We start from the raw sequence: 144,179 nt of genomic DNA, 5'->3' as shown, positions 1-144,179 counted from the left end.
TTCTGCTCGCGCTTCGCGTTCGTAGTAATTATTGCAGGCACATCTTTTTTTCAGAATGTTCAAATTTTAGGAAAAAATACATACAATTAAAAAAGAAATTTGCTCGCGCTTCGCGCTCGCATTTTTGAATGAGGATTATGATATTATATATTTACGTTGATTTAAAGAATAAAGATAAGAAGTGACTCATAGGACTACCCCCTTCAAAGAAACAAACAAAAAATCATCTTTGAGCGGCCGATCGGGGAAAATATGGATGAAAAAAATTCAGGGACCCCTAATGGCGAAGGCTGGATCCGCCCCTGCCCCCTCTATACACACATTTGAATATCTATTTAGCGAGTGGTCGAAGCGAACAAGCCATAAAGAACCAATTTTCTCGCTTTTAATCACATTTCATACTATAAATTTTAAAATATTACGAGGGGGCGAAGCGAGCGACCCCAAAATAACCACTGTTTTCTGGTTTTCAATCGCATTTTCAAATAGAAATTTTGAAGTACGTTTTTTTTTACTAATTACTTAAAATATATTTTATTCCCTAAAAAGTGTGTGTGTGTGTGTGGGGGGGGGGTATTTGTACACGCCAACCGCCCACTCCAAAAAGTGAGTGTGTGGGGGCGGGGTTATATCCCCCATCCCCCGGGATTTACGCCAAGGGTTGAGTATTCTGATGTACTGGCCAGCCTTTTTTTATATAGAAGATTTTTTTTAAGTAGAATTTTTTTTTGCTTCTTTGAATGTTGTTCCCCGGTGTGGCCTTATACAGCATTCGCCAGGGTTAAACATTATTTTGAAAGAAATTCAAATATAACATGGGGTGGCACTTGGAGGTGAGCGTAGAAGCAAAGGAGAAAAAAAGATTATGTAGACAATGGAGAAACTCATAATATTAATATTGAGGCATAAGCGCCCCCTTCCCATTCGTAGTGTAAATGCATCAGATAATAAAGAGTCTTCTGACGGTTTAAATGCCACATTTTTCTGAAGCTCGTTCGCTTTGCTCCCCTCATTAATATATTTCGCTTCAGCATCTCATAATATTTTTATAGCCTTTTAAAGGGCCTAGTTCAGGGTTTTAAAAAATATAATTGTTGCAGTTGTCGATGCTTTGCTCGCATATCATGTAAGCTTCATCTGCCCCTTGTTAATAGTGCACTCCAGCCCCTCCCCCAATTTGGCCTAATACAGCATTTACAAAGAAAGAAATCGATACATTTTAATTGCCACATACTATTAAAATCAGCCCTTGACTATAGAGATTTCGATAATTCTACTCCCAACTTTAAATTGAGAGAAAAGAAAACTGTTTATAAATATCTTAGTTTGAGTTTACCGTGCACTTTCAGTGGTCAATTGCCAAATTTCCTGGGTGAGATGTGTTACGCATTAAAATGTTAAAAATTATTATGAAAAGCATTTTTACAAACTATTCCCAGTCTAATGATACTCCGGCAGAAGCTGAAATGTTATCTATATAAAAAAAAATGATGTTAAAAAGGGAATCTGTTAAAGAATAGTTGAGTGAATGAATGAATAAATAAATGAACAATTTATTACACCCTCGTAGCCAAAAAAAACCCAAAACAAACGCCAACCCCCCCCCCCCCCAAAAAAAAAGGGGGAAACGTGAGCGAGAAAATACAAATGTATAGGAGAACGTAAGACGAGCGAGAGCAGACAAGGAACAGTTCAAGGGACCGTCGCAGCTTCTCCCTCCTTGCACCCCCCCCCCGGGAACGCGTTTTGCGCGCTCAGTAAGTGTTTCACACACGCTTCGCGTGCTGACTACCGCCCCCTTAACTAAATCCTAGCTTTGCCACTAATTTTAGACTTAGTTAACGGGAAGTTTTTTGTTGTGCCCCTCCCCATTTCAGGCAGAAAACGTAATAAGAGCGGATGCAGACTAGTGAACGATTCAAAGAAACGTCGGGGGTTCCGCAATTCGAAATTTCCCCCCCCCCCCTCCGTTAACAGGCAGAGGATGGATTAAGATGAGCGAGAGCAGCTAAGGAACAATTTAAAGAAACGTCGGACCTTCCTCTTATCTCGCGGGGGGGGGTAGGTACACTCCCCACTCCCCTCCCTGCACCCCCCCCCCCCCCCGGAACGCGCTTCCCGTGCTCACTTCTGCCACCTAAACTGAAATCCTAGCAATTAATTCTAGACGGAATTACTCGGAAATATTTGGCTCTGCCCCCCCCCCCCCCGCCCCCTCTGATAACAAGTACCTGTTACGCCGCTGCAACAAGGCGCCTTAAACCACTCGACCGCGGCAACCGATGAAGGGAAAAAAAGTCGGTCTTGCGGACCTTCGTTCTAGCGGACCCTCGGTCTCGCGGACCCTCGGTCTAGCGGACCCTCGGTCTCGCGGACCTTCGGTCTAGCGGGCTGTCACCGTAGTAGTAGTAGTAGAAGTAGTAGTAGTAATTTATAGTTTATTTAGTTACAATTAACCAACAATATAAAGTTAATTTCTTTGAAGAGATTTTGGTATTGAACAAGATACAAAAACATGGTTTACTATTATATTCATGTGCATTTTTTTAACTTCTGTGCAGCCCTGATTCCAACAAACAAAAATTATTGCAATTAAATAATTTGAAATCCAAAGTTCCTTTATCACCATTCAAGAAAAACATGTTAAATTATGCATTCTGTTAAAATGACAGCAATCGGTGGCCTACCTTGAGAGAACAATATTTTCATAATTGAGTGACTGTCCTTTGAAAGCGATAAAGGCATGTCATCCGAAGTGTAAGTGATTCGTACTTCAAAGCTATATTCCATGATGAAAGTCACGACTATAGTCCCAGTTGTCATATTTCACTTCTTTTTAGCGGGAGAATACCCCAAAAAAAATCTGTGGTGATATTGTCATTATAATTACGTTTATGTGAACAGTTTGCTGATGATATTCAAGTTCAGAGAAATAAAAGCAAGTAGCAAAAGAATAGGTATTGATGCGTTCTTGTTCTTTTATATCAATTTTCCTGTCCACCTCTTTCTCTCTATTCTCATCCTATAACACATACATTCAATCACACATACATAAACACAAACACACAAACAGGTACACACCCAGACAGACAGACACACACACACACACACACCATCATTTTGACAAAGTATCAGACAACTATAACATGAAAACAACAAACTTCGGTGACATATTATAATAGGCATTACGTGAATTACATGTTCCACACAACTAAAAAGAAAAGGAAAAACAAAGATAGAAGAACAATGAATTCATGTTAAAAGATTTAATCACGAATGCTTAAGTAGCTTTAAAACTCTTCAAAACCCACTGTAATATAAATATCCAAACATCAATACTGACAAGTGATTTTCTCACCCTGAAATTATTAACAAGAGCCCCAGGGGGCTTAACGCTCACCTGGGCTGAGCTTACGGATATTCAGCTGATGCAAGCTCCCTTGGTGCAACTAGGAGCATGCCATCAATTAGAACTGTGAAATCCTACTGGACCTAAATTGAACTTAGTCCACAGGGCCCAATGGCAAGACCCTCTGAAGTGCCATGGCAATTTTTATTCCTCAGCTTACAAGCACATGAACATTTGCATTGCAAACATATAAGAATCATATCTACAAAGATGGGATAAAACTGGAACATGCATGTCAAAGAACAAAACAAATTATATTTACCGTTGGAGCACCCCATCCCCCCTTACCCCAGAGGGGGCCATCCCAGGTATTTTCAGGAATAATTTCCATTCTTCACTTATGAAGGTATTTGGACACAATAAACTTACTCTTATACTTCTGGATTAGAAGTTAGATATTTACAGAGTCTTGCCCCTTTGGGCTCCCCCCCCCCCAGGGTCCCCGCGAGGGCCATATTTACAATGTGAATATTATCTGTGCATTCCCTATTCATGAGCACAATTCCAGTAACAATATGGGATAAAATTTGACCATAAAATTTGCAACAGAAAAAATATTTTCCCCCTTGAAATGCCCCACCCCCAACTCGAAACCCCCACAGGGCCCTAAAGGGGTCATCCTACGAGCTGTCATGAGGAACTCATATTTTTTCACCCAATAAGATTCTATGCATGACACAACTTCCATTTCTGGAACTGGAGAAGGAGAAGTAGAAATTTACAGTTTTGCCTCTGGATGCCCCCCACAGGGTCCAGGGGGTACCATTTAAACACCTGTGCGTCCCCTACCCCTAAGCATGGTTTCAGCCAGGTTTGGATAAAATTTGACCATCTATTTTGAAAAAAAATAGGATTTTCCTTAAAGTGCCCCACCCCCATAATTGAAGCCCCCACAGGGCCCCAAGGGGGCCACCCCTGGAACTGGCATGAACAACTTTTGTTCTTCACCTATTAAGGTGTCTACACACCAAACAACTTGACTGTTCTACTTCTGGATCTGAAGAAGATTTCTGAAATTTACAGGGTTTCCCCCTTGGGGGCCCTCCCCCTGGGCCCCCATGGGGGCTACAGGTATCCCTTGAACAACTTTGTGTCCCCTACACCTAAGCATAATTCCTACCAGGTTTGAATGATGTCTGACCATCCATTTTGAAACAAGAAAAACATTTGTTTTTTCCCTGAAGTGCCCCACCCCGACTTTTAATCCCCAACAGGGCCCGAAGGGGGGACCCCAGGAACTGGCATGAACAACTTTATTCTTCGCCTATTAAGGTATCTAAACACAAAACAACTTGACTGTTCTACTTCTGGATCTGGAGAAGATTTTTTAAATTTACAATGTTTTCTCCCTTGGGAGCCCTCCCCCAGGGCCCACATGGGGGCTACAGGTATCCCTTGAACAACTTTGCATCCCCTACGCATAGGGATAATTCCTACCAAGTTTGGTCAAGATTGTGCCAGCCGTTCTGGAGAAGAAGATGAAAATGTAACAGTTTACAAAGAGTGCATTGCTATTGAGTAAACAAAGACTAAACTTTTTCTACAAGCTTAGGCGGCGATTTGCGGTTTAGGTGCAATTTGCGGTTTAGGGCCTTAACAGACGCCGCTTGTTGCCGCTGGCACCGGGAACAAAGTCTGGAGGAAGCTCCCCCAGTCCTAAAGGGGCATCGTATTCGCTGTCACCGCCGGGAGGCCCGGGAAGGTCGGTAGCGTTCACATCATCAAGGTCTTCTACATCCGAATAAACTTCGTCGCTGCCAAGATCGACTGACATCTTATCAAACTCATTATCTGAGTCCGAGTCCAGTATAGCTTCTCGAGCTTCTTCTATGTTGAATACAGGATTTCTCCTTGGTTGCGCCACTTTCGTTTCTTACGGTTCTTGTTTACGATATATCGATTTGTTTACAAAACGGATCGGAGAAAATAAAGCGAGAATCACTGCACGGTAAACGGGCCATTATTATAGGCCTGTTAGCTTTCTATTGAATTTCCGCGCGTGCACTCGACCGCCACCGGCTTTTGTGTAGGGCGAGCACAATTTTCGCTGCTCGAAATGAATAGGATATCCACAATTAGGTACCACCAGTAATGCAAAAAATTGCGTCTCAGCGAAATTGAATATCCGTCGATCAGACTGTGACGTGGTCCATATCTCGCTGTACGGATTTTTTATGCGAGTAAGTGAGACAAGCATGAGAAAAAAGTGCAATTATTACCGAATAAATGAAAATTTATTGAACGTAAACGATAACTTGCAATAGAATAAACTCAGTGAATTCCCTCAAATCGATAAATTTTATCAATTAGTGGCGATAAAATGCAATTTTAGCATTTCGAAGTAGAACTTCACATGGGTATTATGGGAACCTGGTATAACCGGTTTCAGTTTGTGAGCGCGTTCTCCGGGAACCTGGTATATCAGGTACCTGGAAGAAACGGGTAAAAAGGTAAAAGATATCTTCAAACCAATTTTACTAGCTAAATTTCACGTGTTCTTCACGATTAAGGTCTAGTTTTATTTGCATAACTATACACAACAAAAAAGTATGTCCCCCCTAAATCAAATTGCTGTAACTTTTGGCCCAAATTATTTTGAGATATGATATTTCATGGGTGGTTTTCCACACTCATTATGCAACTCCTGGGGAAAAATGAGATCGATCGGTTGAGTCATGCAAGAGTAATTAAAGATTGAATTAAAAATGACCATTTTTGAAAGTCACAAGTGTCGTTTTTCAGATTGTGCAAATAAAAATATTGGGCAAAAATTGTTTTTAGGTGAATTTTATGGTGTTATGCTGTTTTACTATCCATCATTTATCCACTTTAGACCAAATTTTGATATCGTATGTTCATGGTTGAGTGAGCACGATGTATTGCAGGGGCCGCGGAAGCGGGGGTGGGGGGGGGGTGTGGGGCTTCAGCCCCCCACTTTTTTCCATAAGCAAGTGCAAAAATGTAATACGATTATGATTTTTGGCATGGTCAGCCCCCCCACACACTTTGAAAACTGCTCTGTGGCCCCTGTATTGTGACGTATCATCATAAGGGGGGGGGGTGGTAGTATCTTCTACAACTTGTTAGATCATGTTAAAATTTGAAAAATGTTGATGGCTCCCCGATTATAGGCCCCTCCCCCATTTAAAATTCTGGATCCACCACTGATCTGTCCATACATTCAACTGATCCTTAGAAATTTTAGGAAAAGAATACATTTATACAGTATAGTGTATTCATTCCTAAGTTTTCGAATGTGCTCGCTCAACCATGAAAATGGTTAAAGTTTGGAAAGTGTTTGGTGATAGAAATGATGGATGATAAAACAATAACAATTAAAGACACATTTGAAACCAAATTTGCCCCCAATACTCACTTTATTATCCTTTAAAATGAGTCTGTGACATTGAAAATACCAATTTTCCCACTTTGATGCGTGCTCACTTATCCATAACTAAACAAATCGATTTCATTTTTGCACAGAATTCTGCCCATAGGTTGATAAATATTACTGTAAAAACGACATTGCTAAAGACAGCCTTGAAAAAAAGTTCCACCATATTGAATAAGGGGTTACATATGCTTTAACATATGCAACCATAATGTACACAAGTCTATGAGAGAGGAAGTCAAAATTCTAACAAATATGAAATGAGGGTTTGTTTCATGGACGGTTTTTGTTACTTCGGCTAACATGTATTTCATAAAACTTGGCACATGGCTTCTGAGTAACACTATCCCAAAGGTGCGCACACCAAAATAACCATTTGATACGGTACAGAGTGGGGCCAAGGCCTTGATCTTTCTTCTCATTTGCATAATTTTCGAATATTGTGTGCTCACTGATGCATTAAACATCAGGATTTTCATAAAAATCAAATCAAGTGAACTGTACAAGGAGTTTCGTGACAGATATCCATAGTTACAAACTGCATTTTTTCCAATAACGTAAAAAAAAAGCTAATCACGTTCCACATGTTCATTCAAGCGTAAATGTTTAATTTGACACCTTTGAATCATTGAAGCATGTTAATTGGTCATGAACATAACAAAAAAGTTGAGAAAAGATAATTTTCAGTTACCAAAATAAAGCAATACTTGCCTACGATATTTTAAAATCGCATTTTTGTTTCCAATAAATGTTCATTGAACCGTGAAACGATGAATATTGTTGAAGATAGTCTTCCCCAAAATAACTGTCATCATATTCTAGCATTTTTATTGATAGAAATGTGTAAAAATCCAATTATAGCAAATTTGGACTTGAGTTTATTCAACCGTGAAATTTAGCTAAAAAAGTTGTATTGTCTTTTAGAAAGTACCTTTTACAAGCCTTCTGACTATTTTTCATGATGAGAATGTGGAATTAGTTCTAATAAAATGGAATCAAAGTCATGATATTTTGCTTGTGACTTTTGAAAAGTGACATTTTTGCCTTCTGACGGTGCTCACTGAAGCATGACGTAAGATACGTCCACAACATTTACTCAGAGGGTAGCTTATAAAATTACCTACACGCTCATGTAAAAATATATCAAAAACTCGCATTGGTTCGGAAATTATTGATGTTTGTTTAGGGGGGACTTACTTTTTTTGTTGTGTATATTTCAAAGTTCTGAGCAAATAATTTTTCATTAAGTCAGTAAAGAGTCTGAGTCAAATCTAGTCGAACTATCGGCTGATAGTCATTAAAATACCCCTTCCATTATCAGCGCTTCTCGCAACCATAGCAGGAACAGGTGACTTGACTGCTGAGAAAACGTTAGGTGTGCAGACTTGGGGTTGGGGATCACCAGCCGGCCGCCGAATATATTTTTTCCGTACATGGAAACGCTATGGCACATGAATTATTCATAAGTTAAGCTAAAAGTCTGATGTGCGCAGGCGCATGGCGATAGTTCTATATGATTTTGATTTGATTTATTCAGACAGAAAAACAAAATATTTACATGTCTCGGGTTACCAAACAAGGTTTTGGAAAACCCATACAAGTTGGCTTCCCAGATAATAAAACGAAGTACAAAACATATCGATAACATTTTGACCAAGTAATGCAAATACATATAAAAGATTACAGTTCAAGTTCAACATCATGGATACAAAAATAATTCTTCAAAATACTAAGATTGCTTAAAATAATTAATCAAATGTCTAATTGGAAATGTTTGAACAGGGAAGATTTAAATGTATTGAGAGGCTGGATATTAAAGGTAAATGCTAGTTTTGGTAACGATATCAAAATTAGTTCGTACAGAATCCAATGAAATGACCACCAAAGTGTCTGTTTGTATAAATAAAACGCATGTGCCAAAGGATTCTGGAAGAAATTGTGTAATTGCTGAAAAATCAGCAAATAAGCACAGGATTCTGGTAGAGCGTCGGACCCGACGCTCCAAGCAATAATTACACATTGTCCCACGTGCGCTTATCTGTGTTGGGGATCTTCAGGGTGAACATTTTTCAGCGTAGATTTCAAGATTTCACAAAGTTCAGTTAATGTAACTGTACCAGATCTAGATCCTCGACGATATACTGACAATTAAGCCTTGTTTTACAGACTTTCTCATGAAATCAGTGTTTACTGCAACTACTGGAATTTCTCTTTAACTACGATCGACTGCCTGCTGTGATATGTCGGCCACTTTAACCATTGCACTGATCTAGCATCTTTATTATCTTCAGCACAAAAGTAAATTCCAAATGATGCCGTTTAGATTATACAACTCCCACATTGCTCTTATTATTCAAAATATATGTAGGTCTTTCTTTGAAATCTAGGCTACAGAATGATTAAAATTGTGTCTTTTCTGGATTTTTTTTCACAGAAGTATTCGCCATGTTGATGTTAATGATGCGCTAATAATGTGTGAGTCGAGTACAAAGTCACGATTACTTGCCCACTTGTGATCGGATATACGTGGAAATTTGCTTGCTTCCTATTAGTCAAGTGCTCCCGTCACACACTCGACAAACACGAGTGAGATCGAGCGAAAGTTTGACCGTTTACTGTAAAGAACATGGACCACTCGGAAAACGAGTGAGGTGGCGGACGACGAAATGTCCCGCTGAACGATCGAATCAGAGTGAAAAACCTCTCGGTGAGGAATGAAAGTCTGTTTGCTCGTTACGTTGAGTGACGAACTCACTCAGAGTGTCACGTACGGCAGATTCATGAATTCATGCACTTTGATTTATTTTTATGTTTTCTTCTTCGTCCTTTTAAAGCTCCTAATGAAAATGAAAACATCCAAGTTCTGAAGCTTCCCGCTGTGAGCCGCCTTGCTAAGAACGAAAAGCCAGATTTTTTGCCCTTAGCAATACCAGAAGACATCGCAGACGAACTTACAAAGGTCCACAGCAAACCAGCCGTCTGGTGGATTGGTGAAATCATTACTTTCATTATGAGGCCGCAGAAGTGTACGAAAGAATTCATTGAAAAAGCGATTGTTGACTTGAAGTTCACACATCCAATCGTAGGGTAAGAAATTTAATTAGTTATATGATCAAATACAGTTCTTGGGCAAATGCTAACGATATTACCAAAGCATACCAAGAGAGCAAAAGTACTCAGAAAAAAATTAGATTTGTCATTGCCACAATTGGTTGTATGATAATAGAAAAATGTGTTTTATATATTATTCATCCACATGACTATCATTATTTTTATCATTATTGTTATTATTACCATAATTATTGAAAGAACTAAATACCGGCTAGTTTGGTGAAGGCTAAGAGCAAAGAAGGTGGGGAAGAAACATATCGTTTATCAGGGGAGGGAATCGAAAGTAAAATAACAGACGGATATTAAAAAAAATATAAGAGATGAAATATTGCTTAAAGGCGAAATCTTCGGCAGCTGGTTGGTATTGTAATGTCATCGAAGTCTCAGGACACAGGCCATACACATGGCATGAAATATGGACCAAGAGTGGTTCGATTATTAACCATTTGAGAGCGACGGGCTTCCACAGAAGACCAGCGGGGAATTTACTTTACTACGACGGGCTTCTACAAAGCAAAGATATGTCGGGTATATTTCAATTAAAATTCTCATTTTTTCTTGTAATTGTTGTGAACTAAATCCTTTGCCACTATTTACTTTGTACAACTATTTCGCTGATCGGGGATGGACGCATGCGTACGTGTGCGCTCGATCGAGGCCTGGCCGGTGTCAAAGGCGAATTTGCCCAGGTACCGATGGTGCAAGACGGCTAGCTGATAAGTACCGCCAGTACAGAACGACTAGTCCATCGGGCATGCCAGATTCAAATGACTGGTACAAATTTTATTATTATTATTATTATTTCTTTGGCGTCACCTGTGCCTGGGAGGCGAAAATAGAACTGAATCACTATGACACGCAGGTTTCCTCCCGATATAACTGAATAGGGGGATGCAGGTGGACCTCTACACCGGGGTGCAAAGGTGGTGACTCTCATCTACACGGGGCCTCAATTTAACGTCCTATCCGAAGGATGGATTGTTTTCCATTGTAACATAGCCTGCACCTATGAAACATAGGAGAGATGTTTACACACAACCAGAGTTGTCGATCCGGGGGGGGGGGGGCAATCGCCCCACCATTGAAAATATTGGGAGGGGGGAGCAAACATATCATTTTGCCCCCCAATAATTCCGGATATGCATTAAAAAAAATTGTAATGTTTGTTCAGCAAGCAAGATGGAGATACACAACTCGTTCTTTATTTAAAGTCGTATTCAAAATGTCCGCTTTTCAGATTGGATGATAAAAATTTTCAGCTCGCGTTTCGCGCTCGCATCATTTCTGTAGCAAAAAATGCATACTTTTCATGATTAAATAGGTGAATGTAAATGTCCCATTTTCAGTTCTAAGCCTGAAAGGAACTCCTGTTTCGATTTGCAATCATGTTTTCTTTGATATATATCTTGTTCTTTATCAAAAACGTCCATTAAACTGTCCTTTTTCAGATCGAAATATCAAAATTTTCAGCTCCCGCTTCGCGCTCGCATCTATTCTTCTTTTAGATACAGATCTTAATCCTTGGTACAAAAAATGCTTAGAATGTCAAGTTTTCAGGTCAGAATATAAAGAAATTTTTGCTCACTCTCGGCACTCGTAATATCTGTCTAGTGAAATATGTATCCTCCTCATGAGTTACTACAAACAGTCCTAAACAGGCACGCTCTTCCTGTCAATATACTACAATAAAATCAGCTCGCGCTTCGCGCTCGTATTAATTTGTTGGTGAGATACGTGTCTGTGTCTCTTGAGTCAAATATATGTATATATATATATATATATATATATATATATGTGTGTGTGTGTGTGTGGGTGGGTGTTTTGTACGATCGAGCGCCTTTGGAACGAAATTCCCCCCCCCTCATCTGAAAAATGGATCGACGCCCCTGCACACAACGCACTGGCTCCATTCATCCGCCCGCGGTAGACTCGCTTTTTTTCCGAAACAATAGACAAGCCGCCGTTTGGTCTACATTTACCAAATCTTTCTAAAGTAGATAATATTATTATCTACATTGATAAATGTTTTACAATATATTTTTGTGTAATTTTAATGTAATTTGAATATTATAGAAATAATGATTTCTGTAATTTTGTTTAAAGGTAATAAATATATTCTATAAATATTCGTTTTGATAATATGTTTTGATGTATATATATATATATATGTATATTGGTGTAATTTTTAATGTAATTTTGATATTATCTTAGAACCGAGTATTTTTAAAATTATGTCTAAAAAAATGTTTGTCTAGATAAGAGGTATTTCAGTCTCGAACTGTACCAATAGGCTACCCTTTTTGCGCACGCGTCGTGGGTATATTGCAGCGCTGGACAATTGGTATACGGTACCGTGCCACGTATGGTACCGTATGTTTGATGATCGTGAGAAGCTACCATCAGTTTTAAATGCCAGTACCAGCCCCCCCCCCCCCTGGTTAAAGGTCAATTTGGCGGCCCCTCGTTTATACACGTCAATTTGATGCCACAAAGGCAATTTAAGGTAAATTTGCCCCCCCCCCCCCACACACACACAAATGTGAAACATAGTGAATGCGCCCCAGGCCAAACATCAAATTAAATGGCCACCAACGCTCATTGATAACGATTATTGATCTTCCCCCTTGTCCCCCTTTCTTTCCATTGCTCCTCTTCCCTTTCATTTTCTCCTCTTTTCTTTTATACCTTGCCCCATTTTTGGCGATCTCTTCTTCGAATCTCCCTATGTTTCTCTCCCTTTTATTTTCATGTAATTCCTTCTCCTTTTTGGCAACTCCTTTTTTGATTACCAGGAGGCCCTTAGCCTAGAAAGATCCCCCCCCCCCTACTCCCTAAAAAAGCCTGCGTGTTTGTGTTTGCCATGAGTTGTCACTGAGAGTTCCATGCTTTCTTTTTGGACAGCCATGTTGGACTATTTACCATTTAGTTCTTTTATTGATATTTTTTCCTATTTACTTCGGGGGTTTGGTGACCACGCAGCAGTGTTTACACACACCCACCCTCAGCACACCAGTCACCATCCCATGCTATGTCTTGCCCCGGTTTCTTACTTGGGTATTGAAGACCTATGAATCTTTAAAAAATCGAAGTTTACACCCCGATCAGCACCGGCGTACAAAGGGAACACTCATTGCATTGACGCCCAATGGCGACAATGCATTGTTCTTGTTCCATATTCTATTCCGTAATCTTCTTCTTCATCTTCCACCAAAATCCCATTTGTTTAACACATGGTTTTGTTAGCTCTACCCTGACTCCGTCCCTCATCCAAATTCATCCAAATTTGGTAGACATGTTGTTCAGCATCCCTAATTGTGCCTCTCGTCTTCCATTTTCCAAAGTCACTCATGCATGACCATCCAGGCGCCATTTTGTCCATTTCAAGTCCATTTGCATACCATTCTTCATTCTTTCATATCTCAATTATCCTGCATGCTACAGACTTCTAACAAATTGCTATAGATAGTCAAAGAGTTGCTCCATCATCTGCGACACATAACCTGTCCTTCAAAATGCAATCTTCATGTCCTAAGCTCATATTTATTGAAATGTAAAGTAAAAAAATCGTAAAATGGCCATAACTTTCTTTTTTTTATTCATTTTGAGCTCATTCTTTCAGGAATTGATAACGGTATCATAAAATACAAGTTACTGAATTTTCACGCATCATTGACCTTCCGTCATTGAAATAGCGCCCTCTAAAGTTTCAAAAACGCTTACCTTTGAATGCTCCTCATTGCGTCATGCGTGGCCAAACCCGTACCCTTTTTTGAATTTAGGGTCTTCAAGATATGATCTTTCATGCCATTCAAAAAAATATATACCTTACAACTGACGAAATATCTCAAAAATGCTCCCGAAAATCAGCAAAATACCCCAAAATGCACTTTACTGCCAGCACAACTTCAACTTGCTCTTATTTCCTTATTATTGAAGCTTATTCTTTCTAACTTGGCTGATATGAGTATTGATATATACTTCAACCGTTCGTCAACCTTTTGTAACAGAAACTGACAAAAATCTGACGTCAGCTTAAAATTATTGTGCAAAACCTTCATTTTTAATGTCTTTCTTTATATGGCATTTACTTCCGGTCTATTGCCTGCTCACAAATAAAAGTGGTATCAATGTCACCGCATTGGAATACTCTTTTCAGTGATACCAAATACGACATAGGTTACAACAGAAAATTTCAAGATAAGTCAATCTGAACATATGGTATACTGCTCACAATGCACACATTTTCAACAACAACGTATGGGGTGCCAAATGGTCTAAAATTGTTTACTCCAGAATGTAACTTCCTATGGAGAGCAAAATGTGCTACAATTCAAATTTGATTAACATGTAATTTTTGTTAGTCCTCCCCTGCCACCGTTCTTCCTCCAAATTCATTCTAATTTAGTAAACGTGTTATCCATAATTAGTGACAATAACTTTAGAAATAGCGCCCTCTATTGCAAAGTCTTAAAATAGTTGAATTGCCATAACTTCCTTGTTTGAATTTATTTTTGTCTCATATTTTCAGGGTTTGCCAATTGTATCATTTCACATAATCCAAATGTGTTTTACGCATCAGTGACCATTCCTTTAAGAAATAGCGCCCTCTAACATTTTGAGAATGTATATCATCTAGAGTTTTCTCTCTATCTCCTTCTGTTTCTTGGCCTCTATTAAATCAGAGGCGTCAATGCATGCACATCGTTCTGAAACGATTGCAGTTCTAGTTGTGGATATGGCCTCGTGGCCCCACACACCTGTAATCAATTGGAAGTGTGCTAAAATAATGCATGAATTATATACTTCCAAAACATACATACATCTCCATGTCCCAAAATAAGATTCCCAAATCGGCAACTGTACTGTTCTGTGTGAATGATTGATTGGGATGAGCTAATTGGTTGAAAATAACTATTGGAATTTTTGCTGTAGGGGTCTAAAAGTTGCATGGATGGCGTGTATGGATGTTTGCTACGGGGCCCAGGCGATTGTTTTCTACTTTTTATTATCATTTTTTTTTTAATAAATAAATAAATAGTAGAAAACAATCGCCTGGGCCCCGTAGCATTAAAATTTTGGCGGAGTTTATTTACCGCAAAAAAAATAGGAAACTACGGCCCCCCCAAAAAAAAAAAATGCCAAAGTTTTCCATTGCATAAAACTTTGCCGGAGTTTTTACGGCAAAACTAAAAAAAGAGAAAAAAAAATCCGGCAAATCAGGTGGGCTTTTGCCATAGCCCCTGTACCAACGGCCGAGTCCTAAAAACTCCTTCAAAATAGTTTCAAGATGGTTGCTCCATTTAATGCCATACAGCAGACAGCTGCCTTGAGACGGAAGTGATTCTTTAGAGATCAAACTCATTCCTTGGATATCTATGACGACAGCGAGATACTAAAGTTGTATAGATTCTCCAGACGGGGATGCGTTCATATCATTAACAGACTTGCTCGTCATATCGAGCATCCAACAAGAAGAAATTTTGCTTTACCTGCTAGCTTGCAAGTGTTTATCACCTTACGTTATTTTGCGACTGGACCCATGCTTACGAACATCAGTGTTATATACGGAATACATCTGTCCACAGCATCAAGGACGATAAGGAGAGTGACCCTAGTCTTTTATCAGCTAAGAAATGAGGTAATTGCATATAATTTCATCTCTTTGATAATTACAAGGGTCTATTTTAAGATCATCATAAGTGAAGTGGATGAAGGAAAGTAACTGAAATTTCCGTGTCTCTCAACACTGCAATACTATGTATCATATCGAGCTTGAAGATGTCTAACTTAGGCCTAACATATACCTTAGTAGTAGAACTGTATATAAGACTTTAGATCCAACATATTAAAAAAAGGGTTATAAATGATGCCATGAAGCTGTCTTTAAAGTTCAAACTACTTGATTTAAGTTGAACTTCGTGCCCCTTTTTGTTACCATGGACACAGACAATCATCGAGAGTGGCAATGTCGGTCGATCTAGCTAGATCCAGCTGCTGCTAGCTCTCCCCGCCGTGGGATGTAAATAGTGACGGCGCAGTGCTATCGTACATTTGTACAGGCCATCGCTATTTTTGCTGTTTTTAACCATCGAGATAAATCCAAATATTTTCATGGTTTATAGTTCATACCTAGAAATACTACCGTAAATAAACTAAAAAACAAAAAAGGTTTCCGTTTCCTTATTTTAACGAAATAATAGACTTGTACTTAGTTTACTTTTTCCAGGAGGAAAAATTGATGGTGGTTGTTACGGCCCAGTCCCACACACTCAAAAAAAGGTGGCACAGCGCGTTCGATCACTTACCAAAATCAATCGGCAATTTACATATAAATCTCACCTTTGACAGCTAATATCTAAAATGAAAAATCTCAATTTAGTTTGTCACTTTACAGGGGCGGAAATCTCTCCCAAAAGGTAGGGGGGGGGGAAATGTCTGGAAAATTTGACAACAAGCCAAAAAAAAGAAGGCTATTACCTAAGACTTAAGGTCATTTCGACGAAAATATATTTGACAACCCCCCCCCCAAAAAAAAAAAAAATCAAATTTTTAGTGACATATTTCTTAGTATCACCAAAGACCTAAAATAGTAGGTGGGACATTTGATATTGTGTCCCCCTACTATTTTATGTAGGGGGATACGTCCCCCCTGGGATTTCCGCCCATATCACTTTATAAAACTGGTTGATGATCTGGGAAAGGGTGTAACTTTAAAATATTATTTGCTTTTCGACCCGGCACAGCTCAGTAAAGTTAGCTCCAACTATGACCATAATCATGGATGCACTGAGTTACGACCAGTGGCAGTGATATAGCTAGGGGGACAGCTCACAAGGGAAATCGCATTTTTTTGTGTGTGTGCTGTAACATTTCCAATCCTATAACTTCACGGGTAATGTCAATAGTTGGCAGAGAATAAAATGGAAAAAAAAGGATGAAGAACCACTGCAAGATCCTAAAAAACAAAACATGGTAAAGGATCTTTTTATTTCTTAAAACAATTATCTGCCTGGTAATCCATGTCTGTAATTATACGAAGAGGAGGTCTCCTTGACTCAATGATGCTGCCGTATACCTCGTTTGATACTAGAGTATGTGAAGAACCAGTCTCTATCAGAAATGTTACTGACTGCCCGTTAAGTTTCGCATTAACGAACAAACTCTGTCGCATAGCATCCTCTGATGTTCCAACTCTAGCCTGGCCGGGTTCAGGATAGTTCTCTCCTAAATTTCTGTCATCTGGCTCTTGCTCTTCATTACTGACTTCTTCATGGACATCCTCCATGTTTGATTCAGATGTGATCATAGAGGCATGAGCATTTGACTTTGGACAATTTTTGATGAGAGGGGTGTTGCACCCACAAATGTAATAACGCCCGCAAATGTAATAATGCCCACAAATGTAATAACACTTTACCCACAAATGTAATAACGCCCACAAATGTAATAACACTTTACCCACAAATGTAATAATTTCACCCACAAATGTAATAATGCACTTTACCCACAAATGTAATAATTTTTGATCGCCCACAAATGTAATAATGACTTTACCCACAAATGTAATAAATTTGAAGGGATTTTCGGCAAATCCGTTCTATACTAAAATCCTATAGTAATGCGTTTATATAGCCATGGACCTATTGTAATAGGTCCATGCTTAAGCACAAAAGTGCAGTCTTTTTTCCAGACCCGGTTAATTCCAAAATTATAATATAAGTCCAAAATCTTTTTTTCCAGACGCGGTTGTTAAAAAAAGATAACATAAGTCCAAAGTCTTTTTTTTCCAGACCCGGTTATTTCAAAATTATAATACAAGTTCAAACTAAGATACGATAATGATATTCGAGTGGAATGAAAATAACAATCAAGCTTAGTCTTTTCTCAAGACCCAGTTAATTAAAACTTTTTGAATTAATGTCTTGTTGTTTCCAGACCCAGTTACTTAAAACTAAAACCCTATAGCAATGCGTTCATGTAGCAAAAAAGTCCAAAGTCTTTTTTCCAGACCCGGTTAATCAAAACTTATAATATAAGTCCAAAAGTCTTTTTTTCCAGACCCAGTTGTTTCAAAAATTATAATATAAGTCCATATTTTTTTTTCAGACCCGGTTATTTGAAAAAAATTATAACATAAGTCCAAACTAAGATACGATAATCATATTCCAGTGGAATAAATATGAAAATCGAGCTTAGCCTTTCCTCCAAACCCAGTTAATTTAAGCTGGTGGAATAAATGTCTTTGTTGTTGTTTCAACTTATACGGCGCGTATTGTGAATATATGCGCTAAGAGTAAATTCAGAACCAAGCGTAGTCTTTTCTCCAGAACCGGTTACTTAAAACTAAAAACTAAAACCCTATAGTAAGGCGTTCATATAGCACAAAAGTCCAAAGCCTTTTTTCCAGACCCGTAAATTAAAAAAATTATGATATAAGTCAAAGTCTTTTTTCCGGACCCGGTTGTTTAAAGAATTATAACATAAATCCAAAGTCTTTTTTTCCAGACCCGGTTATTACAAAAATTATAATATAAATCAAAACTAAGATACCATAATGATATTCCAGTGGAATAAAAATGAAAATTGAGCTTAGTCTTTTCTCCAAACCCTGTTTTTCCAAATTATAAATAACAATACAAGAACAAAAACAGTATAAAGACCCCATAGTCTTATTAATGCTGGATAACATAGACATATGGCGTAGTCTTTCAGCCAGACCCAGTAATTTTTTTCAAAATAACGCAAATAGTAATTATAAAAAACTAAAAATCTAAGACCAAGCAATCCTTCAACCTAAGAACCTGTTTTAAAAAGAGGTAAAGAGCGTTGTCTTTATTCCAAGATCTAATCATTAGAAAATTACAAAAAAATCTTCTAACGTAAGACCCTATCATATTCCTATTCTTGTGGAATAACATGACTTTTAAAACGTACTCTTTCCTCCAGACCCGATTACTTAAAAATGAATTTAACAAAACTTTAAATCGAAGACCAATCTTCAAAAGCTACACCCAGTAAAATGATATCTTTACCCCACACCCTTTTTTTAATAATAATAAGACCAATACAAAAAATTGTAATAATGCATGGGTAAAGCAAACATCTTTTCTCCAGACTTGGTTATTATTTGAAAAAAATAGTTTTTACGAGTATTCTAAAAGAAATACCGAATAATCTAATTACTGTGGAATAACAGGGGGGGTTCTTATTTTTATTTTGCAACCAGTCAAATTTGACTATTTTCGCCATTGGAATAACATTGGAATAACATAACTGGAATAACATAACATTGGAATAACATAACTGTGGAATAACTGTGGAATAACATGAAGATCGATTGTAGACTTTCCTCCAGACAGTTATTTCAAGAATAAAAAACAATAAAAACCCAACCCCCAACAACGAATCTAAGAACCAGCAATCCTCCAAATTAAGACCATGTTGAAAAGCGCATATTTAAAGCGTTGTCTTTATTCCAGACCCAGTCATTCAAAAAAAAAATTTAAACAATCTTAAACACATAAAACTTTGTCATATTCTTATTCCTGTGGAATAACACGAGTATTATGCTTATTCTTTCGTCTAGACCCGGTTATTTAAAAGATAAACAAATATAAAAAAAATCAAGGCTAAGACCAAGCTTCAAAAAAACCAAGTCAAAATGCTAATTGGGTTTAGAGTGTTGTCTTTACCCCACACCCAGTTCTCTTAAAAATACAAATTAATCTTAAAACTTAGACCTAAGCATCTTCCGAACTATAAAAACCATGTAATAACACATACCACAAGGACGACAAATTAAGGAAAGGCGTAAATATTCATATGATACGCGAGCCTTAAAATCCAAGGTAACAACAACAACAACGTTATTCTACACCAATGACATTGTGGGGTCTTTGCTGATACTGTTTGTTTGTTTGTTTTTATTGTTTCTCATAATTTCCTTTTTGAAATAACTTGGTCTGGAGCAAAGACTGCACCATATTTCCATGCTATTCGATGTTGATAGGATTGCAGGGTCTTTGTTTTGTTGTTGTTTTTTAATGATTTTTATAACTGGGTCTAGAGAAAGGACCACGCTATGTTTCCATGTTATTCAACATGACTAGGATCGTGTTTTATTATTATCATTATCATTAGTTTATTATGATTATTCATCATTTGTTCTTTGAAAGATCTGGGTCTGGATAAAAGACTACGATATATTTATATGAACTAGGCGCTGTGGCGTGCGCCTTTAATCCAAGCTGTGTGGAAGCTGTGGGAAGAGGTTCGAGCCCTGGTCACGTCTTTCGGATGAAAACGTTAAAGGTTGGTCCCAGACGTAAATAATCATATCTGATTGATACACGTCTGACAAAACTCAAATACACACACACACACACACAGATTTGTTATTTTAAAATTACTGGGTCTTGAGGAAAGACTACGCTATATTTTCAAGTTATTCAACATCAACAAAAGTCACCCCTATCCCCCTTTGTAATTTCAATGTTGGGAGACGTACCTAGGGCCCGTATAACATAATTACAAAGAGTTACGATAGATTCAAATCAAACAAAAAAAAATTAAGGTGCGATCGATCTAAAATTTGATTTGATTCTACATGTACCGGTATATTGTAACTATTTGTATTAACGGACCCCTGGGCCCCGTAACACAAAGGTTTGCGGTAAATCGTTAAATGGCAATTAATGGCAATGGTCAACCAAGATCATTGTTGCATGAGCATTTTGTTCAACAGACTGACCTGTAGCCAATCAGGGCTGTTCTTTCAAATTACCGCTTATTCATGCAACTATACCCAGCCGAGAGACAGGACGGGTCCAGACATGTTCGATCGAGACCGGACCCGCTCGACTTGATCGCGTCAAAGAGCTACCACGTGCGTGGTTAATGCTGCAGCAGTTCATTATTTTAGCTCATGGAAGTGAAAAGTCGATGGCGGCGGCACGGAATCGGAATTTATCATCAGATCAGAGCACACTCGATTGGCATTAAGTTTGACACAAACGGTAGCTGGTCAACTCGACTTTGTACATCAAGTTCATGGGACTGTGCTGCAGCTCTTGCCAGGTAAATATGAGGCTGATTGATAGGCACCATTTAAAAATTTCCAAATTTTTCTGATTTGACATTGTCTAGAAAATCTAAAGACTGTTACTGTATACAATTAATGCATGCAGCCGAGTGCGTTAGTGGAAATGCAGAGCACGCGAGGTTTCTTTAGATAGGTGCCGCACTGTGTCAAGAGCCGCCAGGCGAGTGCCCAGTGTGCACCATCTGAAGAAACCGAGCTTTCTCTGCATTTACTTTTAAGCACGACAAAGCAAGTGCATTAATTGTAAAAAATATAAAATATGTAGCAACACAGAAAATAATTCTTGAAAAGATACATTTAAGTTTTGTTGGATTTCTACAGCACTGGTCTGCTCGAGCGTGCAATGTCAATTTTCGTTGCTCACCTTTTGCACTGCCGTGCAATGCACAAAAAAAGTTGGATGTAATGTGACGCATTTTGGCCAATCACGATTCTGGAAATAATACACCTATCTAATGATAGTGTTTAATACTGTTAGGCCCAACTGTATGAAGGGGAGCCCCATGTCTGCCACCTAAAATTTTAACTTGGGATTAGACATAAATTTGTTTAAAAATCCATTTAATTTTCAGTTAATATTGTTCCTTATATTCTTAATAGTAAGTGTGCCAAAAATCTCATAAAACTTTAAACGAAATTAGGGTCAACAAACTTAGACCACAGTTAATTTTTGTCTCGCTTGCATAGCAGAGCGAGACTATAGGCGCCGCTTTTCCGACGGCGGCCTCAACATTAAAATCATCATAACGTAGGAAGTATATGGACCTAGTTCATGAAACTTGGACATAAGGGTAACCAACTATCATTGACCATCCTGCATCATTTTCATGTCACGTGATCAAGGTCAAAGTTCATCTAGGGTAAATGAACTTTGGCCATGTTTGGGAAATCAGCATTGAAATCTTAAACAATGTTAAGTTTTTGAAATGTCATCATAACTTCAAAAGTATATGGACCTAGTTCATGAAACTTGGACATAAGGGTAACCAAGTATCACTGATCATCCTGCGTTAGTTTCCAGGCCACATGATAAAAGTTCAAAGGTCATTTAGGGTCAACGAACTTACAATATGCACAAGTTTTTGAAATGTCATCATAACTTAGGAAGTATATGTACCTAGTTCATAAAACTTGGATTGAAGGGTAATCAAGTATCACTTATCTTTCTACGTGAATTTCCAGGTCACATGATCATAGTCAAAAGTCATTTAGGGTCAACGAACTTAGAATATGTTCAATTTTTTTTTAAATGTCATCATAACTTTGAATTATATATGGTCCTAGTAAATGAAACTTGGACAGAAGGGTAACCAAGTATCACTGATCATCCTTCACGACTTACCTGGTCACATGATCTAGGTCAAAGGTCATCTAGGGATGGTGAATTTAGACAATTTTTTTTTTTTTTTTGGAAAAATGTCATTACTTTAAAAGTATAAGGGCCTTTTTCATGAAACTTGGACAAAAGACTACTTAGTATTGCTGTTAATTTTGTATGAGTGGCAGGTCACATGGTCAACGTCAAAGATCATTTAGTGTTAATGAACTTTGACCATCAAAGTCAGCCCTGCTGCTATATTGAATTGCGTAAAGCAGGCGAGATTGCCAGAGGCGTTCCACTTGTTTTTTTATGTCATAACTTTAAAAGTATAAGGGCCTATTCCATGAAACTTGTCCAAAAAATAATTCAAGTATTGCTGATAGTCTTGCATGAGTATTAGGTCACATGATCAAGGTCAAAGGTCATTAGGGTCGATTAACTTTGACAATGTTGGGGTAACAATCTTAAGTATTTTTAAATATCGTCATCGTTGGCCTATTTTATGAAACTGTAAAATAAGGGTAGTCATGTATCGCTGACCATCTGACATGAGTTGCAAGTCACATGGTCAGGGTCAAAGGTCATTTGAGTTCAACATACTAAGGTTTATCAAATGAATTTGTACTTTTTGCCTCTCTTTTGAAAATAAACTATTCATTATACATGTAGTTGGTTTCAAAGTCAGCAATGCTTTTTGTATCTAAACTATCAAAATTAGGCCTGATTAAAATAATTTACAATATTATTCCTTCATCATTTTAAACTTATTAATTGGTGCATCTATGAACATACATCCAATAGTAGAAAATTTTAGGCATTGATTGATTAAAAAAAATCTGAAAAAAAGTACAGGTAATCCTAGTAACAACATGTGACAGGATGATAAAATCTCTTTAAGTCATTGATAACTTTGTTGGTTATTGTCCAATTTTCTTCAAACTTTTTGATCTGTTCAAAATTTTCTCCCTCTTGTGAAATACACGAATTTCTCTGCCAGAGTACTATAATGTCAAATAAAACTTTATACATAAAATCTCTTGTGACTACATGTAGCTCTTGTGCAACATATAGACCTACTTGCATGAGAGAAATTACCTGAAGCTTTATATGTTTTACCGTTCATTGTTACAGCATATGCAGGAATGCACTGGAGATGCAAAAAATGTGAATATCGGTCTCAGTCAAAGTCATCCCTTCTCAAACACTACAAACTGAAACACGGATGTATTGATCAACATCATCAACAGCCGTGCTTGTACGTGAATTGCCCCTGTCTCTTTCGCACATGGAATGCCTTCAGATCTCACTTGTCGCGTTTTCATTCTGAGTCACACCAGAGGGGGAGTACAAAGGCTGTATCATTATAGATGTCATCTTTGCAATTGCTGTGATCTTGGGACAGAGAAAGAGCTTTTTAAACATATTTGCACACAGTTGAAAAACCATGAAACTGTTCCATGTCTTTTCAAATCATGTGAATTTAAGACAAATGTTTATGGGACATTTTGTGCCCATAAGTCTAGAAAACACAACCTTCATACAATGCAAGATTTCAGGCCTGGTATTGTCAAGCATTCTAAAAGGTATATTGAGACTTATGAATTAGAACAAGAAGCATGGATCAGCTTTAAGTGATACATTAAGTGACCATATAGACTCTTCAGCAAACTCAGACACAGAATCAGAACCTTCTAATGAAAGCAGAGATATTGAACTCCAGTTAGCAAGATTATTACTAAAGTTAGAAAATGTTCATCACGTTTCTGGTGCTGCAATAGATGAATTGCTCGTTGAGATAAAATCTATTTTGCATTCTGCAACTGTTCCAGCTGTACAATCTGCAATACATCAAAATTTTAGTAAAGAAGACTGTCCTGTGGAAAAAAAGATGTGCAAGAGCTTGCAGAATCTGTATGCAAACTGAATCCAGTCATTTTAGCTATAGAGAAAACTGGACCTTTGTCAACACGCCACAGACGGAAAAAATGTTTCAAGGAAAACTTTGGTTTGGTGGAATCGGTTGAGTACTTTCTAGATGAAGGGCGTAGTCGTTCCTTTCAGTATGTTCCAATACTAAGAACACTTTAACGACATTTTGAGAATAGCCAAATCTTACAAGAAGCATTAAAAACAAGTTTGTGTCATGAAGGGAAAGATGGAGTAGGAAAAGTTATTTACCAAACTTATCGTGATGGAAAACATTTTAAGGCAAATGGGCTCTTTGCTGGAGGTGAATTTTGCATTAGTATAACACTTTATATTGATGATTTTGAAATCTGTAATCCCTTGGGGACATCTAGAAAAAAAAACAGAAGGTGTGTGGTGTTTATTGGATTCTTTCAAACCTTCCTTCGGAGCACCTTTCTACATTGACATCTATAAACTTAGCTGTACTGTGCAAATTAGTTGATGTTAGTTCATTTGGATATGAGAATGTGCTTGCACCTTTGTTACAAGATATTTCTGAATTAGAGACTCATGGAATATTCATATCTTCTTTGGGTAAAAATGTGAAAGGTGCTATCAACTATGTTGTAGCAGACAATCTTGGTGCTCATTCACTTGCTGGCTTTCTTGAGAGCTTTTCTGCAGGATATGTATGTAGATTTTGCACTGGAGACCGGTCAGAGTTTCAAACAAAAGAAATTAGAGATGGATTGTTTAACCCTAAAAAGACTGGGGGGGGGGGGGGGCTGATTCAGCCCCCCCCTCGACATTTTCCGCGATAAATCTGCCGCGCGAAATTTTTTGACCGCGTCGCTCGCTGACTTTTTAATTTCAAGTCTCGCGCAACTTTTGAGACCAAAATTGTGACCGCGGGGTACGCGGTTCCAAAATTACGCAACATTTCGTAAGTGCATGCAGACCAAAAATTACTCAAAAACGTGAATTTGTGTACAAATCCAATGCAAATAGTGTTCTTAGCCAAAATTCCTAAATGTATCATTATTTTTCCTTTTACTGCTTAAAATCAATTAATTTTATCTTGTTTATGGTCAAAATAAAGTCCCCGACAATTTCCATCGAAAAAACAATAAAAAACAAAAAGTAAAAAAACAATGAAATACATAAGAAATTTAGAAAACAATAGAATACATAAGAAAATAAATGTGATTTTGAAATTTTTTAAAAATTAATTTGATCAGATGCCTATCTAGAGTATATGTAGCAAAAATTAGCATTTCAGGGGCATTATTTATTTAATTAGAGCAAACTTATGATTTTACGCATAAATTAGCATAATTAATGAGACTGAGATTTTTTGCAGAATTTGATGTTATAGTTTTGTAGATAATGCCATGGGTAACGCGTGTGCCAATTTTCGTCGCGATCGCGCGATCAACGGCCGAGATCATAGGGGGGGGGGGCTGAATCAGCCCCCCCCCCCCAGTCTTCTTAGGCGTCGAAATAGCCCAGTCTATTTAGGGTTAAAGCAAGAACAAAAGAGGATCATGACAAGCATATTCAGCGCTTAACAGAAAATCAATCAGTGAAGAGTGTATCTGGTGTTAAGAGAAGTTGTGTCCTTACTGATCATCTACAATATTTCCATGTAGTGACAGGATACCCTCCAGACATTCTTCACGACTTATTTGAGGAAGTTGTGCCACGGGAATTGGCACTGTGCCTGCAAATGCTAATGTCCCGAATGTACTTTCCTTTTGACGCATTAAATGAAAGCATTTAAATTTTTCCGTACAGAGGGAATGATAAGCAAAACTCTCCGCAGACTCTTTCGAGACACTCATTTTCAAAAAGAAGTCTCGGTGGAAATGCACATGAGAATTGGTGTCTTCTCAGGTTATTGCCATTCATTATTGGTCCAAAAATCCCTAGTCATGAACCAGCATGGCAAATTTTAATGGAATTGAAAGACATTGTTGAAATTTGTGTCGCACCTGCCCATTCAGAGGAATCTCTATGCTATCTTGACTTTAAAATTAGTGAACATCGTAACTTGTTCCAAACAGTCTTTCCCAATGAAAAACTTCTACCAAAGCACCATTACATAGAGCATTACCCTGAAATGATTCGCAATTACGGTCCACTGACTTCACTCTGGACCATGAGATTCGAAGCCAAGCATAGTTTTTTGAAAAATGTTGTTCGTCGCAGTGGTAGTTTTCGGAATATTCTCTTAACATTGGCATCCAGGACTCATCTTATGATGGCTTATCACTTTCCATACTGCAAATCTTCTCTTGAAGTCTCATCAGTCTCAACATTGAACACAGATGTATTGGCAGAAGATGTTGCAAATGCAATTGTTCAGAACCATAGCAATGTGCTGCAGGTACATTTGGCAAGAAAGGCATGTTACTACGGGACAGACTACAAAGTTGGAATGATTGTGGCAAGTAGATGTCTTGGTGGATTACCATGTTTTGGAGAAATCATGAACATCATAATAATCGAAAACAGGCTGAACTTCCTTGTAAAGAAATTGCAAGCATGGTACGTCGAACACCTTCGGTCATTTGAACTTGCTGTGTCTCCTATCCACTCTCATGTTGTTGTGGAGCCCAAAGAACTAGCTGATCCCCATCCTTTGATTGCATACAGGATTGAATGAAGAAGAATGGTAACACTGAAGAGATTCATCCACTCTCCTTTCTAGGTAAATTCCACGATATGCACTGTACGTACAGTAACGCACATATACATGCACATAATTAGTCGGAAGTAATGGAAGTTAGGAGCAGCAGGGGGGGGGGGGGGGGTGAGGAGTGAGAGGGTGGTTGTTTTGCATCTGGGAATACATGTTTTCTTTTATTACTTGTTTTTTTTTAGACCTGGACTGGAAACAGCTTAGGATGTCTTTTAACCTATAGTAAACTAGAATCAATGGAAAATGGAAGTTTTTTAAAATGTTACAAGATACTGAGTAATTTAATCACCAAACACATTTGAATCATTTACCACTTTAAACAAATCAAACTGACTTTGCCAGTTCTTAAAAGGATATTTCACTGGGAATTTTTTTTTCAACAGACACAGAAAAATCAAACAAGCAAATACAACCCCCCCAAAAAAAACATGTGACCATGTATCACAGTGCTCATTTGCATAAAATCCAACTGTTATGTAATGTCAATGCAATGGTTTCAACATTTAGATTTGCCATTTATTTAAGGTTAAACTAAAATTACAAATATAATAGTAAAAGAGAAGAATCCAAAAGCTACATTGGAGCACCTTTTACACCTATCTCACTGTCTGTGAAAAAATGAAAGAAAAAAAGCTTGTTTTTTATGGGGTTTTGTAAGTTCTCTTGTTTCATTAATCTATGGCCGTTCCAAATTTTGAGTAATGAAACGCCATCAGAATCTGGCAGAATAAATCTCCATCCTGAGTCTTAACGTGTAGTTTATTGTTTATTTGTAAGGTATCGTGAATCTGTTGCATTGCTTTTTGTATTTGTCTTTATTCTCAGGACTTTCATTTTCTTGTTATTAGGGTACTGGTAAATCTGCTGAGATGGAAGGATCTGTGAGACTAAGAATTCAGCTGGGAGAAGAAGATTCGTAAAATTAAACCTCCCTGATGGGCTACCGTCTTCAGTTGATGAACTTGCAGAGACAATAAGGAACCAGTTTAACGTCCGTCATGATTTCAGACTTCATTACATAGACCCAGGCTTTGATGCCTTTGTAAATATAACTTAAATCACTGATATTTTTGATCGTGCAACAGTGAAAGTTGTTGCATAGTCAGTTCCAGATTCGGATTTGGAGAGTAGCATTGAAAGAAGCAGTGAAGCTGGCAGCATTGAAAGAAGCAGTGAAGCTGGCACTAGCATGTCTTCAGAGGATACTGTGCTACTGGATTCTCCAGACAGCAGCAATAACCCATGGCCATTGAAATTCTGCATACCTACCTTCTCCTATGATGTTGAGGCAAAATTGAAGTAGGGGAATCGGAGGTACCAAGAGGATGGAACACTGCTGACAAAGGGGGTCGTGAATAAGAGTGCCATCCTGGAAAAATTTGCAGAAACCATTTACAGGTTCAAGGCATATCCTACAGACTTGCAATTATCACAAGTTGCAAAGGCACTTGTGGAAAAACACCCTTGTCTTCGGGAGCCTTTTGGATCGGGTTTCTATGGTCGGAAGACCAGTCTTAAATACAAAATGGGGTACTACCGCACAAAACTGCGTGCATGTGGCATTGCTGAAGTCTGTGTAAATGCTGTACTAAACAAAAGGCCAGGAGAAGAAAAACCAGCAAAAGCAGTAAAGAAACCCAAGAAAGCAGAAGTCAACTATTTACCTGATCTTCCATTAGGGGAGACCTCAGCATCATTGGAGAAAGAGAGGGTGAGCCTGATAACTGACTTCATGAAAAGGGGCAGTGAAGAAGAGGTTGCTCAAAAGATGGAAAAGACTTACTCTGCACGGAGGCAGGAAGTTGTGAATGGAAAACCTCTAGTTTCGGTCTTGAAGGAGAGATGGCCAGCCCTATTTACAGAGTCACAAGTAAGCCTTTACTTTTTTATTGAGCGAATCCATGGCAATGTATTGAAAGCAATGACATACATATGTCATTTGTAGGTAACATGTGTGTTACTGTATAATATCTATAATTTCTTTCTGGCCTAAAGATGGGGGGGGGGGGGGGGTTGGTGAGAAGCTCAAATTTTTTTGTTGTAGGAAAATGGTACATGTTAACCCTTATCCCACTGGGTTATTTGAGGGACTTGAAACCACACGGGGGGGGGGGGGGGGGTGGCTTTCAGATCTCGGTCGTGGATGCCGCAATCCTTGCGAAAATTTGCACAAAAGTAGAGGCCAGTGTAAACTACGAGACTGCATAGTTAGATTTTTCAAATTTTAATTTAATAATTTTTTATCGATTTATGCTAATTTATGCAAACATCAATTTTAACCTAAAATAAAGCTCCAACACTTCTATTTTTGGGTTGAACATATTCTTTTTAATATCCTCAACAATATTGAAATAAAAATTTTGCTTCGTGATTATTTATTACGTATTTTACCTTCTGCTTTTTAATTACGTATTGGGGGAGGGGGTACTTTTGTTTTTTGGGGGTTTTATCATTTTGTCCAAGAAACTTTTTAAAGCATAATCAAGCTAATAATTCATCAGCCATTGAAAGTAAAATATTCATTCTGATGTTAGTTAATTGCAAAAACACAACCAAAATGCCCCCCCCCCCTTGGGTTTAGGGGGTAAACCAGCCGGCCACTGGGCCCGACAGCTGGAAAAAGAAAGTAATGTAAAATTGTGTAAATGTTACAGAACTAAAAAAAATGGTTCCTTTCCTGGTCTTGTGCTCCAAGTAGACGGGTGCTTTTTTATAGACCTGTTCCTTTTACTAGAAGGAGAGAGTGTTCCCCCCCCCCTTTGAAGATTAAATACCCCCTCCCTGCATCTGATAAATCCTGGATCTGTCCCTGATTGCACTTGTATGCATGTACTTGGACATACATAAATCTTGTACTGGAGCAAAAAGTAGAGAAAGATTCAGTCATAAGAATCGAGAAGGATATTAAAGGAAATTATGAATAACAAGTCTTTAAGGATGTAGTATGTGCATGATATTTGGATAAATTAACGAAAAGACCACTTTACTAGCGAGCTCATGTTTTTTTTGCGTTTTTAAAAGTTTTATGTTAACTAATATATTATTTTCTGCAAACTGTTTTCCTTTTTATGCTCACAGGTGAACGCTGAATTCAGAAGGCTGACTTCCATGCACTTACAGCATGTCTTCTTCCTTAACCTCGACAAGAGCCTAGACAGGATGATCGCCATCACGAGGCTTAAAGGTGGAGCCTAGGGAGCAAAAATTCGTTCTGCTCTCAAGTTCTTGGAACAAGCACCCGTAAGCATTTTTTAGTTTACCTACATTTGTTTCATTGTTTCCCCTGAACAGTGGTACGGAGGATATTATGGATTCGAAGGAGTCATTGCCCTGTCATCACGAATAGTACTAATAGTTTAGAATGTGTCTCTTCGCATAATACTGCTTTTAAATGAACATTCCGTCAGACAATCACGATGCAACATTAACCTTGTGTGCCCATTTCGCCCAGGCTGGCCGGGATGTGAATGTCTGACGGAATATTCATTAAATGCAATAGTAAAGTAGAATTATGTGAAGTGGACATTCTAAACTATATTGCACTATACACGATAACTTGGCAATAATGACTTGTTCGATCATTGAAGAAATTTAGAAATTCATGTTCTTGCATTGCTTCACAAAAACATCTCTTAAATGAATTAATTATTTTACCAAATGAGACAATTTTGGTGTCAATTTTCTTCTAAAAAGATACCGCATCAACTGAAATAAAAAAAATTGAATTTAGGGTATAAAATAATGTGTGTCCGTCTTATTTGGACCATCCTGTATTATACAACATTTTTGCCCCAAAATTCATCCAGACTAGAGGAGGGGTTCAGGGGATACATGTGTTCAGACGGGACCCTGACCAAGTGCTCTAGTTCTCAAATTTCTGGAAATGAATAGGAAATAGTATTTAAGATTCTGCCCACCATAATAAGTGTTGTGGGGCATTGTATTTTCAGCTCATCTGTCCATTCTTAGTTTTGTTTTTGTTCTTGTGAGCAAAGAAGCCTTCGACAGATCAGCTTACCAGCCTATATGGGTATCTAGGATGATCTGATAATCTTGAGGGGTATTTAAATCTAAGGTACCAAGACTTGAACATATTATGTTCTCAGAATAAGTCAGAACCGTTTGAGTTAGCAAATTCAAATTTGATGCATGTAGGCATTACGAAGTGGGAATGATTTCCTAAGGTTTTAGGTTCCCAATGTATAGATACAGGTGCACATTACCGAAACACTTGATACACAGGCATTCATAATTTCATTCACTTAAGGTTGCATGTTAAAAGATTTTCAGTTTTTCATTTTCAGTGGACAGATGCATACATGTACATAATCTGCGAAAATGGTCTGCAGCATGTATTTGTATATGATGTATCTGCATAGGTACAGTATATGTGTATAGTGTTACATATAAGAATAATTTTAGAAGAATTGTAAAAGCAATTACATTCATCTATTAGTTATTTCCCTTTAAGGTTAGCCAAGAATTGTAAAGAACATTCAAGAATGTCTTTTTATTATGCAGGCCTTGCCTATTTAAAAGGCCAAGGAGTTGTATTGTTATTTCTGAATAGAGATTAGGAACAATAGGCTTAGCTATGTTATTGACACTCTTGATTTCAATGAGTTCATTCAAGAGTGTTCTGGATTTTGACTGCTCCTGAAAGGAGAAAGTTCTTTTGGAAGAAGGGACTAGAACCTTCCATGGTGGTGACATTTTTTAGAAGCTTCTAGATTAGTTGAAACTTAGTATATATAGCTGCAGTTTCTTTAAGGACATCATCACATCATATTAGATCACACCATCACATCATATGAGAGCAGGAGATCACATCACATCATATGAGATCACTTCACCAGATCAGATCAGAGCAGTTTATGCATCAATGAACTGTTTGCAGTTATTTTGAGAAATTATCAGTTCTCATCAACATCATCAACCTGTTCAATGAACACGCTTCAACCCATGGATTGCTGAAATTGACTGTTAATCATCATCAACATCGTCTTCACGGACATTTCAACTCGTTGCAGTGACTCTTATTATTCATCGGACTTCAACATCAGTTTCATCATCGCCATCATTGTGAATTTTCGCCAGTCAACTGGGATTTTATCATTTGGATTATTACTTGGATATAGTATCATCACTTCGGGATTTTACATTGGACTATAACAGTGAACTATAACCCTGGATTGTACATCAGACACTTCAAGAGATTTATGTAAGATCATTATTTGTTTTATTTATGTATAATTATTTCCTGTAATAAAAAAAGAGGAAATTAAACACAAAGAAGAAATTAAACACTTGTTATTTGTTGCAGTATCGTAACAAATAATTTTGGGGGCTTGTCCGGGAAACAAAAACCAAATTTGTACAAGCCAGTTTGAAACTAAAACCAGTTGTCCGGGAAACGAAAACCAAATTTGTACAAGCCAAGGCAATTTGAAACGAAAACCAAATTTGTATAAGACAATTTGAAACAAATCTCAATTTGAATTGAAAACATTCTGGAAATTTTTGGAAAGTTCTAGAATATACTGTACTGTGTTATTACTTGCTTGTATTTGTGTATATTCACTATGGCTACATTTGATGTTGAAGAATTTCTTGCAATGACAGAATTGTCATATGATCATTTGAAGTCACTGAAGAAAGATGATTTGATAACAGTTTGTGATCATTTGGGTGTATCTCTAGCCCCAGGTTTAAAGAAGGCAGAGATAATTGACTTGTTAGCTAGTCACATGAAGCTTACAGAGGAATCTGAAACTTCTATCAATATTTCAGATGATGCTCAGATCCAACTAGGAAATATTGAATTGGAAAAGGAGAAAATCAACCTTGAAAAGGAGAAAATAAACATTGAAAAGGAAAGAATCAGAGAAAACATTGAAATGGAGAAAATGAGATTGGAGTACCAGTTAAAGTTGAAAGAAATGGAGTTAGCTCATGCAAATACTAATACTAACTCTGTTAAAGATAAATCTCCCCAAGGCTTTGATGTGGCGAAAAATATTCGCCTTGTGCCAAAATTTGATGAAGAGGGAGTTGATACATATTTTGTGTCATTTGAAAAAGTGGCCAAGAGACTGAATTGGCCCGAGGAATACTGGACTCTTCTCCTCCAAAGTGTTTTTGTTGGAAAGGCTGCAAAAGTCTATTCTTCGCTCTCTGAAACGCAATCATGTGACTATGCTACAGTGAAAGAAACAATTCTCAATGCATATGAGTTGGTACCGGAAGCGTACAGACATAAATTTAGGAACATGCAAAGACAAACAGGCCAGACGTATGTTGAATTTGCTAGGGAACAAGAAATGATGTTCGATAAGTGGTACAGATCACTGAAAGTTGACAAAGATTTTGTTCACCTTAGGGAAGTTGTCCTCCTAGAAGAATTCAAAAAGAGTCTTCCTTTTGGCATTAAATCTCACTTAGATGACCATAGAGTTACTGAAGTCAGTAAAGCAGCCATAGTAGCTGATGAATTTGAGGTCACACATAAAGGTAGTGGAGATAGGCCTCCTTTCAAGAATTATTGGAAAAAGAAAGGTAAAGGGTCATTTGAATCCCACAATAAACCTAGTGAGGGAAAATATGCAAGCAAGGACAAAGACGCTAACAAGAATCAGGCTAGTGGGGGCACAGAATCAACCAAAAGGTCTGAGAGTCGTAGTTCCAAAATTTGTACTCATTGTAATAAATCGGGACATTTGAAAGAATCATGTTGGAAATTGGTTGGAATGCCAACCAAAACTAAGAAAGACATGGGTATTGTCAAGCAAACAAGTGTTCCCTCGATGGAGTTTGTTCCATCAGAGCCCAATCAAGATGTTGAGAGTGTTTCTCTTGTATTTGCTGATAAAGTCAAACAGGTTGATGAAACTTTTAGAAGTTTTTTGCATGATGGTGAAGTATCCCCTTGTTCGACTGGTGCTGCTGGTAGGTCAGTGGTGATCCTTAGGGATACAGGGGCTGCACAGTCCCTGATGGTGCCAGGTGATTCGGCTCTTCCTCCGGAGAGTTCAGAGAATGCCAACGTCTTAGTTCAAGGTATTGGCCCAAATTTCATGTCGGTTCCTTTGCATAAGGTCGACTTAAAGTGTGACCTAGTTAGTGGTCCTGTGACTGTTGGTGTCGTTCCAGAATTACCCATGAAATGTGTTGATTTCTTGTTAGGTAACGACTTGGCTGGAGATAAAGTTGTTGCATCTCCAGTGGTTTCGGAAAAGCCCGTTGAGGTAGTTGAAACTGAATTGTTGCAGGAAGATTTTCCAGGGATTTTCCCGGATTGTGTTGTTACTAGGTCTCAGACTCGTAGAGCTGAAAAGGATGATGCGGAATCTGCTGATGTAGAGAAGAGTACTAATGTCTGGTTAGCTGAAACCTTTTTCAAGGATTTGAATGGGGATAGTGTTGAAGGCTCTGTTGCTAACAATGATAGTTTGTTTAGTAAATCCTCCCTTGTACAGGCACAACAGGCAGACCCAGAATTAAAAAGCTTGTCACAAAAAGCATGTTCTGAGGCTGAGGCTGATAAGGTTCCTGAGTGCTTTTATGTCAAAGATGACATTTTGATGAGGAAATGGAGACCTCCCCGGAGACCAGCTGATGAAGATTGGTGTATAATTCACCAGGTTGTAGTTCCTCCTTGTTACCGCACAGATATTCTGAAAATGGCTCATGAGTTACCTATGGCAGGTCATGTCGGTATTCGGAAGACAGAAGATAGAATTATGAGGCATTTCTATTGGCCTAAGATGCACAAAGATGTTGTGCATTTCTGTAAGACATGTCACACATGTCAGATTATTGGTAAGGCACAGCCTTCTATCAAGCCTGCTCCATTGATACCCATTCCTGCATTTGATGAACCTTTTACTAGGGTTCTTGTTGATTGTGTCGGACCCTTACCCAGAACGAGGTCGGGTCACAGATTTCTCCTGACGATTATGGACTTGTCTACACGGTTTCCAGAGGCGATACCTTTGAGGAGTATCACTGCAAAGACAGTGGTGCAGGCGTTAGTGCAGTTTTTCACTAGGTACGGTCTGCCGAAGGAAATTCAATCTGATCAAGGGTCAAATTTCATGTCAGGAATATTTCAGCAAGTTATGAAGGAGTTGGGAATAAAGCAGATCAAATCCTCTGCTTATCACCCACAGTCCCAAGGAGCGTTAGAACGCTATCATCAGACTTTGAAGACCATGATTAGGGCTTATTGTGAAGACTATCCCGATGACTGGGATAAAGGGATCTCATTCCTACTGTTTGCAACCAGGGATTCCCCGAATGAGTCCACAGGTTTCAGTCCATTTGAATTGGTCTATGGTCATGAGGTTAGGGGTCCTCTAAAGCTTATCAAAGAGAGGTTTATGGTTCAGGATGATGATATAAACCTTCTAGACTATGTGTCAAAGTTTAGAGAAAGGCTCTCAAAAGCTTGTGATGTGGCTAAGGAACACTTGAAAGAGTCGCAGGGAAAAATGAAAGCTCAAGCTGACAAAAATGCAAAAGAGCGAAGTTTCAAGCCTGGAGACAAAGTATTAGTGTTGTTGCCTTTGCAAGGTGAGCCCTTGAAAGCTAGGTTTAGTGGTCCCTACATAGTCAAAAAGAAATTGAATGACGTCAACTATGTGATCAGTACCCCTGATCGAAGAAAGTCTCAAAGAGTTTGTCATGTAAACATGTTGAAAGAATACTTTGAGCGAGAGGCTAGTCAGCCAATAGGTACAACACAGGTCAAAGAAGAAGAAAAACATGTAAATGTACATGAAGAATGCTATGAAAAGACAGATAATGAATTGTCTTATACAGATGTATCTAAGAACGAACCATGTGGTGTAAAGTTGTCTAACTCAGAGATGTTAGGAAACATGGATGAGACATTAAAACACCTGCCTGAAGATCAAAGAAATGATATATCTGGCCTGTTAAGAGAATATGAGAATGTATGTAAAGACAAACCAGGTCGTACACCTTTAACTGTACATGATGTAGACGTAGGTGATGTAAGACCTATCAAACAGAATCCTTATAGGCTCAATCCAAGCAAGTTGGAAATGGTGAATAAGGAAATACAGTTTATGTTAGACAATGACATAATTGAACCGAGTCAGAGTAGTTGGAGTTCCCCCATTGTAATGGTTCCAAAGCCAGACGGCTCTCAGAGATTTTGCATTGATTACCGAAAGGTAAATGCAGTAACTAAGACTGACTCGTATCCAATTCCTAGGTTAGAAGATTGTATTGATAGGGTTGGAAATTCTGCCTATATCACAAAGATAGACTTGCTTAAAGGATATTGGCAAGTGCCACTGACTGACCGAGCCAAAGAGATATCAGCCTTTGTTACACCTGAAGGCTTGTTTCAATGCAAAGTCATGCCTTTTGGAATGAAAAATGCACCAGCAACCTTCCAAAGGTTGACAAATCAAGTGATTGCCGGACTTGACAATTGTGTCGTATACATAGACGACATCCTAGTATACAGTGATACTTGGAATGATCATCTGAATCATTTGAGAGCACTGTTTGACAGGCTGGACAAAGCCAATCTAGTAGTGAATCTGATGAAGAGTGAATTTGCCAAGGCAAAGGTCACATATCTTGGTCATGTGGTTGGTCAAGGGCAAGTGCTACCAAGAGAAGCCAAGATACAAGCTATCTTAGACTTCCCAATTCCCACAACTAAGAAAGAATTGCTCAGATTCTTAGGTATGAGTGGCTTCTACAGGAAATTTGTTCCAAATTTCAGTACAGTGGTTAGTCCTCTGACAAACCTGCTGAAGGCAAAAGTAAAGTATGTTTGGTCTGACGAATGTCAAAGATCATTTGAGAAATTAAAGGCCATTTTGGTGAATGAGCCTGTTTTGGCAGCTCCAAACTTCACAAAGCCATTCAAAGTAGCTATTGATGCATGTGATGTTGGAGTAGGAGCAGTATTGCTCCAAGAAGATGAAGAAGGCATCGAAAAACCAGTGTGCTACTTCTCTAAGAAACTCAATCGGTTTCAAAAGAAATACTCAACTATTGAAAAAGAGGCCCTGAGTCTCGTACTAGCCCTTCAGCAGTTTGAGGTGTATCTAACCAATGGAGAGATTACAGTCTATACAGATCACAATCCTCTTGTGTTTTTGGAGAAATTCAAAACAAAGAATCAAAGACTGTACAGATGGAGCCTAATGCTCCAACCATTCCCTTTGAAAATTGTACACATAAAGGGAAAGAATAATGTAATTGCTGATGCTCTATCAAGAGTATAAAAAGTGAAATTATTCATGATTTTGACCAAGTGTGTCATTTGAAGAAAACATCTTTGATGTTCATTTATTTTAACATGTTCGTTAAGTACTATATCTTTGTACACGATAACTGTAAATGATTTATCAAGATGACTTTGAACAGTTAAAAGAAAAAAGTAATCTTAAAGAAACCTTTACTACGGTAAAGCTTTCTTTTCTCCGGTGGGGGAGGTGTTACATATAAGAATAATTTTAGAAGAATTGTAAAAGCAATTACATTCATCTATTAGTTATTTCCCTTTAAGGTTAGCCAAGAATTGTAAAGAACATTCAAGAATGTCTTTTTATTATGCAGGCCTTGCCTATTTAAAGGCCAAGGAGTTGTATTGTTATTTCTGAATAGAGATTAGGAACAATAGGCTTAGCTATGTTATTGACACTCTTGATTTCAATGAGTTCATTCAAGAGTGTTCTGGATTTTGACTGCTCCTGAAAGGAGAAAGTTCTTTTGGAAGAAGGGACTAGAACCTTCCATGGTGGTGACATTTTTTAGAAGCTTCTAGATTAGTTGAAACTTAGTATATATAGCTGCAGTTTCTTTAAGGACATCATCACATCATATTAGATCACACCATCACATCATATGAGAGCAGGAGATCACATCACATCATATGAGATCACTTCACCAGATCAGATCAGAGCAGTTTATGCATCAATGAACTGTTTGCAGTTATTTTGAGAGAGAAATTATCAGTTCTCATCAACATCATCAACCTGTTCAATGAACACGCTTCAACCCATGGATTGCTGAAATTGACTGTTAATCATCATCAACATCGTCTTCACGGACATTTCAACTCGTTGCAGTGACTCTTATTATTCATCGGACTTCAACATCAGTTTCATCATCGCCATCATTGTGAATTTTCGCCAGTCAACTGGGATTTTATCATTTGGATTATTACTTGGATATAGTATCATCACTTCGGGATTTTACATTGGACTATAACAGTGAACTATAACCCTGGATTGTACATCAGACACTTCAAGAGATTTATGTAAGATCATTATTTGTTTTATTTATGTATAATTATTTCCTGTAATAAAAAAAAGAGGAAATTAAACACAAAGAAGAAATTAAACACTTGTTATTTGTTGCAGTATCGTAACAATAGTTACTGTCACTCTACAGTAATTGTAGAGTCACTTTATACATGGAAATATATATATTTTTTTTATTTGAAACTTTGTTTTACTTCTTCTTTTAGAACGATGTTAATATCAAGAGAGAGTGCGTCCTGAAAGGTCTGATATATCTTCTAGGCGAGGAGAGTTCCGCCTTCTTTACAGAAGTAGAGGTAAGTTCTTTTAATTTTAAAGGCTACAAAGTATTGCTGTGCTGTCCAAATTAATTTACAGCTAAACCCTAAAGGGGCCAGGATCTTCCGTCTATCTCGCACCGAAAATCAGTAGAAACATGAGCCTGTAGTGTTATCTATGAAAGGGTTTTATCATTCCTTCAAAACTAGGCTCATTATGTCACTTATGCTAATCAATGCATAAAATCAGAGTTCTTGCTATAAGTCGTTGAATGAAACTCCAAAACCTAAAAAAAATGGATACTTTTTGTATTCTATATGAGTTCACTGGAAAAAAATTGGGATCAAAACAACAGTTAGCCTTCGATTTAGATGTCGATTTTCATGGGACTGAGGAAAGCACATCGACTTGGGCGATTTTGGACATGTGACGTTGACTTATGCGAGGTTAATTGTATTTTCTTATGAATTGTATTGTATTTTTTTTTTTTTGGGGGGGGAGCTTAGTCATTGATTATCTCTTCATATAACACTAATATCAAACTGCAATAATGATTAATAGCCTAATTTGAACTCCTGAAATGTGATTTTTACCATGTATATCCATTTCCCATTAGTTTTGTACAAAAAGTAAAAAAAATAATAATTCAGTGTTGTTCAGACTGTGCGGCATTAAGGCTATGCGTCTTGAACTTGCCCCCGAAAAAGGTGGTTTGGTTGCACTTTTACACATTTCACTTGAGAAAATGTTTGTTTTAATCATTTAGGGGGCCAACATGCATATATTATTATACATAAGATGGAATGTCATTATGGGATCTTGCCATAATGCAGTCTTCTTGCACGAAATGTTGATGGGGAGGGGGGGGGGGGGTGGTTAAGATTCCACTACTGGGCTCCGTAACGCAAAGGTTTGTGATGAATTGCAAATATGAAAGAACCGCACTGATTGGCTCCCGGTCAGTATTTCAAACCGAGTGCACATACAACGATGATCTTGATTGGTCATTAATATTTTACGATTCATTGCAAATCTTTGTGTTACGGAGCCCTGGGGAGCGTTTCATCAACATTTTTTGTCCGACAAGATGTCAGATCTGACAAATTCCTTAATTTTGAATGGCTGAGAAGCACAGTTCCTATGGTAACTGTCGGATAAAGCAAGACTTGTCGGATAGAACGTCCGACAAGTCCTTTCATGAAACACTCCCCAGGCCTTATCAGGATTATAACGGCCGCATACATTCGTAATTCCGAAGCTTCGTAATTCCGAAGGTTCGGTTATTCCGAAGGTTCGTATTTCCGAAGGTTCGTAATTCCGAAGGTTCGTCAATCCGAAAACGAAATAAGGTTCGTAATTCCGAAGGTTCGTCAATCCGAAAACGAAATAAGGTTCGTAATTCCGAAGGTTCGTCAATCCGAAAACGAAATAAGGTTCGTTAATCCGAAAACGAAATAAGGTTCGTTAATCCGAAAACGAAATAAGGTTCGTAATTCCGAAGGTTCGTTAATCCGAAAACGAAATAAGGTTCGTTAATCCGAAAATTAAATAAGGTTCGTATTTCCGAAAATGAAAATTATTCAGTTTGGTAACAAAAACGGTGTTGTCATTACAAGATTACACGATATTCTGCAATGATAGTAATAACGATCGATGATACATGCGTGTGTTGTGGCCAAAAGCATGTATTTCATTAAGAATAGGCGCCCTGATCAAGCATAGGCTAATTTCGATTTTATCTGAGCAATTGCTGCCTAAGCAAATGGTTTAAAGATGCAGGGATCAAGTGTGTTGGTCGCGTGCGAGTAACCATAGATAATAGAATTTGTATTGGAGGGGATGTCATTTTTGATAACAGCTTCTAAAAAAAAAAAAATAAAGCTAATAATGATCCTTGTGAGATGTTGAAAGCGCGAATCGCAAGCTCAAACTAGTAAACATTTCATGTAACAAGACGTGAACTTTTTACCTGAGAAAACTCAGGTTGTTTTTACCGGAGTTTTTGCCCTGTGCTAAAGGCATAATGGCGGAAATCAGACTAACCTTAGTTTTCAGTTTTTACCAGAGTTTTCTCAGGTAAAATGTTTTATGCAACAGGCTTCTAAGTAATCTTTTAAGGACTGCATTTAGTGACTCATGAATAGAGTATATATCTCACGAAATAAATAATGAGAGCGCGAACCGCAAGCTTAAAATTTGTGATATTCCACCTGAAAACTGGACATTTTATACTTTTTTTGTAACCAGGAATAGAATGAGTTCCTCAATAAACAATACTTGATACGAGCGAGAAACGTGAGCCAAAATTTTCCGATTTCCAACCTGAAAACTAGACATTCTAAGCATTCTTGTAAAAAAATAATAATAGCTGGGAGAACAGTTTTCAGAACTGAAGTGGCTTCCCATGGTAAATAATATCTATATCATAATTATCATTATCATTCAGGCCTACATGAAATTTCCAAAAGTTTGAGCACGTGATTCGCTCGCAACATCTCACAAGGATGCCCTTTTAACAGTAATTGACCAAAAAGGCGAATTTTACATCTTCAGATTTGATTTCTTTCCCCCGAACCGCTTGCTCGCTACGCTCGCAAAAATGACACATAGATATATAATTTATCAATCAGTTATCACTTAAAATTTTTTGCTCAATGCTATTACTACAAAATACACAACCTCTTTACACAGATGATAATCTTATGGTGAAAATATACGTTTGCCTCAAATTGCCCCCATTGGCCCTGTTTTGGCTTCGCTCCCCCCCCCCCAGGAAAATATGTTCCGCCGCCACTGGTTGAAACACGCATCGTCTTCATGGCTAACTGCAAAAATTTCTTAAAATGTCCCCTTTAGATCAGGTCAGAGCTTATATATTTAAAATGTCTGTTTGCGCTTCTTGCTCGCAGTTATTATCTAAATTTAGTTACATAGGCATCTCGTTTTGAAGATCACAAACATATTGCCCATCATCTTAAAAAAATATATAGCTCGCGCTCGCATTATTTAAAAAGGGTTTATCATGTTATTACATATTTACTTTATTTTATAAGTATAAAGCTAATTATTGACTGTGAGGACTACCCTTTCAAAGAAACAAACAAAAATCAACTTTAAGCTGCCGATCGAGGAAAATATGGCTGGAAAAAAATTGCCCCCCCCCCTATTTGACGATAGTTGGATCCGCCGGGAGGGAGGCAGGGGGCACTTCCCCCCCCCATGAAATAAAAAACAGGGAAATTAATATTTTCCAAAATGGGAAAGTTCCTTTTTCAAAAATAAATATGCCGTTTTTCGTGTTTTTCGAAATAAAATACTCTTTTTAAAGTATACAAGTTAAGTTTTCAGGCTGGAATATTGCAAATTTTCACTAAATGTTTTCTTTAACAGGTTCCTTTTCTGGTCAGTATGTTTAAGCTCGCGTTTTGCGCTCGTGTTAATTTTTTAGTTAGATGCACATCTGTTTAATGACAGCAGAAATCTGCTCGGACTTTTAAAAACCTATTTTCATTTTTTTTATTGAAAAACCCTAAAGTTCTAGCTTGTGATTCACGCTCGCAACACCTCACAATAATGCCATTTTAAGAATAATTGACCCAAAAAAGTTTTACAATTTCACCTTTGAATTTGTTTTACCAAGCCGCTCGCTCATTATACTCTCTCCCGAAAAATAAAGCCTAAATATACGTTTTGCCTTAATAAGAAATCACTTCAAAAAAAGGTTTTTCTCTACTTAATCACTATCAAACACACAATGACTTCAAGCAGATGATAATCTTAATGTGAAAATGTCAATTTTGACGTATGAGTTTCATTTTTTTGGCTTTACCCCCAAACGAAAATTCGTTCGGCCGCCCTTGCCTTCCCATCCTCATAACAAATGAACGGCAACAGTGTCCCCCGCCCCCCTCCTCCTTGCCTCTGCCTCTGCTTTCCGGGTTTTCATTTTTCGGATTAACGAACCTTATTTTGTTTTCGGATTAACGAACCTTATTTCGTTTTCGGATTAACGAACCTTCGGAAAAACGAACCTTATTTCGTTTTCGGATTAACGAACCTTCGGAAAAACGAACCTTATTTCGTTTTCGGATTAACGAACCTTCGGAAAAACGAACCTTATTTCGTTTTCGGATTAACGAACCTTCGGAACAACGAACCTTATTTCGTTTTCGGATTAACGAACCTTATTTCGTTTTCGGATTAACGAACCTTCGGAACAACGAACTTATTACGTTTTCGGATTATCGAACCTTCGGAATAACGAACCGTCGGAATAACGCCACAAATGTTCGGATTAACGAACCCTTTTTCGTTTTCGGATTAACGAACATCGAGGTATAGGCAATTTACGTGTTTCGGAATTACGAACCTTCGGAATAAAGAACCTTCGGAACTACGAAGCTTCGGAATTACGAAGTGTAACCTATAGCGGCACCCTAGTTCTGCCACTGTGACCAAAAAGAGTTCTTAATCCCCTTTGTTTACCTGCTCTGCTCAACTGCTTGTAACAATTGAACACATACTGTCATTGTGCACAGCATTCTTTTCTACTTTTTCTATCATTATATGTTTTGTTTCATTTATACATTATAATTTTCATTATAGGATGCTGAGGACTATGAGAACCTGATGGAAGAACTTGGCCAGTGTCTTATGAAGATCCTCGTGGTGAGGAGGAAAGGAGAAGGACCTGCAGAGCCTCTTGCTGATGTCGTGATTGTGCTTGAGGAACACAAAGTGATGGATGGAATTGACAGTGTTGCCAAAGCGTGTGTTTTGCTAATGGGTTTGATTTATGCCATAGACTTAAGTTACCCACCTACTCTGAAGTACTTCTTTGAAGCGAATCAGAAGATATTCCTCAATTTTGATTCAGGGAAGATGTCGTCAAAAGTGCATACGCTGAAAAATAAATTACATCCCTAGGGAGTTTCATACGAAGCAGATAAAGACAACAACACTTGCGATCATTCATCAGTTTGTGATAGAAGACTGTAAGTTTTAACTACTTTGGGTGAATTGGAAACTAAAGGTACCCTTCAAAATAACTGGCTTTAATTCAGGTTTTGTAGGTGGAACAGAGGCGGTGGAACATCAGCCCAGGACAAAGAAAGTGGGGGTGCACCTTTTGTCTACCAAACAATAGGTGCACCCCCACTTTCATTGTATGAGTCTGACATTCCGCAGCCACTGAGGTAGAAGCAAAAGTTAACATTCATTTTTTGAAATTCCACATAAATTGTGTGTTGTCCCAAATCTACTTTGGGTGAATTGGAAACTAAAGGTACCCTTCAAAATAACTGGCTTTGTATCAGGTTGTGTAGGTGGAGGGGAGGCGGCGGAACATCAGCCCAGGACAAAGAAAGTGGGGGTGCACCTTTTGTCTACCAAACAATAGGTGCACCCCCACTTTCATTGTATGAGCCTGACGTTCCGCAGCCTCTGAGGTGGAAGCCAAAGTTAACATTCATTTTTTCGAAATTCCACACAAATTGTTTGTTGTCCCAAATCTACTTTGGGTGAATTCGAAACTAAAGGTTACCTTCAAAATAACTGGCTTTGTATCAGGTTGTGTAGGTGAAGGGGAAGCGGCGGAACCTCAGGCCAGGACAAAGAAAGTGGGGGTGCACCTTTTGTCTACCAAACAATAGGTGCACCCCCACTTTCATTGTATGAGCCTGACCCCGCCGCCTCTGAGGTAGAAGCAAAAGTTAACATGCATTTTTGAAATTCCACACATACTGTGTGTTGTCCCAAATCTACTTTTGGTGAATTGGAAACTAAAAGTACCCTTCAAAATAACTGGCTTTGTATCAGGTTGTGTAGGTGGAGGGGAGGTGGCGGAACATCAGGCAAGGACAAAGAAAGTGGGGGTGCACCTTTTGTCTACCAAACAATAGGTGCACCCTGTTGCACCCACAAATGTAATAACGCCCACAAATGTAATAACGCCCACAAATGTAATAACACTTTACCCACAAATGTAATAACGCCCACAAATGTAATAACACTTTACCCACAAATGTAATAATTTCACCCACAAATGTAATAATGCACTTTACCCACAAATGTAATAATTTTTGATCGCCCACAAATGTAATAATGACTTTACCCACAAATGTAATAAATTTGAAGGGATTTTTGGCAAATCCGTTCTGAACTCAAATCGTATAGTAATGCGTTCATATAGCACAAAAGTGCAAAGTCTTTTCCTGACCCGGTTAATTAACAAATTATAATATAAATCCAAAGTCTTTATTCCAGACCCGGTTGTTTCAAAAATTATAATATAAATCCAAAGTCTTTATTCCAGACCCGGTTGTTTCAAAAATAATAATATGAGCCCAAAGTCTTTATTCCAGACCCGGTTGTTTCAAAAATTATAATATAAGTACAAAGTCTTTATTCCAGACCCGATTGTTTCAAAAATGATAATATAAGTCCAAAGTCTTTTCTCCAGACCCGGTTGTTTAAAAAATTATAATATAAATCCAAAGTCTTTTTCCAGACCCTGTTGTTTCAAAAATTATAATATAAATCCAAAGTCTTTATTCCAGACCCGGTTGTTTAAAAAATAATAATATAAGCCCAAAGTCTTTATTCCAGACCCGATTGTTTCTAAAATGATAATATAAGTCCAAAGTCTTTTCTCCAGACCCGGTTCTTTCAAAAATTATAATAAAAATCCAAAGTCTTTTTCCAGACCCGGTTGTTTCAAAAATTATAATATAAGTCCAAAGTCTTTTCACCAGACCCGGTTGTTTCAAAATTTATAATATAAATCCAAATTCTTTTTCCAGACCCTATTGTTTCAAAAATGATAATATAAATCCAAAGTCTTTATTCCAGACCCGGTTGTTTAAAAAATAATAATATAAGTCCAAAGTCTTTATTCCAGACCCGGTTGTTTCAAATATTATGATACAAGTCCAAACTAAGATACGATAATGATGTTCCGGTGGAATAAAAATGAGAATCGAGCCTAGTCTTCTCTCAAGACCCACTTAATTAAAACTGGTGGAATCAAAGTCTTTGTTGTTGTTTTAAATTATACTGAACGTTTTGTGAATATACGCTATGAGTAAATTGAGAATCAAGCATAGTCTTTTCTCCAGACCCGGTTATTTAAAACTAAAAACTAAAACCCTATACTAATGCCTTCATATAGCACAAAAGTCCAAAGTCTTTTTCCAGACGCAGTAGTTTCAAAAATTATAATGTAAGTCCAAAGTCTTTTTTCCAGACCCAGTTATTTCAAAAATTATAATATAAGTCCAAACTAAGATACCATAATGATATTCCAGTGGAAAAAAAGAAAATCGAGCTTAGCCTTTTCTCCAAACCCTGTTATTCAAAAATTGTAAATAACAATACAACAACAACAACAAAAACCGTTAAGACCCCATAATCTTATTAGTGCTGGATAACATGGACATATAGCGTAGTCTTTCAGCCAGACCCAGTCATTTGTTTTTCAAAATAAGGCTAAGAGTAAAAATATAAATAACTCCAAATCTAATACCAAGCAATCCTTGAACCTAAGAACATGTTTTTAAAAAGAGGTTTAGAATGTTGTCTTTATTCCAGACCTAATCATTACAAAAATTACGAAAAAAAAAAATCTTCTAACATAAGACCCTATCATATTCTCTTGGAATAACATGAGTTGTAAAACGTACTCTCTCCTCCAGACCAGGTTATCTAAGAAATGAATTAAAAAAGAAAATCGAATCTAAAACCAGTTTTCAAAAGTTACACCCAGTAAAAAATATGTCTTTTCCCCACACCCAGATTCTTTTGTATGATAATACTAAGACTCTTACAAAACATTGTAATTATGCATTTGCAAAGAAAACGTCCATTTTCCAGATCTGGTTATTATTTAAAAATAAAATTGTCTAAAACAAATACCCAATAATCTAACTACTGTGGAATAACATGGAGATGGATTGTAGACTTTCCTCCAGACACAATTATTTCCAGAATAAAAAAACAATAAAACCCAACCCCCAACAACGAATCTAAGAACCAACAATCCTCCAAATTAAGACCAAGTACAAAAGCACATGTTTAGAGCGTTGTCTCTATTCCAGACCCAGTCATTTAGAAATTAATTCAAACAATCTTAAAAACATAATACTTTGTCATATTCTTATTCCTGTTGAATAACATTATTATTATACCTAGACCTTCGTCTAGACCCAGCTATTTATAAGATAAACAAATATTGAAAAAAAAAATCAAAGCTAAGACCAATCTTTAAAATTAAACCCAGTTAAAATGCTTGGGTTTAGAGAGTTGTCTTTACTCCACATCCAGTTCTCTTAAAATACAAATTAAGCAAAAGATTAATCCAAAAACTTAGACACCAGCATCTCCCAAAATATAAAACCCTGTGATAAGGCATACCACAAAAACGTCAAATTAATAAAAGGCGTAAATATTCAGATCTAAATGGTACGCGCCTTAAAAACCCAAAACAACAACAACAACAACGTTATTCTACATCAATGATATTGTGGCGTCTTTGTTAATATTTTTTGTCTGTTTTTATCGTTTCTAATAATATCCTATTTTGAAATAACTGCATGGGTCTAGAGCAAAGACTACACCATATTTAAAGACTAGGCGTTGTGGCGTGCGCCTGTAATCCAAGCTATGTGGGGAAGTTACAAATTGATGCAGAGGTTCGAGCCCTGGTCACGTCTTTCGGATGGTGACGTTAAAGGTCGGTCCCAGACGTAAATAATCATATCTGATTGAGACACGCCTGACAAAACTCAAACACACACACACACGTTTGCCCCCTGGAAAGATTAAACCTCAAGATGTTGATGGACCTGAATCCACCGACGGGACAGCCTAACTCCGTTATTCTGGTACGGGTGTGGGAGGAGGCTCTTCTTTCTTTGCCTGTCTCTCTTTCAGTCATTTCAAATCAGTTTTTTTTCCTATCTTATCACTTCTTGATCACATAAATCCTCTCTCTCTCTCTCTCTCTTTACTTAACGGGTCAATGTAACCCCAGAAAATATATCTTAGGCCACTGAGATTCTTGGAATTGTAACTAATAAAAAAACATGCTGAATATACTACAAATGGTGTTTGGTACACTGAAAATTTAAAGTACCGAAGAACTTGTTAAAACGTTATCCCCTCTTGTTAGAATGATTTTCTTTTATATAATATCTATAGATCGTCGATCAACAACCTTATCGTTTACGGGAAGTAATCCCCATATTGTGTGCTGATATCTTATTCCTCAGTTTTTTGTTTTATATGTATTTAAAGGTTTTATGTTTTTTTTTCATAAAAAAGGAATGAATATACAAGAGATAATAATAATAAACAAGTGGAATGCCTCTGACCGTCTCACCTGCATCACGCGATTCAACATAGCAGCAGTGCTGACTTTGAAAACTACTATAACTCGCACAAGATGTTAAGTGATACTTGGTTACTCTTATTTCCACGTTTTATGAACTAGACCAATACACTTACAGAGATAGGATGGTAATTCAACAAATACCCCCAATGTGGCCAAAATTCATTGCCCTCACATGACCTTTGACCTTGATCATGTGACCTGAAACTTGCACAGGATATTCAGTGATACTTTATTACTCTTATGTCCACGTTTGAAATGTCAGATCAATAAACTTGCAAAGTTATGATGGTAATTCAACAGATACCCCCATTATGGCCAAAGTTCATTGACCTGTGACCTTGGTCATGTGACCTAAAATGCACACAGGATGTCCACTGATACTTGATTACTCTTATGTCCAAGTTTTATGAACTAAACCAACATACTTTCAAAGTTATGATGGTAATTCAACAAAAAAAACCCAATTCAGCCAAAGTTCATTGACCCTAAATGACCTTTGACCTTGACCATGTGACCTGGACACTTGCCCAGGTATTCAATGATACTTGATTACTATTATGTCCAAGTTTCATGAATCAGATCCAAAACCTTTTTAAGTTTTGATTGTAATTCATCAGATACCCCCAAATCGGCCAAAGTTCATTGACCCTAAATGACCTTTGACCTTGGTCATGTGACGTACTTGATTCAACTTATGTCCAAGTTAAATGAACCAGGTCTATATATTTTCTAAGTTATGATAATATTTCAAAATCTTAACCTCAGGTTAAGATTTTGAAGTTGATTCCCCCAAATGGTCTAAGTTCATTGACCTTAAATGACATTTGACCTTGGTCATGTGACATGAAACTCTAAAAGGATGTTAAGTAATACTTGATTAACCTTATGGCCAAGTTTCATGAAATAGGTCCATATACTTTCTAAGTTATGATGTCATTTCAAAAGCTTAACCTTAGGTTAAGATTTGATGTTGACGCCGCCACCGCCGCCGTCGCCGTCGGAAAAGCGGCGCCTATAGTCTCACTCTGCTATGCAGGTGAGACAAAAAGAAGTAATAAAAATAATACTAAATGAAATTGCTACCCTACTTCTCATACAGTGGGTGGCAAAAATAGTCAATTATGACTTATTGCCAAATAAAAACATGGAATGGAATGGTTATCCCTTCTTGTTAGAATGTTTTTCTTTTATATAATATATCATAGATCGTCAATCAACAACTTTATCGTTTTCGGGAAGTAATCCCCCTATTGTTTACTGATATCTTATTTCTCATTTTTTTTTCATATGTATTTAAATGTTTTGTTATTTAGGTTTTTTCATAGAAAAAAGGAAGGAATATACAATAAATTTTTTTTTTTAAGGACAAGTCCACCCCAACAAAAACTTGATTTGAATAAAAAGAGAAAAATTCAACAAGCATAACACTGAAGATTTCATCGAAATCGGATGTAAAATAAGAAAGTTATGGCATTTTAATATTTCGCTTCATTTCACAAAGCAGTTATATGTACATCTCGGTCGGTATGCAAATGAGGAACTGATGACATCACTCACTCACTATTTCTTTTGTATTTTCTTAAATGAAATATGAAACATTTTTATTTTCTCGTCATTGTCATGTGAAATGAAGTTTCATTCCTCCCTGCAACACGTGGATATTTATTATTTTAACATTTTGTGCTTTAGGCAAGGAGGTCCTAATCGTCGAATTCGTAAAAATTGAAATAATGTATAATTCAAACAATGAAAACCAAAAGAAATAGTGAGTGAGTGACATCATCGACTCTCTCATTTGGATGTAGCTGCATGGCTCGTTCATATAACTATTTTGTTAAAAATAAGCAAAACTTTGAAATGTCATAACTTTCTTATTTTACATCCAATTTTGATGAAATTTTCAGCATTGTGCTTATCTGATTTTTCTCTATTGATTCAAATCAACATTTTTCTGAAGAGGACTTGACCTTTAATGGTTGCAGGGTCTTTGTTTTGTTGTTGTTGTTGTGTTTTAATGACTTTTATAACTGGGTCTGACAGAAAGACTACGCTACATTTCCATGTTGTTCAACATAAATAGGATTGTGGGTCTTTGTTTTTTATAATTATTATAATTTCTTAAATAAATGGGTCTGGAAAAAAGACTTTAGACTTATATTATATTTTTTTAATTAACCGGGTCTGGAAAAAAGATTTTGCATTTTTGTGCTATATTAACACATTACTATAAAGTTTCAGCTTTTAGTTACCGGGTCTGGAGCAAAGACTATGCTTGATTTTCAATTTACCATTAGCGTCTGGAGAAAAGACTAAGCTCGATTCTCATTTTTTTTCCACTGGAATATCATGAATGTATCTCATTTGGGACTAAAATTATAATTTTTGAAATAACCGGGTCTGGAAAAAAGATTTTGAATTCATAACATGATTTTTGAAACAACAGGGTCTGGAAAAAGACTTTGGACTTGCATTATTATTTTTTAAACAACCGGGTCTGGAATAAAGACTTTGGATTTATATTATCATTTTTGAAACAATCGGGTCTGGAATAAAGACTTTTGGCTCATATGATTATTTTTTAAACAACCGGGTCTGGAATAAAGACTTTGAACTTATATTATTATTTTCTAAACAACCGGGTCTGGAATAAAGACTTTTGATTTTTATCATAGTTTTTTAAACAACTGGGTCTGGAATAAAGACTTTGGGCTCATATTATTATTTTTGAAACAACCGGGTCTGGAATAAAGACTTTGGGCTCATATTATTATTTTCGAAACAACCGGGTCTGGAATAAAGACTTTTGGATCATATGATTATTTTTAAACAATCGGGTCTGGAATAAAGACTTTGGACTTATATTATTATTTTCTAAACAACCGGGTCTGGAATAAAGACTTTGGATTTATATTATAATTTTTGAAACAACCGGGTCTGGAAAAAAGACTTTGGACTTATATTATAATTTTTTAAACAACCGGGTCTGGAGAAAAGACTTTGGACTTATATTATCATTTTTGAAACAATCGGGTCTGGAATAAAGACTTTGTACTTATATTATAATTTTTGAAACAACCGGGTCTGGAATAAAGACTTTGGGCTCATATTATTATTTTTAAACAATCGGGTCTGGAATAAAGACTTTGGACTTATATTATTATTTTTTAAACAACCGGGTCTGGAATAAAGACTTTGGATTTATATTATAATTTTTGAAACAACCGGGTCTGGAGAAAAGACTTTGGACTTATATTATAATTTTTTAAACAACCGGGTCTGGAGAAAAGACTTTGGACTTATATTATCATTTTTGAAACAATCGGGTCTGGAATAAAGACTTTGGACTTATATTATAATTTTTGAAACAACCGGGTCTGGAATAAAGACTTTGGGCTCAAATTATTATTTTTTAAACAACCGGGTCTGGAATAAAGACTTTGGACTTATATTATTATTTTCTAAACAACCGGGTCTGGAATAAAGACTTTTGGATCATATGATTATTTTTTAAACAACCGGGTCTGGAATAAAGACTTTGAACTTATATTATTATTTTCTAAACAACCGGGTCTGGAATAAAGACTTTTGATTTTTATCATAGTTTTTTAAACAACTGGGTCTGGAATAAAGACTTTGGGCTCATATTATTATTTTTGAAACAACCGGGTCTGGAATAAAGACTTTTGATTTATATTATAATTTTTGAAACAACCGGGTCTGGAATAAAGACTTTGGGCTCATATTATTATTTTTGAAACAACTGGGTCTGGAATAAAGACTTTGGATTTATATTATAATTTTTTTAAACAAGCGGGTCTGGAGAAAAGACTTTGGACTTATATTATCATTTTTTAAACAATCGGGTCTGGAATAAAGACTTTGGACTTATATTATTATTTTCTAAACAACCGGGTCTGGAATAAAGACTTTTGGATCATATGATTATTTTTTAAACAACCGGGTCTGGAATAAAGACTTTGAACTTATATTATTATTTTCTAAACAACCGGGTCTGGAATAAAGACTTTTGATTTTTATCATAGTTTTTTAAACAACTGGGTCTGGAATAAAGACTTTGGGCTCATATTATTATTTTTGAAACAACCGGGTCTGGAATAAAGACTTTGGGCTCATATTATTTTTTTCGAAACAACCGGGTCTGGAATAAAGACTTTGGATTTATATTATAATTTTTGAAACAACCGGGTCTGGAATAAAGACTTTGGGCTCATATTATTTTTGAAACAACCGGGTCTGGAATAAAGACTTTGGATTTATATTATAATTTTTGAAACAACCTGGTTTGGAATAAAGACTTTGGACTTATATTATAATTTGTTAATTAACCGGGTCAGGAAATGAGACTTTGCACTTGTGTGCTAAATGAACGCATTGCTATACGATTTTAGCTTAGAGCGGATTTGCCAAAAATCCCTTCAAATTTATTACATTTGTGGGTAAAGTCATTATTACATTTGTGGGCGATCAAAAATTATTACATTTGTGGGTAAAGTGCATTATTACATTTGTGGGTGAAATTATTACATTTGTGGGTAAAGTGTTATTACATTTGTGGGCGTTATTACATTTGTGGGTAAAGTGTTATTACATTTGTGGGCGTTATTACATTTGTGGGCGATTATTACATTTGTGGGTGTAACACACCCCCACTTTCATTGTATGAGCCTGACGTTCCGCAGCCTCAGAGGTGGAAGCAAAAGTTAACATTCATTTTGGAAATTCCGCACAAATTGTTTGTTGTCCCAAATCTACTTTGGGTGAATTGGAAACTAAAGGTACCCTTCAAAATAACTGGCTTTGTAATAATTGTATCAGGTAGTGTGGGTGGAACAGAGGCGGCGGAACATCAGCCCAGGACAAAGAAAGTGGGAGTACACTATTTGTCTACCAAACAATAGGTGCACCCCCACTTTCTTGTATGAGCCTGACGTTCCGCCGCCTCTGAGGTGCAAGCAAAAGTTAACATTCATTTTGGAAATTTCACACAAATTGTTTGTTGTCCCAAATCTACTTTGGGTGAATTCGAAACTAAAGGTACCCTTCAAAATAACTGGCTTTGTATCAGATTGTGTAGGTGGAGGGGAGGCGGCGGAACATCAGGCCAGGACAAAGAAAGTGGGGGTGCACCTTTTGTCTACCAAACGATAGGTGCACCCCCACTTTCATCGTATGAGCCTGACGTTCCGCCACATCTGAGGTGGAAGCAAAAGTTAACATTCATTTTGGAAATTCCACGCAAATTGTCTGTTGTCCAAATCTTAAGATGTACCAAATTTTTTTTTACTTTTTTTTCCATTTGTGAAGATACTGGTATGAAAAGAACTTATCTTCCATCTCCTTTAGCCTGAATTGTATTTTCTTTTATCTCCTGATTTCCTTTATAAAACTTATGTTTGGTAAAGATATTGCATGAAACATTTTGCCACAGTTGCAATATTCACTGTCTTTCTGCGAATTGCCTTTGCAAAGATAATGTCAATTTAGAATTTTGGCTTTAACCCTATTCCAACTGGAGGGGGGGGGGGGGGGTGTTGCACCCACAAATGTAATAACGCCCACAAATAACACTTTACCCACAAATGTAATAATTTTTGATCGCCCACAAATGTAATAATGACTTTACCCACAAATGTAATAAATTTGAAGGGATTTTTGGCGAATCCGTTCTAAACTAAAATCCTATAGTAATGCGTTCATATAGCACAAAAGTGCAAAGTCTTTTTTTCAGACCGGGTTAATAAAACATCAAAGTACAAGTCCAAAGTCTTTCTTCCAGACCGGGTTGTTTCAAAAATTATAATATAAATCCAAAGTCTTTTTTCCAGACCCGGTTGTTTAAAAAAATATAATAAAAGTCCAAGTCTTTTTTTTCCAGACCCGGTTGTTTAAAAAATTGTGATATAAGTCCAAAGTCTTTTTTTCCAGACCCGGTTGTTTCAAAAATTATAATATAAATCCAAAGTCTTTTTTCCAGACCTTGTTGTTTAAAGAATTTTAATAAGTCCAAAGTCTTTTTCCTGACCCAGTTATTTCAAAATTTATAATATAAGTCCAAACTAAGATACGATAATGATATTCCTGTGGAAAAAATGGGAATCGAGCTTAGTCTTTTCTCCAGACCCAGTTAACTAAAACTGGTGGAATTAATAGCTTTGTTGTTGTTTCAACTTATACGGTGTATATTGTGAATATATGCAATAAGAGTAAATTGAGAATCAAGCGTAGTCTTTTCTCCAGACCCGGTTACCTGTTATTTAAACATTATGAATAACAGTTTTAAAACAGTATAAAGACCCCATAATCTTATTAATGCTGGATATAGCGTAGTCTTTCAGCCCGACCATTTTTTCTTTAAAAAAAACGCTAATAGTAAGAATTATAAAAAATCAAAGTCTAAGACCAAACAAACCTTCAACCTAAGAACCGGTTTTAAAAGAGGTTTAGAGTGTTGTCTTTATTCCAGACCTAAAACAGTTACGAAAAAAAATCTTCTAACATAAGACCTTATATTCTTATTCTCATGGAATAACACGAGTTTTAAAACGTACTCTTTCCTCCAGACCCGGCTATTAAAAAAAAGTAACTGAAAAACTTCGAATCTAAGACCAAATTTCCAAAGTTTCACCCAGTAAAAATATGTCTTTTTTTTAAATAATACTACTACCCCTACAAAACATTGTAATAACGCGTGGGTAAAGCAGACATCCTTTCTCCAGACTTGGTTACTATTTGAAAAATAAAATAGTGTTTACAAATATTCTAAAACGAATACCCAATAATCTAATTACTGTGGAACAACATGAAGACCGATTGTCGAAGATCGACTTTCCTCCAGACACAATTATTTCAGGAATAAAAAATCAATAAAACTCAACCCCCAACAACGAATCTAAGAACCAACAAATGAACAATCCTCCAAATTAAGACCATGCACGAGTATTATGCTTAGTCTTTCGTCTGGACCCGGTTATTTAAAAGATAAAGAAATATTGAAAAAAATGACAGCTGAGACCAATCTTCAAAATTAAACCCACTTAAAATGCTTGGGCTTAGAGTGTTGTCTTTACCCCTTACCGACGTATATTATAACTTTTGAATTTGGACGTATATTATAAGTTTGAAACAACCGGTTCTGGTAAAAAGCCTTTGGACGTATATTATAATTTTGAAAAACCGGGTCTGGAAAAAGACTTGGACTTGTACTGTAATATTTAATTAACCGGGTCTGGGAAAAGACTTTGAACTTTTGTGCTATATGAACGCATTACTATAGGATATTAGTTTAGAACGAATTCGCCAAAAATCACTTCAAATTTATTACAATAGGTAAAGTCATTATTACATTTGAGGGTAAAGTGCATTATTACATTTGTGGGCGTTATTACATTTGTGGGCGTTATTACATTTGTGGGTAAAGTGTTATTACATTTGTGGGCGTTATTACATTTGTGGGCGATCATTACATTTGTGGGTGTAACAGGGGGGGGGTCAAATTGCGATGTAAATTGTCTTCCTCGACATTTCACGTCATAAGTCTTTAATGCAAGATGATCCCGCCCGCTGTTTCATGACTTTTTTAAAAACTTATTTTGCCGAGATCTGAAGGGGATTCAGATTGCCCCCCCCCCCTCCGTGAAAAGAGGGGGTCAAAAAGCCCAGTTGGAATAGAGTAAAATCTAATAATCTAATCTTATAATAAATATAATGTAAATAATAGGATGGTGGTAAAACCCTTAGATAGTGGGTATGAGGACAGAATAAGTGTTAATTGCTCTTTTTCGATCCAAGTTGAATTAACAATTTTCACAAAGTTTGCATCATTGTTTTAAGACCCCAGCAAGAGAAAATTCACCTGTTTCTTCAACACGCTTTGATCAATAGCTAAGCAGAGGTAGAATGCAAATTAAGATGACTGAATGTTATATTTAACTGTTATCATTGCACAAACGCTGGCTTAAATTTGAATGTCCAATCATTCAGTAGAAGGGCCACGATAGACCAGACCGTATGTCTACATTTGATGACATGTTTTGCAGAGTAATCTTCACCTCCTACACTACTTACACATGTTGCCAATGTACTTGGTAAAATGTATATACTTTGATCATTAAAATCAATTATATGGAAATATAAATTGTATTGGACTGGAAAATAGATTGTTATAAGCTTAGATTGTAAAAGATATGGGATTGATTTCCATGCAGTTTCTTCAAATACTGTTCAAGGTAATCTCTTGAAATGTTAACATGGACATAAAACTAAAAAAATGATGATGTTGATATTCAGGGCACAAAGATACTGTTTGTCACAGGCAAAAATGTGGAGCACCTCTTACAACCCAGCACCATGAATAAAATCATAAAAGACTTCAGGGTGACTGGGTGATGCACAATGGCATTCTGTTCAGAAGAAATTAGTGACATTAACAAATTCTGTTAAAAATGAACATCAAATTAATTCTTTATTTAGAAACGAGGATTCAGAGAAAACTTCATAGAATTATTAAAATCAAGGTGAATACTGTATTATCTTGATTTATGATGTATCTATTTTCAGCCTGATATGAGCTTCAATTTCCAAATTAACAATTTTCACTTCACAAAGTTTAAATATGTTCATTAAGTACATAGGCAATACGTTTAATCTTTGAAGGGAATAAAGTTTGCTCTACACAACATGTCAGCGAATACAGTGACATTGTTTTGTCTATCACGGCTGTACTTGAGAGGGGTTGGACAGCCAATTTTAGCCAGAATTTGAGCAATAACGAAGTGTAATATGAATTTCAGTCATCTATATTTGTATTCTAAATGTAACTTTATTAAGCTCTTGGTTGAAGATTGGATGACATTTTTTTGGCTGGTGTCTTTAAAAGAAATTGGTCAGCATGTTGCTGTAGTGGAGTTGTGCCTAAAGTAGGATGATGGTTATGTGTCGGGACACTTAACAAAAATCAAGTTACCCTGTTTCCCCCTTTGATTTCACAAAAAAAAAATAAAGTGAAGTTAATATTGGGATAACTTTTTCTTTGTAAAGTGGTCAACGGTACATTTTGGGATCTCCGTGAAACATAACTTGCATTCTCTTTGAAATAAGAGTTAATTTCCTCTGTCTGGATACCCAACCTGTAACTGGGTATACATCTATGATAAATGAAACAAACATTGTTGCATCCAAAATGTAATTTTTTTTATGTTTTCACATGAATGGTTTCCTTAAAACATTCAGATACATAGAAATTGAACACCTCTGGAAAGAAAGTACTTTAGTACACAAAGCCATTTTGTATTGGTTATGTTCACTTTACAAAATAATTCCATTTGGGTTATGGCACTATAAAGGCGTTTGTACTTGGGTAATTCTTCCACTGATCGCCAATTTTTCTTAATACAGTATGGGAAACTCAGAAGTAGCAATGGCATTAAAAAATAAACACTTTCGAACTTTCCCAAGGAATGGTCAATAATTTTTCATTGTGTTCTGGACCAGTCTGGCAATAAATCGGGGGAAAGAGTGTGAAGCATCCTACTCTGCCGTTTTGGGTGGGAGATATTATTCACTTTTAGTAATATTTCTAGTTGTTAGTGAGCAAGTTAGTTGCATGATTTGGAGTGTCACTAAATACATGTATGTTTAAGATTTTATGCTGTTTACCTAAATTCAGTTATTCAAAGTGGAGAGTGCCTTGTGTAGAAAGCAAGAAGAAGTGGGAGAGAGATGAGGAGGAAAAGCCACTGTTGTACTTTCTTATTGTGAATGAACACACCTTGTTGGAATGCTTATTTTCGAAAAAAAAATTGTGTGTTTGTTTTGGTTTGCCCATCAAGAAGACTGTTATTAGTGAACAGATTATTGTTCCTGCTAGCAATCGAAATATCAAAAAAGGGGAAAGAAAAAGATCAGGGTTTGTCTTACTGTGTTTCCCTGGTGCATACGTATCATAAAATGCTTTTAATCTGATGTGATATTCATGTATAATTACTGTATTGAAATTAGAAATTTAATATGGAGTATTGTTAAATTACAACTTTTCACTTCGTTATGAAGGGAGAGTCCAGGTCATCTTATAGATGATTTTCATAGCAACATATGGATTCATCAAAGTCAGATAACAAGTTTGGGGAAACAAACTGAGCCCTGCAAAATATAAACTTTTCGTAAGCATGCAGTAATCAAGGCTGATGCCTCTTTCAAATTATTTGTATGTTTTTTTAATAATTGTATGAATATCATAATGTACATTAATAGTAGTATAGTTTATGTGCTGCATGTGTATTCACATTAGAGTTGACTGGTTGAGACATTATTGTGATGTAGATGTACATTTCTCTCCTGTTATAGTGAGACATTCATGATCAAGTACATAACCTTGTAATGAAATCTTTTTGAACATAAGTCATATACATGGACATGTCTGAGACTGGAAACAGGAAAGATACTTCTGCATTGTTTTACAGAAACTTGTTTTAGTGCTCATATAACAGGAGTAGACTGTATAAATATGTATGTGTATTTTTTCACAATCACAACTTTAAGTATGGTTATTGAACCAAGTATTCATAATACACAAAACACACAATCAACATTAGGTCACTCGTGAGAAATTTTTTTACCGTTTTTGTTTGATTACCTTTTTAAAATCTAGAAATTTTTGTTACAAAAGGATACTCAGGTATAAATATTTAATTCAGTTCTACTAAATATACTTAGTTTAATTTATGAAGAAGAGAAAGCAACAGGTAAATGTTACTCCATAATCTTTGTAGAATTTACCTGCTAAACCTAACATACGTAGGCTTTAAGTTGCAACGTGCGTGAAATTTACTAATAAAGATAATGACATCGTAAATCATATGTAAAATGCATAGTAGCAATTACAATAGATACTAAATTATCCAGTAATTTATACTTAATTTAATTTTGTAAGATCAACATAAACAATAAAGATATTAAGTATAGTCTACTTTTTAAAGCCAAGTAGGACTTACACCAAATATTTTAACCATCAAGTAAATGCAACGAAAAAATTATGTGTGGAAAATAATTAAACAAATGTGAGAACCATTGTAAACTTTACTTAAATTAATCAAGTAAATTTAGAGAACAGTAATGGTGTGCACCGTGTAGATTCTACTTAATCCACCTTATTGCAATTGACAAACGTAGAATAAACCATCTTGTATATGGTACACATTGATTGATAAATATGATATTGATAAAAATTACTATGGAAAGTGATTCTCCGGCTGGTTATACTTAATTCATTCTATTAAAATTAAACAAACAAATTTTAAGTAGATTTCAATTTTAGGAAATATTTTAAATAAGTTTTCCTATATGAAATTAGTAAAAAAATACCTGATTAGGTTTCATAATCACAACTTTACTTTGGAAAAAGTTATTCCTGCTAAAAAAAAAAAAAAACCGGTGGAAGAAATTAAATTGAGTAGAATCAACATTTTTTTTAACAGTGTGTAGTTAGGATGGAGATTGGTATGTAAACTACATAGAACAGGTTTAAGTGATATGCTTTATAGAAGTACAAGTTTATAATTAGTACAAGTAAGATTTCCTAGGTTATGTTTTGAAGAAACATATATATGCATAGTCTCACTTTTCTTAAAACATTTATGTTTTATAAATCATGACAATTTAAGTTAATTGATTTTCTTTCTTTATTTTTCAATCTGCAGGACTGGAGTAACAGATTCTTTCATTCAAGAAATCCAACAATTTAACATTGAAGACTTAGGAACCACGTGATGAAGATGGAAAAAGGTTTTTTTCCAAGTCCAATTTGAAAAAAAAATATTATCACAACCCAAATGCATGACGTATGACATTTCTTATTAATTTTCATAAAAACTGGTTGCAAAAAGAGAAGCTATAAACATACAAATAGGAGCGGCGGATTGAAATTTAAAGTGGGAGGGGGCACAGGGAAAATGCTGTTTTATGGGAAATTTTTAAAAAGTTGCGAGCGAGAAAAATTTTGACATTTTGAAAACAAATATCCAATTTTGTTTTAGATTTCGACAAAATATTCAAAATGATTTATTTCATCCTTTGCTTTCCTTTTTTTTTCTTGGTCGTAATTTATTTTTTTTTTTGGGGGGGGCAAGAGCATTGGCGGCGGAAGGCAAAATAATTTAGGGGGTTCACCTGAATTTATCCACCTAAATCTTAAAAGGGCCCACACAAATTTCCAGCAAAAAAAAGATTGTCAACCACAATTTTAGGGGGGCACTACAATTTTAAGAGGGGGTCTACCTGAATTTAGGGGGATGCAGGAAAAAATTTGATGAGCAAAAAAAAGAAAAATATTCTCAAGTAAAAATTTAGGGGGGGGGGGCAGGTCCCCCTAAACTGCTTATATACCCCACTCACATGAACTATTAAATTTAATGCACAAAGGATTTCCTTCAGAAGTATATTATAGAAATGAAAATATTGTTTTCTTGTTTCAAAGGGCACTCGTCAAGGTGACCATAAAACAGATCATTCTCAGGTAAAAGGGGCACAGAACAAGTTCTTTAGGAGCACTTTTCTTGGGAAAAAGGGGGCAGTGATTCAAGAAAGGGCACTTTCGAGAAGGCGAGGGGGCACTTTGTAACACATGAAACGGGCCCTCAGATGGAAGGGCACAGAATACGTTTGGGGGGCATTTTGGGGTCAAAAAAAATTAGGAAGAGCACTAATTGGTAACACCTAAAACGGGTTCTCATCAGGTGAAAGGGACATATTACACGTTCGTGAGGGCATTTTTCTTGCATAAAAAGGCACTTTTCAGTGCTTCAAAGAGTGGGGGGAATTGTGCCCTTGTTACACCCACAAATGTAATAATCGCCCACAACTGTAATAACGCCCACAAATGTAATAACACTTACCACAAATGTAATAACGCCCACAAATGTAATAACACTTTACCCACAAATGTTATAATTTCATCCACCAATGTAATAATGCACTTTACCCACAAATGTTATAATTTTGGAGGGATTTTTGCCAAATCTGTTCTAAACAAAAATCGTATAGTAAAGTCTCTTTTCCTGGCCCGGTTAATTAACAAATTATAATATAATCACTATACGATTTTAGTTTAGAACGGATTTGCCAAAAACCCCCTCAAATTTATAACATTTGTGGGCAAAGTCATTATTACATTTGTGGGCGATCAAAAATTATTACATCTGTGGGTAAAGTGCATTATTACATTTGTGTGTGAAATTATTACATTTGTGGGTAAAGTGTTATTACATTTGTGGTAGTTACATTGTTCGATGTTATAACATTTTTGGTGCAGCAGCCCCCCCCCCCACCCAACCAGCGTACAAAAAAATCTTTTGGTTCAAAGTATTAACATACGCTTAAGAAAAAGTTAAAGCTTAATCCTCTGATAATGTGATTTTCTTTCTGGATAATTAATAAAATTCATGACTAACCAGAGAATTCCTTTATGTGTTTCATTTGTCTTCATAAAGTATTTGTACAGAGCTAAAATGAAAGGGATTTGGAATTGGCAAAATTCAAAATGAGACGGAGATCGAGAGAGGGAAAGAGTGATGAGAAGTGGGTTGAAAAGAGATGAGAAAGAAATGGAGGGGCACATATGAAGAGATAATTTAGAGGGGGTGGTAAGAGAGCTGATGTTGGAAGTAGGAACAAAAGGGGTGGAAGAAGAATAAGAAGAGATTTTTGGAAACCAGGAGACATATAACAAGTGGGAAAAGAAGAAGGAAATATATGAAGAGTCAAGTTGAAAAAGGGGCTAGGGTCACTCCAAGAAAATCATTTTTTTATTCTCCCATATTGCAATATTCTTATGCGAAAATGAATTTTCATGATACCCTACCATGAGAAATTTAAAATTGGGTATAAAAGAAATCTACTTATCTTCATAATTTTTAAGATATTATTTTCCAGAAAAAATATGTATGGACCTAACCCCTTTTGAAAAAAAAGGTGAATTGTCTTTTTTTAGTTCACTTTTTTATGGGAATTTCAACTTTTCTATGGTTTCATCTTACAGAGCTACTAAAAATCAATAAAGACATAAAAACGAATTTGATTAAAAATGGACCTAACCCCTTTTAAAAGTGAGCTCCTCATATGTTGGAGAAAGGCGGCAAAAAAGAACACGAGTGGGAAAATGATTAAACGAAAAAAAAAAACAGAGTAAGAAATAAAGGGGACAGGAAACATATTGATCATGATAAACTGGGGCCCGTTTCATCATGACTGACAAGTATGGTAACTACGAATACCAATCATAATCAAGGTTCCCACGGTTATCACAATAATAGCGATGTTTAAATAGCTCAGTGTAATTCGTTATAAAACGGACGCCAGAAGAAAGCAGGCTCGGGAATCCATGAAGATTTGTTTTTCCTTCTCGAAATTTGTAACAAGAAATATTTTTTAAGTGGTGAAAGATATTTTTTCAGTATTCATACTCAACCAGTGAAAATGAATACCATCATTGTAATAACCATGATTTGCCCCCATACCCCCCATAAAAAGAAAACAAAACTTTTTGGTCAGTACAACAGCCCCCTTTGATATTTCCGCGGCCTCTGCCAGCTATTTAGAGTCGAGATTCTTTACATTTGTTAAAAACTAAGATTGCTGGACTCTCCAAGGAATTTTATATTACTTTTTGGGACATTGTCAAGGATCCCTTACTTGTTTTTTTGATTTTTTCTTTTCAAGAAAATGAATTATCAGCAAGTCAAAAGCAAAGTGTCATATCTTTAATTTGTAAACCAAATAAAGACAAACGTCTACTAGAGAGTTACAGACCTATATCGTTGATAAATGTGGACGCAAAAATATGTTCAAAAGCATTAGCCAATAGGATAATCGATGTTTTAGATGAAATAATTGACAAAGACCAATTTGCATTCCTCCGCGGAAGAGCAATAGGGGAAGCTATCCGAAACGTACATGACGTATATCATTTTCTTAGGGCGGAACAGAAAGCAGGATTCATTGCTTCAGTAGATTTTAAGAAAGCGTTTGACTCGCTAGACCACGACTATTTATTTGAATGTTTAGATTCGTTTGGTTTGGGCGCATCGTTTATTAAGTGGGTTAAAACCCTTTATAAAAATTTAGAAGGTTGTGTTCTGAATCATGGTAAATCTACTGAATACTTTACTTTACTTATTACGAGAGGGGTAAGACAGGGGATCCCCTCTCCCCCTATTTATTTATAATATCTCTAGAAACACTTGCTACACGTATTAAGAATTCAATTGATATACGTGGTATATCAGTTGGTACCAGTGAATTAAAACCGTCTTTATACGCAGACTATTTTTGCTCATTTTGTTCAGATGTAAATTCTCTTAACTCATTATTTGATATTATGCAACAGTTTGAGAAGTGTTCAAGTTTAACAATTAATTTAAAGAAGACAGAAATTTTAAAGATTGGTAATGTGTCGAATGCAGTTTTCAGACATAATTTCAATTTTGTAGATACTATAAATGTGCTTGGTACTTTTGTGGGTACTGGATCAGATACTGCGCAAGTTAAAAAAGCAGAAGAAATACTATCATCAATACAAGTTACTTTAAACATGTGGAAAATGAGAAGCCTAACTTTATTCGGTAAAATTCAAATAATTAAATCATTTGGAATATCCAAATTCATTTATTTATTTTCATCCACTCTTTTACCCGATTGGTTTCTTAAAAAGTTAGAGAGAGTGTTTTTCAGTTTTATTTGGAATGGACCCGACAAAATTAAAACAAACGGAGGAATTAAGATGGTAGATGTGTATTCGGCTGTTAAAGCCCAGCAGTTATTTTGGATAGAGAGAATTAAACATGCAGATAAACAAGGATGGTTTCAAATTCTTCAATATTACCTTAAAAAGAACGGGGGATTGTTTGTATTTAACTGTAACTATGGTCTTAAAATGTTGAACTTTGATATTCCTCAGTTTTATAAAAATATTTTACAATGTTGGGATTCTCTTAATGTGAGAAACAGAGAAGATAATACGAAGTTCCAGATCATCTGGAACAATAAACAACTGAAAGTTACTCGAGATATAATCTTCTTTCGAAAATTATTTTTAAAAAGAATTGTGTTTTTTAATGACATCCTTACTGAAGGATGTACTTTAAGATGATTGGATTAAATGAAAGGGTTATTTGAGTTAAATGCCAACGATTACTTTCGATTACAAGGAGTGTATTCTGCTCTTTTAAAGACAAAATTTTCTAAAATATCATATACGGACTCATTTAAGAATGCTGCTATATCAAATATTATCCTTCCTGTTGAGTTGGTACAGCTAAACAAAATAAAAAGTAAATATTTTTATGATCTGTTAGTAGCAGAAAAAATGAGCGTCCCGTAAGTACGTTTAGACTTCAAAACAGATATCATGTTTCAGATAAAGAATTGGTATTAGCTCGTTCATCTATTCTATTGAACACTATTGATGTAAAATACAGAGAATTTCAGTTCAAAGTATTGAACGATATTTTAAACTTGAACTATAACTTGTATAAAACGCATACATTCGTAATTCCGAAGCTTCGTAATTCCGAAGGTTCGGTTATTCCGAAGGTTCGTATTTCCGAAGGTTCGTAATTCCGAAGGTTCGTAATTCCGAAGGTTCGTCAATCCGAAAACGAAATAAGGTTCGTAATTCCGAAGGTTCGTTAATCCGAAAACGAAATAAGGCTCCTAATTCCGAAGCTTCGTAATTCCGAAGGTTCGGTTATTCCGAAGGTTCGTATTTCCGAAGGTTCGTAATTCCAAAGGTTCGTAATTCCGAAGGTTCGTCAATCCGAAAACGAAATAAGGTTCGTTAATCCGAAAACGAAATAAGGTTCGTTAATCCGAAAATCAAATAAGGTTCGTATTTCCGAAAATGAAAATTATTCATTTTGGTAACAAAAACGGTGTTGTCATTACAAGATTACACGATATTATGCAATGATAGTAATAATGATCGATGATACATGCGTGTGTTGTGGCCAAAAGCAAAAAATAGGCGCCCTGATCAAGCATATTATAGGCTAATTTCGATTTTATCAGAGCAGTTGCTGCCTAAGCAAATGGTTTAAAGATGCAGGGGATCAAGTGTGTTGGTCGCGTGCGAGTAACCTCTAGATAATAGGATTTGTATTGGATGGGATGTCATTTTTAATAACAGCTTCTGCTGGTAATAAAAATAAAATTAATACTAATAATGATCCTTGTGAGATGTTGAAAGCGCGAATCGCAAGCTCAAACTAGTAGACATTTCATGTAACAAGACGTGAACTTAAACATTTTGAGCATTTTTTGTAATCGTGAGAAAGATGTGTATCTTTCTAAAGAATTAACTCGAGGGCGAGCTGTAATTTGTTTATATACTAACCTGGGGCCCGTTGCATAAAACTTTTTACCTGAGAAAACTCAGGTTGTTTTTACCGGAGTTTTTGGCCTGTGCTAAAGTCAATGGCGGAAATCAGACTAACCTTAGTTTTCAGTTTTTACCAGAGTTTTCTCAGGTAAAAAGTTATATTCAACAGGCTTCTAAGTAATCTTTTAAGGACTGCATTTAGTGACTCATGAATAGAATATATATCTCACGAACTAAATAATGAGAGCGCGAACCGCAAGCTTAAAATTTGTGATATTCCACCTGAAAACTGGACATTTTATACTTTTTTTGTAACCAGGAATAGAATGAGTTCCTCAATAAACAATACTTGATGCGAGCGAGAAACGTGGGCCAAAAATTTCCAACCTGAAAACTGGACATTCTAAGCAACAAAAAAATAATAGCTGGGAGAACAGTTTTCAGAACTGAAGTGGCTTCCCTGGGTAAATAATATCTATATCATTATTATCATTCTAGGCCTACATGACATTTCCAAAAGTTTGAGCACGTGATTCGCTCGCAACATCTCACAAGGATGCCCTTTTAACAGTAATTGACCAAAAAGGCGAATTTTACATCTTCAGATTTGATTCCTCCCAAACCGCTTGCTCGCTACGCTCGCAGAAATGAAACGTAAATATATAATTTATCAATCAGTGATCACTTAAATTTTTTTGCTCAATTCAATTACTACAAAACACACAACCTCTTTACACAGATGATGATCTCATGGTGAAAATATACGTTTGCACCAAATTGCCCCTATTGGCCCCTTTTTTGGCTTTGCCCCCCCCCCCCAGGAAAATACGTTCCGCCGCCACTGGTTGAAACACGCATCGTCTTCATGGCTAACTGCAAAAAGTTCTTAAAATGTCCCCTTTAGATCAGGTCAGAGCTTATATATTTAAAATTTCTGTTTGCGCTCCTTGCTCGCAGTTATCTAAATTTAGTTACATAGGCATCTCGTTTTGAAGATCACAAACATATTGCCCATCATATTAAAAAAATATAGCTCGCGCTCGCATTATTTAAAAAGAGTTTATCATGTTATTACATATTTACTTTATTTTACAAGTATAAAGCTAATTATTGACTGTTAGGACTACCCTTTCAAAGAAATAAACAAAAATCAACTTTAAGCTGCCGATCGAGGAAAATATGGCTGAAAAAAATTGCCCCCCCCCCCTATTTGACGAAAGTTGGATCCGCCGGGAGGGAGGCAGGGGGCACTTGCATCCCAAAAATGAAATAAAAAACAGGGAAATGAATATTTTCCAAAATGGGAAAGTTCCTTTTTAAAAAATAAATATGCCGTTTTTCGTGTTTTTCGAAATGAAATACTCTTTTTAAAGTATACAAGTTAAGTTAAGTTTTCAGGCTGGAATATTGCACTCTCATTCGATTGGTGAAATATGCATCCTAAAGAGGTCACTAAATTCTTTCTTTAAGATTCCTTTTCTGGTCAGTATGTTTAAGCTCGCGTTATGCGCTAGTGTTAATTCCTTAGTTAGATGCACGTCTTTTTAATGACAGCAGAAATTTTGCTCGGATTTAAAAAAACTTATTTTCATTTTTTATTGAAATACCCTAAAGTTTTAGCTTGTGATTCACGCTCGCAACACCTCGCAATAATGCCATTTTAAGAATAATTGACCCCAAAAAACGTTTTACAACTTCACCTTTGAATTTGTTTTACCAAGCCGCTCGCTCATTATACTCTCCCGAAAAATAAAGCCTAAATATACGTTTTGCCATAATAAGAAATCACTTCAAAGAAGGTTTTTCTCTACTTAATCACTATCAAACACACAATGACTTCAAGCAGATGATAATCTTAAGGCGAAAATATCACCAAAGTGTCCATTTTGACGTATGAGTTTCATTTTTTGGCTTTACCCCCCAAACGAAAATTCGTTCGGCCGCCCTTGCCTTCCCATCCTCATAACAATTGAACGGTAACATTGTCCCCCGCCCCCACCCCCACCCCTTGCCTCTGCCTCTGCTTTCCCGGTTTTCATTTTTCGGATTAACTAACCTTATTTTGTTTTCGGATTAACGAACCTTCGGAAAAACGAACCTTATTTCGTTTTCGGATTAATGAACCTTCGGAACAACGAACCTTATTTCGTTTTCTGATTAACGAACCGTCGGAATAACGCCACAAATGTTCGGATTAACGAACCCTTTCGGATTAACAAAGATCGAGTTATAGGGAATTTACGTGTTTCGGAATAAAGAACCTTCGGAATTACGAAGTTTTTTTTACCTGTTTTTTGGAATTGCCCATTTACACAGTTATTTTGGAATCAGCTAGGAAAAGAACTCACTATGTTTGATTTTTCATTATTAACCGAAAAAAGTGTAATACTCGGTATTTTGTCAATAAAATATCTTCTTTTTAATCATGTTTTAGTTATTGCAAAGAAATCAATTTATCTAAGTAGATGTAAATCATGTAAACCAACAGTTCTGATTGTGTTGATTTGTTAACTCGATCGTATAAAATGGAAAAGAATATAGCAATTCGAAATAACAAAAGGAGTGTCCACGAACGCAGGTGGCGAGACATGGTACAGTGGATATCCACTTATGTTATGTAACTGTTATGTAATTTCTTATAATGTATCATCCGTATTTGTTCAACTGTATTGAATGAATGTACCTTGAAGTGACCAATAAAACATCATTAAAAGAAAGAGATTGCTGGTATATCTTACCATGTGAAAATTTGAGGATGGCAAAAGCACTAGACCATTCTACCTAATCGCGACTTCCCTTTTAGAATTAGCATAGGCCTATCAGACGCAATACAAACATTGTTTTGTTTTAAGTATCGCTTGTGATATCGATACTTTATAAAGCGTAACGTATCGTCTCAGATTTGTGCTTGCTTGATTCACTGAATCCTTCGCGTCACGCCAGCGCGTAACAAAATGAATACATTAATGAATTTTCCAAGTTGACCTTTGTCATTGCGCTGATGTGCGTACTGTCTAATAAACGTACAAAACCACAGTTGACGAGGGAGCATCGTACGAAATTAATATCAATGAGGGCCTATTTTAGCCTGTAATGAATTAAACAATATGGCGGTAGCTTCGGGGGACTTGGCGAACCCCATCTACTATTATGAATAGCGACCCTCATTCACTTTTATGACTGGCGAAACCCTTCTGCTATTATGACTGGCGACCCTCATCCATTATTATGACTGGCAAACCCTTCCTACTATAATGACTGGCGCTCCTCATCCACTATTATGACGGCGAACCCCTTCTGCTATTATTACTGTCGACCCTCATCCCCTATTATGACTAGCGTCCCTTATCTAGTATTATGAATACCGACCCTCATTGTTGATTATGGCTAGCGATCCTTATGATCAATTACCCTTATGGTGCTTTATGAATAGCGACAATTATCTTGCATTATGAAAATCGGACCTTATGACTCATGGTCCTTATGACCTTATGACTAGCGACCCCTTTTCCCTATTATGACTAGCGAACTTTCGGGTATAGGATTTTGCACGTTATGACTCGCAGTCCTTATGACCAGTTAGTATTATGACTTATGGTCCTTATGACTGGCGGGCTTATCCCTATAACCCATCCGCATACAATTTTGAATGTCAATTGTTAACAGTTGTTCAAATGTTAATAAGCACTTTTAGAAATGTACGTCCACGTAGTGGACTGGTACGAGATGACGTCATTTTTTGGCCTGCCATATGCCTCAGGTCCTCACACACGTCCACTATCAGAATTGAGAACCTCGCCACATCCATTTTGCGGTTCTCCTAAATCATAGACGACGTGCACGTGAGTGACGTCATTTTAACCGTTCAAGCTCAGCATGAAGATCAACCTTTCCCTTTTAAAACACAGTCTTCAGTGACTTTTTGCTTTCTGATCTTCAAAATATATATCGATATCTTTCCTAACTCGGGTAAAAAGGAATCAAAGCGAGTGAAATGGCAAGTGTGCACAAGTTGCACCTTCGCATCACCCGACCGGGTCGCCAGGCGATGGTACGCCAGATCTTCCGGGTCGGGCAGCGTGTCATGACCCGCTGGTTATCATGCTGTTTCACGTGGACGTACGTACACGTACCAGTCGAGTGAAATCTAAAATGTTCGCATCTGTAGTGAACAAGGGCAGACGACGACGTTGATTCGAACGATCAGAGGACTGCGACGCCGTTCACGTTCACTACTCCTAAAAGTCTCTATTTATAACGTTGTTCTGAAGAATAGAAATAATTAATGCAGAATAACATCATGTATATAAATCAATATGTTTTGGATTAGTTAAACTGTGAGTGGAAAAAGCACTACGACAGTTATTGTATACTGTATATATGCATATATATGTGTAAAACTAAAGTGGAAAGAGAACTACTTCAAAGTTACTACGAAAAAAAGAGAGAAAAAGAAAAAAAGTTATTTATAAATAAGATATAAAAAGAACAAACTTAATGTAATTAGATTTTGTAATGTTACAAAAACCAAGGAAGGAAGTATAAGACACAATGAACAAAGACGTGTTGTTTGTTACAGCAGACTGAACCATAAGGTTCACAAACTTTGGCAAAATTTTGGATTTAGACATTTTATACCAAGTATTCCTAATATGGCTTTAGAAATTGTCCCTGAATGATTTATTGTTGTTCCATAGTTCCCTAAAGCTAGCAATTGCTCAGTAATGCCTTTTTTGAAGTTAATAGCTACTTAAATAATCCAGCCTGTCATAATTTATATACACAAGCCCCTCTTGTTTAAGGGGAAGATGTGATGTATTGCTTTTAAATCATTACCAAATATATGATGATGTAACAATCACTCTCTTTGTCTACTGGAAACAAGGAAAGCCCAGAGTGGCTGCATCAATAAACCCTCACTCTTACTCTGCACATCTCCTGAGTCAGACGTCTTCTTTGTCTCTTTTATAGTCGCAGACACGTGGCTGCCACCACTGTCTAATAAGTATATAAATACTTCACAGTCTTCAATCATAAATAAAGGAATGCGTACCAGGAAAAAAAATGACAAGCAAAGAAAAATGGTCTTCAATCGTACCAGAGACTAGAGTCATTCTGGGAAAAAGAGGCGTGTATAACCCTTAATAATTATACTTGCTTATATAGCGCTTAATACTTACTTTGTCAGAAGTCTCTAAGCGCTCTACAGTATATGCAGCATAATTATCCTGTCTTTAGCAGTGCAACTGTTACGCACGTTGCGTTTCAAGGAATACATTCCTGCCAGGTACCCAATTACCTCACCTAGGTTGAGTGCAGCACATTGTGGATCAATTTCTTGCTGAACCTTAAGAAGCATTTAGGGGTAGAATTTGGGAACCGGACTATTTCCCACAATTCAATTATGTTCAATCTGATAGGATCGGTGCCCAAGCTAATTTCTCATGTTTGACCACTTAATTTGCATAAAGAAAATGGCTGCAAAATTGACGATTCAGAATATTATCTCGACATTGTTCTTTAATTTTATTTGCGTTCACACACATGAACGCTGCAAAATCCTGCATACATGTGTAGTTTTCGGGAAAATTTGTTATTTTTGTTTCCGGCTAATTAATTATGCAAATCTATGCATATTTTGGATCATTATGCTTTCAATTCATAATTTCAGCTCAAATGTTTTCATATTAGTACAAATAGCATTTCGTCATTATAAATAATTGTAGCGCCCTAAGAACATAATATCACAGTGAAAATTAATTTATTTTATTGTTATTAAAATTTTATGGATTTCTTTGTATTTTATACCTTTTTTGTGCATATTTTGTTATGATCTGTCAAAGTGTTGATTGGCAGGAAATAATTAGTTTCGATGATTTGTGCATGTTTGTATTCGCATATGGGCGTTAACACATGCACCGACTCCCACACTCACATCTGCATACAAAAGTAAATTCCTGCAGGGAGGGCCTTCCCATTCAAAAGCACACTGGTGGTTATCCAACAAATTCAATTAATATACCTGTTTTCAAGCGAATGTCACTATTGATTGCTTGGATTTTTATTTTAAAATGCTTTTTGAAATGAGATATCAATCAATACATTCAGATTTGATGTTTGAAGGTTTGCGTGGTGGCATGTACAATTGCTGATGTGGTTTACGGTACACCATGTGGAGTGTTATAGAAACAGTGGATAGAAGAAGAGAAGAAGTGGATAGGCGAGAAAGTGGAGATTTGAGAGTAGAGTATTCTTTCTTGAAAATAGTCAAAAAAAGGACTGTAAACCAGAAGGAATGTTGAGTGAGAACAGCTTGAGTAGTAGAGCTGGTAGAGCTGGAACCCCTGATCATCGACTCAGACCTAGCATCCAGAACCAATCTCACACCAGACCAGACCCACGAAAGACCAGACCCACGACCTCCTCATCACCTGTCTCAACCCCAACTCCTTCAAATTGCGCAACAACTTCTACAAACAACTACAAGGAGCAGCCATGGGGCCACCTCTCTCATCAGTCATCGCTAACATCTTCATGGAACATTTCGAGCACCAAGCACTCAAGACTGCGGACAAACCTCCTTCACTCTGGCTCCGCTACGTCGACGACACCTTTGTCATCTGGCCGCACAGCACACCCGACCTTCACCAGTTTCTCAACCACCTCAACCACCAGCACCCCAGCATCAAGTTCACCATGGAGACCCAACGCGACAATTCAATTCCATTTCTAGACGTTCTCATCACTAAGACACCGTCTGGATTCCCATCTCACCAGGTGTACCAAAAACCTACCCACACAGACCGCTACCTCAACTTCCGCTCACACCACCACCCGTCCATCCACCAATCAGTCGCCGACACCCTCGTCAGACAAGCCCACCAACTCAGCGACAAGGCACACTTACAACAAAAACTGAAACACGTGACCAATGCACTCACCACCATCAACCATTACCCCAGAAGAAGGATCAACACTCATCCATCCAGTCACCAACCCAGCACCAACAGCACCAAAAACCCATCCGAAACCAAGCCCATCGCTACCATAGTACTTCCCTACATCGGCAAGACTTCACACCGACTACAACGCATCCTTCACTCTGCCAGCATCCTCGTCAGACACCAATCCTCTCGTAAGCTACACTCCATCCTTCACTTTCATAAGGACAAGCACCCATTCAACAAGCAACCAGGCGTCTACAAGATCCCCTGCGACTGCGGCAAAGTCTACAAAGGAGAAACCGGCCGAGTCTTCGACACCAGACTCAAGGAACACAAGACCCACCACCGACGCAGCGACTGGGACCGATTTGCCATCGTCAAGCACGCACAACAAGAGAATCACCGCATAGAATGGAAGAAGAGCCACCTAATCAACAAGATCCGGCACTGGAATACCAGAAGGGTCAGGGAAGCCATTTAGATACATGAACAACACAATGTGCCTCAAGACCCTGGCCTCCACATCAACAGCATCTGGCATCCAATCCTACGTCACCATCAAACTTTTTACCAATCCACAAACAACCCGCCGTCCACTGTCACCCCATTGAGCCCTCCTACCCAACACAGCAGTCTTATTCCATCACCAACTCAACCAGGGACTCCGCTGACGCACACACCGCCGCCACCGACACCTCGCTACAACCTCCGCCGACGACCCAATACCTCATCCGTACACTACGCCACCCACTCACTTCCGCCGAAGCTTACCCGACGACTCCGCCGACTAACACGCACAGAACGCCACCACTGATGTACCTACCACATCGCCGACACACACACACACGCCGCCGTCTACTCACCGCGTCCGCATATCACGCCCACTCGTTTCCCGCCAAAACCGCTGATCCACGCACAGAGCGCCACCTACGACGTCAGCCCGCCGTGACCACCGGCCTAGAGCTTCCCCCTTACGTCCGCACGCACGCCACAAGTACCGCCGCACGCCGAGCGAACACTCACTGGGCGTTGTGGCGTGCACCTGTAATCCAAGCTATGTGGGGAAGTTACAAATTAATGCAGAGGTTCAAGGTTCGAGCCCTGGTCACGTCTTTCGGATGGTGACGTTAAAGGTCGGTCCCAGACGTACATAATCATATCTTATTGATACACGTCTGACAAAACTCAAATACACAGACACACGAACACTCACTCCTGAAGAGGAACAGTTAACCTGTCCGAAACGTCGAGTCTCTCTACTACTCATCATCTCTCCTCGCAGACTCAAGCCAGCATCTCATCAGCTCTACTACTCAAGCTGTTCTCATTCAACATTCCTTCTGGTTTACAGTCCTTTTCAGGACTATTTTCAAGAAAGAATACTCTACTCTCAAATCTCCACTTTCTCGCCTATCCCCTACTTCTCTTCTTCTATCCACTGTTTCTATAACACTCCGCATGGTGTACCGTAAACCACATCAGCAACATTCATATTTGCTATTTTAAATCATGGATTATTAACCCTTTGCGAGCGACGGGCTTCCACAGAAACCTAGCGTGTCATTCACTTAGCTACGACGGGCTTCTACAGAAGCCGAGATTTTTTTGGTTTAATTCGATGAAGTTTTTCAGCTTTTCTCTAATTGTTGTGCACTAAAACCTCTGCCACTATTTCCTTTATAAATCTATTTCATTAACAGAATGGAAAAAATATATACAGCTACGTGGGGAAAAATCCCGAAAATAGGAAATCATTTCAACTTTATCCGATTTTTTCGTTGGAGACGGGGAAGAATTTTTTGGTGACGAGCACGTACGCGCGCGCAAAAGGCCTGATCGCGTGATTTGTTTTGATCAGGTGATTCGATCCATAACGTTCACTAACATCTTTTTTTCTGCAAGATCGTCACGTAATAAGCTACGCGTTTATTCACCATTTTCGTCTAATTATTTGTTTCATCAAGGAGATTTCACTCTAGAATGTTATTTTTTTTATTTTTTTTTAAACAAGTGCACACCTAGTTACCAATAATGCATATAGCATTTCCATTTATTTGAAAGCATTCATTTCATTGATCGATTGTATTTTCGGAAAAAAGAAGCTTGTACGAGAGTAATGATTTAGTAGTTGAGCAATCTCGGTGCACTTTCGAACTTTTTCCCTCCCCATATCATCCCTCTTCTTCTCATTACTTTTGTCTTCTATTCTGTTAAAAAATGATAAAAGAAAGCAGTTTAGCACACCATTCATCCTATGCTCTTTTCAAAAGGAAAACGTCCATATCCGCACTACCCAAACAAAAGAATGTATCGGCGGCAACTCAAACAAATTCCTTCCAAAGAGAGCAGGATACAGATGGTCAACGACCCGAACAAAAGGAAGATTAGTGTTTATCGAGAAGATGACTTATTGAACGCTTTTCGTACTTAGCAATGCAAAAAGCTTTTATGAATCCTTTTTTCTTTTCATTTCTACCAACATACCGGAACTAAAAACAACAAATTTTGTTTCATTTTCCAACAACACTTATAGTGCTTATGACTTGTCCGTCAGTGATTCGTTTTAATTGCATTAAAGCGCTTCCCCTTTGTGATGATACATATAAGAATGAAAGAAGAACCATTGAGGGAAATTATAGAAAAAAAATGTCAGATATCACGGACAACGAGTGAGAATGAGAGACAGAAATAAAGGGTTAAAGACAAGTGCGCTTTTGCTTAAACATTCCATGAATATCGGCTTAAACGAACATTTTTTTTTGGTTATAGATTACAAAAAAACCCACAACGTTTGTTTGTCGCAACGAGTCGGTCCTCAGCCCCTTGTCCAAGTGATGACTTTTAATTATTATGTTTGACCTATCCCCCCTCCCCTCCAGATAGAAATGTTCTGACCCGCACTCTATTATTGCTTGTTTGTCTCCTCTCGCCGATTTTCTTTTTTTTTCGCCAATTTCTTTTTTTTTAACCGGCGAATAGCGTGGTAGAAAAGATTCATAGAAAAAAACCAACCCGCACCCGTTTTTGTTCCCGTTACTGCAAACAAACATTTGGGTCGCTTAACCCTGGTTAGCATCAATACCGAAATATATGATTTCTCACGTGAAAAACTATGGGCGGCCATAAGTGCCAAAATTACCGATTTGAGAAATATATATGTACCGTTGAAAATAAACTAAAATGCAGAAATATAAAGAAATTTTTAAAATAATTAAGATAACAAAAAAATAGAAATTCACAGAATCAAACATTAGTGCAGAAATAAGGACAAACACAAAAATAAGACAATCGCAAAGAATAATAAATGATAAAAAATACGTAGATAACCATATAATTGAACACAATCACAGAAATATAGGTTCATGCAGGATTAGAGAAAGACTGAGAAATGTAAAGACATTCATAGAATTAAATACAACTTCAGAAATATAGACAACCGCAGAATTGAAGACAACTACAGGAAAAATAGAGACCACAGAAATAAAGACATTTTCAAAAATATAGACAGCCAGAGAAATAAAGACAACCTTATAAATATAAACGACCTCAGAACTAAATAAAATTTCAGAAATCTAAAAACTAAAACATAAATAAAGGCAACATCGGAAATAGAGATATCTGCGGAAATATAAGAAAAACGTACCACATTATTAAAGAAAACTTTGAAATTAAAAGAAATGCAGTCATGAGGACAACCTAAGAATTAAGGAAAGCTTCGCATCAAGATAACTGCAGAAATTAGGACAACTACAGAATTAAAGAAGGCTGTGTAGATACAGATAACCGGAGATACAAGGACAAACACGGAATTAAAAAAAAGAAAGCTTTCGAAATAATTCCAACTACGGAGTTAAAGAAAGCAGCAAAAATAAGGTCCAAAACATAAACAAACTGACAATTAAAGGACAGGAGAGGGCGTGCAGATACAGACAACCGGAGAAATAAGGGTAACCACGGAATCGTAAACTAAAAGCTTCGGAAATAAGAACAACTACGGAGTTAAAGAAAGCGGCAGAAATAAAGTCAAAAACTCAAACAAAATGACAATAAAAGGACACGAGAGGGCGTACATAAAAGCAGCACTTTGGCCCGTCGATCACGACGACGCCGCATCCTGCGCCGGAGGCCCTCCATGCACTAGTCATGGTGCTACTGCTATCACGCGCCGCAGCAGCCGGTTCTCCTAATGGTTCCCTCCTAATATTCTAGCATCTCTCATGTTTCTCGAGCTATTGAGTTACGAATCAACGATAATATAAGAATACGTGTTGCGGCACTTAAATCGTATGTAGAAGCTGAGGCAGGCAGCATTTGTTTCGATTCCATTCAGTACAAGCTCGATAGCCTTTTCAAAGATGTATTGGAATATCGTGACTACATGATAAATTTTGATGGCGTGTCATCGGCATTGCTCCGTGCCAAACAAATCTTTGACAAGGCTGTGAATGCTGTTCATACACCAGATGCGAGGTCCATGTATCAACCTGAAACAACTTCAGCTGAAGGTGGTGTAGGGAGGCCTAAATTCCTGATATCAGCGGATCAACTCCGTTTCTTTGCAGGTAGGTCTAGATCCCTAATGGTTTATTAACTTTAAATTATTAACCTCAATAATGTGGGCCTAACTAAGTCAGGTCATCAAGTCAAAAAGGTCATCAACCTAGATTTTAGGGGGGGACAACACACGATTCAGGGGGGGGGGGGGACACTGGAAAAAAAGTAACAAGCAAAAAAAAAAGTTATCAAAATAAAATTAAGGCCGGGGACGGTCCCCCCACCTAAAATTTAGGGGGGGGGGACATGTCCCCCGCTCCCGCCGCCTATATGTATCTAGGCTTATTAGAATCGAAGACAAAGTCAAAGACGACTAAAGTTAAGCTAACCCAAGGAGCTCCTGCTTGCCCAGGGGCTTACCGTGTATTTGACCATACTCATGGGACAAGCGAGATTTATGGTCTAAATATTTCTCCAAATGAATTGTGAAAACAGAAATTATCATGATTATGCACTTACCACGATTATATGAATCAATGAAGGTCTAACGAGTGGCAGTTTTCTGACATCTAGCATGTTGCATAAAACTTTTTACCTGAGAAAACTCTGGTAAAAATTGAAAACTCTGGTTAGTCTGATTGCTGCCATTGTCTTTAACACGGAAAAAACTCTGGTAAAAACAACCTGAGTTTCCATTCACCTCTAAACATTGAGACTTTGTGATTCCATACATGTATGCTGAAGAATTCTTCATGTTTATCAATTATTTCCTTTTGTTTGTTTATAATACTTTGCAGGAGACTTGCACTGTAATGTGAAAGACAGTGCCAAATGTTTTAACGTCAGTGAAAGGACAATAAAAAGGCGTCTCCAGGAATATGGCATCTCTTTAAGGAGTCTATATAGTCCAATTGATGATAATGAACTAGATGAGAAGGTTGAATTCATCTTGCAGAATATGCCTATGGCAGGTGAGTTGGACTCGAGAATGAACCATCAATATTGGAGGTTGCATGTTCAATATGCCAAATGAATACATGATGGAGGTACCATAAGGAACATGTACATATACATGTTGTGTTTTCAAAGGCTAAAAAGTCAAACAATTCAGTATTCTATTCAAAGCTATTTCTTTTATTAAATGCCATGCAATAGTTGATTATGCAACTGTCATTTTTAATGAGCTACTGGTTTTACTGAACAAAGAGGTCAAAAGATTATCTGAATATATTATTTGTCATAAGCTGGAAAAGCGCATGTACATGGGGTTGTGTTGACAGGCTCAACAAAGCTGCTGCGCAGACATGTTTACTGTCTAATTTTGCATTACTCGCAAGGCCAGCTTTAGAGTTGTGGGGGGGGGGGGGGGCGATGTAAGCAAGGGATCAAGTGGGCGTGCCTGCTCGCTTGTGAGCAGGGTCCTCTTGAGTTGTTTATCCAACTATGAAGAATGTTATTACAGTTATTAGCTCAAATCCAAATATAAAACTGGTATATGAAAAACCTTGTCAAACTAAGGTGCACGGACACAGCTCCCCCACCACCCAGTAATAATGTTTTTATTTTTGGTTTAAGGATACAAAACTGTTGATGGATATCTCACATCCCAACATGTGAGAGTACAAAGACAACGGATTCGAGATAGCCTCCATAGATTGGATCCACAGAGGCAAGAATTAAGATCATTGACTGCTATACGTCGTAGACATTACTCTGTTCAATCACCATTATCTCTTTGGCACATAGATGGTCACCATAAACTGATAAGGTGAGGATATTTATCATGGTACATGTAGATGTACTTACCACAGTTTCTGTTTCATTATATTTACTTTGAAATTGACACTTTACGAATAAAAGAGGAGGAATTATCCATGGGGATTTTAAAAATGTACTTTGAGTTTTGCAGGAGCTGAATTAAGATGTTGCCTACATGTACATGTGTATTATTAGATCCTGTTTTACTTCTGTACATGTGTCATGTAGTGAGCCCAAACATTTAAAATATGATTTATTTTATTCTTATCTTTATATGATTACATTTTAGATTACATTACATCTATTTTATTTCTTTGAATGCACACTTAGATGGCGATTTGTAACTTACGGTGCTGTGGAAGGTTATAGCCGTGCCATTGTGTATCTTCGCTGCTCAGCGAACAACAGAGCTTCTACTGTGTTACAGCTCTTCAGAGACGCAGTTGTGAAGTGGGGGTTACCTTCCAGAGTGCGTTCAGATCATGGAGGTGAGAACTTTGAGGTGGCCACGTACATGCTTGAGCACCCACTTCGGGGACCTGGCAGAGGATCCTTTATCACTGGGAGAAGTGTCCATAATTCCAGAATTGAGCGCCTTTGGCGGGACCTCCATGCACAAGTTACAAGTGGGTTTTACAACCTATTTAGGAGCTTTGAGAACCGGGGTATCTTAAATGTTGACAATGAGCTACATTTATATTGTCTCCATGTTGTATTCCTGCCACGAATCAATCACTGCCTGCAATGTTTTGTTGAAATGTGGAACAATCATAAGTTGAGAACAGCTAACAACCGAACACCATTACAGATGATGGTATTGGGACTCCACTTCAACAGAGGAAGCACACTCAGCAATGAGCATTTTGACAACTTATGTGAGGTATGTAAATGTAATGTGTTGGATGTTCAATAAATTGAGCAAATAGATATATGGTACAATGGCACGCAGTCCCACTCACACAAAATCACGCTGGCACTGCTATGTTAAGTCACTATTAGTCAGGGGCCTTAGGCCTTAAATTTGAAGTTTTGGGGACAGAGTTTACAAAAGCACCAAACTTTCCCTATGTCACTATTAGGTCAATAGCTTCATTTTTTCCCACAGAACATGGTGCTGAAAATTGCATCTTCATGCAAAAATATGCTAATTTATGCAAATTAGCAGTAATTTATGCATTAAGCCATATGCCATCAGGAATTAATTAATAATTTTTTTTTTAAAGATACCAAACTTTAGGAAAGTCTCTACCAGGTCAATAGCTTTAATTTTTCCCACAGAAAATGGTGTTGAAAATTGCATCTTCATGCAAAAATATGCTAATCTATGTAAATTAGCAGTAATTTATGCATGAAGCCATATGCCAATGGGAATTAATTAATAAAAGTTAATAAAGAGATACCAAACTTTAGGAAGGTCTCTTTAAGGTCAATAGCTTTAAATTTCCTTATCAAACATGATATTGAAAATCATGTCTTTATGCAAAAATATGTTAATTTATGTAAATTAGCAGTTAATTTATGCATGAATAGTAAAACTTAGTAACAAGGAATAAAAAGAAGCCAAACTTAAAGAAAATCTCTATCAGATTGATAGATTTATTTTTTTTGTACGATATGGGGGGGGGGGCAAGAGTCGGACCTTTAATTACTCTACGACTGATACGAACAGGTCTTTATCTTCCCAAAATACCCCAAAATGCCTCCCAAATCCAACCGATTTCCATCGGAATACATCCCGAATGTGGCCCGAATGGAATTTGTTGTTGTCACATTCGGGAATATTCTGGAGGGTATTCGGCTGGTTTTGAACATTTCAAAATGAGCTGAATTTTTCAGCGAATGTTCCCGAATTTTCTTGCATTTACGAAGGCAAAACAAAATATTCCTGAAACCACCAGAATACGTGTATATGGATGGATTCGCAGCTGATTCGGTTCCGTTCTAACCCTGGTTTTAAGCAAAGGGTTACACCAAAACCAAATTCTCCCGAACAAATTCGGATCAATTCTGCCCAAAATGGCCTGGATTCGATACTTATTCATCTCGGATTCGGGGAGCTCCCGGAATCGATTCGGAAGGATTTGGAACTATTCTGTTCTCCCTCCCCAACGGAAACATTCGTGGAGAGATTCTGCTTGTCTTGAAAATTTAAAAGCCAGCCGAATATCCTCCAAAATACTCCAGAATGTGGCCAAGACACATTTTTTCGAGCCACATTTGGGATGTATTCGGATGGAATTCGGTTGAATTGATTTTGGGGAGGCATTAGGACAATTACTTTGGGAAGTCGATAGCTCTGATTCGGGACCTATTCCAGACAGATTCAACTCTGATTCGGGCTAAAATTGATTGGGAGAATTTGGTCTTGGTGTTACCTTAGTTTTAGAGATAGAGATTAATTCATAAGCCAATAAAGAAAAATCACTGAAATTATTCAGGTCACCTTTAATCAAGGGACAACAGAAAAAGAAGGATCAGGTCTCTTTGCTCAAATCTCATGTGTCCCTGTTCTAAAAGAAATGTACATAGTTGTCAGAGGGGCGGACATTGACAGCTTTTTCTGCCATGAACCATCCATATACCCTCCTCTTTCTGACAGGAGAAAACTATACTCGGGAAAGAAATCTGACCTCTTGAATTGCTTTGAAAAGAAAGATGAAATACTGTTTATCTTTTCCATATGATTTTGTTTTTTTAATTGTTAAAGGGGTATGCACAGGATTTATAATTTGCATAAATTTGCATTTTAAACATGATGCTCTCTTCTGGTCTCATGGAAAGTCACCATAATGAATGAATTGTGTAACAGTGTCTCATATGCATAGTGTTGTGCTTGTCCCTCGGTTTAAAACCACAAAATAGGATAGTTGATAAGTTTTACACATATTTTCATAAATTTTGCATAAATTTGCATTAATTGACATTGAAAGTTGGTTCTTATTTAGGAACTGTACATAAATTGCATAAATTAGCCCTATGAAAAAGGATTACAGTCATTGATATCAAGGCATCCTATCAAGAATTAATGTTTTTGGTACCAGTGACAAATGTGGAAAAAAATGTGATTTTGACAATTCTATATGTCGATATATGATAATACGTGTGTTTTTTCATGTGATTTGCATATAATTTGCATAAATTAACCATAAAATTTATTCATACTCAGCAATTTTATAAAAATCCACCTGCAGTTGAATATTTAGCAAAAGAAGACCCAAATACAAAAAAATTGGGCATTTGAAAATTATTTTTAGTGAGATATGGTGAATTATGAGTTTTTTGCATAAAATTTGCATAAATTAGCATTTTAAAATAGGGTGCCCTTCACCGATTTCGGGGCACCCTATCTAGAATTAATGCTTTTGATACCAGGGACCCACATGCAAAAAATGGCGCTTTTGTAAATCCTGTCCCCAAAATTTTGCTAAGGCCCCTAACTATACATGCTTAAATTGAAATTAACTTCCCACTGATACTGAATATTGACTGGCCTTGCAAGGAACAATAGTATAATATTGTCCCCAGTCTTTGGATGAGAATATTGTCCCAGTCTTTGGACGAGGGCAATATGGTTCTCATGTTAAAGGGCAAGTCCGGGCCAGAATTAACATAATTTAAGAGGAAAGAGAAAAGTTTTTCCTACATAACGATTAAAAAAATCATGACCAAAAAAATGACAAGAAATAAGGAATATATTACATTTTTAAAAATCACATTTTCACTGAAAAAATTTCTTGACCAGTCCATATGAACATTCTGAGGAAGTTGATGTCATTCCTCACAATTTTCTACGCATTACAGTTACAAAATGATAAAAATCTCATATTTCAGAGTTGGACAGTAAAATCTCTCTTCTATTCACCCTGATAAATGAGAAATGATGTTTATTCGGACATATCTTCATACATGAATATGCTTTCACAGGTATCGGCCAAAATATGAAAGTATTCAGAATGTCAAATATGTAATATGAATGACAAAATTGCGAGGGGATGACATCACCAACTCACTAATTTGAATATATTCATAAGGACTGGTAAAGAAATGTTTTCCAGATCTTCCTTATTTCTTACCCAATTTTCATAATTTTTGTACCATTTTGTAGGGGAAAATTTCCTTGTTCCTCTTAAATTATGTTAATCCTGGCCTGGACTTTCCCATTAAATTTGACATTAATACGGTTTTCATATCACTGCACTAAATAAATGCATGACAAGTTACTTCAGAAATACTAATTTCAAGATCATCTACAGAATGCAATCGAGCAGAGTGCACAAGGAAAATTTATTCATTTCTCTACTTCAAACCTGCTGCAATTATTTAAAAAAAGGGGGGGGGGGAATGTTGCCAATTATATCTGAATTTTCAAATTTTGGCAGAAAATATGGCATTCATTACAAATTTAAGTACATGCAATTAGGGGGAGGGGGCTGGACAGCAGAAATACTTACAAGTATGTAAGTGTGATATGGTATACAAAGTATGAATAGCGAAATATGAGTTGTATTCAGCTCTCCATAGCCATAAGATTCCAGTTGAATTTGGGCTGAACCCTATAAATTCACATATTATTATCCATTCTAATTCCATTGTAAGCACAATAAACAAAGCACTTACTGACAAAATTCCTGTCTTCCTCAAGCCCTCCATCAATTGCTGCTCACTAATAGACTTACAAGAGTCTTCCACGAGTCTATCAACCAGTTCTGGCTCCAGGAGGTCTGGCTTTGGTCCATCTTGAATGATGCACTGGCCTGCATTATACATAAAGCACAATGAATCCTGTTGTATATGAACTATTCACCTAAAATAAGCATTGAAAACCAATATCTTGCCTTCCTCTTCAGTACAAACACCAGGTTAAGAGTACTCATAGGTTGAACATAGGACTGCATAATACTGCATATTTCAGCTTTTCCATGAATCGATGTGTGATTTTTGATTATGAAAATACAACTTGTTACCTTGAATTGCAGAAAACTTCATTGAATTGATGGAGTAGTTTTGAAGAAATATTATTTATTTTAGAATAATGTCAAGACTACCCCCATCCAAATTCGGACAATTTACCAGTTCACAATGCCCAGAATGAAATCAATTTTTTTAATGTAATTGAAATTAGATATTTCATGACTATTTTCCACTGTAAATGCAGTAACATACTTTTGTTCCTGGACTTCCTGTATTTCTGTTATTTCTGTAATGCTTCATATATCAATTATCTGACATCCCACAAACTGACATGTAACCAAAATCACTTAACTTACCAATCACAATTCCTGCAGCAAAATATGCCTTCTGTTGGACCATGTCCTCATCCTCGAACAAAGTCAGGCTAGCATCATTCTCCACCATCAGGCGGCCCTTTATAGCCTGCAGAGCTAGGCGGAGGAACTCCTTCCGGAGTCCCCCCAGGTCCTGGCCCCTTTCTCCCATAAAGCATACCTCAAGGGTGAGGCGGGGCTTGTATCCCTCAGATGCAAATTCGTCTATGACCCCTTGCAGTATGCTTCGACGGGCAATCATTACTTTGTAGGTTTCTCCCTGCATCACTGCATCTGCTGATGCAAAATCTGTAGGCAGGTTGAGGGCCCTGCCTTGAACAAATTCACTGCGGTAGCTTTCAATTATGCTTTCCACACTGGTGTCCTCTGATCTGGAATACAATGACACAAACATACAGGGTCTTTCTTTATTTTTGTGAATTATTTGTGATTATTGGTCCATACCCTCACATTTGCTAAAAAATAGCTCAAAAACAGGCAAATATGAAATTAATACTACTTTTGATACTTCCACCTTTCATACACATTTCAATTTCGCAAAGTCTGATGAAAATGAAATGTATTTTAATAATACATAATAAAGCATCACATTGTATAGCAGTAAAATAAGCACAAGGGAGTAATGTTAATGAATTTTAAAAAATAGTTGGAATGGGAACTAAGGCACTTTCATAATTCATGTGAAATATTGTGGTACGTCTGAACTCTTTGTGAGCCAAAACTTATTATTTTTGTGGTAGAAAGCATGCACGTCTGAACTCTTTGTGAGCCAAAACTTATTATTTTTGTTGTAGAAAGCATGCACTTAACTTTCATTACACTTCATAAATAAAATAGATAATATATCATAACACTTACAATCCTTCTGCAACATTAGACAGAATCTGCAACAGGTCATGGTCTTCTTCATTGTGTGATGGAAGACTCTGAAAACAATAACATGGTCCATTTTCTAAAAATCACAAACCAAATTTTAACAAATCTCCCAAAACTATCTTTGTGCTTAACCCTAAAAAGACTGGGGGGGGGCTGATTCAGCCCCCCCCCTCGACATTTTTCGCGATAAATCTGCCGCGCGAAATTTTTTGACCGCGTCGCTCGCTGACTTTTTAATTTCAAGTCTCGCGCAACTTTTGAGACCAAAATTGTGACCCCGGGGTACGCGGTTCCAAAATTACGCAACATTTCGTAAGTGCATGCAGACCAAAAATTACTCAAAAACGTGAATTTGTGTACAAATCCAATGCAAATAGTGTTCTTAGCCAAAATTCATAAATGTATCATTATTTTTCCTTTTACTGCTTAAAATCAATTAATTTTATCTTGTTTATGGTCAAAATAAAGTCCCCGACAATTTCCATCGAAAAAACAATAAAAAACAAAAAGTAAAAAAACAAAGAAATACATAAGAAATTTAGAAAACAATAGAATACATAAGAAAATAAATGTGATTTTGAATTTTTTTTTAAATGAATTTGATCAGATGCCTATCTAGAGTATATGAAGCAAAAATTAGCATTTCAGGGGCATTATTTATTTAATAAGAGCAAACTTATGATTTTACGCATAAATTAGCATAATTAATGAGACTGAGATTTTTTGCAGAATTTGATGTTATAGTTTTGTAGATAATGCCATGGGTAACGCGTGTGCCAATTTTCGTCGCGATCGCGCGATCAACGGCCGAGATCATAGGGGGGGGGGGCTGAATCAGCCCCCCCCCCCAGTCTTCTTAGGCGTCGAAATAGCCAAGTCTATTTAGGGTTAACGCAAATGAGGATTTTGTGGCTAATCATTAAACAGTCTCCTTGAACCATCAGAAAACGGCCATCCACTGATACTGTGAAATGGTCAATATACTTTAAGTTGATCAGAGTTACGGGTCTACAGGTTTTTGCAAAGTCATAAAAAGGCAGGACCTGCCAATTCTATCTTCGAATTCCCAAATGCTTTAATTAGCGAACAATACATGTTCCTTACTGTAACATAGTATTATTTGATGAATGTTGTCATGAAAGCCCACAACCAAGTTCCTTCTACAGTATTCAAATTCACTTTGAAGAGTATACAGGGAATTTGAAATTTTGCTGCTGTTCACTCAAGAATTTGACAAAAATAACTCAATCCCAAATATTTGGCATGTACAGTAATTTTTCATCACGTATATTAAAAAGATATAACAGTAGCAATTATCTATTATGTAGAAATAAAAAATTCTTGAGGTGAAAGTGGAACATGGGCTGTGTGTGTGGGGGGGGGTCATAATTTTTGTGCGTATAATGAACATTATTTTACCAGTTGTCTGCAGATTACAAATAGAGATTTTATGCATGAAAAAAATATGTTTTTGAATACATATGACTTCCAAATAGTGTAAATCAGGAAACGATAGATTGGGGCGATTGAAAATTGTGAGAATAGGTGAAAGGAAAGTGAGAATACTAACCTGTGGAAGCTCAGGCTCAATCCATATGGGTAGTTCATCATCAGATGGTGGTGCCTGAAAAAAAAGAACAATTCCATGCATTACTCATACCCAACAGGATGTCAGCTTGCTTATCTAGAGAATTTCAGAACAAGTAGATATATCGTTGAAGGTGATTAATACCCCCGCTCCAGCAACTCTGAAAACTACGTAAAATTCTGTGGAAGAAGTTTGTGCCGCAAGGTTTTGGCTAACTGTTAATACCTCAGCAATGCTTTCTCTGAGGACCTACATAAAAAAAACGTCTAGACCTCAATGCCATCCTGTAAATACAATTTGATTTCAGTTACTTCAAAGTGTGGAATTTATTTATTCCACAAGTTTTTCACAAAAGTATATTGTTACCATGGCAATTATTTGTCGGGTACAAATGCAATCCGTGTCTTGCATTATCATACTTACCAAATTTGACATCAGTTGCTTAAATTCTGTGGAAGTAATTTGTCCACAAGATTTTGTAAGAGGTTGGTTTCCATAGTCACGCTTTATCTGACACACTAAAAAAATGTCTTCGAGACCAACATGTATACCTCAATGCCATAATGTATACCAAAGCTGATAGCACTCATTTCAAAATTGTGGAAGCTGTTTACTCCACAGTCTCTTTGCTATAAATAAATCAGATAAAAACACAAATGGTTTCTCGCCCAATGTAACATCAGTACATTCCCTCAAACAAATGCACATAACTCTTCTAATTTTAAGTGTGATTAACTACTAGACATTATATATATATATATATATATACATATATATATATATATATATATATATATATATAAGGCACCGGCGTTCAAAGCTGGGGGCCTGGGTTCGATTCCCAGCAGAGACATTTCTTCGGCATCACCAATTGTTCCAAAGGGTAGATAGCTCTGGGGAACTTTGATTTAAGCTACGCCTACCATTGTTCTCTTCATCCATTTCTTTACAATATTTGAATAAAAAAGAGTTGCCAAAAGCTGTTGTACATGTATAACTTTACACATTTGTATTTCTTCTCCCATACATGTACTGTATCGAAGCAATAGCTTTGATCCATCTGAGGCATGGCGGCTTGTCATTGTTCTAAACCCACCTTCACCTGACAAAGGAAATTATAATTGGTAGTGTCGAAAATCTGTCTGATGGTCAATCGGATTGGGTTCGCCTTAGCCATTAACCCGTCTCTGTGGTCTATTGGTTAAGGCACCGGCATTCAAAGCTGGGGGCAAAGGTTCGATTCCCAGCAGAGACATTTTTTCGGCATCACCAATTTTTCCAAAGGGTAGATAAGTCTGGGGAACCTTGATTTAAGCTACGCCTACCATTGTTCTCTTCATCCATTTCTTTACAATATTTAAATAAAAAAAGAGTTGCCACAAGCTGTTGTACATGTATAACTTTACACATTATATATATATATATATATATACTGTAAATATTTATAGGAGAATAGGTGAAAGGAAAGTGAGAATACTAACCTGTGGAAGCTCAGGCTCAATCCCTATGGGTAGTTCATCATCAGATGGTGGTGCCTGAAAAATAAACAATTCCATGCATTACTCACACCCAACAGGATTTCAGCTGGCTTATTTTGAAAACAAAGAATAAATATTCTCAACACACAACAATAATTTGATCAAAATTTGATAATAAAGAATCTATGAATTTCTAAAGTTTCAGATTCAATCCCCTTAACAGTTCTTTAATAGTTGATATGAATATTCGTTAAAGACAGTTGGTCCCTTTTACAAGAAATTTCTGGAAAATTTTCTAAGAACAGTCTCGTTTTGAAGGAAATATTATGAGGAAACCATCCCGTATTGTTAAGTATCCGGAGGCAGTTTATTTGTGAAGTTAAATTGACCGTCGGTGATTTCAATCTTAATTCTGGTCCCGAATTCAAGCTACTAGTCTAACTCACAGACCTATGTGGTGCACTGTCTGATTAATGTTAGTGGTGTGATGATAATTGCCTCATTACAATCAAGTTAAAACCACAGCCAAGTAAATTATTGATAGATATATATTGTAAACTGATTTGTTGTTCGAATGATAAATATTGTGAAGAATTCAGTAATTCCATTGATTGTCTTTTCACCCTTTTGTGACGTATTATGATGCTTATTACGTACGTGTAATTTTTCAAAGATGCGTCATCTAACGCGCAGTATGATTTGTCATTGACATTCATTATAAGTGCGCGAAATTGTTATGCTTTATTTACTTACGCTATTTATTACCAAAACATTATTTTTGTTACTGAAATGTGCATATTTGATCACTTTTGAATTTTACATGAGAAGGAAAGGTCGGCTGACATTCATCTCCGACAGATCTCCCGTTATTTGAGACTGAGCATTGTTGGTTTAAGAGAAAGAATCAGGTGAATATTAATTCTCTCTTTTATGACATATTCATATTAATTGACAAGTTTTGCCAAGACATAGAATGATTTTAATGATTATTTTGGACTTCAAAAACGAGAGAGAGTATTTGCGAGAAATTTTATCATTAATCGATTGATTTGTTTCGTTTAAACAGAAAAGCACCATGAACGTGTGGAGGCGAAGACTGAGGGCTTTTTGTTACATAGTTAGAATTTATTCAAAATGTCACCATTCCTTTGTTAGTATTAGTTTTTAGTTTTATTTCTTTTTGATACATTTTTTTAAGAGTTATTTATATAGTTTTTCGTATTCAGTTAGATTAAGGATTATACAGGCTCAATTTTAGAAGAGAATAATTAAGTACATGGAAACAGGATATCATTTTTGCTTGAATAGGAATAGTCTTTGTCTTTATGTTGAACTTGTTGTATTGTGAGATAGGAATGGAGTAAGTCGACTGCTCTCATTCATAGGTGGTGGTTTTTATAAGTTTATCTCTTTGACAGTGGCATTCAGGAGGCTGTATAGCCTTGCGGCTGAGTTGCCATAAAGAAGAAATGTTAAAGTTCTAGATTTGCACCGACAAAGTGAGTGACTTCTACGAGACTTAGGAAAGGTAGAGAGTGAAATTCACTGTGGGGTGTAACTTGTTTTTGACAGTATTTTACTGTATTTTTGGAGAAAGAGCAACAAGGCCAGTTGCTGACGGTGTCTGTTGACGGACCTGGGGCTAGGTATATTGAATACTGCAGGCAGTTAGAACAGAGTGAACTAGATAATTTCAGGAGTGCCTAGAAAAGACTTGTTTGTTTATTGAAGTGAGAATTATAGAATTGAGTTATATGATGAAAAGATACCAATTTATTTGGTCAATTTTTATGTGCCAATTCTTGGCCTATTTTCTTCAAAAGATACCAATTTAGTTGGTCAACTTTTTATGCCAATTTTATAAATTGGTTTATATATTTTTTTTCGGATGAGTAATCATTCATTGCTAGGATTATTTAATATTACATGTACTTGATTTGAGCCTAGATATGTAGATCATTTATGTACGTAGTTAAGAAATAATTCAGCTGTACAGAATCAGATTGTTGTATCATTTATTACATAATAATAAGCTTCCATCTTGGAGGCATTATTGGAAATTTAACGCAATATTTTCTGCTGATTTCCTTCTGTCTGGTATTTAGTAAATTGTTTGCATTCATGTGGTTTATGGTGAGTTATGATTGTTGACGATGATTGATTGATGTTTATCTATTTGATTAATTGCAGCACGTCTCTATATTGGAGACAACTTTAAACGCCATTGAACTTGGATAGGCTACCCGTGAACCCCATTAATTGATAGAGAGGTTTGAATATGAGTAGTTGTGTTGTGGATATCTTTATTTACTGGAATTTATTCCAAATTATTCTGAGTTGCGGTCTCAGTATAATCTCCCGCATGGTGGCAGCATTTACCAGGAGTTTTAGGGGGTTTGACGTTACAATATTATTAATTACACTCATATTATTCATATGCGTGTAAATGTACTGTTGTGCCTGGTACACAGGCTATGCCACAGACAGTATTTGGTGCATTATTTGAATTCTACGCAACTTGCGATTCTCAAATTTCACAGACATGATCCACATACAAGTACCTTCAGTTTTATAGAACATATGGTGCATTTGGGAAGGTCTGCACAAGGGACCAGCTACCTTTAAGTGATTTTTTTATATAATTCACCCACTTTTGTCTATATGAACAGTTACATCCTAAACATAATTTTCAAAAAGTATTGATTCACTAACCATAGATGAATCACTGTTCTCAGGTTGAAGAGGCTCGTCTTTTTCACTAGTTTCATCCTACAAGTATAAGAAAAATCAAGAGAAACATGCAAAATGAATATTTCTCGACAGATATTGAAATGATTAATCAAACAAAAGGTACACAGGTTAGTTCATAATCTTCATCCAAATCTGGTTGTTTTCCAGTTAACCTATACCTAAATAAATTTTGAGACATATTTTACATCTGATATGCACCAATTCATATAAATCACACACCTATAGTGTTCATTTCCTTAATTTGTATAAGGATTTTGTAGTCTAATAAGGCAATTTTTATGCATTATTTTTGAAAATGTGACCAAACAATAATTTCTTCATTGAATTTGTGTTAGTCACAATCAATTTTACTATGTGTTTGATGTTTTCTACAGTATACTTGTTTTATCTTGAGCTTAAACATAAACAGAGTTCTTAATTGAAAACTGGTTTTGACTGTGGATGGTTGGTTTTGGTTTGGTAAACCTTTAAAAACAGCTTTAAGTGAAAAAAGTTAAATATTAAAAGCAAAAGAAAGTGGAGGGGGTGGGAGTTCAGAAAAAAAATACAGTAATTCACACAAGAAACAAGTTGAATGCCTCTGGCCGTCTCACCTGCATCACACGGTTCAATATAGCAGCAGTGCTGACTTTGAATACTACTCTAACCCGCACAAGATGTTCAGTGATACATGGTTACTCTTATGTCCACTTTTTATGAACTAGACCAATAAACTTACAGAGATATGATGGTTCTTCAACAAAAAAACCCAACATGGCCAAAGTTCATTGACCTTACATGACCTTTGACCTTGATCATGTGACCTGAAACTCGAACAGGATGTTCAGTGATACTTGATTACTCTTATGTACAAGTTTCATGAATCAGATACATAAACTTTCAAAGTTATGATGGTAATTCAACAGATACACCCAATTCGGCCAAAGTTCATTGACCTTTGACCTTGGTCATGTGACCTGAAACGCGCAGAGGATGTTCAGTGATACTTGATTACTCTAATGTCCAAGTTTAATGAACTAGACCAATAAACTTTCAAAGTTATGATGGTAATTCAACAGATACCCCCAACTCGGCCAAAGTTCATTGACCCTAAATGACCTTTGACCTTAATCATGAGACCTGAAACTCACACAAAATGTTCAGTGATGCTTGATTACTATTATGTCCAAGTTTCATGAATCAGATCCATAAACTTTCAAAGTTATGATGGGAATTCAACAGATATCCCCAATTCGACCAAAGTTCATTGACCCTAAATGACCTATGACCTTGGTCATGTGACGTGAACTCATGTAGGATGTTCAGTGATACTTGATTAACCTTATGTCCAAGTTTCATGAACTAGGTCCATATATTTTCTAAGTTATGATGACATTTCAAAAACTTAACCTCAGGTTAAGATTTCGATGTTGATTCCTCCAACATGGTCTAAGTTCATTGACCCTAAATGACCTTTGACCTTGGTCATGTGACATGAAACTCTAATAGGATGTTCAGTAATACTTGATTAACCTTATGGCCAAGTTTTATTAACTAGGTCCATATACTTTCTAAGTTATGACGTCATTTCAAAAACTTAACCTCAGATTAAGATTTGATGTTGACGCCGCCGTCGGAAAAGCAGCGCCTATAGTCTCACTTTGCTTCGCAGGTGAGACAAAAATCAAAGGTTATTAAACATCAAGACTTCTCTACCATTGCTATCACATTTGATCTTTATAAGAGGCAAAATACTGAGATCGGCACCAACAAGATCTTCACAGTATGCCAAGCTACATGTATACCTTCATACCATATCTGAGCAAAATCTGTTCGGAAATTTTTCCAACCTATTGTACACAAGAGTCATACAGAATCATATCTGCCTTTTCTGTATACATTTATTCATTACGAGACATGCTGCAATTTCAACATTAAAATGAGGAATTCTGTACTCTTGTTATAAGATAAACTGAAGGCAATATATATATATATATATATATAAATATATAAATATATATATATATAAATATATATACATATATATAAGCAAAATACATATATTTTATATATATATATATCCAAATCCTTTTCCTCTCCATTGGTAGATAAAATAAGAGAGATATGACATGAACATAGTTGATTTATGAGGCTAAGTTTTAGTTAAATCTTCTCTATTTTTAGGCCGCAATGCAATCTCGATGTGTTGATAACAGACCCATCCCTGAACTGCCTCGGGACCAGAAACAATCAGGATTTCATCCAAATCATGGACCAGCTAACAATTTCTCTTCGATCAAAACACTTCAGCAAAAATGATTATAAAAAAAAACATACCTCCTTTTTGCACACTTCAACATGTTCCCTCAGTTCTGACGTGAGGTAAAGAATGCCACAAACGTGGCATGGCAGTAGGCCGTCATTGGCTGGAGGGGATGTATGTAACAAGGGTATACTCTTCTGTATGGGTCTCAGAAAGAGCCTCTGCGAGTTTAGGAGCTTTAGCTCGGTCGAGGAGCATGGTCCTGTGTGTACTACCTCGAGGAGCGTTCGGAAACCAGTCCTCAAGGTTAGGATCTCATATCCCATCTGCATTTCCTCTTTCTCAAAGGCACTGTTTTAAATGAATAAAAAAATCAAGAAACATATTAAAAAAGAAACCAAAAAGGCACATCATGTATTTCTATGTGTCAATTTTAGCATTAGATATACACAGAAATAATGGCATGTATGTGGTGCTGGATAAAGCAAATTGAATGAAATACATATGTACAGACACTAATATGAAAAGAAAACATTAAATAAAGATGAAAAACCAGAACAAAGATGCACTAAAATGTTTCTTTACATTGTTTTGGCAAGTCATTTCAAATTTTTAATATATAACTAAAGCTGTACCTAAGTAGTAATAATGTTAAAGGTAGAGGATCCCATTTTCAGACCAGAAATCTGGCTTTGCTTAAACTTAATTAGCATTATGACATAAATACTGTCATTCAAATAGAAAGGTGAAAGCTAATGTAATAAAATTATCACTTATGAAAAATGATTCATTTTGAATGTCATGATGGGGCATCATGAAATTCAGTATAAAGAAAAACAATTTTTTGACCGCGTCGCTCGCTGACTTTTTACTTTTACCAACTTTTCAGACTAATATTGTGACTCCCAGGTACGCGGTTCCGAAATTATGCAACATTTCATAAGTGCATGCATACCCAAAATTACTGAAAAAAGTGAATTTGTGTACAAATCCAATGCAAATAGTGTTTTTAGCTAAAATCCATTAATGTATTATTATTTTTCTTTTTACTGCTTAAAATCAATTAATTTCATCTTTTTAATGGTCAAAATAAAGTACCCAAAAATTTCCATTGAAAAAACAATTAAAAAAAGTAGAAAACAAAGAAATACATAAGAAATTTAGAAAACAATAGAATACATAAGAAAATAAATGTGATGTTGAAATTTTGTTAAATAAATTTGATCAGGTGCCTATTTAGAGTATGTGAAACAAAAATTAGCATTCTACATGTGTAGGGGCATTATTTTATTAATTACAGTAAACTGATGATTTTACGCATAAATTAGCATAATTAATGAGCAATGTGATTTTTTGCAGAATTCGATATTATGGTTTTGTAGATAATGCCATGGAAAGCATGCCAAGTTTCGTGGCGATCATGCGGTCGACGGCCGAGATCATAAGGGGGGCTGAATCAGCCCCCCCCCCCCCCGTCTTCTTAGGCGTCAAAATAGTCTATTTAGTCTATTTAGGGTTAACACTCAATAACAATGCATAGATTTATATTTCATAACTCAGTAAGTACATCCATATTTCTCAATGTGAAAGGTGTTACCCCTGGCTCTATTTTGAAAAACAAATCAATGTATACTAAATTTTTTCTATATTCAATCAAATTATTTTTTTAAATCATGAAAAATGGTTCAAAGTCACCCCACTTTAAGGTACTCAACTTCTGCAGTAAAATTGAGATACCAATCAACAAAATAATGTTTAATCTATGTATGAACAAAAAATAAAATCCTTTGGTAAGTATATCAAAAATTTGAAATACTTCATTCTTAAAGAGAAGCAATACATTTTACTGATTTGCTATCAATACCTCCCAGTGCACATGCCTGATAATGCATCTGTAAATGTTCAGAAAAGGTTTATATTCAAATAGGCATGTTTTGAAGGCAAAGGCATTTACATTATCATCAAAATGATCCCTTGAGGATGTCAATTGAAATGTTTTTCTCCTAGCAGTAAAATAATAAATCAAATTCCAAACATGTTTAAAGGGGAAGTACAGACCAGATTTAATATAAATTTAAAAAGAGACAAATTTTCACTACTCAAAGGTGCAAAAATGAGGAACATTGGTTAATAAGAAAGATGTGGCATTTTAAATTTTCACATATATTCAGAAAACATTTCTTGACCAGGTGCAAAAATGAGGAACATTGGTTAATAAGAAAGATGTGGCATTTTAAATTTTCACATATATTCAGAAAACATTTCTTGACCAATCCTTATGAACATTCAAATGAGGGAGTTGATGATGTCAATCCCTCACAAATTTCTACACACATCAAATGATAAAAATCTCATGGTTCTGTTATACATGTAATACAGTAGCGCTTACCTTCTCCCAGCCAGAATAATTGAGAAATTATGTTTATTTTGACATATTTTAAATGCAGGCACATGGTTTTACTTGTATAGGCGAATAAATTTTAAAAAATCAATTTTTTATGTATGACATATATGACAAATTGTGAGGGGATGACATCACCAACTCATTCATTAGAATATTCATAAGGACTGGTCATATCTTCCTTATTTCTTACTCGATTTTCATCATTTTTTTGCACCATTCGGTAGGGAAAATGTTTCTCTTTCTATGTAAGTTTTGTAAATTCTGGTCCTGATTTCCCCTTGAAGGTAGAAAATCCCATCTGTGAAATTAGGCAAGTTTGCCAGTACAATAAAAAAAACTACCATTAGCCAATATTGGAAGTTGACCTTTGAGTCCATTTTCCTGGCTTACCATCACTTTACTTACATTATACAGGTATGACCTTAAAGACCCTGGATTGAGTGGAGCTTTAATTACAGTTGTCCTCAAAATTATTCATACCCCTTGTGGAAAAACATTCTTTGGTAGATTTTTTACTTGTAAAAGCTATTATGATGTAACTTTCTTTGTATCTTTTGTCTGCTTGTTGCTATGCATGATTTGACATATGAGCTGGCAAGTCTTCATTAGCATAATAATAGATAGGGTCGAAAGTTATTTTTTGCACTTGTTCAGAAATATTCATACCCTTGCCAATACCTAAACAAAAATGTCCTTTTATGACAATGCGCATTATTTTTACTGTCTGGGAATGTGCTATTCTTTGTTCTATAGTTATTTCAAGATGTTCCAATGAATTAAATACCCTCTTTGTTAAACAAGCCATTGAACAATGATGGAAAATAGCATCTTTCTTAAAGGGTATAAATAGAGGAAAGCATTCTGGATATTCCCAGTCTCTGATAATCATGGCCTAGAAGAAGGAGCTCAGCGAGGACCTACGGCAACGTCTTGTGAATGCCCACATTGAGGGAAAAGGTTACAAGGCCATTTCAAAGCAGTATGATGTCCCTGTGGCAACAGTCCAGAGCGGAATCAAGAAGCACAAGAGGTACAACACTGTGAAGAACCTTAGTGGGCATGGCAGGAAGTGCAAGGTGTCCCCTAAACTTGCCAGGAAAATCTGCAGAGAGGTCAACAACAACCCCCGGACCACAACCAAGGCCCTACTTGAAACGCTTGACCGGGCAGGGACGAAGGTGTCCCGGTCCACCATCGAGCGAGTCTTGCACAAAGGAGGTCTCCATGGACGCAGGCCTCGGAAGACACCATTGCTCAGGAAGAAACACCGGAAGGCTCGACTGGCCTTTGCTAGAGGTCATCTGAAGCAAAATCCAAGCTTTTGGTCAACCATCCTGTGGTCTGATGAGACAAAGTTGGAGTTATTTGGCCATATGGATGTTGAATACGTCTGGAGGAAGAAAGGGGAAGCATACAATCCAAAGAACACTGTGCCAACTGTCAAGCATGGTGGTGGGCACATAATGCTATGGGGATGTTTCTCTTCCAGTGGCACAGGGAACCTCGCTAGAGTCAAAGGAATCATGAAAAAGGAGGATTACATCCAGATCCTTGATGATAACTTGAAGGAATCTGCCGAAAAACTCCAGCTTGGCCCCAACTGGAAGTACCAACAAGACAATGACCCAAAGCATACCGCCAAGCTGGTGAAGAAATGGTTCAAGGACCATGATGTCAACGTCCTAGAATGGCCAAGTCAGAGTCCTGACCTGAATCCGATCGAGAACTTGTGGCGAGACCTGAAAGTCAGTGATGGCTAGGAACCCTACCAACCTGACCCAGCTTGAGGCCTACACCAAGGAAGAATGGGCCAACATCCCGCAGGAGACGTGCAGGAAGCTTGTGGACACTTACAGGAATCGTCTAGAAGCAGTCGTAAAGAACAAAGGCTATGCTATTGACTATTAATGAAAGACATTGGACTCAGAAAACCTAGGGTATGAATAATTTTGAACATGACATTGTTTGAATATCTATGAATAAAATACCCCTGAAAAGAGAAATTTCTTGAATTGTGCATTGTTATTCTTTCACTAGTAGGTCACACATAAATCTTAGAGAAACTTGATAAAATGCATTCATTTCATCACAAACATAAACAATCACAAATATCAACAAGGGTATGAATAATTTTGAGGACGACTGTAGGTGATCTGTCAATTGACAGATCAACTATTAATTTCTAACGAATTTTCTTTTTTATTTATTTATTATTTATTTTTATTTTCCCACCTCTTCTTGTGAACACAAAATCTCCAAATCTACATCATCAATTATCTTCAAAATATCATCAAATATGGGGACTTATCATGTGATGTGTATAAAGCAAGTTCAAGGTCAAAAGGTCATCATGACGTCATCTAGACGCCATTTTGTAAAATCACATTATTAATCATATCTTCATTATCTCTGATCAAAAATTAACAATATTTACATCACATTAACTTCAGGTTGAGGGTCTACTGCCCATGTCATCAAAGGTCATGTAAAGGTCACGACGCACGCGTACGCGCGCGTCAAAATTTCAAAGTGCTCAAAATTGTTTTTTTGACCAAAACAGAGTACGAATCAGGTCATTTTAAGCATTTCAAAAATTTGCGCGCGTAACGGCACTATAAAACATAGGATCGCCATTTTTTTTATATCAATGCACCGATAATATAATTCTGAACAATTTGATACCTTGATCAACCTTCTACGACAAGTAATAAAGGAATTAGCCTCCATCAAAGTTTACAGCACGCGCGCGCGCGCGCACTAACCATAGACAATATATGTGCAAAAACATGCCTATACAAAATCCATTATAGCTTTTAAAGTAGTACGGTGACCCCCATTTTTTTTTCATATTCAAATAGAGTATGGATAGGAGATGTGATTTCATGTCGCATTTGACCCGAAATTTTATCATGACGTCATCAAAATGGCGTCGGAACTCAAAATTCCCATTTTGCTACTTATGACGTCATTATAATTATGCAAATTTGACTTTAACTCTGTAAATATTGGTCAATTTTCGTTCAGTTTTCAATATGTTGTAGCTGAGGATATACTCTTTCTAATTTGATGCCTTTATTCACTTTTAAAGGAATGGATCATCCTGAAAAATGGCAAGTTAAATAGGCATGTCATTTTCGCTCATTTTGTGTGCAATCTCTATGGGAAATGACTTTTTCTCAAAACCGGATTCTACATTTCTCTATTTCGCGAGCCATATCTCTATTTTATTTGAACGGATTTCTTTGAGCTTTGAGTATGTTGTAGCTGAGATTCTAAGCTATCAGAAATGTTGCATTTATTTTCCGATCAGATGCCTGGATAATCCTTTTATTTCACTTGCAAAATTGGATTAGAGATCCTCTTCATTTGCTTATGTGTAGAGTCCTTGGCAATGTCATGTCAGTATAGTGGTCACTAATGATTGTAAACAGCACACTCACCTTTGACCTGAGACTCACTGAGAAGTCTCTGATATATGGTACCTAGCTCTCTCTGCCTTATCTCTGCTTTTTTTTTACATCATCACAAGACGGATAAAAACTGCAACTTTCCTTTCCTTTCCTTTCTGACACACTTATCAAAGTTTTCTTCTCGAGTAAACATGAGTTTTGTGAACGTCGTCAACTTAATACTTTTGTGGGTTTCTATCTCACTTGGAGCAAACGGCATAGCCTACATTGAATCTTCCACCTCATCTCATATTCAAGTTTTGTACTACCGTTTTTTCTGTTATTCACCAAGAGAAAAATCCAAAAGAACGTGTGTGCTATCCAAGTCAGTTTTCTTATAACATCTGTGTGGCTTTGTGTCAAATACTAGGATCGTAAAATAATTGGAACATTATATTGGAGGATTTCTACTTGGATTTGTCTACATGCCTTAAGTCGGTATTAAAGGTGCTTGGATATTGTCATTCAATCATATAATCAACCCCTGTTTCAGTATAAAATTAAAATATAAAATGCATGTATATCATGATACTGTATACATGTATATCTGTCACGTAACTTTCCCTTTTCTCGATTTTAAGTTATCAACACATTCTTTTCAGAATGACATTTAGTTTTCATCATGATGATCATATTAATCTAAATTAACATGTAGATTGTATTCATGATCATGAGAATCAGAGACAGATCACCTAATTCGTCCTCGTGACGAATTAAAATTCTACATGTAGTTTGTTTATAAAGTTATGCAGTGGAATGATTATTTCTTACAAATTATGGTATGTAACATCTACAGGAAATAATGATATGCATTGGAAAGTAGTACAGACTACAGACTAATATTCATAGCGAAAAAAAAGGCATTTACATATAAAATCCATTTGAAATCCAATGGTAATTAAGTCCCACTTACAGCAACTTTCCAAACCCCTACTTTTACATACTTTCTTATATTGTACAATAATCATTTAGCTACTTCTTTTAGACATTTCTAAAAGATATTCAAAAACGGACCTTTAAATCTTAACCCTTTAAATTTTATGGCTACACTTTTCTAAAACAAATTACCTCAAAATACGTTCATCGACATGAGCAGAGTCTGCTTCCGATTCGAAGATCACGACCATCTCTCCCAAACCATTGCTTTTAAGAATGGCCCTCTCTTCTTTAGATGGGGCCACTTCCTGGTTTGCATCACTTAAGCAAACCAGGATCCTTCGGAAAGTAGAAGGCTTCTTCTCTGTAAATGGAAAATGCAATAAAGAATATCAACCTGAACCAATAAAATAATGAATATTGGTTGAAATTTTTTTTTAAAATGTAAAATGATCCATTGTGCATCAGGGAAATGATACTGATATTCATGAATATGCACTAAGTTCAGTAGAAAAGAAGAGTTTTTTCCGTATTGACTGGATTAATATTTACATCAGTACAATGAACTTTTAACTTTATTTAATTAAATGAAAAGTGCATTCACAAGAGGATATAAATTCTCATATTTGATTAGTTTCCAATATAAAACTTGATAAACTCAGAAATGTCTGGAAATCATTAAGCAGACTTTTGTACTGGTTACTGTCATGAATTTTATCTACCTGTATGTAGATTAAATCCTGTATTCATCTCCAACCTTAATGGAGGAAGGATACAAGAGATGTACATCTATGATGTTGCGTGACGTCGGTCCTCGATATATTTTTCGCTATACCAAAATTCTGACGTCATTATTTGAGAAAAATTGATATTTAGCAGAACTCTCGGGTGCACCAGTCAGCGTCTGTCTCTCCCGGGCAAGTCTTGTAATGCATCGGCGCAGGCATTAATTTGCGTTCCGCTAAACGCGGTAGGTCATTTGGAGCATAGATTCTGGTTCTCAATTATTAAAAATAGGATAAAAAAAATATATCAGACGTTCCTTCGAAAACATGGTGGGAATTATTAATCCTCGGTTGGACTGGCAAACTACTATCGGGAATAAAAGTAATTGCCAGACCAACTTTGGATAAATAATTCCACCACACTTTCTCAAAGCCTGATATATTTGTTTAATATAATCTTATGTTCTTCTAATTAGTAGGCCTACATATTTTTTTTGATAAGCCAATGTGTTTATCTTAGTATATTTCTACAGTTTGGTATCTTTTCACCACAGTGACAACCTAATCACAATTGTAGGTTTTTTTACAAGTACTGCAGTGGCCAATTTCAGACTAGCAAAAGAAGTGGTTAAAACTTAGTGAAAATCTAAGCTTATGAAGTAATTTCATCAATAGCTAGAATTACTCTGTAACCATCTCTCTGTTACTAATTACTATAAATAATAGAATATAAATAGAATGAAAAATTATGGTCCTCTTTTGGATTTCAAAACTGAAGCCAACTTCTATTAATTTGAACACTTTCACAAAAGTGGGCAACTTAAGACATGACCCAATGTAAAGTCACATTACACTGGATGCTAAACCATTACACCTCAAATTTCAAAGCTGCAATACGTTAAAGAAAAAAGTCCTCAAATTTGGTGTCATTTATTTCTGTGCACCTCAGAATAATGGTGCTAAACATCAGTCCAATGGGGTTAATGACACTCCAGACACTGTCTACGTGGGTGCCCAAATCTGACAAAATTAGTGTGTTTTATAAACAAGCTGCACCCTGAGGACAAATTTCTCATTTTATATGAATTCTTTGTCACAGGAAAGACACCAAGAAGGTTGAAATTATTTGAAAAATGTTGGAAATATATATAAAGTATTGATGATTATTGAATTATTTATTCCAAACATCAATATTTTACCCCTCTATAGTACACCTTAATACCTGTATCTATATTTAAGAAATAATCTTTAGCTTGCCAGTAATATCTTCACCAAGTGGCCATATAGAGGTTTATACCAGCAGATGTTGAAGAATTGATAGACTTACTTTTTTTGGGTGGTTGCAAGTGCATGGCCCGTGAAGTATACTGAAAGAGATAAGTAAAAAAAATTAAATATTTTTTCCAAATCCAATACCAATAACAAGATGATGTCATATCTTTACTTTTCTGTACCTGCACATACAGAGTTAATTTTTTTTTCATTTTTCCTATTTTTTACACACAATGGGAATACTATGCCCTCAAACCTGAATATGCTACTACTATTTTACATATACTATTGGTACAACAGAGCAACTTTTTCACTTTTCCACTGAAAATAAAAATTGGTGTCATTTCTGTGTACTTAAGATATGGAAAATAGTGAGGGTACACGACATCATCAGCTAAACAAATATTCATATCAACTGATCAAGAACTGTTCTGTGAATGAAATGTAAAATTTCGAAAGTTCATAACTTTATTTTTCATCAATTTTTAATTATGTGCTTGTAATAAGTTACTATTTTTCAAAAATCAATTAAGCTTTTGTTTGAACTTGGCCTTTTACAAATTTGATTCATCCTGCAATTGTTGACCTTATTTATTCCACTGCAGCATCATTAAAACCATATACATATAACGATCATGGTAACATTTTACAGAAAATTATAAAATAATAAACAGAAATTGCTATTCCCACTATGAGTGTGAAACAGCAGGACTCTCAGCAAGCTGGTTGTGATGTCACTGGAGAACAGTGTGTGCCTGACTCAATTGACAATACATGCACATCAGTCTGAGATTTTCCTATTTCATAGGTGTTGATCCCATGGGGTGGGGATGTTGGGGATATACATGTATGGATGGGGATGCCCTACATGTATGCATTCATCCCCCCCCCCCCCCACCAAAACAAAAAATTCAAGATCATATAATTAAAAAAATACTGCATTTTTTTTATAAATCTGTCAATTTTATGAAAATAGATACAAGAAATGGCAATTTTCAATGTAAAAACAAAATTCCGAAGCTCGATTTGTCCACTCACTCGCACAACTCTTTTTAGTTGCAAAAAGTTATTATAAGTGATAATGTAAGCTCTTGCAGAAAGGAATGTACACATTTATATTGTGCATTTAGTGATCAACTGCACAATAGCAGAGAATTGTACATCGATAACTTTATGAAACTGTGTAGGGGAAGGCGGGGTAAGTTGTGACAGTTTTTGCTTTTTGCATGTTAGAATTGATATGATTAATAATCTTGTCGAAATAAGTACGTTGCCTTGAAATTTAATTCTTTAATTTAATATTTTCCACCTATATATAAAACTTTCTATCCCCACACTGAAAGTCATCGTGACCTTTGAAAAAAACGATGTCAAATGGCTCAACTTGCCCCATATATGGGGTAAGTTTGAGCCACCTTCTGGGGTAAGTTGAGCCACAAAAACTATGTACAAATGTATGGGGGAGAACCAGCATGTCAATTTTTTGTTTAAAGTCTTTTCACTTGCTAATTCTCTATAAATACTAACATCCTGTAAAAGGAAAGAGCAGTCATGTAAATTTGCTCCTTTCAGCCTGCATTTCAATCGATTTTTATGGTTTGTTTGTTTTTTAAGATACATTACCATAGGAATTACCATGGCTCAACTTGCCCCATGCTGTTTGGCTCAACTTACCCCAGTCCGAACTTAGTGCGATAATTTTGTATCCACACATTCATTATGCATCCATCATATAAAAGACTATGACAAGAATGAAGATCCATACCTGGACTAATAATGTTGTTATCATGTCTTTATTATATACACAACAAAAAAAGTAAGTCCCACCTAAACAAACATCAATAATTTCCGAACCAATGCGAGTTTTTGATATAATTTTACATGAACGTGTAGGTAATTTTATAAGCTACCTTCTGAGTAAATATTGTGGACGTATCTTACGTCATGCTTCAGTGAGCACCGTCAGAAGGCAAAAATGTCACTTTTCAAAAGTCACAAGCAAAATATTGTGACTTTGATTCCATTTTATTAGAACTAATTCCACATTCTCATCATGAAAAATAGTCAGAAGGCTTGTAAAAGGTACTTTCTAAAAGACAATACAACTTTTTAAGCTAAATTTCACGGTTGAATAAACTCAAGTCTAAATTTGCTATACGTTGTATTTTTACATATTCCTAACAATAAAAATGCTAGAATATAACGAAAGTTATTTTGGGGAAGACTATCTTCAACAATATTCATCGTTTCACGGTTCAATGAACATTTATTGGAAACAAAAAATGCGATTTTCAAATATCGTAGGCAAGTACTGCTTCATTTTGGTAACTGAAAATGATCTTTTCTCAACTTTTTTGTTATGTTCATGACCAATTAACATGCTTCAATGATTCAAAGGTGTCAAATTAAACATTTACGCTTGAATGAACATGTGGAATGTGATTAGCTCTTTTTTACGTTATTGGGAAAAATGCAGTTTGTAACAACGGATATCTGCCACAAAACTCCTTGTACAGTTCATTTGATTTGATTTTTATGAAAATCCCGATGTTTAATACATCAGTGAGCACACAATATTCGAAAATTATGCAAATGAGAAGAAAGTTCAAGGCCTTGGCCCCACTCTGTACCGTATCGAATGGTTATTTTGGTGTGCGCACCTTTTGGATAGTGTTCCTCTGAAGCCATGTGAGAAGTTTCATGAAATAACTGTTAGCATAAGTAACAAAAACCGTCCATGAAACAAACCCTCATTTCATATCTGTTAAAATTTTGACTTCCTCTCTCATAGACTTGTGTACATTATGGGTGCATATGTTTAAGCATATGAACTCCTTATTCAATATGGTGGAACTTTTCTTCAAGGCTGTCTTTAGCAATGTCGTTTGGCAGTAATGTTTATCAACCTTTGGGCAGAATTCTGTGCGAAAATGAAATCGATTTGTTTGGTTATGGATGAGTGAGCACGCATCAAAGTGGGAAAATTGGTATTTTCAATGTCACAGACTCATTTTAAAGGGTAATAAAGTGAGTATTGGGGGCAAATTTGGTTTCAAATGTGTCTTTAATTGCTATTGTTTTTATCATCTATCAGTTCTATCACCAAACACTTTCCGAACTTTAACCATTTTCATGGTTGAGCGAGCACATTCGAAAACTTAGGAATGAATACTCTATACTGCATAAATGTATTCTTTTCCTAACAATTTATCAGGATCAGTTGAATGTATGGACAGATCAGTGGTGGATCCAGAATTTTAAATGGGGGAGGGGCCTATAATCGGGGGAGCCATCAACATTTTTAAATTTTAACATGATCTAACAAGTTGTAGAAGATACTACCCCCCCCCAAAAAAAAAAAAACCCTATGATGATACGTCACAATACAGGTGCCACAGAGCAGTTTTCAAAGTGTGTGGGGGTCTGACCATGCCAAAAATCACAATCTTATTACATTTTTGCACTTGCTTATGGAAAAAAGTGGGGGGCTGAAGCCCCCCAGCCCCCCCCCCCCCCCCCGCTTCCGCGGCCCCTGCAATACATCGTGCTCACTCAACCATGAACATACGATATCAAAATTTGGTCTGAAGTGGTTAAATGATGGATAGTAAAACAGCATAACACCATAAAATTCACCTTAAAACAATTTTTGCCCGATTTTTTTATTTGCACAATCTGAAAAACGACACTTGTGACTTTAAAAAATTGTCATTTTTAATTCAATCTTTAATTACTCATGCATGACTCGAGCGATCGATCTCATTTTTCCCTAGGAGTTGCTTAATGAGTGTAGAAAACCACCCGTGAAATATCATATCTAAAAATAATTTGGTTCAAAAGTTACAGCAATTTGATGTAGGGGGGACTTACTTTTTTTGTTGTGTATATTTAAAGACGTGTGTGTTTATAAAGCACTTATCTATTTCACACTCTTTTTTACTTTTTTGGCTGAAATTCATATTTTTCCCTCTAAAAAACTACTTTTTCTTTTAAAGCTGGAAACAATGTGGTGGGGTTAGGGGTTATGCTATGGGTCATCAATACATGACACCACCACAATGTCTGACTCATTCATTATTGGCCTGGGGCTGGTGGCTCAACTTGCCCCTATGCTCAACTTACCCCGCCTTCCCCTATAGATTCTTTCAAGAAAGACATACAAAACTAATGCCGTGTTTATGCTTCCACTTTTCAGGCCAGAATCAGTGCTTCCATTATAGTCCAAAACACGGTTGCATCCATGCTTACTTTCATTCAAACGACGTTTACAAACGCACCTTTTTGTGACTTTACTATCAGCGTTTTGAAACGTCGTTTGACCAGAATCAGGCTTTTTGGGGAAGTATAAAGAGAACCAAGTTTGTAAACGTGTTAAAATGACGTCATTTGGTACATGCTTCCGATGAGACGAAAATCTGCGGGCAAATACAGTCGCATTACTCTATGGTCGCAAGTTAGCTCCACGGAATAACCTCTCATCTCCCTTTTTACATCTGCATACATGTGATAATTGATTTAAGTACTATGACTATACTCTTCAAATTTGACATCACAAAGAATGTTGAGGGATTTACAAAAAAATAACCTGGAACATGAGTTACGTCCCTGGTTATGAGGAGAGACATCGCTAGATGCCCTAGTACCATAAACAAATAGATGTTTTATTACTTCATTATGTATACTTTAATATTCTTTTCTTACTATTATCCTCACGGCCTCACCATGGTGGAATAAAAATGGCTAGGTCAAGTAGCTCCATACAATGACTAAAATATCAGAAATTGTTCGATGTTTAAATAACAGTCGACGTACGTATACCTTCCCCATTATAAAACACTCGGAAAAAAAAAACTTTCGAAAAAAAAAATGACCTCGCTTTCATACTCAACGAAAATTACGATGCGAAACAGCTGCAGCTGGAGTTTGTGATTTCGCTTCTGAAAAGTTAAGCATAAACAGCACTCCCAGAACAATGTTTACGATTGGAAAATGAAAAATACCATATATCTACACGTATGCCAGCAAAAGGTGTTGCTTCTATGCACCATAGAGATAGTACTTAGAACCCTGTGTTAACATGTAATTTAAAATATTTCCCGAATTGCGCAAAAGGTATGGAAATCTCAATTTCAAAATGTTGACTTTTTAAAATACGATTAATTTAAAAATCTGATTTCACAGCAACAGAGCGCGCCAAACTTATAGTTCGTGAAAACGGTGACAATTTGATGTAGCTAACTGATAATAAGTAACTCCGATATTCGAGAGTTGTAAAACAATTTCTGAGCCATGAATATAACAAACATCTTTTGAGGAACTTGCTCGCTTGTTCACACATGCAAATTGTCCTAATAATCATCTCAAAATTGTAGGATATCTGAAAATATAAAATTAAAGCAGTTCATGCAGACATATGAAGTTAAATGAATGATGCAATGAAGAAAAGTAATTTCAATTAATTTTTCACCTCATACCAAAACTATCTTGTGGCTTTAAGAAAACATTGTTACGCCAAAAGGGCACCATTAGTGTACAAAATCTATGACAATGAGGGCATTTTGGCATAACAGTGAAACATGCAACTTACATGTACAACACAGATTTTTTTTTCTTTTTCCTTTTTTTGGCTAATACCCTTTTTACACAGGCTAAAATTTCCTTAACCCCGTACTATAGGTGGGGCTAAATGGCAATTTAGCCCCACCTATAGTACGGGGTTAAGCTTAGCCCACTTTCTTTTTACACAGCATTTTTGCAAAGTGGGCTAACCCCACCTATAGTACGGGATTATTTGACCCTGCAAAAAAGCAGGGTTATCCCACCAATTGCGGTGCTAAGAGCAACAGTACGGGGTTAAGATCGCATACAAAATGCAAAGTGGGCTAGAAGCTTAACCCCGTACTATAGGTGGGGATAAACGGCAATTTGGCCCCACCTATAGTACGGGGTTAAGGAAATTGTAGCGTGTAAAAAGTGTACGAGTGAAGAACTTGTACTACGAATGATCGACATAAACCACTAGTCCGGGGTTAGCGAGTTTCGTGTGTGAAAAGCAAGCATTCCTTATCCGGGGTTAGCAATAACAATTTGGCATGTGTGAAAAGGAAAAAAAATAGTACGGGGTTAAGGATAGTACGGGGTTAGCGATAGTCCGGGGTTAAGAAAATCCTGTGTAAAACGGGCATAAGTGTATCAACAATTTACCCGAAAGAGACGACTGTGCTCTTGCAGTGATGCTTGCCTGTAAGTGAAAAAAAATATATAGGAAGGATATCATGGACCCTACTGGATATATATATAGTGAAACTGCAATTCAACATTTCATATATCAGTGTTAGTGCTGACCTCTGACCTAGTGACCCGAAAATCTAACTAGACCACGAACAAACAAACAGTTTGTTAGCTTGTGCACATGATAAATATCCTTAAAAATCTGGGCATGGTGACCAAGTAAATAAGTCATTTTCATTTTTATACAACTAAAAAAAATCAATCAGATGCTTATTATTTTTATCCATTGATTAAATCATACACACATTTTCTTTGCTGCTTCTGGAGCTAAAAACCCCACAACAGTTTTTATTTGAAAATCATTTTTGATTGCAGGGGGCCAGTTAAGGTTTTGTTTTCTTAACATTTAAAATACAGCACTATACAGGATCAGATATGCAAAACGGAATCAAGCCACATGTTGAACACATAGGGCAGCATCACAAAAAATAAATAAGTGTATTTCCAAACCAAATAAAACAAAATCATCAACAAATGGGAGAGTTACAAACAACTGTGCACACAAACATACCACTGTACCCTTTCACCATTATCTACAAAAACAACAGAACAAAACTATTACCGAGATCAAAACCGTCAAGTCAGGAATTATTTCAATTTCCATTATTACATTTTCATTCAAAATATGTACTTGTAACATAATTTAAATAATTTTACAAATTTTTACAGTTTGAATTTATGACCAAATACATAATTACTAAAAAAAATATGAAAATCCATTGTATAAATTTATTAAGGGGAATCCAACCCAAATAAAAACTTGTTTTTGTAAGAAAAAGAAAAATCAGACAAGTTGATAGGTGACAGTTTGAACAATATTGGACAAATAACAAGAAAGTTATGAATTTTAAAAAGTTGTAAATATTGGTAATCACTATACCTACATGTATGGAGACTTCAAATTGGCCGCCTATGTGATGTCATAGTGATGTAAGGTAAGGACTACTCTTCCATGTACTTCAATACATATTATGGCTAAAATGTCATTTTCCCCAAAAGTTTTATTTCAAATTGTATTTTTCTTTCATGAGGACATTAAACAATACATGTATACTACCTGGGTTATATTTAGATTACTGCCCCAGGGGAATGGGTAATTAGGGGAAAACCACAAATCCCTGATAATAAAGTACATGGCCTATGGGAAAGTTGTCCTTGCCCCTTGTCATAATTTACTTACCCAGTTGCCAATTTGATATCTACATGGTATTAGTGATCTCAATTGTAAAGCAGCTATAACTTTCTTATTGCTTGTCCGATTTATTTCAAACTTTCACCATTCTGTTTAATTCATTTTTCTCCTTCCCAACACAACATTCTATGGCCAAGGCTGGATTCCCCTTTAAACCATTGAAAATTGAGTTTTTACTGTTAAAAGCAGGTATAGATTACAGTCCACCCAAACAAATTCAGATTAAAAGATTGAAAAAATCCTGAACAAATGAATAATCACAAAATGTTGACTTAAAAGAAGTGACAAAAAAATAAACAAATGAGGTAAAAAAAGAATACATTTTCAAGGAGAAAAAAGAAAAGACTATAAAACAGACTTTTGCACAACTTAAACGGCAATCCTTAATACATCAGGAAACACTACGCCAATAAGACGAATAGGAGAAGAGAAGAGAAAGAGTTGAGAGTAAAAGGTATTGGGTCAAAAACCATGCACACAGCGCGCATAGTATTTGACCCAATACTCTTTACTCGACACTGGGAGCAAAGAATGGGATTTTATTAAACTATTGAAATATTAAAGGTTTTCCAGGCCAATTTCATCAAAACATCATCCATTTTTGTTTATCGGGTGATTAAAGCAATGGAATGACCTTAGTCAAACTATTTTATATTCAGTTCTTCAAATTCATTTTTAGGCACCCAAATTAATGGTTAAAAATATAAATTTTGGATATAAACATTCAAGTTCGTGTTTGGGTATGAATTTCCCAATTAGTGCATTCAAATTAATGTGATGGGTGCAGTAACTTAAAAGCACTTTAATTTTGTTTTCAAGCTATCAATTTTCACAATTGAGCATTACACAATACATGTACGTAAAAGTAATTTTGTCCATTTAATCACAGAATGTGATTTTTCCTTTATAATTTTCCTTCCATCGTCAACATGATTATCATTCTTTCTTCAAGATCTTTCTTTTGCTCAGCATTTCATGTGATAGATCCTTCTTTCGATCATCATTATCATGCTTTGTAATCTTAATTTTATGTTTATTTTCATCATGCTTAAAGGGGAATCCAACCCAAATAAAAACTTGTTTTTATAAGGAAAAGAAAAATCAGACAAGTTGATAGGTGAAAGTTTGAACAATACTGGACAAACAACAAGAAAGTTATGAATTTTTAAAAGTTGTAAATATTGGTAATCACTATACCCATGGAGACTTCAAATTGGCCGCATATGGGATGTCATAGTGATGTAAGGCAAGGACTACTCTTCCATGTACTCCAATACATATTATGGCTAAAATGTCATTTTTCCCAAAAGTTTTATTTCAAATTATATTTTTCTTTCATGAGGACATTAAACAATACATGTATACTACCTGGGTTATATTTAGATTACTGCCCCAGGGGAATGGGTACTTAGGAGAAAACCACAAATCCCTGATAATAAAGTACATGGCCTATGGGAAAGTTGTCCTTGCCCCTTGTCATAATTTACTTACACAGTTGCCAATTTGAAATCTACTTAGTATTAGTGATCTCAATTTGAAAGCAGCTATAACTTTCTCATTGCTTGTCCGATTTCTTTCAAACTTTCACCATTCTGTTTAATTTATTTTTCTCCTTCCCAACATAACATTTTATGGCCAAGGCTGGATTCCCCTTTAAAGGGGATGTCCTGGCCAGGAAAAAGACAGAGAAAAGAAGAATAGAATAACAAAAATTATGATAATCTGGTAAGAAAGAAGGAAGATACAATATTTCAAAATTACACATTTTCTCGGAAAACATTTCTTGACCAGTCCTATGAATATTCAAATGAGTGAGTTGGTGATTTCATCCCCTCACAATTTGTCATATACCTTAAATAAAATGTTGAATATTTCCAATTCTTGGCAGTTTCAGGTGAAAGCATATCCAAGTATTATGATATGTCAGAATAAACATTATTTCTCATTTACATGTATAGGGTGAATAGAAGAGAAGTTTTACCGTCTAACACCTGAATATGAGATTTTAGTAATTTTTTTAACTGAAATGTTAAGATAATTGTGAGGGAATGACATCAACACCCTCATTACAATATTCATAAGGACTGGCCAAGAAATATTTTCTGAGAAAATGTGAAATTAAAAAACTGTCATAATCTTCCCTATTTCTTGTCTGATTCTCAGGATTTTTGCATCATTAGGTAAGGGAAAATTTTTTTCTCTACTCTTAAATTATTGTGGCCCGGACTTGCTCTTTCAAGGTAGGATATCCCATTTGCAAGTGGCGGCAAAACTTCACCAAAATTCTTCTTGAGAAGGCTTCTGAACTAAGAACAACACCTATTAATTTTTACCTGTCACTAATAGGTGCAGAAATGTATCCTAGATTTTCCCTAGTTTTACTTTATACTGAATTTTGCAATGCCCCATCACAAATCGTTTTTCATAAATGAAATTTTTATTACACCAGCTTACATATATTTATTTGCATAGCAGTACTCTATTGGTCTTTAATTCAAACTGCCAAAAAGTTCAAGCAAAGTGAGATTTTAGGCCTTATAATAGGATCCCCTTACCTTTAACATAGATCTATATTTTCATCATGATTATCATGTTGTTTTTGAGATCTTCTTTTTCATCATTATGTGTGAGCCACATAAGTCTGAAGTTATATACATGTACGTCTCTTGATTAAAAAAAAGAGATCTTTGTACAGTGTAATATAACATTCAATTTGAATACAGTACAAGTAATCATATTTTCAATGGAGACTTTACAGATTTGAATTTAAATGCTCATTTTATGAACTTGTTTGCCAATACATGAATTTGAATATTCCAAATGGGCTGGGAATAGGTGAGAGGACTGACAGACGAAGTTGAATACAGAAACCATTGCCGAAAATGCATGCTGCATGCCATTCAATGAATAAAAATGCTAAAACACGAAATTTGAACCAACAATAATTTTGAATGACGATTTTTCAAAGCATGAGCATATTTGATGAAAATGAATGTTCTAATAGAAAATTGAATGACAGGTGAGAGACTAAGTTGAATAACCATTGCTGAAAATACATGCTCATGCGCATTCATGTTGCCACATTAGTTAATTTGAACAACCAACAATGATTTTGAATGACGATATTTCGAGGCACTGGAGCGTATTTGACAAAATTGTATGAAAATGAATGTTCTAATAAGAAATTGAAAGACAGGTGACAGACAAAGTTGAATAACAATTGTCAAAAATGCATGCCGCATGCGCATTCAATGAATTAGAATGCGCAAATACGAAATTTGCTGCCACATTAGATAATTTCAACAACTAACGAAAAATTTGGAATGACGAAATATCTAAGCATGAGCGTACGTATTTGAGAAAAATGGATGTTCTAATAAGCAACTTAATAACAAAACATAGAAATTGGAGAGAAAAACCTATAATTGCCTACCTTTGAGACGATGATGGAACTGAAGATGCATTATTGCTGGATATGAAAGAAAAAACAGAGGTTTTGATCTCTTTTTAGTCATTTAATTTACTCCGAGTATGTTACACACACCTATTAAAGATTTCATTGTCTAACCAGGGCTAACTTGAAAGAACATGCTAGCCCACACACTCAGATCTACATGTAAGTACACCTAATTTGACCCCCTATTGTACAACAATAATTTAAAAGCCCCAGCAAGTTGGTTTAGTGTACATGGACATGTTACTGCCTAGTTTATGGCTAGTGTTGCACAACTAGGTTGCCAAAAGTCGAGTCACAACCACCATCAGAGAGTCACAACTCCAACACCATGAATGAAAGAGATGACTTTTTAATTTTTAATTTTAAGCTAAGTGTGCTAAAAAAATAATATGATTCACAAGAGTAAATAACCAAGTATTTTTTGGCAGAAAGTGACTGATATCTTTGACAACAAGTTTTAATTTAAGAATACAGAGACAGAGTGGTGACACTCGAGCAGTTACTAGCCAACTATAAAAAAGCGGTAGTCACACCACACTAGTTACGGCATGTGTGATACCTACAATACATGTAACTTGCAAATAAGTAGTGTTGGCGCAAAAAGTATACCCTTTTTTGCTTCTTCTTGGGCTAAAAACCCCCATCACAGTTTTGAATCGAAAAGTTAGTTTGATTGCAGAGGGCAAGAGCTGAAAATATTTATTTATATTTATGTTAATACATAAAGTACAATTCACTGAGCAAAATGCCAAAAATTTCATCAAAATCTGATAACAAATAATAAACTTATTGAACTTTAAACTTTAAAGTTTAGCAATATTTTGTGAAAACAGTCGTCACGAATATTCATTAGGTGGGCTGATGATGTCACATTCCATTTTCTTATGTTATTACATGAAATCATAATTTTTTTTCATTATTTCATACTTGTGTGAATAATGTCTCCCTTAAAATGAAATAGGTTGCAGCAATAAATATCAAATGCATTAAATCACTTGTCAATCCAATTTTCTAGTTCTTGGATAAAAAAATTTGAATAAACCTAATTTCATATAATAAAATACAAAAGAACAAGTGGGGATGTAATACTTGTTTAACCTTATGCCCAAGTTTCATGAACTAGGTCCATTTACTTTCTAAGTTATGATGTCATTTCGGTCAAGATTTTAAAAATAATTTTTCTAACATGGTCTAAGTTCATTGACCCTAAATGACCTTTGACCTTGTTCATGTGACCTGAAACTGAAAGGCAGGATGATCAGTAATACTTGATTAACCTTATGTCTACATTTCATGAACTAGGTCCATATACTTTCTAAGTTATGTCATTTCAAAAACTCCAATAGAAAGGCTTAGGAAGTTAGGACCTAACTTGGGTTAAGATTTGATGTTGCCATCGCTCTGCTAATGCGATGCAGGCGAGACAAAAATCAAAGGTCAAGTCCACCTCAGAAAAATGTTGATTTGAATCAATAAAGAAAAATCAGACAAGCACAATGCTGAAAATTTCATCAAAAACGGTGTAAATAGGAAAGTTATGACATATCAAAGTTTCGCTTTATTTTCAACAAAATAGTTATGTGAACGAGCCAGTTACATCCAGATGAGAGAGTCAATGATGTCACTCACTATTTCTTTTGTTTTTTATTGTTTGAATTATATAATATTTCAATTTTTTACGAATTTGACGATTAGGACCTCCTTGCCTGAAGCACAAAATGTTAAAATAATGGAATTCCACGTGTTCAGGGAGGAATGAAACTTCATTTTACATGACAATGATGAGATAAAATACATAAGAAATAGTGAGTGTGTGATGTCATCAACTCTCTCATTTGGATGTAACTGGCTCGTTCATATAACTATTTTGTTGAAAATAAGCGAAAAATTAAAATGCCATAACTTTATTTTACATCCGATTTTGATGAAATTTTCAGTGTATGCTTGTTGATTTTTCCTTTTTTATCCAAATCAAGTTTTTGTTGGGGTGGACTTGTCCTTTAAATACTGTTTAAAAAACTCATCGAAACAGACGGCTGCCAGCTGTCTACCGATTGTTTAGACAGGAATAACCGTCGTTTCTGGGGATTTATTTAAGTAATCCTACATTACAATTTGTGACACTTTACTAATACTATAGTAATACAGTAGTACCATCACAATAATTAGTGAGTGCAGAGAAAACTCAGTTCAGCAGAACGACCAAAATACAGAGACTGAAGCTTAAGTTTTGGTCTACCTATTCAAAGAATGAATATAAACTTGAACTCGAGATTCTAGTTTCTACTTACTTCAATCCAGCTGATCTAGCACTAGCAGTAGGTCGACCACGGCAACCTGACGAGGGTGAGGCGGAGGCCGCAGCGTTTTGTTGACCAGAGCCTGCTTGGAGTGACATGGCCATGGGTGAGGCGGAGGCCGCAGCGGGGTGCGCCGCACCATTTCGTCGACCAGCTGACATGGTCATGCCCATGGGTGAGGCGGAGGCCGCAGCGTTTTGTCGACAAGAGCCTGCTTGGAGTGATATGGCCATGGGTGAGGCGGAGGCCGCAGCGTTTTGTCGACCAGAGCCTGCTTGGAGTGCAGGAGCTCTCTGCTGATCTGCTTCTCGGCCTCGGTCTACGTCCAACGTGTCAAGGACGGCGTGCAGTGCCCCTAACAAGTCCCTGGCCGTCTGCTCGCTACATCGTAGATTAGACATCATGGGGCCCGTTTCTCAACACCGTTATAAGTCTAACTTCTTGACTGAATCGGAGATAGTGAGCTACTTGTCCGCTGTTTCACGAAGTCCTCTTTACCAAGTTCAGGCCCAACAAACGTAATCAACCATAGAGGTTGAAATTAAATCCCAAAACAAGTGGGATAATGTAATACAAAATACCGGTAACGATGAAAACCATAGCACATGCTCGATCGCACTCGATCGTCGCATGCATGCATCATATACACGTGCGTGGTGGTAGTACGCCCTCTCATTTCCAGTATGTTTGACGTGCTGTACTTTTATTTCTCAGCTCTACAGAATTTCTGTGCTCTCCAGAATTTCTGCAGTCTCTATTTTCGACGAGCTAGCGCTATTTGCGATGGACTATAATTCAGTCGTTTTGTTTAATTTTGCGGTTGTCTGTATTTCTGAGGTTGCCTCTATTTCTGTTGTTGTTTATGTTTCTGAGGTTTTTGTGTTCTGAGGTTGTCTATATTTCTGTTGTTTATGTTTCTGAAGTTTTCTTAAATTCTGAGATTGTCTATATTTATAAGGTTGTCTTTATTTCTCTGGCTGTCTATATTTTTGAAAATGTCTTTATTTCTGTAGTCTCTATTTTTCCTGTAGTTGTCTTCAATTCTGCGGTTGTCTATATTTCTGAAGTTGTACGAATGTCTTTACATTTCTCAGTCTTTCTCTATTCCTGCATGAACCTATATTTCTGTGATTGTGTTCAATTATATGGTTATCTACGTATTTTTTTATCATTTATTATTCTTTGCGATTGTCTTGTTTTTGTGTTTGTCCTTATTTCTGCACTAATGTTTGATTCTGTGAATTTCTATTTTTTTGTTATCTTAATTATTTCAAAATTTTCTTTATTTTTAGATATATTTCTGCATTTTAGTTTATTTTCAACGGTACATATATATTTCTCAAATCGGTAATTTTGGCACTTATGGCCGCCCATAAAAAACAGGGGCCGCTGAGCGTTTTTTTATAATGGAGGGGTTGAGCTGATAGTGGGAGGGAGTGGACCGGCCAAAACAAAAAGCAAAAATTTATATAGACTTCGGATCTTGTGTACATGTTTTTTCTCAAGGGGGTGAAGACTGAAACTTCCTATCAACTCCGCCGCCTCTGTACTATAAGATTGAACGATCAAAACCATAGAGACAAAAATGAATTCTAACTATTATGATTTGTTTTAATTACTTATTTATTACCATGATTACTTCATGCTTTTTCGGCTGTGAAATAATGGAGACAAATAAAGAAATAGAACAAAACGAAAGAACAAATAAAAAACACTTGTGATAGTGGATTTTATAATTTATTTAAGAAAAAAATGATTTATCTTACTTTCAGTAGTTGCTAGCATGGCTCTTTTTGAGGGAAAGTAAGACAAAGAAAGAAACGTAGAAAGTGAAAAGGAGGGAGGTATGATTTCAGACTTACAATTTTTTTTTTTACTCATATTACAAATCGAATACTGATGCGCAAACTTCAGGAGGAAAATTATTTTATTATTACAATAGCTGCGTGAAAAATCGAATTAAATGAGACATATAATTTACGAAAAACTCTATAAAAAATTACTTTTAGTGAAATATGGAGGCCTCTTTCTTGCCTTAACCCTAAGCCCTAAGTTCACTAAAAATAGTTTAGTCGTTCATTTTTATACGATGATCATTATCATCCTATTTTCTTCTGCGATAGATATCTATCCACGTTATTGATATAGAAAATGGAAGATGATATAAAATTTATTGTGAAGTGACAGTTACAATAGTACTTTTAAAATATTTTTCGGGACTTTATTTGAGAATCAGAGAGAACCCCCCCCCCCCCTCCTGAATTTTCGACATGATGGCCACGATGCACTATGATGAGATGTAACAATCCCCGATCAACACAAATTGGCAAAATCGAGGCATAGGCCTACTCTCGGAACAATTTATGGAGAGAGAGAGGGGGGGGGGGGGGTAGATGTAATGTAAAATGACAGGACCCCCTGAGAAAAAAAATCAGAGAGAATGAATAGAGAGGGATGAGGCGGGTACAATTCCTCGTAATCCGAATCGGGAGAAGGAAGACGATACAGATATAATTCAAATGAGAAGAACTAAGAGAAAAAAAAGGTGTAGACGGTAGGGAATATAAAAATACGACGGATATAGGAAAGGGAATGAAAGCGGTAGATAATACACTCCGTTACAGGTTAGAAACCAGGGAAAGGGACGAAAAAAAATCCCTTGGTGCCATTTTTAAATCACCCACAGATAAAAGTGAGTCATGTGACTCATTATATATAATATTTGTGAGTCAGGCGAAACTTGACTCACTAACAAAATTAATTGAGTCTTAGTTGACTCATCTGTAATTAACAAGTGAGTCAATAACGAAATGATTCACTTGCAGAATGCTCCGACTGACTCACATAGTTGTAAAAAATGAGTCAAGATCGGCGATTGACTCATTTACAAAAAAAAATGAGTCAAGAAGAAAGCCGTGCGCGCATGCGCTACTTGCACGCTATGACGTCAACCATCGCGCGAACCATTCCCGTTTGACGTCGCCATTGCTGAATTGGATCAAGAGAATACTGTGAGTAAAATCGTTTTAATCCTGCAGTTTTGTGAATAATTTTGTTCATTTCACCTGTAGGCCGCTGAGAAATTAATTTGCTGAAGAGAATGAGAGGAAATTTGGTGGACATGAATAATTGATTCTCAATTTAGGTGATGATTTGTGGAACTTTGATAGGATTACGTGCACCAGACGGATGCGTGTATGTGTGTGTACGTGTGCTATATGGCTGTAGTGTAGCTCCGCTGCGCGTCTGTTAAATTAATTGAGTGTAGATATGTATTGTTGTGTGTTCGGACAGGTTGTGTGTCCGGACTTTAGCAAGTCAAAGAAATTTACAGGCGAAGTTTCATCAATTTTTAGTACAAAATGTAGGAAATATTATAGAGAACAAAATAGAAGATGATTACAACTATTGAATTCATATTTTTAGGGTAATCCAAAGACAAAAACGAAGGCTTCAAAATATAAAATGTCCGGACACCTGACCCCCCCCCCCCTGACCTACGAAACAGATTACCTACATCTAACAGTTACTATAATCTGGATCTGGATGTGTACGATACAGGGCCCTCCTGGGCATGAACGCATCGGGTGAGCTTGAGGGAGGGCGAAGGGATGATTAGAAGGCCTTTTCGATGGCCTTCTTGAATGAGTTTGTCGATGGCGAGTTTATTCGATGTCAATCAAGTGGTTCCATTTGATTGATGATGGTACCGGTACTGAGAAGAACAAGTTCCTGTATTTTTCAATTCTTGCTCTTATTGGATGATAGGTCTAGCACTTACTATTATTTGTCACTTGCCTATCGATATAATCTGAGTTCAAAATGACTCTCACATCAGGTAGATCAAATCTAGACCACTCATTCTATGAACAAGGTTATGATATAACCTTGTTCTCTGTTAGTGTTACTGCTCCCTGTGTGGTGAAATAAGGTCGGCAATGTTTGGCCTATTTTCTCCTTTTCTTTGGGACAAATGTTTAATTTTTTGAGACCATTAGGTTCCATTACAGCTATTTATCATATACATGTAACTTGTCTCTTAATTATATTTGATTCTTTAAATTAATTTGTCTTAACTAAAAATAGAGATTGAAAAACTACAATTGTCTTGCCTTTATTTTTCCACTAATAGAGGGCGCACACAAAAATATGCCCAAAATTTAAGTTTTTGAGCGCTCTGGTGAATACAAAAATTACCCCCAAGCTACTAATGAAAAATAAATTGCAACTGTACAGAAATTAGTATTATGGTCACAAAAGTGATATTTTAATGATTTTTTAAATTGTGTGCTGTGTTCAGCATTGGCATACCATATGGTCCTAGATTCCCCTCAGGCAGGCATGTAATGAACCCTTGGGTGGGTCGACAGACTACATGCATTTCCTTCTCACAGAAAAATGTAGAGGTGTCCTTTAGGACCTGTTCCTGGTCTACTGAGGTGTTTTTAATTTGATAAGTGCCCCTTTCCCAAAAATAATTAAGATTAATATTTTTATTAGATAATGTTGAGATGTGAGAGTAGGCTCGAACGCAAATTAAAGTCAACCCCCAGCCCCCATCTTGAATGGATGGGGTTTTTGTTTTTATTAACTTGGAAATGCAGTCACTATCTGAAGCATGTGTCACATTTATCCCATCAAAATAACATTAAGAATACTTCCAATTCATTTTTGTCTTTTTTGCACGTTTTATTTGTTTTTTCTAATTTTATTATTATTTTTTTACAGGGCTACTGGAAGAAGTCACTACGCAACAGATTCAGGAATTGCAGGAAGTGTCATGAACGTGATAATCCATTAGGACAAATGGATGCAAAAAAAGGGGACTACACCCAAACCAGCTGCAGGCAAACACATGTATGGCATAAAGAAAGTACCTTCCTGCATCCCCAGAAGGTGAGGATGAAGAAACGATCAATGCTCACATCAAGATGCTTCAGAATGAATCCAGAAAAACAAGACAGGACAGCTTGATGATAGACAATCTACTAACTTTAGCCCATAGGCGCAAGGGTATCATCAACAGCAACTGGACTGAATCCTACTTGAAGGATATGTACCCTTACCTTTTCCATGAAGATGAGGTAAGTTCAAATCAGCGTTAATACAGATCAAGAAACTTCATTTATGAACAAGAATCTATCATTAGATTTACGTGTAACAAGGGTCTATTCTTGCAATAAGCAAGTCCATGCTTAACCCTAAACAGGCCGGGGGTTGAATCAACCCCCCCCCCCGGCCACAGAACAGCCAAAAAAAAACCCGGCCTAGTTAGGGTTAACTAGAATTGGAGCTATAAGTTTTATAGAAATGGGTATGTTCACATTTCTAGGATCATGCAATCACATTCTGTATTTTAACCTAGTTTATTAGTATCCATCTTTGAAATAATCAATAAATTGTGTGAAAACATACTATTTAGAAAGTTTGAAATTTTAATCTTTATCTGATCTCAATCATATCATGTCTGTTGATCGAGAAGAATCTAAAGGTCCTACCATTTCACACTCAATGCAAAATCTCTTAGTAAATAGCGTGTACAGGCTTAAAATTATGATAGTTAAATAAAATCAAAATTTGCAAAGTGCTAAAATTTACAAGAGCAAAATTTTTACTCTTCATTCTTACTAGAATTTTTGTTCTTGCTGACAAGTAAGGGACAATTACACTGAGCATCTCATATGCAAAAAACTTATCTTTGTGAATGGGTTAAGTGATTGGCCCATTTAAAGAACTGTATGTAATTGTTCACCAATAAATTTCCATATGAATTCAATACATTGATCATTGTATGTATAGAGTGAAAGTGATTCCAACTCGTGGAGACAAAGAAAGACTGGAGTCAGTTGGGTCATTTTATCAAGAGTAGAGATTCGCACATGATCTTCAAAATTATTCTTGATTGAGCCATTTTTTACACACCTATTCTTTTTTTTCACACAGAGAAACATAAGACTGCCCTGTTTAAACTCCCTGTTTATTCTTTTCATTTGATGGTGAAAGAGTTTGAGAGACTGTCAGAGGACCCAATTAAGCAGAAGTTAGCAGCAGGATATTTTAATATGCTGATCCATTACTAGAGATATGTAAGACTCCCAAGCAAGGTTTGGAGCTCAAAAACCTGATCTTGGCTACAGCAGCAGAAAATGAAGACACCAGGAAAAGTATGTTATTGAGATGTTTAATAAGAAGTGGGTTTGCAATAATTTCATTCTGGGGAGGAAAACTTTGAAAATGGTTAAAGAGTTACTGTACTTGCCCCCCCCCCCCCCAAGTTTTACCAGCCCCAAATCCATATACCCCATTTTAATTTCAAGAGAGAAAGACAATAATTACATGACTTCAAAGTGTACTCTTCTATTTATACCTGATGTGCAATTCAAATGGTTAAAGAAGGATGACCCAGGCCAGTTGGTCAAAATGTATATTGTATACTGTATATTTTTAACATTTCTGAACCACAAAAATACTGATATTCTGGAGTTCGATTTACATTGTTTGAGTTCAGTCTTCATTTTTTTTTTCTTTGCAGTGATCAAATCATGTGGAGCACTTCTGTTGATTCCTACTATTTTGGAAGAGAAGGCATTGCTTTGTCAGCATAGCCAGGTAAGTTTGATGCATAAAATTCATTTAAGGTTTATACAAATATCAGCAGAATTTTGAGTGAGTGAGTGAAGCTGTTGCAGGCATGTCCATTTAGATAGCTCAACTGACAGGCCATATGAGACCTGGCACCAAAAAAACTCTTAAAAAGTCAGAAGAAATAGAAATTGGATTTAATCTCTCTTTTAACACAGGAAATTCTGATAAGTTTTGAAATGATGTATAACTCACTATCACAGTAAGATCCTAACCTTCGAAAGATTAAGAAAAGAACATTGCCTACCATAGAATTCTACTTATGAGAATAAGGGATTAGATTTTGCCCATTTGATTAAGTATTTTGATTGCTAACTTGTGTTTAGCATCAATGTAAAGATGATTATACATTAGTATAACTTACGTGAAAATTGATTTATTGAATAAATTGAGAACATCCTCCTGAAGCCTATAAACCGATATCTCACCAGGGTTTAATTCATAGGGTTTTAAAGTGAAGAGTAGGTCCTATATCTTAATTTTCACCCCCCCCAAAAAAAAAAAAAATAATGATGATAATTCATTGCTAATGAAAGTTGCAATAATAGTACTTCAGATTTAAAAGGCACTTATAAATTTTTAAAGTGGCTTAAGAAAAGTATAGGTGAATTCGACTTCACCTCACTATAACTTGTGGCGGCCATAACTGGGGGGCTTCCAAAAAACAACAAAAGCACTTTCAATGGAGTATGCCATGAGCCAGGTGTGTTGACATGTCAGTGTTTTTGTTGGGGTTGACTTGTCCTTTAATGAACTTTGACCATCAAAGTCAGCTCTGCTGCTATATTGAACTGAGTAATGCAGGCGAGACTGCCAGAGGCGTTCCACTTGTATATAAATGATTTGATGCCTATACAAACTGTTCAACTTGATGTTTTGGTGTTTCCAAGAAAGTATTACATTTCTCAACTCTGAGCCCAATTTATTATTCATTTCCATCCATGTAATTTGATAGAGCTTGGATGATAATTCATAATGAACACTTACTCAACCGTGGCTAAGAAATTCTTTATTACAGTTACATTTTTGTAGGCCTTGCGTTTCTTCAGGCTACAATTTGTAAAGTATCAAAATAAATACTATGGTGTTTCATTTAATATCATACAACATGAACTACAGTACAGTTAGCAGTATATGTATTAGCATAACCTTGAAGTTATCATTTTCACTAGGATCAACCAATTTGCCTTGTGTACATTACCAGAAATAAACTAATCAGCATTTCTCACTTATGTTTCCCTTTTTTAGGATAAAAAACGGAACAATCGCCAAAATCATCTACAAAAGTAAGCCCGACAGTGCAGGTCTGACTCTGAGCAGTGATCATGAAAAATTCACGGAAATTCTGCAATCATCATTCTATATTACAGCAGAGAATGAAGTCATCTGCGAGACAACCACCTACCTCATGTCAGCAGTCTCTCTGCTTACAACTTATCATACAACCCCAAGATGGGTAACACCCTCACATTCATTCAGAAGATTCTGATGAACATAGATTCCACATCTCAACCCCCATCCAAGGTCGTAAGATGCCTGTATGACTTAAATGCTGTCCGAAATGCTGATGCCAGTAGTTCTTCAGTTTAAGAGAAATTAATTACTTGGGTGATGCTACTGCAACACAGCTGATCACACTTTCTCTACGTGCAATCACCTTAGGTGTTGTATCTGTCTTTTATGTGCAAAATAGATTGAAATAGATACGACAGGTTGACCGTGAATTTAGACATGAAGTATGTGCATTATTTCGCTTTGCTTCAGTACAAATTTCAGTGGCCCTTAAATTGGAAATCTTTTCATATCCCAAGAATTACGTATAAATGCTTTATGAAATTTTTGTCACAGATAAAATAAAATAGGATTTTGCACACACAAAAAAGAAAAGATATTTGGACCCCAAATTTTTACAGCTCAGATGGTCAACAACCATTTTTTTTTTTTTTTTGGGGGGGGGAATTGAAGACTAAGCTATTAATATTCTACTTTTTGATTGTTGTACACATGTTACTGTACATGTAAATAAGTTTAACACCACAAATTTGAAGAATTACAACATTTTAAGTGTTCTCTATGGAATTTTAGTTAGTTTGTAAGTTTCAAGCAACTTGGTATTTAATTCCAAGAATTATACAAAGGCATTTTTCAAGATTATGGCTTCCAACATCAGTACATGATGGAAACAATTCTCAATGTTTACATTTATTGAGATGATAAGCACATGCAACTGATTTGAAACTAATTTTATAAATTTGACAAAGCACTGTCATTAATTCTAAGCCAATCTGCACACTTCCAAGCATGTCAAAGGTATTGCTTAATAGCCCAACCACCACAATTATCATTGCCTTTAAAAAAAATTGCACAAAAATATTTAAATAGAAAAGGTCAGTATCTGCTTGAAGATACAGCTGCTATAGGAGGCAGATTTTGCAGAAAATACCAGGGCTTCACAGTGAGAGAAATGGTAGTAAGAATGGGGGATTCTGCGAAGTGCTTTAAAAATTAATTGAGAATCAAAATTGCACATTTTGAAATCGTCTTTTGTACTATTACTAATAAAATATTTTTGTGGGTTTTTCCTACAGCAAAAATTGACATTTGGGGATTCCCATGTCATGCATGGGGATTCTTAAATTTAAATTGTGTTTGTACGGATGCTTAAGGTTGAAAAATTTCTGAATTTTAGAAGGTTTATGGAAAGCTGTTATTGGTTTTGAAGTACCAAAACAATGGTATTGTGTTGTAAGCAGAGTCTTAGGAATTCATGATTTTTGAAGGTTTCACTTTTAGTGAATTGTTTCAAATTCAGTGAATTATGAATTTCAGTGAATTATGAATTGTTTCAATTTCAGTGAAGAAACGATACTATAAAAGAAATATTATTTCATTGAATTGTTTCAATTCCAGTGAATTATGAATTTCAGTGAATTATGAATTTCAATGAATTATGAATTGTTTCAATTTCAGTGAAGAAATGTTACTGTAAAAAATGTACGATTTGGGAACAGATTTTTGTGTACGATATTTGAATTACAGTGGAATCTCATTATAACGAGGTCCTTGGGACCAGAGAATCTACCTCTATATCGAAACATTTTTATATCAGGGTAAAAAGAAACGTTATTAAGGATAATTACTGTGAGAAATAATGGACTATCATTATCACACTCTCTCCAATTTCATAGAAGTTTTGTGACAGCTTTATCTTTGTTTAGTCGGTTAAACCATGTTGCCAATCAGTTATAAAATCTATCACTCTCTCTTGATAGTTTTATTTTTTATTTGATGAGAGGTAGCAGTGCACTTATTTACATGTTTGGTGACTGGATTCTATGCTTGAGAATAGATTTTATTATAGAAAGAAATGCACAGCAACCATAATTATTTTTCAAATAAACTCTTAAACATGTATCCCATGAAACACATTTCTGTCTGTTGTGGTTACATCACTGATGCATAATGGTCACTTTTGTTTGGTAATATTGGTGGTAACTCCGGAGATTTATTGTTGAGAGGAAATAAATTAGATGGCATGTACAATGCATTTATACATTCTAGTTCTTTTGCTTTAACTGATTGTGATGTGTCTGTTAAGTTAGCATTAGGCTATTGATCTGTTGGTTGTAGGTCCATCATAATCGGCACTTCTAAAGCATGCAAAGAGACTTCCTGATCCATTCAATTTTGCTGATGATCTATGTTTACTTGGAAAATGTTATTGTTAATCATTTTTGGAAAAGCCCTATGATGACAACAGACCATTTATTTATTTGGCATCATTTTACACCCTTCTCTTTTGGTTTAATTATCACTATGTATTTGACTCATTTTCAGTTGAGTCGCCTTGACTCACTTCTTCATACATGAAGTGAGTCAAGAGGCTTGATCTACGAACAGAAGTAATGACTCATTTAAGTAAAACAAACTAAGTCATGTGACTCACCTAGGCAAAAAGTGAGTCACCCTGACTCATCATTGATGAGTCACTGGTTTGTCCGTATAACGACACACTAGAAGGACCACATGAGTCACCGTGACTCATTCAAAACGAGTCTGAGTCTTACTGACTCACTTCTAATGAGTCAGTGTGACTCATTTAAAGTGAGTTTTGAGATTATATGAGTCACCACGACTCATTGCAAATGAGTCTGCGTCTTAATGACTCACTTTAAGTGAGTCAGGTGACTCATTTGAAGTGACTCTTTAGATTATGTGAGTCACAATGACTCATTAGAAATGAGTCTGCAAGGCAAAGATGAGTCACTATGATGCACTAAAAATGAGTCTTCTATGATCAGACTCATTTTCAATGAGTCATGGTGACTCACATATTCGTAAAAGTGTTTCGCTATACCGACAAACTGGTGACTCGCCAAAGTGAGTCAAGGTGAATCTCTTTTTTTGTGGGTGTCACCTTGACTCACTTTGGCGAGTCACAAAAATCTCTTCCCAAATCTCTTCCCAAATCGTACATTTTTTACAGTAACATTTCTTCACTGAAATTCATAATTCACTGGAATTGAAACAATTCAATGAAATCATAATTTTTTATAGTATCATTTCTTCACTGAAATTGAAACAATTCATAATTCACTGAAATTCATAATTTACTGAATTTGAAACAATTCACTATAAGTGAAACCTTCAAACATGAATTCCTAAGACTCTGCTTACAACACAATACCATTGTTTTGGTACTTCAAAACCAATAACAGCTTTCCAGAAACCTTCTAAAATTCAGAAATTTTTCAAACTTAAGCATACGTACAAACACAATTTAAATTTAAGAATCCCCATGCATGACACGGGAATCCCCCAAATGTCAATTTTTGCTGTAGGAAAACCCACAAAAATATTTTACTACTAATAGTACAAAAGACAATTTTAAAATGTGCAGTTTGGATTCTCAATTAATTTTTAAAGCACTTCGCAGAATCCCCCATTCTTAATATCATTTCTCTCACTGTGAAGCCCTGGTATTTTCCGCAAAATCTGCCTCCTATAGCAGCTGTATCTTCAAGCAGATACTGACCTTTTCTATTTAAATATTTTTGTGCAATTTTTTTTAAAGGCAATGATAATTGTGGTGGTTGGGCTATTAAGCAATACCTTTGACATGCTTGGAAGTGTGCAGATTGGCTTAAAAATAATGACAGTGCTTTGTTAAATGTATAAAATTAGTTTCAAATCAGTTGCATGTACTTACCATCTCAATAAATGTAAACATTGAGAATTGTTTCCATCATGTACTGATGTTGGAAGCCATAATCTTGAAAAATGCCTTTGTATAATTCTTGGAATTAAATACTAAGTTGTTTGAAACTTACAAACTAACTAAAATTCCATAGAGAACACTTAAAATGTTGTAATTCTTCAAATTTGTGGTGTTAAACTTATTTACATGTACAGTAACAAAATGTGTACAAAAATCAAAAAGTAGAATATTAATAGCTTAGTCTTCAATTCCCCCCCCCCAAAAAAAAAAAATTGTTGACCATGTGATCTGTAAAAATTTTGGGTCCAAATATCTTTTCTATTTTGTGTGTGCAAAAACCTATTTTATCTGTGACAAAAATTTCATTAAGCATTTATACATAATTCTTGGGATATGAAAAGATTTCCAATTCAAGGGCCACTGACATTTGTACTGAAGCAAAGCGAAATAATGCACATACTTGATGTCTAAATTCACGGTCAACCTGTCGTATCTATTTCAATCTATTCTGCACATAAAAGACAGATACAACACCTAAGGTGATTGCACGTAGAGAAAGTGTGATCAGCTGTGTTGCAGTAGCATCAGCCAGGTAATTAATTTCTCTTAAACTGAAGAACTACTGGCATCAGCATTTCGGACAGCATTTAAGTCATACAGGCTTCTTACGACCTTGGATGAGGGTTGAGATGTGGAATCTATGTTCATCAGAATCTTCTGAATGAATGTGAGGGTGTTACCCATCTTGGGTGTATGATCAGTTGAATACATAATGGGCCGACATAAGCAGAGAGACTGCTGACATGAGGTAGGTGGTTTTCTCGCAGATGACTTCATTCTCTGATGTAATATAGGATGATTGCTGAATTTCCGTGAATTTTTCATGATCACTGCTCAGAGTCAGACCTGCACTGTCGGGCTTACTTTTGTAGATGATTTTGGCGATTGGTCCGTTTTTTATCCTAAAAAAGGGAAACATAAGTGAGAAATGCTGATTAGTTTATTTCTGGTAATGTACACAAGGCAAATTGGTTGATCCTAGTGAAAATGATAACTTCAAGGTTATGCTAATACATATACTGCTAACTGTACTGTAGTCCAAGATGTATGATATTAAATGAAACACTATAGTATTTATTTTGATACTTTACAAATTGTAGCCTAAAGAACCGCAAGACTTACAAAATTGTAACTGTAATAAAGAATTTCTTAGCCATGGTTGAGTAAGTGTTCATTATGAATTATCATCCAAGCTCTATCAAATTACATGGATGGAAATGAATAATAAATTGGACTCAGAGTTGAGAAATGTACTACTTTCTTAGAAACACCAAAACATCAAGTTGAACAGTTTGTATAGCCATCAAATCATTTATATACAAGTGGAACGCCTCTGGCAGTCTCGCCTGCATTACTCAGTTCAATATAGCAGCAGTGCTGACTTTGATGGTCAAAGTTCATTAAAGGACAAGTCCACCCCAACAAAAACACTGACATGGCAACACACCTGGCTCATGACATACTCCATTGAAAGTGCTTTTGTTGTTTTTTGGAAGCCCCCCCCCCCCAGTTATGGCCGCCACAAGTTACAGTGAGGTGAAGTCGAATTCACCTATACTTTTCTTAAGCCACTTTAAAAATTTCTAAGTGCCTTTTAAATCTGAAGTACTATTATTGCAACTTTCAATTAGAATAATATTAGCAATGAATTATTATTATTTTTTTTTTGGGGGGGGGGTGACAATTAAGATATAGGACCTACTCTTCACTTTAAACCCCTATGAATTAAACCCTGGTGAGATATTGGTTTATAGGCTTCAGGAGGATGTTCTCAATTTATGTATCAACTCTGGAGATAATTTGAGATTCAATAAATCAATTTTCACGAAAATTATACTGATGTGTAATCTTCTTTACATTGATGCGATACAAAAGTAAGCAATCAAAATACTTAATAAAATGGGCAAAATCTAATCCCTTATTCTCATAAGTAGAATTCTATGGTTGGCAATGTTCTTTTCTTAATCTTTCGAAGGTTAGGATTTCACTGTGATAGTGAGTTATACATCATTTCAAAACTTATTAGAATTTCCTGTGTTAAAAGAGAGATTAAATCCAATATCTATTTCTTCTGACTTTTTAAGAGTTTTGTGGTGCCAGGTCTCATATGGCCTGTCAGTTGAGCTATCTAAATGGACATGCCTGCGACAGCTTCACTCACTCACTCAAAATTCTGCTGATATTTGTATAAACCTTAAATGAATTTTAAGCATCAAACTTACCTGGCTATGCTGACAAAGCAATGCCTTCTCTCCAAAAATAGTAGGAATCAACAGAAGTGCTCCACATGATTTGATCACTGCAAAGAAAAAAAAATGAAGACTGAACTCAAGCAATGTAAATCGAACTCCAGAATATCAGTATTTTTGTGGTTGTCCATTCAGAAATATTAAAAATATACAGTATACAACATACATTTTGACCAACTGGCCTGGGTCATCCTTCTTTAACCATTTGAATTGCACATCAGGTATAAATAGAAGAGTACACTTTGGAGCCATGTAATTATTGTCTTTCTCTCTCTTGAAATTAAAATGGGGTATATGGATTTGGGGCTGGTAAAACTCGGGGGGGGGGCAAGTACAGTAACTGTTTAACCATTTTCAAAATTTTCCTTTCAAGAATGAAATTATTGCGAACCCACTCCTTATCAAACATCTCAATAACATACTTTTCCTGGTGTCTTCATTCATCTGCTGCAGCCAAGATCAGGTGTTTGAGCTCCAAACCTTGCTTGGGAGTCTTACATATCTCTAGTAATGGATCAGCATATTCAAATGTCCTGCTTCCAACTTCTGCTTAATTGGGTCCTCTGACAGTCTCTCAAACTCTTTCAACATCAAATGAAAAGAATAAACAGGGAATTTAAACAGGGCAGTCTTATGTTTCTATGCGTGAAAAAAAAGAAAAAGAATAGGTGTGTAAAAAATGGCTCAATCAAGAATAATTTTGAAGACCATGTGCAAATCTCTACACTCTTGATAAAATGACCCAACTGACTCCAGTCTTTCTTTGTCTCCACGAGTTGGAATCACTTTCATTCTATATATACAATGATCAATGTATTGAATTCATATGGAAATTTATTGGTGAACAATTACATACAGTTCTTGAAATGGGCCTATCACTTAACCCATTCACAAAGATAAGTTTTTGCATATGAGATGCTCAGTGAAATTGTCCCTTGTCAGCAAGAACAAAAATTCTAGTAAGAACGAAGAGTAAATATTTTGCTCTTGTAAATTTTAGCACTTTGCAAATTTTGATCTCCTTTAACTATCATAATTTTAAGCCTGTACACGCTATTTACTAAGAGATTTTGCATTGAGTGTGAAATGGTAGGACCTTTAGATTCTTCTCGATCAACAGACATGATATGATTGAGATCAGATAAAGATTAAAATTTCAAACTTTCTAAATAGTATGTTTTCACACAATTTATTGATTATTTCAAAGATGGATACTAATAAACTAGGTTAAAATACAGAATGTGATTGCATGATCCTAGAAATGTGAACATACCCATTTCTATAAAACTTATAGCTCCAATTCTAGTTAACCCTAACTAGGCCGGGGTTTTTTTTTGGCTGTTCTGTGGCCGGGGGGGGTTGATTCAACCCCGGTCTGTTTAGGGTTAAGCATGGACTTGCTTATTGCAAGAATAGACCCTTGTTACACGTAAATCTAATGATAGATTCTTGTTCATAAATGAAGTTTCTTGATCTGTATTAACGCTGATTTGAACTTACCTCATCTTCATGGAAAAGGTAAGGGTACATATCCTTCAAGTAGGATTCAGTCCAGTTGCTGTTGATGATACCCTTGCGCCTATGGGCTAAAGTTAGTAGATTGTCTATCATCAAGCTGTCCTGTCTTGTTTTTCTGGATTCATTCTGAAGCATCTTGATGTGAGCATTGATCGTTTCTTCATCCTCACCTTCTGGGGATGCAGGAAGGTACTTTCTTTATGCCATACATGTGTTTGCCTGCAGCTGGTTTGGGTGTAGTCCCCTTTTTTTGCTTCCATTTGTCCTAATGGATTATCACGTTCATGACACTTCCTGCAATTCCTGAATCTGTTGCGTAGTGACTTCTTCCAGTAGCCCTGTAAAAAAATAATAATAAAATTATAAAAAACAAATAAAATGTGCAAAAAAGAAAAAAATGAATTGGAAATATTCTTAATGTTATTTTGATGGGATAAATGTGACACATGCTTCAGATAGTGACTGCATTTCCAAGTTAATAAAAACAAAAACCACATCCATTCAAGATGGGGGCTCACATCTCAACATTATCTAATAAAAATATTCATCTTAATTATTGTTGGGAAAGGGGCACTTATCAAATTAAAAACACCTCAGTAGACCAGGAATAGGTCCTACAGTACACCTCTACATTTTTCTGTGAGAAGGAAATGCATGTAGTCTAGACTCACCCAAGGGTTCATTACATGCCTGCCTGTGGGGAATCTAGGTCCTAGATTCCCAACAGGCAGGCATGTAATATATGGTATGCCAATGCTGTACACAGCACACAATTTAAAAAATCATTAAAATATCACTTTTGTGACCATAATACTAATTTCTGTACAGTTGCAATTTATTTTTCATTAGTAGCTTGGGGGTAATTTTTGTATTCACCAGAGCACTTGAAAACTTAAATTTTGGGCATATTTTTGTGTACGCCCTCTATTAGTGGAAAATCTCTATTTTTAATTAAGAAAAATTAATTTAAAGAATCAAATTTAATTAAGAGACAAGTTACATGTATATGATAAATAGCTGTAATGGAACCTAACATTGTCAAAAAATTAAACATTTGTCCCAAAGAAAAGGAGAAAATAGGCCAAACATTGCCAACCTTATTTCACCACACAGGGGGCAGTAACACTAACAGAGAACAAGGTTATATCATAACCTTGTTCATAGAATGAGTGGTCTAGATTTGATCTACCTGACAAAAAAACATAGGGATATGTGAGAGTCATTTTGAACTCAGATTATATCGATAGGCAAGTGACAAATAATAGTAAGTGCCAGACCTATCATCCAATAAGAGCAAGAATTGAAAAATACAGGAACTTGTTCTTCTCAGTACCGGTACCATCATCAATCATATGGAACCACCTGATTGACATCGAATAAACTCGCCATCGACAAACTCATTCAAGAATGCCATCGAAAAGACCTTCTAATCATCCCTTCGCCCTCCCTCAAGCTCACCCGATCTCAGGCTCATCCGATGCGTTCATGCCCAGGAGGGCCCTGCATCGTACACATCCAGATCAAGATTATAGGCCTAACTGTTAGATGTGGTATTGGTAATCTCTTCCGTAGGATGGGGGTCAGGTGTCCGGACATTTTATATTTTTGAAGCCTTCTTTTTTGTGTTTTGATTAGCCTACCCTAAAAATATGAATTCAATAGTTGTAATCATCGTCTATATTGTTCTCTATGTTTCCTACATTTTATACTAAAAATTGATGAAACTTCGCCTGTAAATTTCTTTGACTTGCTAAAGTCCGGGCACACAACCTGTCCGAACACACAACAATACATATCTACACTCAATTAAACAGACGCGCAGCGGAGCTTCACTACAGCCATACAAATACAGCCATATAGCACACACACATACACGCATCCGGCTGGTGCACGTAATCATCTCAAAGTTCCACAAATCATCACCTAAAAATTGAGAATCAATTATTCATGTCCACCAAATTTCCTCTCATTCTCTTCAGTAAATTAATTTCTCAAATTAATTTGACTCACTTTTATCTGTGGGTGTGGACACTTTATATACACAAATTCGCAATACTAAAAAGAAAATACCATCCGCCAGTCAGAATGATTTCAGTAGCTTTCCAGTGTTATTGAAAATTGTGAAAAAAAATTCTATAAAACGGGCCCCTGGTGCACTTTGAACCCCTCCCCCACCGCTTTCTTTCGTTCTCTCATCTTATTGCTATTATATTTGTCTTTATATTTCAAAGGAAACAGAAAATAAAGCAATTTGAAACACCGTTTACCCTCTGCTCTTTCGAAAATGAAAACGGCCTTGTAGTTCTTGATCTCGGCACTCCCCAAACAAAAGAAAGCCATGGCGGACGCTCAAACAATCCCTTATAAAAAGAGCAGGGAACAATAATAGCCAACGCCCTGAATAAAATGAAGATTAGTAATTTCGTCAGGATGACCTACTGTTTTCCGTATTTAGCAGTACAAAATCTCTTAGGAATACCGCTTTTCATATTACGACAATGACATTCAAACAATTTAAATGTCTACTCATCTACTAATTTTTGACAAAACATGCAGGCGCTGAAATGGGAAGAACGTTTTCTTCTTGTGCATGACAGTACTTTATAAAAAAATAAAATAAATACAATTCCCATGGGTGATGATACGCATAGGGATGGAAGAAGATAAAAGTGGGATTCAGAAAAAGAATAGAAAATGAAAATCGAGATACATATAAAACGACAGAAAGGATTAGAGGGGAAAAGGAAGAATAAACCAAAAAGGTATAATGTAATCAATCATGTGCACTTTTGCTATTGCGTGAATATTTACTTAAAAAGAATGAGAGATTACTAGTCCCCCACCTCAATTTGTAATTCACGTTATTTTATAGAATGAATTTGTCATGTTAAGTTACGGAAGCTCTTCATCCCATTCTCTCGTTCCCTGGCAGATGAATTTTTTGCACTGAAATCCGACAAAAGCATAATCAGTTCAAATGCTAAAACTAATAATGAACTAAACGTTTCCTCACCGGAAATTGAGGAAATAGAATGAGAATTTACGGTGAGGCATCCACCTATAAAAAGCACGTTTGTTTGGCGTGTCCCTACAAACCCCTCTGAATCTTCAACCTAACCCCCCCCCCCCCTATAAAATGTTAGATTTGTCAGATTCTTACTTCTTTCTTTGCCTTTTCTTTTTTTCTGGCGAATAGCGTAGTAGAAAAGGATCCATATATAAAGGAAAAAAGACAGGTTCACCTTTGTTTTTCTTTACGGGAAACATACGATTGAGGCGCTTATTCTGGCAAGCATCAACACCAAAATATTTGAAAAAGATGTATAAATAACACTGGCCACTGAGTGTTTTTGATAATGGAGGGGTTGAGCATGGAGTGATCCCCCCCAAAAAAAAAAAATCATAAATTTATGGACTGACGCCTCCTTTCGACTCAAACACCTCTGTACTATTCGATTGAACGATTAAAAAGATAGAGACAAAACGGGATACAAATCTTTCATGATTTATTTTTTTCGGTTGTAAAAAAATCCAGAACGGTTAAAAAATTAGTACAATGGAAGAACATAATAAAACACCTTTAATCTGGATGTTACAATTTCATTAGATGAAAATAATTTACTTTCTCTTATTGTGATGAACAGTAGTCGGTAGCATGGTTATTTTGGAGGGAAAGGGAGATAAAGAAATATGAAATGTAGAACGAGACGAGGAGAGCGTTGGGAGGTATATGATTTCAGATCCATTATATAATTTGATTCACATTTACACCCTTCACTCTTTGAAATTGCAACGGAAAACATACCGATTACTGGTATGCCATCTTCAAGAACATTTTTTTTTTATTACAAACTATAATTTATGAAAAGAAAATACCAAAGACGATTTTTAGTGAAACATTGAGGCCACCGTCTTGAAGCCCCCCAAAGTCACAAAATAGTTTCGAACTTTCGTTGCGCGGTGTTATCATCATCATCGCACTTGCAAGGGAAACTTCATGTTTTTTATTCATTCTGGAAAATAAAGGTATTTGGTATGCTGTGATTTAACCCAAAACGGATTATCGTTGTAATTATACTTTGCAAGCAATCTCTCTACAATTAGGTAAAGAGACCATTCATGAGTAGCGGAACAATAGGCAATGAAAAAGCACCAGAGCAGATAACAAAGTAGTCCAGATTGGACCTTGTTGCTTGGAAATGCCCTTTCCCAAAAGCTAACATAGAGGGCACATGTCTCCCAATCTCTAATCAGCGACAATCCACTCATCTTCCCTCCCCACCAAGGTCCAGTACAAAACTTTGCTGTGCCAGAAAAGCGAGGCATCAATCAAACAAGTTACACGGTAGGTGGTTAGGTACCCTAGTCTCACACACCAAACAATACGCACTTTTACCCAAAACAACTTCACCTCAAACAGGATAAAAAATGCAAAGTTGTGTGTTTTTTTACACTGTAATCATAAGGCTTCGTGTTCATGCACTTAAGAAATATCTATTCAGCGCCTAATTTCTCCCTCGCCAAAAGATTCCACCCATGAACCAAGTATTAAAGTTTGAATAAGTAGACTACACCAGTTGCAAGGAGACACCAGCTGGTAAACGTCTCTGGCTCAGGCAGTAATCAAGAGATGCTAACCCCCTCTCCCATCGTGGTCATTGGGCAGTGGTCTACCATCAATACGTCCTCTCACCACATGGTATAGTTTGATGTCATTCCGTCTAATAACCAATTGGCCAATAGCCATTTAGTCCATTTACCATTTGGTCTAATTAGACTAAGTGTTGTGCAAAATGAATGAAAATAAAGTGGAAATCAAGCAATGATTATATGAGGTGCCGGGTAAAAATGGCAGAGGTAAAAATGGCAAAGGTAATAATGGCAGAGGTAAAAATGGCAAAGGTAAAAATGGCAGAGGTAAAAAGGGCAGAGGTAAAAATGGCAAAGGTAAAAATGGCAGAAGTAATATTGGCAGAGGCAAAAATGACAGAGGTAAAGATCATGACATGCTAGATCAGCAAGGACAAAAATAGAGCCTTTCCAGTTAATATCAGTCATAATTATTGACGTTGAATGGACTCCTATCGACAAAATAAGTATTATGAACTGATGAGATTTTTTTGGGATTTTTTTTCATCACTTTAGGTCTATACTTTATATCGTTGATATTATTAAACATTTTCATGCCAAAATAATTTCCATAGTGAGTGAAAGGATTTATCTTGGCCAGTTCGTATAGTGGAACAGCACTTAATCACACATACCAAACGAATTGAAATGTAAACACCAATGTGCGCTATCATTAACATACTGAAATAGACGAGTTCGAGATTTCTTTGAACCACTTGCATAACTTATATAACAGAAAAATAAAACGTTCTGTAATAAAAGTAATTTTACATATTTTAACATCATAACCGATCCGAATAAATATTGATGTGATACGTATTTTAGTTTAATGTAAATTATGTAATAATAACAACTAGTGCTCATTTTTCAGAGTAATACCTCATTGCAGCTAGTCCAAGTGGATGTCAGGTTCCTTAACTAGTTTCTATGGTAACGGGTACCGCATGAATTTTGAAATGTGTAGCGAATCAGGGATTTAAATTTCTAGGTATTTCTTAGGTACCATTCTATCGACCTGTTTTAAAGGGGAAATTCACCCTGACAAATGGTTTACTGTAAAAATAGCAGAAAAATATTTTGGTGAAGGTTTGCAGAAAACCCATCAAAGATTAAAAAAGTTAGGCTATTAGAAGCTTGAGTTTTTGATCTGTGACGTCATATACCAGTAACTACCCCGTAATTTATGCACCAAAATGTCTACTTTTCAATTTCTTAATCAGTGGTTCACGTTTGCTAAAAAAAATCTTTCAGGAGCGGATGCAAATTATTTGTATGTTAATATACTTAAGGTACAATTAAAACCATTTTCATTTTTTTTTTAGAAAATGACATTTCATTGATATTTTTTATTACACCATATATGGGGAAAACTGCTCGCAGATGACGTCCCAATTAACATCTATAATTTAGTAGCTTTTTAAATCATTGATGGATTCCCTAAAACCCTCACCAATATCATTTTAATAAACTTTATGTCAGTGTGAATTTCCCCTGTAATGGATTAAGTACAATATTTGGGATCCAAAGTGTTCTTCAAATTTGAATATTAGAAGAGCGATTTGACATGAGAAGGTCGTGTATGTAAGTCCAGGAAAAAAATACCAACTCAAGTGTTATCCTTTTTACCTCTGCCATTTTTACCTCTGCCATTTTTACCTCTGCCATTTTTACCTCTGCCATTTTTACCTCTGCCATTTTTACCTCTGCCATTTTTACCTCTGCCATTTTTACCTTTGCCATTTTTACCTCTGCCATTTTTACACCGAGCCTTATATGAGACCGATGTGACACAAAATGGTCACAAACGGAATGGTGAGTAGACGTAGTGATGGACCAAATCAAGTAAGTTTTTTCATCATCAAGAGATCGAAAATGAATATAAATAATCCCAGCAACTACCAATTCTGTTCAAATTTGATAAACTTCATCCTTCCTTGAGCTATTCAATTTGATGGAAAATTGTATAAGTTACCAACTAGATCTAACTATTAACAGTGCATTCAGTAATCATTTGATAAGTGATATCAATGAAGGAAAATGAATTGTGATTGAATTACACATTATTAAACGAATATACAATTAATTGCGAAACCATGCCCTGAGCTGAAATAGAGATTCACTGGAAAACTGAACATGTCTCCATGGTAATAAAAACGGCTCTAATTGTGTTTTCTTCTAAAATGTCCCCTCCCCCAAGTATTTTTTACCGTTACATATGTAATGTAGAATAATGTTTAAATCATTCACTTGACATTAATAATTATACTTGCTTATATAGCGCTTAACACTTACTGTGTCAGAAGTCTCTAAGCGCTCTACAGTATATGCAGCATAATCACCCTGGCTTTAGCAGTGCAGCTATTATACGCGCGCTGCATTTCAAGGAATAATTTCCTGCTAGGTACCCATTTACCTCACCTGAGTTGAGTGCAGCACATTGTGGATCAATTTCTTGCTGAAGGAAATTACGCCATGGTTGGGATTCGAACCCACAACCCTCTGTTTGAACAGGGTCTGGAGACTAATCCACTAGGCCACAACGCTCCACAATATATATATATATAGCTAGCCTCACACACATTTGTATACTTTCTCCCATACGTGTACTGTATCAAAGCACTAGCTTTGTATCAAAGCAATAGCATTGATCCAGCTGAGGCATGGCGGCTTGTCATTGTTCAAAACCCAACTTCACCCGACAAAGGAAATTATAATTGGTATGGTGTCGAAAATCTGTCTATCTGACGGTCAATTGGATCAGGCTCGCCCTAACCATTAACCCGTCTCTGTGGTCTAGTGGTTAAGGCACCGGCGTTCAAAGCTGGGGGCCCGGGTTCGATTCCCGGCAGAGACATTTTTTCGGCATCACCAATTTTTCCAAAGGGTAGATAGCTCTGGGGAACCTTGATTGAAGCTACGCCTACCATTGTTCTCTTCATCCATTTCTTTATATATATATATATATATGGTCATGCGTCATGAGGTGGCCCCCCCCCAAAAAAAAAAGAGTGGTGCTGTTACACATTTTGGCTACGTGCTATAAAAATTCTTAATTATTTTCAAAAGCATAGAGGCTATTCCAACAAATTTAGTACCATTTTAAAGCTGAATTAATAAGGCAATAGCCTGGAAAGTTTCATTGCTGTAGACTTTATAGAACTTGAGTTATAGCTCTCAAAAGTCAGGACACCAGAGGTGATGAGGGGTGGTGCCGGAAGCGGCGCCGCCTGTACAAAGTCAATGGGAAAACGCAATTTTTGGTGCAATTTTTGGGAAAACATCAATATTTTTGTCAAAACTTGGCCTAAACCTACAAACTTGGTATCAAATTAAAGCTAACATACTCTACTTTACTGTCTAATGATTGAAAAGTAGGTTTGACCATGTCATAGACCTGTGTGATAAGGTTGAAACATAAAAATCTGATAAATTTCTTCCAGATTGACACATTGTTAGCACTAAACTTGCATCAATTACAAAAAAAACCACTTCCTACAATTCTGAGGGGATGAAAATACTGCTCAGTATTAAGGCAAATCATCCAAATTATTAACTGACAAAGGTCAATGACCTTCAAACATCCAGAAAATGTGTTCCAAATTTTAGAAGGTTTAGCATCTTGACTGATGTATTACTATACATTCATGTATACATATTTCACTAAATACACACATTGACATTAATAAGTGTCTGTGTGAAATGGTCAAATGGACATAGCCTACCTTACATGCTATCATACCAAAGGACTGCATACTATATTTTGGCTTTGAACTCATCAAAACCCGCCATGACTTTAAACTATCAAACACAGACTATGTGGATATAATGTGTGCAATTGCACTTTAGAAACTTCTTTCATGAAGCTGCAGTAGTCATATGCATATAAATTTATGCATGTTTGTACATACAGCATCTGCAAACTTGTTTCAGTCTTTACTCCTGAACCTATAGACATTGTCTCTTGCATGTCATCATCACTTGGCGGATCATTGTAATAAGAGCCTCGGGAAGCAAATTGTGTACATGTAGCTTACATTTCAATTGTTACTTTTCCTTTGAATTGTTAATGTACCTACATGTACAATCAATTCCTTTTGAAATGTTAATAACTTATAAATTCTGATGTACAAGGCAAAGAAAACCCAACAAATGTTGGTATTGCAAGCATTATGCATGTAACGCCTGATATATAGTATACGATTCCTGAAACGCATGATTTTGGGGGGCTAAAGTCGGGGTCAATTTTTAGATCATTAATTAAACATGAACCCTACACAATTATATATTGTGAGAAAGGTCTGAATGTGATCTGTTATAATATATAATATAGCATTATTTTTGTCATGGGGGACTACACAAAATTTTATGACAAAAACCATGAGATTAAAAATATATCAGAATTTTCCTATTCATGTCCATGTAAAACTGTTGCCTTACACACTGTTATACCTAATGCTATTTTTGAGTGCAGATTTGGATTCCTTGTGCAATTTCCTTTCAGAAAATGTATACTTTTGCTATCATCTGGTGAATTCTTTGTCAGATAAATGTTTTTAAAGTTGAAAGTGCATCGCGAAAGCAAAAATCACCATGTAACGCAATATATATATATATATATATATATATATATATATATATATATATATATATATATATATATATATATATACACTTCGGGAATTCTATCCTTTGATGAACCTCCAGTCAGCCTTGTGACTTTGTGTTTATTATTATAACATGTATATATGTATATTACATGTTTTTACTTTTTAATATTGAACATGCATTGGTCACCTAAATGGAGTCTGACATGGTCTGACAATCATTTGATTAAAGAATAGCAACAAAAAAGTAAATAGTACGGACCTCCCTCATCAACGATGTCAAAAACGGGCCGAGAAAATGTCTCCTTGTTTTTTAATAATAAGATAGCAAATAGTTTAAGGACCTCACTCATCACTGCTTTCGAAAAACAAGGATGATCCACTACTTTCTTTTATTACTTGGCCTAATATTATTTTGCTTGTTGGAACAAGAAGATGACCTCAATTTTTAAGTGAATACTTTTTTTTAGAAAGAAAGTGTCCCTCTATTTGGAAAATTCGATATCTACCCCAATTAGTTTGATCAGGGACGTGTCCCTGGTTTGATATGCATTATTTTTATTGAAAAAAAAATGATTTGAAATACATCGTGTGCACATGCATGTGATTCTGAAAATTGATCCATCAATTAAGGTCCTAAAACTTGCAAAGACAAAAAATATCATTAAAATGTTGTATGGATAATATGAAAAGGTACATGAATGGTTTTCGTATTGCTTTAATACATTTTCCTAACTTTAAACAGCGACACAAAAAACATTGTAAACATATTCTAATACTAATGTCTGCAACCATACATTTTGATATAATTTGAAACAAAATTGGAAAATATAATTGTTGTTAATGTTTAGTATTGTAAAAATGTTAAGAAAGTGTTGCAATGGTATCATCTAGTGTTGCAAGTGAATGTTTTCAAAAGTTTAATGTACTTTCAAGGTGAAGTTCACCCGACTTTATCCCACTGATAAAATATTTTATCCCATTCTAATCCTATCCTAATCTTAAACCTAATATCATTCTATATCTTCACCTATCCACTGAAACCTGTTGATTCCTATATGAGACAACTTTCCGATACCTGGCAGAATAACATTTTTCATATATTACCTTGAAATATTTAATGAATAATGATATGTTAATCAGGCTCCATTTGTGAAACTTTAAACAGGTACGTAACCATATAATCACGTATATTATATAAGCTGAAATTTTGGTCATTCTTTAGCTAATGAATATGTCCAGATGGCCAAACGTTTTCCCAATGTTGAATGTTTTCCCAACGTTGGCATAACGTAATTTATCTAACAACCCAGGAACAAACTACATTCCAACGTTGTACCATCGTCACAATTGTGTGGTTTTAGCGGCGCTCTCATATAAAAAAGTATATGTGCCAATCAAAATTATTCTATCACATCAAAAAATGTTTTCTTTTATTATTTTCAGTAGATATTACCTTTAGATTTAAGAATGGAGAAATATAAGGGCGTTCATTGGATAGAACAGATTTCGCAAGCGCACGCAAGCTTTGTCATGTTACATTTAATACAAGTCAAAAATATGGTATAACTCGAAAAAAATATCAGCATCATTTCGCATTGGTAAACACCAGATGATGGCGGAAAGTGCAGTGCAATTATATATATAATATATGATTTAACATTAATGGTGATGTCTATGAATTAGAAGACATGTCTCATTATAGTTTTGCATCATCATGATTCGCAGGTCATTCTTAACTTCATCTGTAGGGCCTGGTGCCCTCCTGTTGCTGCCCCATTCATATCCAAATGATATCATAAAAACGATTTAAAAAATTAGTTCAATATCTTCAATATCATTAGGGGAAAACAAAAGAAAAAACATTTTTCAAGAATGTTTGACTAAAAGTCAAAGTTTTAATATAGTATGGTTTTTATCCATTTAGCGTAATTATAGATAATAATAATAATAATATAGGGTATTTATATTGCGCACATATCCACCTTTTTTGGTGCTCAAGGCGCTCCTATATTACCCGGCTAAGCTAGGCATTCATAGCGCACACAGCTTTTTAAGGAATTACTTCCTACCGGTACCCATTTACCTCACCTGGGTTGAGTGCAGCACACTGTGGATCAGTTTCTTGCTGGAGGAAATTACGCCATGGCTGGGATTCGAACCCACGACTCTCTGTTTCAAAGTCCGAAGACTAATCCACTGGGCAACAACGCTCCACAAGATATATTATAGTAAACTGTTATTTTGTTTCTTAAAATCATGATATCATATAAACATAAAAATATGAATGTGTGTTGTACATTCATTCGCACTTCAGGAAAACCTTTTTTTTCAAAATGTTGTTATTTAAAAAAAAAATATGTATTATCATAATTTTGTGAGAAAGTTTACTGTTCGACACCCATTGCATGATAATTATCTGTTGCTTAAAGGACAAGTCCGCCCCATAAAAAGTTGATTTGAATAAACTGAGAAAAAAATAAGAATACTGGAAAATTCAATCAAAATCAGATGCACAATAAGAAAGACATTTTTAAATCTCGCTTTACAATGTTCACAAAACAGTTTTATTCACATCCTGGACGGTATGCAAATGAGGGGACTGATGACATCACTCAACTTTGTATTTTATTATATGAAATATTGAATATTCCAATTATATCCCTGTTGTCTTGTGAAACAAAGTTTTGTTCCTCCCTGAACATATGGTATTACCATTGACTTAACAATTGGTTCGATCTACTCGGTCCTTATTGTCAAATCTGTTTAAAAAAATTGACATATATTTTATAATTCAAACAATATACATGTAATACAAAAATGGCGAGTGAGGGACATCATCAATAAAACTCTGTCATTTGCATGTCCGAGTTGAGCATATATATCTTTTGGTAAAACTAATGGAAAGTTAGTAACTATCAGATTTTGATGAAATTTTCACCGTTGTGCTTGTTAGAGTTTTTCGCTATTAAAAATCAACAATTTTCTGGGGTGGACTTGTCCTTTAAAAATGATATCATAAAAATATCAAAATTAGGATGTTTCTGATTCATTTTTAAAACGTTCAACAAATAAATGCGTATTTTTTGTGCGTTTTGAAAATATATAAATTTGAATATATAATGAGTTTCAAAATTCTGTGTTGAAATTTTGTATCACCACCTAAAGTGATCATATAAAGCAAATTAAAATTGATCAACAAATGATGTAGCCTATAAGTTTAGTGAACCAGATGGAAAAAAATCAAAATCGGTCAAGAAATAAAGAAGAAGAGGCATTTCCTGTGATTTATGAATAAATTTCGCATAAATTGGCATAAATGATTTTCTACTTAAAATTTCCAAATTCTGTGTAGAAGTTAATGGGTGAAACTCATGAAGTTCTACCACGAGGAAGGAAAAAAAAAACAAATCGATCAACAATTATGAAGAAGCATTTTATGTGGATTTTAAAAAATACTCATAAATAAGCATACAAATGTTTCTGGTCAAAATTCTGTGTAGAAATCTGGTGCACCTCATGAAGTGCTACCAGATCAACGAAGTCAAAATATCAAAATTGGTCAACAAATAACGAAGGAGAGGCATTTCTTTGTGAATTTTAAAAAATGCGCATAGATTAGCATATTGAATGAGTTTCAGAATTCTGTGTAGAAGTTTTGATTCCCCCACCTAGTGCTATCATATAAAGCAAACTGAATTGAAATTATACTTGAAATGACAAAGAATTAAGCAGCGTTTTGAAATCCAGTCAACAAATAAAGAAGAGGCATTTTCTGTGATTTATGATTGAATTTCGCACTTAGCATAGATAATTTTCTACTTCAAACTTCAAAATTCTGTGTAGAAGTTTGGTGACCTTCATGAAGCTCTGCCAGACGGAAGCAAAAATTCAAAATTGGTCAACAGAAATAAAGAAGAATGCATTTTTTGTGAATTTTGAAAAATGCGCATAAATTAGCATATTAAATGAGTTTCAAAATTCTGTGTAGACATTTTGAATCCCCCACCTAGTGCTATCATAATAATATAAAGCAAACAATATTGAAATCGGCGGACTTGAAATGGCGAAGAAGCATTTTGAAATTGTGGACGGACGACAGCCACGGCAAAAGCTCATCTAACATATTTTCATAACATTCATTATCACATCCAATGTACGTACATGTATTAACATTATAAACTCGATATCTGTATTAATTTGTTTCTCAAAATGACAATTTATGTTAAAATCTTCAGGATGTTTTTAATATATTTTTGAAAAACACTTTTTGGAAAACACTTCAAAAATACTCTTCAAGAATTCAATTCAAGTTTAGTAATATTCTAACAACATTTTTGAAAATGCTATTTTACATCCAATTAAGGTACATGTAGATGTCAATAAAATGTTATTGTGTTCCTATCAAAATATTGCAAAAACTGAAAAATTACCATGTATCTAACATATTTAAAGAAAATCAGAACAATATTATGAAAAAAAAATTGTCGAATTATTTTGAAAACAAACATGACTTTTTTATCATCATATCATGGTTATAACATCGAACGTTTTAAAAAAAAATATTCATATTAATTATGTAACATTATAAAAT

General features: G+C 36.0%; 3 protein-coding genes and 5 long non-coding RNA genes across 8 annotated transcripts; 4 read left to right on the top strand and 4 right to left on the bottom strand.

The window, feature by feature from the left end:
* The first annotated feature begins 71,778 nt into the window (after positions 1–71,778).
* LOC121406607 lies at positions 71,779–72,708 on the top strand. Its single transcript, XM_041597617.1, has one exon. It carries the CDS (start codon positions 71,779–71,781, stop codon positions 72,706–72,708), a length of 930 nt encoding a protein of 309 aa, XP_041453551.1.
* A 3,689-nt stretch (positions 72,709–76,397) lies between these two features.
* LOC121406606 lies at positions 76,398–79,392 on the top strand. The gene is made up of 4 exons (XM_041597616.1): positions 76,398–76,789; positions 77,519–77,692; positions 78,297–78,489; positions 78,810–79,392. Exons 1-4 carry the CDS (start codon positions 76,606–76,608, stop codon positions 79,390–79,392), a joined length of 1,134 nt encoding a protein of 377 aa, XP_041453550.1. The 5' UTR covers positions 76,398–76,605.
* A 2,945-nt stretch (positions 79,393–82,337) lies between these two features.
* On the bottom strand, positions 82,338–100,178 carry LOC121406605. Its single transcript, XM_041597615.1, has 10 exons — positions 100,151–100,178; positions 99,621–99,792; positions 92,774–93,050; positions 90,419–90,475; positions 87,710–87,763; positions 86,211–86,264; positions 84,623–84,690; positions 83,747–84,135; positions 83,045–83,233; positions 82,338–82,342 (listed from the first exon to the last, which is right to left on the bottom strand). The coding sequence occupies exons 1-10, from the start codon at positions 100,176–100,178 to the stop codon at positions 82,338–82,340; spliced, it is 1,293 nt and encodes a 430-aa protein (XP_041453549.1).
* A 1,307-nt stretch (positions 100,179–101,485) lies between these two features.
* On the bottom strand, positions 101,486–112,442 carry LOC121405749. The gene is made up of 3 exons (XR_005968687.1): positions 112,342–112,442; positions 107,630–107,666; positions 101,486–101,520 (listed from the first exon to the last, which is right to left on the bottom strand). It is a non-coding gene; the product is annotated as an uncharacterized LOC121405749 (long non-coding RNA).
* Positions 112,443–117,583: 5,141 nt separating this feature from the next.
* On the top strand, positions 117,584–119,476 carry LOC121407958. The gene is made up of 2 exons (XR_005968974.1): positions 117,584–117,676; positions 119,394–119,476. It is a non-coding gene; the product is annotated as an uncharacterized LOC121407958 (long non-coding RNA).
* A 1,255-nt stretch (positions 119,477–120,731) lies between these two features.
* On the top strand, positions 120,732–122,730 carry LOC121407907. The gene is made up of 3 exons (XR_005968964.1): positions 120,732–120,829; positions 121,198–121,274; positions 122,556–122,730. It is a non-coding gene; the product is annotated as an uncharacterized LOC121407907 (long non-coding RNA).
* A 4,116-nt stretch (positions 122,731–126,846) lies between these two features.
* Positions 126,847–129,276, bottom strand: LOC121407792. Its single transcript, XR_005968956.1, has 3 exons — positions 129,257–129,276; positions 128,808–128,884; positions 126,847–127,487 (listed from the first exon to the last, which is right to left on the bottom strand). It is a non-coding gene; the product is annotated as an uncharacterized LOC121407792 (long non-coding RNA).
* A 1,330-nt stretch (positions 129,277–130,606) lies between these two features.
* LOC121407845 lies at positions 130,607–131,874 on the bottom strand. The gene is made up of 2 exons (XR_005968960.1): positions 131,811–131,874; positions 130,607–130,690 (listed from the first exon to the last, which is right to left on the bottom strand). It is a non-coding gene; the product is annotated as an uncharacterized LOC121407845 (long non-coding RNA).
* Between the last annotated feature and the right edge of the window lie 12,305 nt (positions 131,875–144,179).

Source organism: Lytechinus variegatus, chromosome 1 (assembly GCF_018143015.1).
Source record: "Lytechinus variegatus isolate NC3 chromosome 1, Lvar_3.0, whole genome shotgun sequence".
In the NCBI taxonomy this organism is placed as follows: domain Eukaryota; kingdom Metazoa; phylum Echinodermata; class Echinoidea; order Temnopleuroida; family Toxopneustidae; genus Lytechinus; species Lytechinus variegatus.
This window is presented reverse-complemented; position numbering and strand designations above follow the sequence as displayed.

Excerpts from the sequence above, each read along its gene's own strand:
- LOC121406606 (XM_041597616.1), top strand. The coding sequence starts at position 76,606 with ATGATAAATTTTGATGGCGTGTCATCGGCATTGCTCCGTGCCAAACAA. Across the intron at positions 77,693-78,296 it reads GCAGAATATGCCTATGGCAG|GATACAAAACTGTTGATGGA; the intron begins GTGAGTTGGACT and ends TTTTGGTTTAAG. Across the intron at positions 78,490-78,809 it reads GGTCACCATAAACTGATAAG|ATGGCGATTTGTAACTTACG; the intron begins GTGAGGATATTT and ends ATGCACACTTAG.
- LOC121406607 (XM_041597617.1), top strand. The coding sequence starts at position 71,779 with ATGGGGCCACCTCTCTCATCAGTCATCGCTAACATCTTCATGGAACAT.
- LOC121406605 (XM_041597615.1), bottom strand. The coding sequence starts at position 100,178 with ATGAATACAGGATTTAATCTACATACAG. Across the intron at positions 90,476-92,773 it reads TTGAAGTGTGCAAAAAGGAG|GATGAAACTAGTGAAAAAGA; the intron begins GTATGTTTTTTT and ends TTATACTTGTAG. Across the intron at positions 87,764-90,418 it reads AGAACAGTGATTCATCTATG|GCACCACCATCTGATGATGA; the intron begins GTTAGTGAATCA and ends TTTATTTTTCAG.